The 142414-nt window shown below is 43.0% G+C and overlaps 10 protein-coding genes, 1 long non-coding RNA gene and 2 other non-coding genes across 20 annotated transcripts; 6 read left to right on the top strand and 7 right to left on the bottom strand.

Moving 5' to 3' along the window:
- Window positions 1-1907: 1907 nt before the first annotated feature.
- LOC4332654 (galactinol synthase 1) lies at window positions 1908-3604 on the bottom strand. Its single transcript, XM_015773347.3, has 4 exons — window positions 3167-3604; window positions 2742-3065; window positions 2505-2639; window positions 1908-2419 (listed from the first exon to the last, which is right to left on the bottom strand). The coding sequence occupies exons 1-4, from the start codon at window positions 3491-3493 to the stop codon at window positions 2180-2182; spliced, it is 1026 nt and encodes a 341-aa protein (XP_015628833.1). The 5' UTR covers window positions 3494-3604; the 3' UTR covers window positions 1908-2179.
- Window positions 3605-15092: 11488 nt separating this feature from the next.
- Window positions 15093-19362, top strand: LOC4332652 (small ribosomal subunit protein bS1c). Its single transcript, XM_015772980.3, has 7 exons — window positions 15093-15421; window positions 17102-17377; window positions 17949-18029; window positions 18248-18529; window positions 18616-18726; window positions 18810-18896; window positions 19013-19362. Exons 1-7 carry the CDS (start codon window positions 15146-15148, stop codon window positions 19106-19108), a joined length of 1209 nt encoding a protein of 402 aa, XP_015628466.1. The 5' UTR covers window positions 15093-15145; the 3' UTR covers window positions 19109-19362.
- Window positions 19363-42767: 23405 nt separating this feature from the next.
- LOC4332651 (transcription factor MYB2-like) lies at window positions 42768-44911 on the top strand. The gene is made up of 2 exons (NM_001417613.1): window positions 42768-43133; window positions 43620-44911. Exons 1-2 carry the CDS (start codon window positions 42977-42979, stop codon window positions 44450-44452), a joined length of 990 nt encoding a protein of 329 aa, NP_001404542.1. The 5' UTR covers window positions 42768-42976; the 3' UTR covers window positions 44453-44911.
- Window positions 44912-55627: 10716 nt separating this feature from the next.
- On the top strand, window positions 55628-55766 carry LOC112938387 (small nucleolar RNA Z247). The gene has a single exon (XR_003241586.1). It is a non-coding gene; the product is annotated as a small nucleolar RNA Z247 (small nucleolar RNA).
- A 15529-nt stretch (window positions 55767-71295) lies between these two features.
- LOC136355558 (uncharacterized) lies at window positions 71296-74281 on the bottom strand. The gene is made up of 5 exons (XM_066308263.1): window positions 74161-74281; window positions 73190-73767; window positions 72954-73097; window positions 72402-72788; window positions 71296-71364 (listed from the first exon to the last, which is right to left on the bottom strand). The coding sequence occupies exons 1-5, from the start codon at window positions 74279-74281 to the stop codon at window positions 71296-71298; spliced, it is 1299 nt and encodes a 432-aa protein (XP_066164360.1).
- An 8862-nt stretch (window positions 74282-83143) lies between these two features.
- Window positions 83144-87700, top strand: LOC4332650 (neutral/alkaline invertase 1, mitochondrial-like). The gene is made up of 6 exons (NM_001417612.1): window positions 83144-83912; window positions 85689-85854; window positions 85945-86156; window positions 86287-86780; window positions 86944-86992; window positions 87089-87700. The coding sequence occupies exons 1-6, from the start codon at window positions 83274-83276 to the stop codon at window positions 87413-87415; spliced, it is 1887 nt and encodes a 628-aa protein (NP_001404541.1). The 5' UTR covers window positions 83144-83273; the 3' UTR covers window positions 87416-87700.
- A 6782-nt stretch (window positions 87701-94482) lies between these two features.
- On the bottom strand, window positions 94483-95376 carry LOC9267531 (uncharacterized). The gene is made up of 3 exons (XR_001544388.3): window positions 95225-95376; window positions 95042-95096; window positions 94483-94927 (listed from the first exon to the last, which is right to left on the bottom strand). It is a non-coding gene; the product is annotated as an uncharacterized lncRNA (long non-coding RNA).
- Window positions 95377-98068: 2692 nt separating this feature from the next.
- On the bottom strand, window positions 98069-99186 carry LOC4332649 (nifU-like protein 1, chloroplastic). The gene is made up of 3 exons (XM_015773271.3): window positions 98782-99186; window positions 98509-98651; window positions 98069-98434 (listed from the first exon to the last, which is right to left on the bottom strand). The coding sequence occupies exons 1-3, from the start codon at window positions 99122-99124 to the stop codon at window positions 98246-98248; spliced, it is 675 nt and encodes a 224-aa protein (XP_015628757.1). The 5' UTR covers window positions 99125-99186; the 3' UTR covers window positions 98069-98245.
- A 1911-nt stretch (window positions 99187-101097) lies between these two features.
- Window positions 101098-104379, bottom strand: LOC4332648 (uncharacterized). The gene is made up of 5 exons (XM_015773151.3): window positions 103745-104379; window positions 102821-103371; window positions 102454-102636; window positions 102116-102314; window positions 101098-102027 (listed from the first exon to the last, which is right to left on the bottom strand). The coding sequence occupies exons 1-5, from the start codon at window positions 104295-104297 to the stop codon at window positions 101321-101323; spliced, it is 2193 nt and encodes a 730-aa protein (XP_015628637.1). The 5' UTR covers window positions 104298-104379; the 3' UTR covers window positions 101098-101320.
- Window positions 104380-111609: 7230 nt separating this feature from the next.
- On the bottom strand, window positions 111610-118874 carry LOC4332647 (pentatricopeptide repeat-containing protein At1g05750, chloroplastic). Of its 2 annotated transcripts, none has more exons than XM_015773093.3 (3): window positions 116776-118874; window positions 116173-116358; window positions 111610-111964 (listed from the first exon to the last, which is right to left on the bottom strand). In XM_015773093.3, exon 1 carries the CDS (start codon window positions 118790-118792, stop codon window positions 116846-116848), a length of 1947 nt encoding a protein of 648 aa, XP_015628579.1. In that variant the 5' UTR covers window positions 118793-118874; the 3' UTR covers window positions 111610-111964; window positions 116173-116358; window positions 116776-116845. The 2 variants fall into 2 exon arrangements, with proteins under 2 accessions (XP_015628579.1, XP_015628580.1); XM_015773094.3 differs by having other exon boundaries at window positions 116173-116279.
- Window positions 118875-123712: 4838 nt separating this feature from the next.
- Window positions 123713-128936, top strand: LOC4332646 (protein REDUCED WALL ACETYLATION 1). Of its 4 annotated transcripts, none has more exons than XM_015775533.2 (15): window positions 123713-123898; window positions 125020-125111; window positions 125342-125476; window positions 125571-125627; window positions 125705-125777; window positions 125977-126135; window positions 126573-126722; window positions 126802-127057; window positions 127148-127263; window positions 127534-127620; window positions 127704-127792; window positions 127885-127947; window positions 128053-128109; window positions 128210-128306; window positions 128385-128936. In XM_015775533.2, exons 1-15 carry the CDS (start codon window positions 123830-123832, stop codon window positions 128541-128543), a joined length of 1659 nt encoding a protein of 552 aa, XP_015631019.1. In that variant the 5' UTR covers window positions 123713-123829; the 3' UTR covers window positions 128544-128936. The 4 variants fall into 4 exon arrangements, with proteins under 4 accessions (XP_015631019.1, XP_066165025.1, XP_066165026.1 ...); XM_066308928.1 differs by having other exon boundaries at window positions 125342-125488; XM_066308929.1 differs by having other exon boundaries at window positions 125339-125476.
- Window positions 128937-129777: 841 nt separating this feature from the next.
- LOC4332645 (probable pre-mRNA-splicing factor ATP-dependent RNA helicase DEAH3) lies at window positions 129778-133471 on the bottom strand. Of its 4 annotated transcripts, none has more exons than XR_003241195.2 (7): window positions 133024-133471; window positions 132526-132713; window positions 131298-132382; window positions 130795-131108; window positions 130478-130716; window positions 130277-130395; window positions 129778-130189 (listed from the first exon to the last, which is right to left on the bottom strand). XR_003241195.2 is itself a non-coding variant. In XM_015775530.3 (7 exons), the coding sequence occupies exons 1-7, from the start codon at window positions 133312-133314 to the stop codon at window positions 130069-130071; spliced, it is 2169 nt and encodes a 722-aa protein (XP_015631016.1). In that variant the 5' UTR covers window positions 133315-133471; the 3' UTR covers window positions 129778-130068. The 4 variants fall into 4 exon arrangements, 2 of the variants coding, with proteins under 2 accessions (XP_015631016.1, XP_015631017.1); XR_003241194.2 differs by having other exon boundaries at window positions 130795-131030; XM_015775530.3 differs by having other exon boundaries at window positions 130795-130920.
- Window positions 133472-135684: 2213 nt separating this feature from the next.
- TRNAG-UCC (transfer RNA glycine (anticodon UCC)) lies at window positions 135685-135756 on the top strand. The gene has a single exon. It is a non-coding gene; the product is annotated as a tRNA-Gly (tRNA).
- The last annotated feature ends 6658 nt before the right edge of the window (window positions 135757-142414 follow it).

Below are 142414 nucleotides of genomic sequence, written 5' to 3'. Positions count from 1 at the left end.
CGGCGGGGATGGAGACGGTGGCGAGGTGAGGATGGCGACGGTGAGGTGGCTGGGTGTTCGGCAACAACGGCTGTGGTGGTGGCGATCGTGACTGCAGGTTATCAAAGGCATGACTGTCTCGGACGGCTAGCCGAGGGCGTGGGAGACGGCAGCATCTGACCGGCACGGCGTCGTTTGGTGGAGGGGTCGGAGGCCGGCTTGGCGCAGAAAGGCGCAGCCAATGGCAGCGGAGGCCGACTCGGCGCGAGAGGCGTGAGCGGCGGAGAGGGAGGCCGGCTTGGCGCGAGAGACGCGGCCGATGGAGGGAGGCCGGATTGACGCGAGAGGCGTGTCCGGTGGAGGAGGCCGGCTTGGCACGAGAGGCGCGGCCTGCAGTGGAGGAGGCGACCTAGGTGTGAGGAGGAGCTGCCGGTGGATGTGGCGCGTCTTTGGCGCACGATGGCTGGCCGGCGGGGGACGCCGGTGCAGGGGTCCCACATGTCGACAGAGCTTGTGTGGTGGTGGAACATCGGTGTGTTAGTCGTGGATTCGCATGTGGTGAGCGGCGGGTGAAAACCCAGTCCGGCCTTGCCCGGACCGACAACGATGGTTAATTCCCCCTCCTGAGGGCGTTGTCGTGCTGTCTCACCCCTCAAGGGTGTTTGCCGGGCGAAAGCCCAATCTTGGCTCCTTTGAGTCCCGACGGACGGCGGCGGCGGTTTTTCCGTCGCTTCTCTTCTTGAAGACATTGTTTTGGCATCCCCTAGAGGGCAATCTCGTCTGTGTCCCTTTGTTGGTCTAGTGGCGGTCGGTCAGGCTTAGCTGCGGTCGATCCGGTGCTAGCCTTCTCCTGGGATTGTGTGTTGGCGATGTCGGTGTATGGGTGGTGGTATTTTTTTTTCTTTTTCTTAGTTACGACCCTCCAAGGTTGTAATTTTGTAATTTTTTTTCTGCTAATAGAACTTCGCACCGTCTCGTGCGAGTCGATTAGACAAAATTTGTCACAGCGACACGGCGCCTGCACCGTACAGTGTATGTACCACTTGCCCCAGAGGCCCCGACCGAAAATTGACCTGATGAATTAGGAGGCCCATGCAAATCGCAATTGGCAAATACGCAAATGCGATTGCGTATACAGAAATTTGGCTCGACGAGCAACGACAGGCCCGCGTTGGGGAAAGTCTTTCCCTGCGACATCGAGAGATTGAGCAAGAGAAAGGGTCAACTCGGGTCACGCAAATGTATAGTACTACGTACTGGCGTACTACCCACGAAGACGTCATGCTGATGTGACACGCGAACCATCCAGAAACGTCGAGGAAAAGAAAATTTTTAGTGTCACATCGGACGTTTGATATTTGTGAACACGAATAAGAAAACTAATTTCATAACTCGTCTGAAAACAACAAGGAGACGAAACTTTTGAGTCTAATTAATCTATCATTAGCACATGTGGGTTAATATAGCACTTATGGCTAATCATGAACTAATTATGCTCAGATTCGTCTCGCAATTTCCTCCACAATATGTAATTAGCTTTTGTTTTTATTTATATTTAATGCTCCATATATGTGTCCCGCTCGCAATTTCCTCCATAATATGTAATTAGCTTTTGTTTTTATTTATATTTAATGCTTTATGCATGTGTCAAAGATTCGATGTGATGTTTTTAGAAAAAAAAATTTAAGATATTTAATGCTTCAATGTGATGTTTTTGATGTGATGTTTTTAGGAAAAAAAATTTTAAGATTCGATGTGATATTTTTAGGAATTTTTTTTTAAAAACTAAACGGGACCTTAATCGCCCTCACCGACAGTGAAAAAAAATGTAAGGGTCCTTGCAACTCCTTTTCAAAGAGCTAGTACAAAGATTATTGGTAGAATGGTAGTACCACCAAACGCCCGTGACAAAGAAGAGAACAAAAGGATGGCCGTAATTTTTGCAACTTCCTATGATATATCGATTTCCACAAAATACAAAGATCACACTGGTTGAGTTTTGACTCAAAAGGAACAGATATTCACAAAATCCACAGCATACGTATTCTAAACAAGCCTCGTTACATTTGTGAAGTGTACTAGAAGGAACATACTGATCCCAAATTGGACATCCTAAAAAAATACCAAGATACGGGATGCAGAGGTACGCCGCCGGAGCCGGACGCCCGGGCACCGGAGGGAAGCGACAGTGGCCGTACGATCACGCGGCCGATGGCGCCGTGACGTACTTGACGGTGCGGGCCTCCGCCAGCGCGGCGCGCAGCGGCTTCTTGGCCGCCGCCTCGACCTCGTCGGCGTCGTCGGCGGCCGCGATGGGCGGGAGGCCCTTGAAGTCCAGGCTGCCGTCGTTGTAGACGTCCCACCACTTCTTGACCAGCATCTTGATGTCCTCCCTGTCCATGTTCGCCTCCTTGCCCGTGTACCTCCACGGCTTCGATCCCTGCAACAATTGGATTACCGATCCAGATGAGCATACGAAACATATATCAAGCGGCCATCGGTCAGTTTGGTGACGATCCACGTACCGCTGCGCAGTAGTGCACGACCTTGACCTTCTCGAGCTGGACGTTCTCTGGATGCCTCCAGAGCATGGCCAGGACAAGGTTGTAGATCAGTGGGATCGGCTTGTACTGCTCCCTGAAGAACATGTTCAGGAAATCCTGCAATTTCGAGAAACCAAGAACAGTAAGCACCAATCCGACACGCTAGAAGCCTAGAACCAAGAATTAATTTATGGCGCCTATGCCAGCACGAGTCTTTACCTGCTCCGCGAAGGGAGTGGGCGTGGTGACGCGCAGAGTGTCGAGCAGGGACTTGGCGGTGGCCATGCTGGGCTCGTGCACGAACATGCCGGCGTTGAAGTAGAGCGCCGGCGGCGGGCCGAGCTCGGCGGTCGGCCACGCCACCTTGTCGGGGCACTGCTGGCAGTAGCCGATCTGGTACTGCGGGGTGTGGCTCCACGTCTTCTCGCAGAAGCAGTCCATCACCGCGTAGAAGTGCCCCTTGGGCAGCTCGAACAGCTCGTCGATGTTGTCGAACACCTGGATGTCGGCGTCAAGGTACACCATCCTCTCGTACTCCACGAACTGCAAACAACCAGGATCAATAACCCCACACAAACACGTGAGCACGCTCGCTGGCGCAAATCAAGAATGGGCGATGACGAGCTCATTGATTAATTAATTACCTCCCAGATGCGGAGCTTGGAGTAGTTGATGACGTAGTAGGCCATGGCGAACTGCGTCTGGTTCTCCGGCGGGTACACCGGCTCGATCTCCCGGACGATGCAGCCCTGGGAGATGAGGATGCGGCGGTGGGACTCCGGCACGTCGGGGAGGACGGCGACCACCAGCGGGTAGGCCGAGCCCACCTTGCGAAGGCCCTTGGCCAGCCCGACAACGCCCTTCCAGTAGTCACCGTCGCCCGCGAGGAACGTCACGTACGCCCTCGTCGCGGGCTTCACCGCCGCGGCGGCCTTGGCGGTCATCTTGCCGGCAAGCTGGGGAGGAGCCATCGATCTCGTCGGAGAAAATCCGGGAGGGTTAAGAAGAGCGAGTTCTTGTGTGAGGATTTGGAGGAAGCTTAAGCTTTGGTTGTGCTTTGCTTAGTAGCTGCTGGTTTGCTTGGGTTTCTCCGGTCACGGGGTGGCGAGGCTATAAATAGGAAACGGAGGGGGCGAAATGGTCCAGTTGCTACGGAACTGGGGCGTTTGATCTGGACGTACGCGTGGAAGATCGAAGGATCGATGGCTGTGACGCTTTTGACGGAAGCTTCTGGCGTGGGCAGTTTCGGGATTTTCGCGGGAGCGGAATGCGCCAGAAGTGAGGGGATTTGACTGTGTACTTCCATCTTGCTCCGTCTAGTCGTCTCTGTTTCTCTATGACTTTGTGGGCCCTAACGATTTCCTCACGGTGATGTGGAATTTTACGGTTAATTAGGGGAAGCAGCGTGCTAATTGCTCCACTGATCGCGCTTAATTGCATAAGAGCACTGCTACGCATACTAATTTTTTTTTTTACTAAATCTTTAGCTAGATGGAAGTTATGAAAAACCTAGATGCACTCGTAGCATGACACATCAGTGTTAGTAAGAATTTAGTAAGAAAAAGTTAGTACGTATAGCCTTTTCCATTGCATAATTATATGGCAACGGCAAAATCTCTGAGATCATATGGTGAGCGAAAAGGCAATATAAGGCTATTCCTAACCCAATGATTAGGATATTATTCATAGCAATAAATAAGCTGCCACCTAGAATAAAAAAAATGATGTGGCAAGTGAATAAATGAGGAAAGAGAATAAAACCATGTCTTGCATGAGACATGGTTTCTACACAATATCCAAGACATCATGTGAGATAAGTAGCATTAAATTTAAGTATGGAATATTGGTGTTTGCATTGAAAGAATAGTGTGTAGTACTAGTTTTTTAATAATATAGAGTTTATGGAAACTATGTTAGTGTTTTGGGTTGTGAATGGCCTAATGTGCTTTTTTACCATCTAGTAACTATCTTTACTCTTTACTTTGATTTACTTAATTTATACTCCCTTCGTTAAAAAAAACCTAATCTAAAAGAGATCATAATGATTCTGGATGATATAACCCCTATCGAGATTCGTTGTATTAGGAAAAGTATACTCCATGTTTTCTTGTCGTCGGATCAATGGGCACGTCGTAGTTACAGGACGCTCCACCTTTAGATGCAATGACATCTCAACTCGAAAATCAAGGAACGTCTGATTATTCTCCATGATTTCATGATTGATATATGAGCACACGATTTTGTTTCCTTAGATGGAAGAGACATTATAGAATCGTCATAACGTGATCCATTCCCATTTATCCATTAGCCAAAAATGTTATATACACATGCAAACTGCGCTGACATTCTTTATTAGTAGAGCAAAAATAAGCAGCAAAGCAGTTTCTTTTTTAGAGCTAGAGCAGTACTAGAAAAGGATATCCTACCTAACACGTGCTTATGACCAAAATGATACTATTACTCGTCTTAGCTACTGTATTCAATCGTTTTCTACTTTTCTGAATTTACCTCGCGTCCAAGATGTCTCTACCGGTGAGCCTCCAGCTCAGAAAAAAAAAGAATGCAAAAAATAATCAATCGGCTCACATGGTCTCCCGTTTGGCTGCCACGCTGGCGAGCCCCAAAGAAAATGGGATCTCTGGGACCTGGACGAGAGGCCAGGAAAATTCCGGAACCACGTACCGTATTCCTGGACTTATTTAAAAATAAAAAAAACTTATTCCTGGACATCGAACTGCGACTCTGCGAGAATGAAGAGCAATCACAGCCGTCGGATTCTCGTCCCTTCGAGTCAGAAGAAGCAATCACAGCCGTCTGATTCTCGTCTAACGACGTCCAGCAACGGGCGTAGGTAGCTTCAGGATGGCGCTACGGCGTTGGTAGCTTCAGGAGGACGCGAGTGGATGGCCAGGACGCTGTGGGAAGGTGGGTCCCAGCATATTTTTCTCGAGGCTCCTGTTTTTACACGTGGCCGCTGAATGAATCTTCTTCGTTGCTTCTCGCGAGAGAGAGAGAGAGAGCTCACGTCCCGACGTCCGAGCACGTACAAGGTTTCTCTCTAAAGTAGAAATCAGATAATGATGTTTTCCCGTTCAGATTATAGCGAAAATATACCTTACTAAATTTTGACAATATCAAAATTTTTGCAAGATGATAATATTATTAAAATTTTGACAGGATTTCTTATGTATTGACTAAATTTGATAACAAATTAAATGTAGATATTTTTTTTATAACTTTGCTAAAAAAATAGTATGATTGAAAATAGTATCAAAGTGAATAGGCCCTTAGACAAGGAATGTTTTATCTGTTCACCGAGATTCAAGATTACAAGTTAGGGTGTGTTTAGTTCACGCCAAAATTGAAAGTTTGATTGAAATTGGAACGATGTGACGGAAAAACTAGAAGTTTGTGTGTAGGAAAGTTTCGATGTGATAGAAAAGTTGTAAGTTAAAGAATAAGTTAGGAACTAAACCAGGCCTTATTGTTGGACCATTTACCGCTGGAATTAATGCACAATTGCCCATTACTACTTATAGTAGCATGAGTACTAAAGGAATTGTGGTAACAAATGGACATGTTCAACAATAGAGGCCCAATTTAGATTCAAACTTTGAACCAAAAAAGTCACATCGAATTTTTCTACACACACAAACTTTTAATTTTTTCATCACATTGTTTCAATTTTACTCAAACTTTCAATTTTGACATAGAACTAAACACACCCAGAGTCTCATACAAACTCTTGGATCCCTCATATCATCAAGAGACTATGTAGGTCTATAGTTATTGAGACATACCCCAGCTCTAGTAATTAATCATCTATGATTCTTTCATTATCTTTCTCTCTTCTTGTAAACTAGAAAAAATATCCGTGTGTTGCAACGGGTAAAATTTTTTTCAGATCGCTAACATTTTACTCTTTGGTTTTGGACCAAAAGCTCGCTATACATTTTACTCTTTGCTTTTAGACCAAAAGCTGATTACCTTATTAATTCATTTCTTCCTTTTCAGTTCCAGCATAAGCCGCTACCTCCCTTTGCTTGGCCTGCTTTTCTTTGACCTAACTCACAAGTGGAGTTGTAGTTATAGCTCGCATAGCTGACGGTCGTCTTCAACCACCGGAAAACGGTGAAAACATCTCATGTCCATACAATGCCAGAACCGTTCCTCCCCATCAATTCCGGTCGAATCTTTCTCGATCTTACAAAATTGTTGATGGCTTTTATACAATCGATATGCTCAACATCTCATGTCCATACAATGCCAGACCAGTCCTTCCATCAATTCCGGTCGAATCTTTCTCGATCTTACAAAATTGGTTTATGGCTTTTTATACAATCGATTCACTCTTTCCGTTTTTTAATCAAAATCGGAGCGAATCCGCAAAACTTGGGACAAAAACGGTGACTTTTAAATAGAGATTAAATCCGGTGCTCTTTCCATTTTTATCAAAATCGGAGCGAATCCGCAAAACTCGGGATAAAAACGGTGACTTTTAAATAGAGATTAAATCCAGTGCATTAAGACAGAACTAAAAGAGAAAATGATGAAAGAGTGGCGGGGAATCGATTTTTACAATCAATTGAAAAATAAGGTGACGAAAAAAAAGAAGAAAAACCGAAAAAAAAGGAAAGAAAGGAAAAAAGAAGGCGAAAAGAAGGACAGAAAAAAAAAAGAAAAACTGGCGCAGAAAAGACGGATGGAAGAAAACGGAAAAGAAAAAAAAAGAAAGGAGAAAATGGCAAAAAAGAAAAAAAGGAAGATGGATGGATGGAAGAAAACAGAAAACAAGGAAAAGAAAAGAGAAAGGAAAAAACGGCGAAAAAGAAAAAAGGGAAAAAAAGGAAGATTGACGAATTTTTTTAGTGGAAGCCTTGCATATTTTTTAATCAGGTATAAATTTCACTACTATTCTAATCCTAGAGATAACAGTCTACCGCACCAGTCACTCCTCACGTCTACTCACTCTTTCCGTGTTTTGAGCTGATGCTAAGTCGTTGCCATGCAAAACATTGTTGCTTAGGTGACAATTAAAAGTCTACCAATAATTACCATTGTACGTGTCATAAATGGTTATTCGTAAATACTCTATTGACCGAGGGGTACTACTCAGATCATTACAACCACTAATCTACATGCCCTTTTATATTTGATAGACATGTTTGGCTTAAAAATCAGAACCGCAGCGGTGCACTTCATCGATCTGATTCAAATCTTTGTTTTGGATGATTTGTCGTATTTGATGGAGGTCTTTTTTTAGTTTTCCTTGTGACAGCACCATCTCCACATGGTGTCTTTATTGGTTAAAGATAATGATCAATCGTTCCCTAATTTTATATCATTAACATGTATTCTTGAGGAAAAGATAATATCTTCGTAGATTAAGTCCATATAATAATTACTCTATTTCTCCAAAATATAATGGGGTTACTAGTACATGCGTACGAAGTGACGCATGTCATGCACATGCCTATTTTGGACACGGATTGAGAATCCATAAGCATGTCGAGCTCTTCCTTTCTACTCTATAAAACTTCAACCTAGAAACCTCCAACATGTGGTCGGAAACTTTCAACTCAAACATTACTTTCAACTCAAACATTACAAGCTTCAATTAAAAATCTAAAACATCCAACTAGAACTTAAGAAACTTATACAGTAAACCTTTCAATTCAAAGTCTAAAACTCTCAAATAAAACTAAAAAAACTTTTGACTTGTGACTTCAAACTTTCAAAGTTTCTACTCAAATTAACAGAAAGAAACAAAGCGCACAAATACATCTCTCTTGTTCAAATAAACCAAGTTTTGAGAGGTTTACTTAGTTGTCTGAGGAATTATAATATGTTTATTTCCCAATCTCCTAACGGTCATTCATTTGTACTTTCAAATAATTATTACAAGCTCATTTTCAACCATAACCAATTGACCACCATCTAAGTCAAGTGTGACCTTAAGATTCAAATGTAACATAATACTAATAGTGTACCACCTCCCTCATTTTTCCAATTGGAAAGAAAAACATATTATTTTATCTAGTTGAATTTGTAAAAGTCCAATTGAGAATGTTTTAAGTTAGATAAGATCTTGTTCGGTTTGGAGGAGATTGAAGAGGATTAGAGGGGATCGAGAGAATAATTTTACACCCCAATAGGTGTGAAATAAATTCCTTCTAATATCTCCCTCACGAGGATTGACCAAACATGCTCTAAATATTATCTAGGTAAGAATCAGGTGGTCTCAACTTACTTTGAAATGAGCCAATGTGAGGCCTCAGTTGGAAGCCTAGAACTCATTGGACCAAAGTGGATACAATATACTCCCTCATGTTTGAATCCACGAAATGAAACTAGTCTAATTTGATCATGAGGGAAACAGCACAGATCGTACGCTAAGGTCCCTAAGCAATCACTTAGTGGAAAAGGAAGTGATCGAACGATGACAACCAAGAGGTGGGCTTCTAATACCGAGGTGGGCTTATAATACCATAGAGGACATATGTGGTGAAAATTGGCTAAATGTTACTATTCACCTGAATTTTTTCTTTTTTTTCTTTTCCTCTCAAATGAAGTTGATGACTTGTTATTTGGTGAGAATATATTTCATATCTACACATATCTCTAGTAATTTTTTTTCATGAATTTACAAAAATTTTAGGTATAATTTTCACGAGTTTTAAACACTTAATTCATTTTCACATGATATTTCCCCAATATCATATTCTTGCTAAGACCTCCAAAATATTAGGCTGACGCATAGGTGCCTTGTTGTTGATGTAACTTTATAATCTAACATTAAAAGAATAATTTACCATAAATAAGAGCACCATATCAATTCTACGATTTACTTGGATTGGTTGGTTTCACTATAAGGAAATTAACCAATTGAGCTGCATTCACTCTGCTAATTTATACTTTTTAAGAAATAAAGTTCACATTTTTAGACAATTTTATTTGTGTATTTGACATAGGCAAGTACTCCTATATAACATAATAAATAAGCATAATAATACTTAATTAGATTATCATACGATAATACTTACCTTCAGATTTTCAGTAACGGGGACCAAAAGGTCATAGGCGGTCACCACGAGTGCATTACCGTGCTTGCAAATTGCAACCGAACCCCAACAAATCCGTGACCGAAATTCGCGGCGGGCAACGGTTCATCCGCGCGAAATATCCCGTTGGCGGTTGGTCGGTGATCCACTGAACCTGACGATCTCTCTCGTGCCGGGGCCGCTCGCTGCTACCGTGCTACGACTACGAGGCGACGGGGCGTACGTACATGGCGTCATGGCCTCGTCTCGAGTCGCGCCGAATCGTGAGCTCGCGACCGGGCCGAGGCGACGTGTACCGGTACTGTACGCGTACGCGCAGCACCGCCTGCTTGGCTGGCAGCACTCGGCGAATGGCGAGCCCGTGTCGGCCGCGCGGGGGCGGGGGAGTCCCGCCGGTACGTACGTGCCGCCACGTACGACTCCACGGGGAGATGCTAGCTGTGACCCCGTATGGCCGGCGCGATTTTTTGCTCTCACGGCGACGTGGCCGTGTGCTTCGTGGCGACCGATGTAAGGCCCCGGAGTTTGTGGTCGGTCGCCTCGTACTACTACTACGTAGGCGCGTCCGTCTGTCTGGGGATCGGGACGTGTCACCTTACAAGCGGCAACAATGACGGAGCGATCCATCGACGTCCGCGGCAGATCGGAAATTTGGATGGGCTCACGGAAGTTTTTCCTTGATCTTTATCGCAACGCGGGTCGCGAGGTAAACTCGGACATTCTTTTCGTGGTTCCAGACCATGATTGTGATTTCGTGGTAAGTTAATAACGATCTGAACTATTCGCACTTTCGCAGTATTGCCGCGCGTGCAAGGAGAAATCGATTTCGGGGCTCGCCGAGGCCGAGGGCACCACTGCTTGAGAGGGCAAAACTTTGGATCAAGTCCACAAATCTGAGTTGGGCTGGCAATACTTCGGATTAAGTCCAAGAACACGCTGCCTCGAGTAGGGCCGGACGCGAGGGCTTATTGGGCTGCACCAATTTGGGCCGGCCGTGCCAGGAATGTGTTGCCTTGTTGGACTGCAGCGTTATATTCCGAAGCAGATCAAATACAACAACGATCTTTACTTGGACAACAGATCGTGAGCACCTTAACAAAACTAGTAATATACCCGTACTAACATTACGGCAATATTTGATATAATTCATCCTTCAACCAAAAAAAGATATTTGGTATTATTCATCCTTCAACCAACCAAAAGACGATAGAAGTATGTACATAATAGTATTCTATTATTGTTCTCTGAATCGCAGACTTTGGTTGCTAGGAAAAACAATAATGACATTATATTATAGTTCTAATAGGTATTGGTGGTGTATAAATTTATCTAATAGGTGTGACTTAGTGAATAAACTTATAAAACATACATTTTTATACACAGATTTATTTGACGTGTGTGAACTAAAACCAAAATGACATGGCAAGACCAATTTTATTAATCTGGACGTATTTGACGTGAATTGCACACCTGAAGTGGGTATGAGATATGCTATATTTGTAAACTTGCTTTTGCTTTACCCATCTTTTTTCCACCCTTGCATCGTACTCAATTATTTTTCTTTCTTTCTTTGTGCAATCACATATTCACATGTCTTATTATACCTTGTATTAAACATATCCTATATATACCTATACAATTCATCCCCACTAAGTTATTTTCCTGCTTCCTGGTGCACCACGTCACTTTCAAAAGGAGAGCCGTCAGATCAGTTTTCCTTCCATCTGCATGTTGTCCCCTGAGATTCCTGCTGCCATTGTCGTTCGACCTCCTCCTCAGCAGTTCCTTCACTTCCTTGACGTTCTTTCTCCTTTGTAATGACCGACTTATCTTCTACTGGCTTTCCATCTTATTGAGTCTGTTCATTTCTCACCTTAATTCTATACAAGACCCTCTAAAGTCTGAACAAAGCAATATCGGGCATTCTCGCTGTCTCATGGCAACTACATTGACCAGTTCTTTCACCTTGCAAGTGAACTCCTTGCCCATTATTCCAGCAAGTCCGATTTGGAAGTCATTGGAAACAAAACAAGGTTCCACCGATTTATCTTGCTCGATATTAGTGCTTAAATTGGCCTTAAGTTTTATTGTTTCAGCTCATGCCTTTTCTCCGTGCTATTCTGACTCCATGGGCAAGATTTACTATGTGCCTCACTATGTGGGAACTCTATCATGTGATGTATCTGTATTTATGTTCTGTTTATGCTCTATAGGGTTTTGATCTATTTCGTGTATTGAAAAATATTTCACTTGCCCATTTTTAATCCTCCCTATTGTTTTTCTTTGGATGGTGCCTAATAAATCATGGTAGCATATCTTAATTTCTGGGCGTATTATCATTTTAATTAGTTCCAATCAAAGGTTGTTGCAAATAGAAACCCAGACTTCATCTGAAGATTCGTTGCTAAGCTGTTATAGAACGGAGCAACTGAAAACGAAGAATTAAAATGGTTGTTCCAGGTAGTTCATCTTTTAACCTCGCAGGTACTTCGTACCTCATATACATTACTTTTGTTTGGTTTCTAAGCCCCCAGTGCATTTGTTGCCGGAATCACAGAAAGCTGATTTCTAAGTTCGTAAAAGCACTGGGGTCTTCCACTCATCCTAGGAATATATAAAATCTAGAATTTCAAGGTTCAGCTTCCTGTTTTTTCTGTGCATAACACAATTAATTCATTCTTTCGAGTATTACCTGCATTGACATTTGTGTTGTACTGAAAATGCAGATTTCGTTTTGTTCGCATGCATGCTCATTGTTGCTGTGAACAGAGTAGACTATTAAATGGAAAATGGAACACACTCACTTGGCCAGTAGCTACAAACAAGTTAATCGATGTTCAATTTTTTCTATCCTCAATCATGATGCATTGATTGGTGGAGAAAACTAATTAGAGCAAGTTTAATAGTATAGGTCACTACCGGCTCCAATTCATTTATAATCAATCTAATAGCCAATTCATATAATAGCCGCTTACTATACTATTAATATATGGTCCCACATGTCATACACACATCGTGTTTGGGAGTCCGTGCTGCAGCTGGCTACAGATCTGTAGCCCGTATGCTCTTCTCTCTTATCGTTTATCTTATTAAAATATGTTTATAGCTAGCTAATAGTCTATACCTGCTCTTAGCTAGCTTCAGTAGTCAACGTAGAAACGGTTGGACTTTTACATAGCACAACTGAAGCTACTATCCCTATAAGTAACGAAATGTATATGCTATGGCTCTTTGCATGTTATACCCATATGTGATCAAGTACTTCTATCATAGTATTTCACATCGCATTTTCATTACCATGAGCGGTTAACAAGAGTGTTCCTTAGCTAAATCAGTTCTTCAATAATCATTACTTGCGTTCTCTTTTCAGTATGTAGTGTTTCTGGAAGACTATATATAACTTACAACTTCCATGCAAATGTACTAATCACTGAAAGTTATTCAAATATCCCGCTGCAACGCGTGGGGTATTATCTAGTATATATATGTTTACGTGACATCCTTCTCACCTATATGGCTCCCGACCCTTCGTCTTCTCCATCCGAAGCCCTCCACTCCCGACCTTTCGTCTTCTCCAGTGCCTTGTCGTTGCCCGAGCAGGCCGCGAGGAAGGAGGCGGCGGGGCTTCCTCGGCGGGGGCCTGGCTCCCTATTGAATGGAGGGGGGGGGGGGGGGGGGGTGGGGGTAGGGTTCTCGCCCTTGTTTTGGCGGCGTAGGAGGCGGCCGAAAGCTGGGAGAGGCAGAGGCGTTGCGGTGGCGACCAAGCCCACGTCTAGCTGCGCGACCTAGTGTCAGCAGTGGAGGTGGTTGGGAGGGCGGCGGGTAGCGACTAGGTGTCGTCGGCGGCATCCCTTCGGGCAGAGGATGGCGGCGGCCTAAGCATCGTCGGCGTATCCTTGGCAAGGACATGGCAGGATTTGGTGAAGGTGGTCTTGTTCGCAGCGGTGACTAGCAGCAATGGCTTATAAGTCCGGCGGAAGACTTCTCTAGTGGCGGCAGTGGCAACCCTAGGGGCAGAGGCGGCCCGAGACGGCGGTGGCTTGAGTGCTGGTGCAAGGTTCAAGGTGAGGAGAAGGCGGATCCCCTCGGCGGCGGCGGACCTAGGAGCGGCAGATGCCTGGGAATTCGGGTGAAAGAGGATTTCCTCGACTGTGACTGCAGAGGACTCTGGCGGAGCTGACGGCCCTAGGGGCGGTGGTGAGCTAGGAGTCCAGGAGGGGCAAGAAGATCCTGAAGATGACAGCGGCTCTAGGGGCGGCAAAGGTCTAGGAATCCACGAAGCGAGTGGAAGTGGATCTTGTTAGCTCATGTTTGGTCGGCTAGTTCTTGCTGAACATCGACGGATGAAGGTGGGCTAAACCGGCGACGTGTGGCATCAACTCATTTGAAGCGCTTGGAGATGGCATCATTGGAGGCTCGCCACGATGAAGCACTAAGGGCGGCGGTGACTAGACGAATTCCACTTGCCGAATCTCGATGTTTCAGGATAGAATGCCAGGAAGCAATGATGTGCCGAGGTCGTTTGTTTTTCTTTTGGTTTTGTGCTCTCCTCTTTTTAAGGCGTGAGTCTAAGTCCTCTTGTATCTTTTTGGCTGTGTATCCTTTGTGGATACATAGGCCGGATTAATGAAAATCCATTATTAAAAAAACAAATCCTTCTCACCTATATGTTTATTACATAGCATCCTAATTAACACTTAAATCAGTAAGATCACCCATTCCGCCATTTGTGTCCTTTTAACCTTTGTTTGCACGCATAAGAAATATTGTGTACCAAAACAAGCGTTTCGCAAGTTTATGCACTAGATAACACCCATTGAAAAAGTTTATATACTACCAATGCAATTTTTTTTCTGTTGTTACTGATAAAACATCCGTCCATACACCGTCACAACAGTTGAATATATACTTCGTACTGTTCATCGACTACTTTATGATATAGCATAAAAGACACTAAGCATGATATTTATGAACGGCGTCTAGTCGAAGCCTACATCCTTGAAACACTGATAATCGCTTTTTCTTAATTCATATGATTACAATATATTAGAGTTATAACTATCCTCGATGAAACCACTTGATCAGTAGTTTCCTCTCGTTATTATTAAGTGGCCATGCGCAAATTCTATTAATCCGAATCCGTCACTCCCTAGGCAGTGTTTGGCTAATAGGAATAGGAAATAATTTTTCACCTACTAAAAGACATCGTTAAGTTCTAACCATTCATTCCCTCTTTTCTATTTAATCCTAACCCTTCGTTTATTTTCTAATCTCAATCCTACTTCTATTTTCTATTATCCTAACACACCCTAGACCGGTCCTTTCCTCATTAATAGCTGAATTAACCGAGACGGAATACTAACACACACAGTTTGCGAGGGAATTCTTACCTGGGCTGGCCCAAAACCACCCATCGCCTATCCTAAACGGCTAAACCCCCACGGCCACCGGATAACACAGCCACCCTCCCTCAACCCGAAAAGCTGCCGTCGCCTCGTCTCGTCGCCCCGAAGCACCACACCACAACCACAACACACCACAGCGGGTAGGCCGAGAGCGCGAATGGCGTCCCTGGCGCAGCACGTCGCGGGGCTGGCGAGCCCGCCGCTCTCCGGCGCGCCGCGGCGCCGCCCCGCGGCGCCCACGCGGCCGTCGGCGCTGGTGTGCGGGACGTACGCGCTCACCAAGGAGGAGCGGGAGCGGGAGCGGATGTGCCAGCTGTTCGACGAGGCCTCCGAGCGCTGCCGCACCGCGCCCATGGAGGGCGTCTCCTTCTCGCCCGAGGACCTCGACTCCGCCGTCGAGTCCACCGACATCGACACCGATATCGGCTCACTCGTAATCCACCCCCCGCAACCTTCCTCCTGTTCTTCTCAATCGTCCTTGCTCGCTCGTATGATGTGAAACAGATAGTAGCAATTGGTGCTTAAAAACAGGCTTAACTTTCAGTAGGTGATGCCTCGTTTTCCTGCAAGTCACTTGAGTCTTACCTTGTGCTCAATTGGATACGGCTTGCGGGAGATTGGAGTCACTTGCCCTGTATATGTCACTAGTTGTTACATTTCGGTTTGCTAGTTGTTTTAGGCTATCAACAACAAGGTGATTGGTTACTGAAAGTTACCCAACTAGAATTCTATTGTTTGCTTGCTTGGAATGTGCTCTGCGCATCATGATTCGTCTATAATGTGTTACTCCCCTAAGGTACAAGCGAAAGAATGTTCAGTTTACTACAAGTACCTCTTCCATTTTCTGACCTGCTCATAGTGGTAGCAGGTATAGTGATAATCAGGAATAGTAGTTTCATTAGCCCTTACCTGTTATGTTTTGCCTTTTGTGAAACTAGTTGAACGCTAGAACTCACGCAATTGTGTGGCTTCATCTAAATAATTTAGTTGTTTTTTCAATAATGTTTACTAAAAAAATATATATGTAGGTCTGATACTTCAAATAAGAGCAATACATGGCCATATCATATTCCTCTATAGGCTGGAGATTTATACGATAGCTATGTATTCAGTGTAAGCTAGAGTAGTTCATATTAATTTGATGTACTTTAAATTAAGCTTGACTTTTGATTCAATTCTGGTGAATTAGACTTGAACGGCGAATTCCCTTTTTTACCTCCTTGGGGATGATACCTTATTGGAGGCTTGGAGCAAGAGTTTGATCTACCAAAAGCGTGTGGTTTTTATTTGTGTTTGCTACATCCTCTCTTTGATTGCTTCCGCACGTGTACCAAGTTATACGAACATCATACATATGCCTACCTCACCCTCATGGCCTCACACCGGTCACCAATCCATCAGGGCATAGATATTTCTTTGAAGCATGAATATGCATAAGGTCCAAAGCACATGTAGGATGTTCATGTACATGTAATTTCCATCAAAAAGGGGTTTCCCCTTCAAAAGATAGAAATGTCCTTGAAATGTCATACAGGTGGGGTCTGTTTTTCTTCTTTATATAGTTATTTTCTCCTTTTTTTTAAAAAAAAAACAAAGCCAAATTCACATTAAATGATAGTTAAAGTAAGCTGGAGTTGATCCATTGATCCATTCCCTGTAGTAACTAGCTGACCATGGTAACCCCAAACTCGATGAGATTTCAGTTACTGACCGATTGCTGCTTGTCTTGACTGTAATTATTTATGTCTATTTAAATAAGAATTGCTTACTATTTATCAACCAATATTATACTCAATAATCAGCTATACATCTCTTATACGTTACAAATGCACATGGACACAAAAACTCATTTTGTCCAGCTGCCAGATTTGCATTGATCCTTAGAATTTTGCTCTGTTAGCAATGATTCTGCTGTTAGTATCTCCTTTTGGGCATGCAGTACTGTTATCTTTGCTGCAATATTTTGTGCTATGTTGGTATTATAAGATACTGTTCATATTGCAAATTTTGTATAGTTTCTCATATATTGTATTATTCTATCCTTTTTTTTTGAAACGATGTATTACTCTATCCTTAACATCTAAAAACTATCATGTTCTTGCAATCTCTACAGATTAAAGGAACAGTGTTCATGACCACTTCAAATGGTGCATATGTTGATATCCAATCGAAGTCTACTGCTTTCTTGCCTTTGGATGAGGCATGCCTTCTCGATGTCAACCATATAGAAGAGGCAGGGATCCGTGCAGGTTTGGTAGAAGAGTTCATGATTATTGACGAGAATCCTGGTGATGAAACTTTGATTTTGAGCTTACAAGCAATTCAGCAAGACCTTGCCTGGGAAAGGTGCAGACAGCTTCAAGCAGAAGATGTTGTTGTCACGGGTAAAGTGAGTAAAAATACTTGCAGAAGGAAATATTTCTGTGCTATTACTATTGTTCTTCACTACTCCTTTAATAGCTTGCTGTTGTTAAACTTGTAACCAAATGTTTGTTAAGCACTACTTCTTCTTGCCCACCGTTTCGGTTCTAACAATCAGGCTTTGTCCTTGAATCTATCCCTCACAGCAGCAGCCATTGTCCTTTAATGAAAAGAAATTATTCAAGTGGTAATTTATGGTGTACATACTTTATGACATCCAACCCATGATTTCATAATTTCTATATTTGTGCTGCTGTTTACTTGGTAGAGCTTACTGATCAGGTACTGAGATCGTCTATAGATGCGACAATGACCAGAAATTTTTTGTTTTTATTGGACTATTGTGATTTTGTTGGTTTGTTCCTGTGCAACTAGCAATGAACTCCTGAAGTCTAGACCAGTCACTTTGTAACAACATATCAAAAAATCCTTTTGCAAGAGCTTATATGATTGTATGCTTAGTTTTATTGGGATGAATTTGCTGTAATGTATTAGTCTGCGGTTACCTGACTTGTTCATTTGGCAATGTTGCCCCGCAGGTAATTGGTGGAAACAAAGGAGGTGTGGTAGCTCTTGTGGAGGGCCTTAAGGGATTTGTTCCATTTTCACAAGTGTCATCGGTTGGTTCTCAATCTTATTAGTTACTACAAAACTTTCTTGCATCCTATGGTTTTAGGTGTATGTGCATGTGCATGGCATGAGCTGCCTTTCATCTGCAGGTCAAAGTTGTTATGCAGATAACTGAACATTTGATCCTAGTTTCCAATGCTTAGTTCTCAATCACATTGTAAACACTAGCTGCCCACTATTTTACAAACCACTTCTTGACCTTGATCAGAAATCAACTGCTGAAGAACTGCTTGACAAAGAACTACCTCTGAAGTTTGTGGAGGTCGATGAGGAACAAGGCAGGCTTGTCCTCAGTAACCGCAAGGCAATGGCAGATAGTCAAGCTCAGCTTGGTATTGGTTCAGTTGTCTTGGGAACTGTCGAGAGCCTGAAACCTTATGGTGCATTTATCGACATTGGTGGAATCAATGGCCTTCTCCATGTCAGCCAGATTAGTCATGACCGTGTTGCGGACATCTCGACAGTTCTGCAACCAGGAGATACGCTCAAGGTATTTTTTGCATTCGTACTTGAGAAAAGTATACTATCTAAAGTTTATAGAGCTAAGGCCAGAGTATTTTTTTTAAATGCTATTAGGTTATGATTCTAAGCCATGACCGTGAAAGAGGCCGTGTTAGTCTTTCTACTAAAAAGCTTGAGCCGACACCTGGTGACATGATTCGCAATCCAAAGCTTGTTTTTGAGAAGGTAAGTTTGAAAGCAATATTCCTTGATCTGGTCCATCTGGAATGTATACAAACTGACATACTGTTTTCTCTGTCTCAAAACAGGCTGATGAGATGGCTCAGATATTCAGGCAGAGGATAGCTCAAGCAGAGGCAATGGCTCGTGCTGATATGTTAAGATTCCAGCCTGAGGTACTGCCATCATCATTTTATTGAGGCTGCAAAATGAAATTTATCTGACATTATTCATAAGCCACTGCAGTAACATTTGGCTGAATTAAATTGTTTCTCCCTGTATCTCTTCACAGAGTGGATTAACTCTCAGTTCAGAGGGCATCTTAGGGCCATTATCATCAGACACACCTTCTGAGGGCTCGGGAGAAGGGCAAACCACAGATGAATAGCTTCAATAGGAAGATTACGTCTGAGTAGAAAGCTGTGATGGTAGCTCATCAACTCATTTTCCCACGATCTAAAAGGCATGAAGAAGACCTATTGTATTCCAACCATTTCCCATCTTCGATCTGTGCTTGTATCAATCAATGTGTATGAAAGTAAAGTTACTGAAAGAAATGGATGTTGCTTCCCTGTTGTAAAGTTGTCCAACACTTGCAGAAAGGCCTCCCAAAGGCCCAATTGTAGTTGGACTTTCAGTTCAGCATCTCTATTTCCTGCACTATAGCCTTTTCTGGATTAGGCGTCTATTTCTGCTCAAAATGGAGAGCAAACAGTGGAGAGATTTGCAACGTAGACCAGTTTTCGGGTAGGTAACCTGTGTAAAGTTCAAACAGCAAGTAGTTCACGGAAGCCATCAACACAAGCCAAGTTTGCCTGCTACGCCTGGTTGTAGAAGACGGTCTGGTGTTAATCCCTACAGGTGAAAAAGGGATAGGAGACTTGTTTTAGTTGGCTACAATCCCAGCAGCACGTTGTCATCCCAGGTGTCCACAAAAGGGCAATGCTGTTTCACCAAAGAGAGGACCATAAATTAAAGCAAAGAGAGAACCAAACTCGATCGCTTTTGTAACTTCGCAGGTTGACATTGGATAAACCCTTCCTTTTCATGGCACAGGAACAGAAACTATTTAAAACCGCTTAAAAACCGTTTGCTTGTGTGTGCAAACCCTCGCCCTTTAATTTGTTCAAACATATCAAGCTGCCAAACCTGACAAGTTTCACTGAAAGCGCCATCCACTATTTTCACTCTCACGTACCAAACATCAAATTGTTTTTTCTTCTCCTCACAGCAGCAGCATAGCTATCTATCAAGCCGGCCAGCCACACAGAAAATGCATGTCAACTCTGCTTAACCATCCGCTTTCTCAAAAAAGGGATTTGACGTACGTCTTCGCCTCCATGCTCAGTAGTACTGATCTATCCGGTTTGATCAACTTGGGTACGGTGTGTGTCATACCGTCATTGTGTCAATTACGCTCAATCACGCGTCCTGAACCAAACCAAACCAGGAGAGCTACCAAACTCTGAAACAGATAGCAGCAAGCTGAACTTTTTATGTTTTGGCTCTTTTTTAAAACTTATTTTACATACGGCCCTATGAGAAACTTATTTTAGAAATTAATCCTTTTTTGACGCCAGTGGTCCAATGCCTCGACACCAATGACGCTGGTGTCAACACCCTCGCCCCCTATAGCCAAGATATAGGGGATAACACTAATCTCTTTAGTGTTGTGAACCTATTTGTACAATGATCTTTTAAAATGGTCAAAACATAAATACTTTTATTATAATTAGGTTCTCGACGTAAAAAAGCTAGTACAGAGAGACTATAAAAATATTTACATTTGAACCTTTTTGAAAACTTTTTTTACAAATAAGTCCTCGGTTCCAACACCCATCACATTAGCGACTTAGATATCCAGAGAGCTAGGGTATCGGTGCTAAGATATTGGACCTTGATGTTGAGAAAACAGGATCCATTTTTAAAATAAGTTTTGTCGTAGGGAAATAAATTTTCAAAAAACCAAAACATAAAAAAAAAATCCAGTAGCAGCAAGCATGGATGAGCTAGCCGCTGCTGGTGGTGTCAGTCACTTTCCCAAGGCGCGTTTTTTCTAAGCCCTTGTCTCCACTGCAGATTAATCAATCCAGTTTTGAGCTCTCTGATTCTGATCAAGTGCTTTCCCCCCGGTAATGGCATCTTCAGGTGGACCTACTGTTCACGCACGCTCGCTCTCACGTCGTCGGTCCGTCCGTCGCCCGCCGACGCGTCGTCGATCGACCGATCAGTCGTACGTCTCCGCCGCCCCCCCCCCCCCCCCCCGGCGCGCATCCGCCGGCCCGTGCGTGAGTGGGGGTTGGAATTCAGGATAAGCCACGTACCACCTTCTCTCGCCTGCAACTTGCCGCGCAAGATGAGGCCGATCGACGGCGACGGCGACGAGATCATGCAGGCAGCAACGGAGAGACGAGGCCGGCCCGGGGCTTTCTCCGTGCGTGGCAATGTCGTCGTGTGGATCGTAGTAGCTGTCAGCTCAAAGCCGCCGTGCAAGTGTGTACTTGCCTGGCCGTGTCGATCAGTCACAAAGCTAAGCTATTGGCTCGGCCCTGTGCATCCCCAGGGGTCACTACTCACTAGCGATGGCTAATTGGCTTGGCTTTGGCTGGTGTTTAGTTTGACCACGCACAGTGTAGCTATAGTTTAGCTTAGCTTAGCTAGGCCACTGCTCTGCTTGCCTGCATGATAGCCTGCTCGATAATTAGCATTAGACAAACGGTGAGTACGTTGATCATCCAGGAACCGAAGAGGGATTAGGTCCCATTGCACAACATACGCATACAGAGAACGATACGGGTCATACAGTCTATGCAAGTAATCAGCCGCAGACTTTTTTACTCCTCAGAAAACAATAAAAAAGAAAGGCACACACTTTTCAGTTGCTATTTGATCACTTTCTTCTCACCAATCTTATACTCCCTCCGTTTCAAAATGTTTAACACCGTTAATTTTTTGATTTTTTAAGTATGTGTTTAACCATTCGTCTTATTAAAAATTTTAAGTAATTATTTATTTTTTTCATATCATTTGTTTCATTGTTAAATATGTTTTCATGTACACATATAGTTTTACATATTTCACAAATTTTTTTAATAAGACGAACGACATGTGCTAAAAAGTCAACGGTATCAAACATTTTGAAACGGAGAGAGTATTGTTTTTCCTCTCTCCATTTCAGCATGCACGCTAATGCTAGCTAGCTAGCTTGCCTGCTGCGTAAGTAGATCGTCGATCAGGAGTTCAAAAAGGCAAAGGCTGCAGGATTTGGGGACGCAGGAGTCAGTCCAGCTGCCGAATTGTACAGCACAGCGTGCACCTAGACAATTAGGAGTACTAATCCAGTACCAGTACGTGTTCGTGTCGAGAGGGAGGCGCCGACGTACGAGTCGTCGATCGACCTGCAAGAATTTCTTTCCGGGGGAAAATTTTGTGTCACACTTTTGAACTCGAATGTCAAACAGCGAGCGCACGCTACAGACAGCGAGGCCCGGGCCCGACGGATGGACGGGTCGCCGTCGAAGGCGTCCATGGCTTTCTGCCCCCACTAACAGGTACAGATCAGTACAGGTGCAGAGGCGTACATATATGCGCGAATATACGGTAACACATTTCGCCCCGAGATGAGCACCACGATCGAGGCCGGACAGCCGGTCAATTCGTCTCTCGGTATTTCTGGCCGTATCAATATGCGGTGATATAGTGCCGTTCTCCTCCAGTCCTGTCCACAGATATAAGGGTTTATATTTTTTTATAAAATTTCAGAAAATAGTAAAATAATAAATATGATGGTTAGAAGAATAAAGTAGTAAAAAATGATAGATGAAAAAATAAACCAGTATAAAAGATAGTGAGTGGGGAATAAACTAGTAAAAAATGGTTGATAAGGTATAAAGTATTGTCTCAAAATTATAAAATCTTTTATATTATACGATAAATTTGAAGGGTATAATTCTTTATATTTCAAGACGGAGGAAACAAGTAGACGCCATGTCATCTTTTCGGTTATAGATATTTAATGTTTATGATAAGATCTGATCAGGATTTTAAAACATTAACAAGAGTATATATGCAGGCGAACTCGGTACAGAAATAGAAATTCTGAACGTCCTCAAAAAAGAGTTTAACCGCTTCTTTTAAACTTAGTTGCTAGACTTAGCTATCATAATCTGAAGCAAAAACGGGCCGGGGTATCCGTATTCTGCAAACCATTTCCGGTGAGCTAGTGTGATGAGATCGATGACGATCAAATTGAAACAGCAAGCACGTACGTCGAGAGCACCAACAATGCCGCCATGTTGCTCCTTTCTATCTAACCCGATCGCGTTGACCTCCGTCCGAGATCGAGTTGAGTCGTCCCCAGCGCGAGCGCGAGGCGCGCGCGCGCAGCAACCAATCCGTGGCTTTCCCGATCAGCACGCACGATCTCGATCGCGCCACGCGCCACCATGCACCGCGCGCGCGCACGGGCCACCACACGGCCGGATCGTACGTTGATCGTGAGAGCTGCGGGCGTACGTACGATCGATCGATGGGCGCCGCGCCGCGCCGCGCGGCGCAACACGGGCGCGCGACGAAAGTTCAGTGTACGTTGGGTCGTCGTCGTCGATCGACGAGATGGATTGGCTCGCCTCGTCGTGGGCGATCCGCGCCAAAAAGATTCGATCGATCGGCGAGCGAACCCGGCAGCTTAATTAGCGCTAGCCAAGCGCGCGTTACTACCCCAGCTGCTAGTTAGTGCTCGCGCGCCTCGCACTATAGTGCATGGCGCACGAGAGTGACACGAGCAAAACGGAGGAGGACACGGTGCCCTGCCCGTCGTCCGTGCCGTGCTTGCTTGCTTGCGTACGTGGGTGCGTGCACCCGCGCACTGATGCATGATCGCTCGCCACCATTCTCGTTGCGTGCGTGCGTACGAGCATGCGTCCAAATTAAACGGCTTATAGCCATAGACCAATAGTTCGTATACTAGCAGCTAGCTAGCTAGCTACTCGCCTAGCTATATCCAACATAGCAGTAGCTAGTCTTTGACAGCTCCAGGCACGGCTTGCATGATGATCCGACTCCGAGACGACACAGTGCGTGATCATGGACGGAGACGGCTTAGTGGTGGTGCAGCAAGATATGGGCAGGAACGATGGACAGGGCGAGGTGCCCCTGCCACTTTTCTGCCCCCGGAAAGCGCTGCGAGTGACGCCTAAGTGCACTGCTCCACGACGCGGCCATGCCCAGCGCCCAGCCCAGCTAGCCGGTGCCGGAGCCCCAAGCCGTCACGCCTCGCTCTGGCACAAAAGGCCTATAGCCACACACGCCTAGCTAGCTGCTACTCGCCTAGCGCGTGGCGCGACAGCGGCGAGCACGACACGCGCGCGCGCGTCCTGTCCGAGTGGGACGGATGGCTAAGTCCGCGCGCGGCCGGATCCGTCTCGGATCAGCGCTGTCCATGGCGATGCCTGCGTCGGCCGGGCACACGCAGCCGCGCCCAATGGTGCTACGCACCATTGCCTCCCTTTCCTCTCTCCCTGCATGCACGCATTATTGTTCGTTCCTTCCCCCCTTTCTACTTCTTCTCGCACACTGCTTCTTAATGTGGATTGATCATATGTATCGATCGATCGATCCATCAGTGGCTTCAGCTCGATCGCCATTTTAGTAGGTAGATAGGTAGATAGTACACTGATAGATCGATAGATATAGGTCCCTTGTCTCTCATCTGCATGGACCGATGCCATTGGTATTCATTCATCTTAATAGCTGCTTGTTTGTGAGAAATGAATTTACTATGGTGTCATGCATGAGTGCCGGCAAACCGATCGGATCGATGATGATGATCATATATAGTAGTAGCAGCTAGCTTAGTGTTCAGTTGCCCGTCGTCCTACTGTGCCGCCACTTCGTAAGGATTCAGATATTTCTGCAATATGATGCGTTTCAGTCGATCGAGCAAGGATAGATTTGAAGGGATCCAAGCGTATCCGGCAGGAGCAACTGTTCGTAAAGCGCAAGCCAAAATATCTCGATTAGTGACCGTAACTGTATAATACCCATAATAAGATATCGCATTAGCTTGTTCGATCGGGTGACACTAGCGGTTGCTAGCTAGTGGCTCGTGTGGCTGATCATTGAAGGGCCTGTCAATGATCGTTCGTCGTCTTCCAATGCAGTGATCAATTAGACATCTCAAATGACGTGCTTTTGATTAATTCGGAGGATCTAGCTCTGTACGGGGCCGGATAATATCGGAGTAAACTCATCATGGAACGTATACGATCCACGACGCTAGTGGCGTGTCTGATGGGATGCTTCCTTAAGTCAGTCTCTTAATGGATTCTGAAAAATATTTGTTCAGCCTAACCTTGGGCACTAGCATAAGAGATGATTGGCCTCCTAATAATACTGAAATAGGGATAACAATTAACATCCTTTATGCAATTTGCATCAGTTAAACTGACAGTTCGATCTCTTCCATAATCGCAGGCTAGGTCCGCGTATATAGGAAAAATAATGTACAGCTTCAAATTTTTAGCCATTTTTACTATTACTACTAGTAGCCAATCTCTAAGTGTTACACGAGCTATATATTATTAATGGTGGTATAAATATTGAAATTCTAATGTTATGATAAACATGTTGGTTACCTTTTGAAATTATATAGATGCTTATTAAATGAAGAGTCCACACCAATTACAATATGTTAATTACTGATTTTGAATTTGAGCATAAATAAATAACAATAAATTGAGAATGTAAGATGGATGCAATATCACATTTATTAAATAGGAATTTCAGAATTATTAAATCAAAGTCCATTATGTTTTCAACTGCGTGATTTATTTACCGTCAACTCTCAACGTACATGGTCGATCAAATCAACGGCTAAATATTTCTAATTAACGTAGCAGCTCTCTCAGAGTGTCCAATTAGTATAAGTATGACTATATATTAGGGGGTTGTTATATAACGGAATCCCGTTTTCGAACGGGATGATCCCGAGTAGGTATCAGGTGTGATACCTATCAGGTATCAGACGATTCTACACACGTTTCAGGTGATACTTGCAAAGTATCATGTGATACCTGTAAGGTATCAGACGATTTCTACCACGTATCGCGTGATACTCGCGAGGTATCATGTTAGGTATCAGACAATTTCTACTATGTATCGCGTGATACTTACGAGGTATCAGATGATACTTACGAGGTATCAGGTGATTCCTAGTAGATATAACTGTGCATCCCGTTGGGGGAGGAGCATCCCGACGCGCGGCCGGCCACCTGCAGCCGTCCCCTGTAGATGAGGACGGCGACGGCAACGGCGGCGGCAGGGGACGGGCGCGGCGGCGGTGGCGAGGGACGGCGACGGCGGCGGTGGGTGCGGGTGTGGTGGCGGCGGCAGGGGATGGGGATGGCGGCGGCGGGGGACGGGCGCGGCGGCGAGGGACGTTGACGGCGGCGGTGGGGGACGGGCGTGGTGACGGTGGGGGACGGGCGCGCATTGATGGCTTCGGCCACGTCGCATGGGTGAGAATCGCGTTTGCGGAGGAGGAGCATCCTGTTGGGGAACGGTATCACGTCCCCTAGCATTCCCCAAATATTAAGAGGGTTGGAATATGAGGTTGAATGGCATAACACCAAAAAAAACAAATGTTTTCACAAAATAAATGATACATTTAAACCAGATGGAAATCGGTTTGACCGATGTGTATACGTCGGGCCTAATAGTGTCGATGTCGATGTTTGACCGAAGGTGTAGCTCTGGTCAATTGTCCTTCTAGCCGTAATTGCCAGATGTCACTGATCTAACTGCCCAGGTGTCATCGGTCTGACCATCGTGTAGTCACCGGTCTGACGACCGTACCTTTGCTAGTTTGATCGCCGAAACAAAGAAAAATACAAATCGAATAACTCTTTGGAAGTATAACAACTTTATTGTTTCTAATTATGTTTACAAAGTACACCAACGACACTCCCCTCTCAATTTTTGACTAAACTCGAACTGTAGGTTAAGTTTATACTTTTCTCAAAACTATTCTCTCTCAAAATCAATACCGAGAGGTTTTAACCACTCTTCTATTTGTACCCTAAGGTGGCTACACAAAAGCCATAATCCATCTTGAATAAATAGTATACAACTTGTTCCTTTACAATACAAACTATAATTTCCCAAAATTTGGACTCCTTCCAAATTTGACTTCTCATCCCATATGCACAAAATCCCTCTTGTATGCCATATGGAACCTTCAAAATCATGCGTTTTCTCTTTAGCCTAAGCATCTCGTATAATCTTCTTATCATTCGGACATCAACTTTTTCTAAGTCGACTCCTAATCCATCACAGGCAACACTCTCCCGAGGCATTAAAATACATCTATACATAAATAGATGAGAAACCATACTCGAGCACAAGTTCTTTTTCAACTTAATTAACTCAACATTAGCACACCAACAGTATAACATATATACATAAATTATCTAGAGGTAATAAACATAAAGTAATCCTGAGAATCAAAGAAACAACTCAAAACCGATTCCAATCAGAAGCTAGCCAGTCAGACCGTCAGGTGGCCGGTCTGACCGGCGCACTCAGCTCGGTCTGATCGCACAACCAAACTCTAGTTCACTGAAAAAACAAAAAACACTATTCACGTCATTTGTCCGATCTGACTATAGTGTACAAACCGATCTGACCAACCGCATCCAGAGAGCATCACTTCGCGATTAAATCTAACCAAATATCAAAACCAATATACAAACGTCTCATCACAAAATAATAATTAATGTATTTTACATGTATTAGAAAGAACGAATCATATCTTCTACTGTTAAATTTGTGGTCCTAATCGACTTTGCTAATCTTTCTCCATGTATCATCGAAACAGAAAATGCTCAAATCCCTATTCAATCCTATATGAGGAACTTTATGGTCTTTGAGAGAGATAAAAACTTTTAGTATAAAATGTGGTATAATCTCCTCAAGGACCGAAAAACACTCTTTGAACTAACCTTCTGTTTGAATTGGAGATTTTGTTGGGACTACCAATATTTATGACGGCATATTTTTCATGAAAATAGTCAGGATATATTTACACTGTAAGTTACTAATTTACTTATTGAATTTTAGTGTATTTACGATATAAGTTTCAAAATTGCATATGTAATTAGTATGCAAGTATCATGTAAATACATAAAAACACCTAAAATTTAGGGGGAGAGGCGTGTGCACGTGATGTGAGTGTACGGGATCAAATCCACATACAAAGTCTAATAAATTTACGCTAAGGCCATGCTTAGATTTCAACTTTTTTTCTTCGAATTTCAAACTTCTCCGTCACATCGAATTTTCCTACACACACAGACTTTCAACTTTTCCGTCTTATCGTTTTAATTTCTTCAAACTTTTAATTTTAGCGTGGAACTAAACACAGTCTAAGACAATGAGAAACTGCATGCAGCAGTTAGCAAGAAAAAAAATCCAGTACTAATACTACCAAGCTAATCAGTCACACACACTAATCTCCACGCCAAATTATTGGCTGAAAATTCAATAGATTTTGGCAAAATAATTTGTCGACACATATATAGCAAAAACCGATTTTTTTTGGGGTGAAATTCTCATGGTAACCGTATGGAAATCGATCCAACATTCCAAATGCATCCCAACAGTCTGTTTACTTATATGCGGTCAAAGAAAATCCCTTAGTTCTTATCTCCATGATAATCTTGTTAACTTCTGATATTGCCTATCAGTACGTACTATATATAGTAGTAGCTAGCTAATCAGTTACTATAGCTTGTTGTATGCATTGTCGAGTTTGACCACGATGACGATGCTCCAGTCAAAGGATCTCCTCTAGCCTTCTCTCTAAACCACTAAATTTATCAAAGTTTGCAACCAATAGTACTGGAGCGTTTAGTTCCCTTTAAAGTTTCAACTTTTCCGTCACATCAAATATTCGTATACATATATGAAGCATTAAATGTGAATAAAAAAACCAATTACACAGTTTGCATGTAAATTGCGACACAAATCTTTTGAGCCTAATTATGCCATAATTTGACAATGTGCTGCTACAGTAAATAATTGCTAATGACGGATTAGTTAGACTTAATAGATTCGTCTCGCAGTTTACAGGTGCAATCTATAATTTATTTTGTTATTAGTCTACGCTTAATACTTTAAACATGTGTCCGTATACGTCAAATTTTTTTTCCTAAACAACTAAACACAGAACTATATTCTCCAAAGAAAATATGGTACTATAATTTTCTAGGACCTGCTTGCTGATAAGGAACATTCTAGAATGTTTATACCAGTTCTAAAAAAAAGAATGTTTATACCTTTTCCCCTACTCTCTCCGTCCCCCTCAATGAAAGAAAAGAAAATCAAATCATAATAGTGATGAGTCTAAATGGAGGGACTATATATTTTTAAACTGCTATACCTTTTTTTTTTCGATCACATTAAAAAATGCACACGGAGCATATGCATGAATATGTTACTTTTAACACACACTTAAGATTGGAGCCGAAAAATAATTTCCGTAGGTCTCACTAAAATTCTAAAGATACTACATTTATGTGTGTAACTGTGACAAACAAGATTTTAATCTAAGTGGGAGAATCATGCACACACTTTACTTCGTCCACATCACACAACTTTAGTACTCCCTCCCTGATGCACCTACTCAATTTTGTCCTTAAGTAAAAATAAAATAACAAAATTTGTTTTGAGTCAAACCAGTTCAATCTAGTGGCATCCTTCTTTGCATACTCAACACTATTTGACTTCTGTAGTAGTATATTCATTGCACGCTTGGTTTATTCAAAGTTTAAACAAGAGAAATGGTGTTATCTCCGGATATTACATATGTACTATATGTCCTATAGTGGCACACACAAAAATTCTTCATTACTCTTGAGCAACTCGAACCAATGAGCCTTATATATGTAACCCTACCTGACAAAAGAAATGCTGCGTGTGATCAATACATTCTCGCTTCTCGGCTGGCATATATGCAATCCCAGTACATCTAATTTCTTCAGCAGTTACAGTGACCAGTCTGTAGATCAACATATACATTCACAGGAACATCAGTAATGGGTAAGCACTACATGTTCTGAGTGGATTTAGTATTAACTTGTGAGGTTTCAAAAGGAAGTATATATACTTAACTTGTGGCAGCATACTTGTTTTGAGGAAAATTTGTGGCTGCATATTTAATCAGTGCCGTCGATATATATCAATATATAGCAGTGTGTAAACATAAATAATTAATTCTCAGACTAGTTTCTTTTATTCGAAAGATGTGAACATTTTCAAGCTTCAAACTAACTAGTTGAATCCTCACAAAAAAAACTAATTAAATCGGACGATCGATCAGTTTAATTCCTTTTCTGCACAAATTTGATCAGAAAATCACCAACTAACCCTACCAAAATCTCTTCTAGAAGCCAAATGAGTGCTCCCAACAAGTCCTCATTTTTGTAACCACCTTGCATTGACATCAACACAACTTAAAAACCCTAAATAAATATAATTCGGCACACTACGATCGATCGAACAAACTAAAGTCCCCCTCCCTTTTTTTTTTTGCAGGATGCATCATCATCAGTTGGCACCTAACGCCCCAGAAGGTCAAAGGCATTGTCCTGTACCAAAATGCATGATCGTCACTTGATCCCCACTTGCACACTCTTTGCAGCCCTAACCATTTGTCGCCATGGGCAAAAGCTTCCAAACATGGAACAATTAGTTTTGACACCCTAATTAATTATCCTGCACGTTTGGATAATACTACTCAGCATTTTGACCAGAGGTCGCTTGGAGTAAAGAAATCTGACGCCACGCATCGACTCGACCCGGGTCGGGTCCGTCAGTCAAACGTGTGGGACCCATCTCCAGTCCAAAAGCTACTAACGTCAGGTCGGCACGTGACGGCCGGAGTAAGTATTAAACTACGGTTAAGCTAAACTAATTAAGCTGGCGACTTGTACTGACTTTGTACGCATTTTTTAATGGTTTGCAGATAAAACAAATGTAGTGTACGTCCGATCGTGGCAGACTGGCAGCCAGCACCAGTACGTATACGTGTAGCAGCAGAACTGTAGAAGAAAGCAGTTCGAGTCAAAGACGCTAATTCGGCTCAATATAATCGTGTCAGGGTCGAGCTAGCTTAGCGATGAGCAATTAGCAGACCACACGTACTGTACAGTACATTAGTCACTAGCCACCGTTAACTATGCACTAATACAAACGCTAGATTATACTAGTGGAACAGTCGTGCATCGCATCCGTAGCCGGCCGGTTCCAACACGTATAGGATATAAAAAGAGACGACCTAAAGGAGGCTGACATGTGGGGCCTCAAAATATAAATATTTTTAACTCCGACACAGTCTTCGAGATGCTATTTTAACCAATAATATTTATTAAAAGTAATATGTTTTAAAAAAAGTTACATATTATGATAGTTTGTTCAATGACAAATCTAGTAACACCAATTTTACATGATTGAGTTTTTTATATTAATAGTTAAAAATATTTAATTTGACACTATGCTAAAAATACTTCTATTTTAAGACGGGACAGTAGGTTGCTACGACTGCCTCGCCGCCTTGCGGGAGGCGTGAATGCAAGTTTGACAGGTTCAACACGATAAATGTAAAGGCCGGAGCGTTCATACGGGCCGCCGGCGGAGGCGGAGGCGGCGGCCAGACGGCCCGGCGGGTCCGGACACCGGCGAGAGCGAGCAGTGCGCGCTCACGCGTTCGACGCGCGCGCGTGATCGTCGCTGTCCGCCTCGCGCACGCGCGCGCACCATGAGAATAGTGCGGTTCTAGAACGCACATAGACCTCTTCTCTTCTCGTTGCGCAATTATATAGCTTAATTAACTTACTTCCAGTTGCTGCTTAATCACTCGAAAAGAATGGATAATTAAGGCAGGAGGGGGACCATATGTCCATATAACACTAGCCATTAGCGAACACTTGGTGTGAATGTGTGATCAGATATATAGAGCCAGTAATATAAGGAGGAAAAAAGGTGTGCTAAGTAGCAGCTGAACTGCTGGTTAATGCCGTGGCAGCCATTAGCATTGGCAGAGAGAGATTTGAGAGAGAGCATCCTTTAAAATGCAAAGGGAGCTAGTCATGATCATCAGCTAGATTAATGGCGACTCATGATAGGAGATCTCGAGTAGGTTGGTAAAAACTACCATGTAGGAGTCTTTGCTGAGCTAATTACGTCGACGTCGACTCCTAAAAATATACATATCCATGTGCAATTGGAGGGAGAAGGATGCAAATATCGTTGGTTACTGTCATACACGAACGGCTGCAATTTGTCATATATATTTGCAGCCAGAATCATCATTATGAATGAAAGCTTCATGTCGTGTGGATAAGTGTCCTTTATCTTGGTGATATCCTTTTCCTATGGCATATGGCTACGAGGGCTCTCTGATCCATTTTAATTCACCAGGTTAGGGGAATCCCACATATATAGCTATAGCATAATAAAGAAATTTACCGTGCATTTGCTCGCTGATCTTTCAGCAATGATGCTTGCAAGAATTCCGTTGCACCGTAATGATGTAAAATCGTTTTGGTGCATTTTATTTTCAGAATGATAAGTAGATGGCATTCCGCCAGTTTTTGAATATGTATGCTCTCATCTACATGATAATGTAAACTAATTAATAGTTCACACAACATTTATTTAATTTGGAAGAACTTTCTAAAGCTTTTTGTCACTATGCTAGTGGCCACTCCTCTAATCCAAGTATTCTATTGTGTGCAGACACTTGTCATTGCGTCTATAAATATATTTTCGCATGTACGCATATGTTGCCATATCGATCGTAGTTCATGCAAATATACAAGTATTGTAATGTACGGTCTTGATGGAGCCTAATGACACAAAGTTTTGTCCCAATTGGGCTTCTTTAATCATACTACCTTTTTTTTTTGCGCATACTTGCTAACTTGCAGCATAAGAATGTCCCATATACTTTCTAAATCTGCCGCAATTCGTAGACCTTTACATACAAATTTTTATTAAAAGATCATCCACATTATTAGTACCAGCTAAAATAATGATAATATTTTGTATACCTCCAAAACTTTTCTTTTTGATGTTAATGTTGATAAGGTTAAAACAGAATCCCCAATTATTGTACTCTCCTGGAAGCTTTTTAACTCCGAAATAGGAGTCCCGGCCCTCAGAACATCCTCAGATCAGATGCTTCATCCAGAGTATTTAGACAAATCCAATCACATGTTGTAAAAAGCTTTTCATGTTTTATCTAAACTTAGTCATCATGGGAGGCACCAGTTTATATGCTTGCTTTACCATTGGAACCAACAGTGGTAGGAGTACTGGTGCTGAAAAGGAGGACCAGTATGTACAATGCAAATGCAAAGTTCCCTTCAGCTTTGTACACCAATAGTTAAAAAAGTTGGCTTCATGGAGCATTGAGTAGGCAAGCAAGCATAAAAGTCAGTGCACCATGTTTTTATTCTTCATTCTGATTAGTAATTTTTTTAGCTGATGCTGTGCTGATACTGACACATTGCATTAAGAAGTCAAGTTCTACACAGATGATTATATATGCTCAGGCAGGGTCCAAAACAGAGCTCAAGTTGTTATTTAGTTTCCACATCATTAAAGCAGAAGTGTGTAAAGTTTGGAATATGTTCTCTGTGGCTTAATTTGAAACGCAACTTCTAGATTTCATCAAAGTTTTTTTTTTTTGCATATACTAGCAAGCAGACGCGTAGGACGCGGTTGGTTAGTTTCAATGCAATGATATAAAATGCTCGAATCAAGGAGTAAGCAAGAAAACAAAAACAAGAAAAAGGAAAAGGGTTGGAAAAGGATATGAGCAACTTTAATTTGTTGGTGTTTCAGTACATCAGTAGGAGAAAAAAAATGGAAGGAATAGCTAGCCAAGATGATGTGCCTACATAGAAACTTTTTATAAAAAAAATTGTTGTCCTACTTGATGCTAAGCATATCAAACAAGTGGTGCTTGCTTTAAGGGACATATTCTTGAGCCTGTTCTTAAGCTTAGGGATGTTCCTTTCATCCCGGATTTCTTTTCATTTTTTAACACCTTATTTTCAGCATCTATATATAAAATGGCTCCTATACATGTAGTGCCCCTTTTGGGACACTATCTGTTGCATTTTATTTTGTTTAATTTGTAGCATCTACCCATGAATTTTTTTTTGAACGAATCGACGAGGCCGTCAATTTCATTGAATAGAGGAGACGAAAACTGTACAAACAAGGATAAAGTACAGAAAACAAAAAACCTAGGGCCGTGGCCCTAACTATAGGCAGTTACATTGTCAACCAGGCGGCGAGATTTTTTGCGCCCGCCAACCCCCATGTTTTTGCTTCCTCCTTTATCTTGGCTAGCAGAGTTAGCGCCGGCAACTCCTTGTGTTGGAAAGTTCTCCGGTTCCTTTCGTTCCATATCTCCTAGTTAACGCCCATGAATTGAGATTCTAAACGAACATTTCACCATATATATATATATATATATATATATATATATATATATATATATATATATATATATATATATATATATATATATATATATATATATATATATATATATATATATATATATATATATATATATATATATATATATATATATATATATATATATATATATATATATATATATATATATATATATATATATATATATATATATATATATATGCTGTTTTGCTAGCACCAGAACTGGCAATAACTTGTCATGCGTATATTAAGACAAAATTAAAACCAGTAGAGATATGCATGTGATCTATATTATAAGCTGATCAACAGAACACTTCCCAGGTTAATTCTACTACGACTTTGTCGATGATGTGCAGCCGCCTCCTGGATTGGAACACGTAAAGTGCTCGGCCGAAACTACCTGAAACAGGTTATTATACTTGCAGCTTTTGTACCCCTGAGCCCTTTGAAGCCTACAAATACTGACCCACAAACTAGTGCTTCCTGGATCGAACATTAACACGTTTGTCACTAATTAATTATGCATGAGCTCTCGATCGCTTTTCCACTAACAACACGCTGCTAATCTTATGTGTCTCCCACTAAGCCATTAGCCGTTACATACTTGTGTATGTCTATATATATATATATATATATATATATATATATATATATATATATATATATATATATATATATATATATATTATAGCTAGCTGCAACATAACACTGACGAAAAAGCTAAGCACGAGCTAGCCATGCATCTCTCTCTCTCTGTCTCTGCACTCTTTATTTTAATTTACTCGTCGCCGACGCAATCGTGCCTGATTTATATGAGGCCACGACGATTAGTTTTTCAGCGAGATTATATTGTACTTTTTTTTTAGTTCTGGGATTCGAAAACGTGGGTTACGATTGCCATGAAAAAAAAAAACTAATTGTGGCTTCACTTTAACTTCAGCTATGGAAGTAGCAATAGTAGTTTAGGAGATAGTACATGTATACTCTACAATAATGGACGGTACTATTCGATCGCCATTGCGGCCGGCTCTCCTTGTCCTTGGAGGGCTCTTTTGAGACCGGAGCTGTCGCCTTGCCAATGGAACACACGAGCTAGCTATAGGTTGCACAAAAGACAGGCCATACATGATACTTTCCTTAGTTTAAGGCTAAGAAACTAGCGGACTCACTGTGTGTTATTGATCATTAAAATGGGGCGACAAACTTGGAATCATCCTGTAGGTAGTAGCGCGTAGCAGTATAAGTTTTTTTTTTTTTACTGTCTAGTTTCACCCAAAAATACCGCAAATTTTCACTTGATTTTGTAAACTGCATCAAGATTTGTGCATAAATAGTAACGTTATCGTCTTATCTTCTCCTTCCCACGACCATACCACGTTCGAGAAGAGGTAGATCACGAGCTCACCCATGTCGTCGTTGTCCTCCCCACCTCTACAAAAGAAAAAATAAATAAATTTCACCCTACATTACATCATCCTTCACTTTATCAGCGTTGAGAGATAGGAATTTCGATTATCATTGCTACATATACATTATTTTTTAACCACTTCTGTAAATATTTGATGGACGATAAAGCATAAACTAGAAAAATTTGTACTCCTTGAAAAGACTTACTCTCTCCGTCCCAAAATATAAGTATTTTAGTATAGTGCCAAGTCAAATATTTTTAACTTTGACTATTAAAAGTAAAAAAATAGAAAAGATCTATCATGTAAAATTGATATTACTAGATTTATTATTAAACAAATTATCATAATATGCAACTCTTTTTATTTAAAATATTTTACTTCTATACATATTATTGGTCAAAGTAGTATCTCGAAGACCGTGTCGAAATCTAAAAATGATTATATTTTCGAAGGGAGAGATAAGTGGTAATGGTGAATGATGAATTATCATCTCCTACCATAGCTAGCTACCACCACTATCTCCTACATATAACCATCAAACGGTGAATATTTATTTCAACTACAGTAGCATGAGGAGAAGATATAAAATTCCAACATGGATATGAATTCTTAGATTAATATTAAGAATGGTAACTATGAATTTTTTTTCTTTAATTTCCGTTGGAATGCGCCGCATTAGTGGATAAAACATTACGATATATATAAAAAGGGGGAAATGGACCGGATTTCCACTTCATCAACATTCTTCTAACGGCGAGTGGTCGATCAATGATCACAAGTACCATAGTCCATAAAGAAGCACTGGGCGCCGAAAAGCGAAACGATATTGATGAGAAAAACGGGGGGTTTTACATAATTTAGGCACCGAAAAGATTATTGTGGCTGAGATCGCCCCCAGTGCATATCTATGCATTATTTTATTTTTTATTAGTCCCCATGCATGCAGATTTTCCACGTGTCATCAAAATGGGTGGTCGGAATCAACGTTCCACTGTTGTCCTCTGCATGTGGTCGTGCCTGTATACGTGATGCCGGCCTCCTGCCAGGCTGCCACAGCAGCTTATCCTCCTCAACTCAGGCGACTCGTCATTTTCCCATCTGCAAAAAAGAAAGTTGAAAGGAAACGACTTGATAAGATCAACTAAAAAAATCTCGCCGCGTATCTTTTTAGTTGAAATAAATTTGTTTTTTTATCCAGTAAAAGTAAGGATGGTTATATGTGGCATGCAAAGCACTTTGGTAATTAATATATCATCTTTTAAAATATTATAAAAATACATAATAAAAGATGGACAGTTGGATGGAGGAAGTATATCAACTGGAAATCTCGAGCACAATCACATATTGATCGGAGAAACAGAAAATAAATTTGAACATCCATTTTAATTGGATCATTTATAAAGGATGCATATGCATGACAAACCTCATTTATATAAGATGGATTAAATCCTGGTTGGTACAAACAATGCACAGATGACTTGATGAGGGTGCGTATTTAGCAGGGATTCAGTAAGGTTAAGGATTCGTCGCTGGCTTTTGTACCTTCGAAAATATACAGTTAGAATAAAAGAAGAATAATTTAATCATCTCAATTACAGTTTGCCCATTAATACTGAATTTTGGAATTAAATTGGTACTATCATACTAAAATTATAGTCCAAGAAATGTACAATTTCATATAATAGATTCTGACTTTTGAAATTACCAAATTTAAACTAAAATCAAGACTCAAGCCAAGTGCAATTTTATATTTAATATTTTTAATATAGAAATCATTTTATTAAGAAATAAAATAAAATTAAGACCTCACACCATATTAAATTTTATGTTTATTAATAGTGAGTCCACTTTGAGTTTATAATTTGCTGGTTATTACTATTTTAACTTTAGAAAATTATTAGATTGAGAGTTCAAGGCAAGTACGATGTGATCGATATTAATTAATTTTGCGGTTACAAATTTGTTTATAAACTCTGATCAAGTGGCTACAAATTTGTTTGTTTGTTTTTTGGTTAGGAACCGGAGGTACTACAGATCTAGAAGTTCTTGGAAGGAAAAATCATGGTCAGAAGTGGTTATGCTGTACACCTGGGTAATATCCTTTTTAAATATTTTTTTTACCCTAAGCAACAAGCCTTCTCACTATGATCACAATATCAATCCCAAAAGTTGTATATTATCCAATATAAGCTACAGTAAAATAAATCCATAGGGTTCGGTAGTGTGGATATTTTGTCTATATTTGGAATACTAGAAAATTTCAAGGTAGAGTCCAATTCCGTGCAACAAAAAGTTTGAAATCTCGTTGCATTACACAACTTGACCGTATCTACTAAACTGCCCTACTTCCTTTGTTATGGAAAAAAATCAACTTTTATATACGAATCTATACATCTTGATTCTTATATTTTTAAAAAATTCTGAATTACCCCTCAACTATTGTGGCAATACGAATTACCCCCCTCAATTAAAAAAATCATTCTTTACTCTCGAATTTTTTTTTATACCAGATGTATTAATCCTCAACAAACTCCAGAGCAGTTTTGATTCTACGTGACACACACTACTACAAAAACCCTCATAGGGACTGGTTTATAGGTGTCGATTTATTTAAAACCGACGCCTATTAACCTTTTCCGACCTCCCACAGTTTAAAAAATAAAGAACCGGCACCTTTAAACCGGCAACTATATGATTCGCATAGATGCCGGCCAATAGGTAACGGTTGGAAAACCGACACCTATAGCCGGTTCCCAACCAACACCTTATTTGACTGTTTTTGTAATAGTGACACGTAGCAGTCCAGTCAATATGAAAATATAAAAAAGGTAGGACCCACATGTGGTGATCGAGAGAAAAGACATAACCGATAAGTGGGCCTCACCATTTTTTATTTTTATGTTGACTGGACTACTATGTGTGTGTGTGCCATGTAGAATCAAAACCACTGTAGAGTGAGAGGAGGGGTAATTCGTCCTGTATGAAAAATTGAGAAGGATAATTCATACTTCCACGATTATTCTAGAAGATTATCCGAACTTTTTTTCCTTTATTTTAAGATAGGACGAGTATTTACTTGTACACTCCAACATTTAAAAAAAAACGCACATGAGAATGTGCGTGAAGAGCCAAAACGAGAGCAATGTTCGATGTACTGACCATCACGGACACGAACTGTTGTACGCATATGCGTTGCTGCAGGTCACATGAAGACAGTGATCGACATAGATTAGATCGATCGACCTCTCGCATAAGAACAGAAATATTATGAATATATTAACCACAAGTGGCTTTGCCTTGGCCGTAGTTGGGGGTCAACGAGCACGCCAGTCCAACTCAGCAAACACTTTGACCTTTATTTGCGAGCTACTACAACTACTAGAACTACAGCAATCAGCATAGCTCTGCAAATACAAAACAGACTAGGCCAAGCTGGCAGGGGAATCAAACCGTGGACGCCATCTGATTGGCAGATTTGGTCCGGTTTCTCGTTTAAAATTACAAATTTACAAGTCGCCAAGTGCATGGACAAAATCCAAACCAACAATACTATACTGCTGACCGTTCGAAATAAAAACAATACTATACTACTCTACCGCTGCAGCAGCCTGTCAAAGCTTAAAAAACAAACCGGATTCTCAAGCAAGTGAGCAAGTGTACCATCCTGAAACTGATTTGTGTTGAAAAAACAGGGGATAAAATAGAAACAGAGAGTTGGAAAATAAATTTAAAAAAACAGCACCTCCATGTGTTGAAAAAACGGCACATAAGAATCCAATTCAAGCTGCCAAAGTTTTCAACCCCGGTGTGGAATCCGACCACACCGATCTCTTCTTCTCAGCATCCGTTTTTTTCCTGCGTATACAAAGCTGCAACTTGGGACTTTTAAATTTGTTTCACACAGACCCCGGCAGATCAATGAGAGAATATGACTCTTGCCAGTTGGGGTTGACTCTCCCATCATCTCTATACTAGTAGTACTAAGGGTGAGTTTGAGGAGAGGGGGATTGAGAAGATTGGGAAGATACGCAAAACGAGGTGAGCCATTAGCACATGATTAATTGAGTATTAACTATTTTAAATTTTAAAAATGGATTAATATGATTTTTTAAAGCAACTTTCCTATAGAAAATTTTTGCAAAAAATACACCGTTTAGTAGTTTGGGAAGCGTGCACGCGGAATACGATGTCCTTTTCTCACCCAATCCCCCATAACTCATCACAACGAACGCAGCCTAAATAGTCAAGGACGACTCCGCCCAATTAATACTAGAACACTTGTACCGATTTACTAGTACCTTTCAATTATCTTGTTTTGAAAAAACAAACCGCATGTGTGGAGTTTGTCTTCCACGTCTTGACAAAAAAAACCGCTGGTTCTCGCATCGCTCGCGGTGTCAATCGATCGATCGGTTTGTCGGAGCTAAAATCCGAGCAAAATGGGTCAAAAATCCTCCTCCTCGCGCGCGCGATGTACGGTGGAAACAGTGCAGCGGGGGGCGCTGTGTATATCAACTTTAGCTGCTGCCTGCTGTTGTACAGCAATTTTCACACTGTTGCACCGCGAAAGTTGAATCGATCGATCGATCGATCGAGCGGAAATGCATTGCTGCCGCCCTAGTGTGACAAACGCGTATATGTACGTACGTAACGTCGTCTGGACGATGTGTATTAATTGACGCGTGAGGGGGTGTTGTGTGTGTGTGCAGGGGAATTACAGATCGCTGTCGATATCGATCGATCAGTTTAGCCGTAGCATGCAGCGGCTATAGCCAGCCAGCTAGGCTTTTGCTGCAGCTGCACGCGTCTGGAGAGGTGAGGCGATCTTGTTCGTCTCGATCGTCGCAAATCATGCGAAGATCTTTCGGGATATTCTTCTTCCTGATGGATAGATAAGGCGGCGGCGCGGCGCAGAGGGGACCTGGGGAGCTCATACGGGGAAAGCTCGGCGAAGAGGCGGTGGCTCTGAGATGAACATTTGCCGAACGTTTCGGCCACCAACAATGATCTCCTGGTTGGAATAGTCGAAATTCTGAGACTGATCAAGTCAATTTTGCTGCTCAATATGTACAAGCAATCTCATCTACTGGGTTGGCAGCTGAAGTTTCTGGCTTCTTTCAGACATCACACATAATCCCTCCGTCCCATAAAAAAAAAAAAAGACAAACTCTGGTTTCCATGTCTAACGTTTGACCGTCCGTCTTATTTGGAAAAAATATGAAAAAAATTAAAAAGATAAGTCACACATAAAGTATTAATCATGTTTTATCATCTAACAACAATGAAAATACTAATTATAAAAAAATTTCATATAAGACGGACAGTCAAACGTTGACACGGGAATTCATGGTTTGTCTTTTTTTTTTACGGAGGAAGTAAGTAGCTTGTTTTTGTGTGCAATATTGAGCTATGCTAAATTTAAGTGTAGAATCCGATTTGGTATATAACTCTTAGAGAGATGTACGTATGTAACACAATTAATTTAATCATGACTCACTATAATCCAACAAATTCTTTATCCAATTAATACGATATTTTTAATAAGATAGTAATTTATTTAGTCGATAAAATTTGACAGTAGTGCCACTAATATAACAACGTTAACATCAAATATTCTTGACTGAAAATAGTACATAATCTCATACACCTCTTATGGTGTCAGCTGAAGTTTATGTGCTAGCTCCAAACACCTCGGATAGGATAGGACTTATAACCAGGTTTACAAACATCGCCTACCACTGAAAGCACAACGCTGTTGAATCCTGGAAAATTCGCTCTCATGGAGAGTCGAACCCAGGACCTCAGGTGCTACTGAGGCTCTTGTAACCATTAGGCTACAAGCCCTTTCGCACACGGAGTCCTTTCAAAACCACATAAATTCAAAAAATTGTCAGATAGTTTAAATTTTGGTTTAATTTTATTAACTTCTGTTGGCTTACTAAGCGGATCATCAACTCTATCCATCTTTGAAACCTCCAAGTTTCACAAGCGGTTATGTGAACCCTATATATAACCTGAGAGCACCCGCAATGGTAAAGTAAGGTGCTCTCTATAAAATATATACATCTCAACAATAGACTAGACTAATAGTAAATCATCCCAATAGTATGTCTACATGGATATCTATAGCTCTCTCATCCATTACCTCGTTTTTCTCTATAGACTATCTCCAAGTTATTAGATAGTTTTACTCTCTCTCTCTTCATTTAATCTCTTTCAAGTAGGAAAATATACTGATATGGATATCTTATAGAGAGTCTATAGATAACTATTGTGGATGCCCTGATATTTTATAATATACTCCAGCTACCACCTACGACTGGAGTGTAGAACCATGGTGATGCACAGACGCACTGTACTAGAGGTGTACACGCATGTTTGCGATAATACCACTACTTGTCCGTACCGGTGTACTACACTACCGATAGTATACGTACTAGTATTTGTGATTTGTGCAGCAGCAATTATTGTGCCCATTTGCCACAGATGCTCCAATACTGCTAGTAGTAGTAAGTAGTAGTATACGCTAGTGGCAGTATATCTGTACCATCATCAGTTGTGTATTCCATGGCTATAAGGTATACGTAGTTACTCCGTATCTCTTTTCCCACCGGAACTAGAAGCTGAGGTAGCTCCCAACTGGCTGACAGAAATGGACCCAGGTGGGCCCCAGCGGCAGAGGCCCGCGTAGGCAGACGGCGCGAGCGCGTGTAGCGCGCGCGAGTGAGCTGTACGCCTGTACAGCTGGACGAGTCAACGGGTCAAACCCACCGCAAAAGTCCCCCGAGTCTCTCCAACCCGTGTACGTACGTACGCGGGCGATTAAATTAGCGGCGTGGTTAATTAATCCTAATCGCATGATTATCCCTAATTAACCACGATGGGGGTTAATCGCCTAAACTTTTGGCTTTTAAAGAAGAAGAAGGGAAAAAAAAACTTCAAAAAAGGCGTAAACTAATCTCCCCGGTTGCGGCGTTCTCCCCCACATGGTCCTTTCTTTCCAAGTCGTCCAGCCCAGCCTACCCGCCTCTTTCTTCTTTCTTCTTCTTCCTCCTCGCGCTCCTCCCGTCTATATAAACCCCGACACCTCCCTCCCCGTCTCCCGCCAGTTTCATCGCAGCACACATCCATCCATCCATCCATCTATCCAGAGAGCACAGCAACGGCGCATATATAGTACCCCTCTACCAAAGCACAACAACCAGAATCTCCTGAGCTCGATCTAGCTACTAGCTTGATCTATCCGATCAATCGACTGGCCCGCGAGGATCGATCGAGACTCGAAAGGGAGGGATTTTGATCCGGATCGGTCGACGATGGACATGGCGCACGAGAGGGACGCGAGCAGCGAGGAGGAGGTGATGGGCGGCGACCTGCGTCGCGGGCCGTGGACGGTGGAGGAGGACCTCCTGCTCGTCAACTACATCGCCGCGCACGGCGAGGGCCGCTGGAACTCGCTCGCCCGATCAGCAGGTAGGATCGCGATCTCGATCGATCGAGCTCCCAATTCCACCATAAATTACATGCACGCACACATCGATCAATTCCATGAGCTGAGTGTCCGTACATGCTTAGCCTGATGAGCAATTATAGGACGCAAAGTACCAGTCGCTCTTGCATCTACATGCTGATTTCTGGAAACACAGATAGCTACGAGTCTACCCTGAGTTCTCTAGCAGCCAACCAGCTAAGCTAGAAGCTATAGTGAGTGAGAGGGAAAGGGGAGAGAATTTTTAGTGGTTAGCAGCGTAGCTAGCATTGTTCATAGGGATATTTTTAGTTGCTCATCCCTCCCCCGTTACATCATCCATCCTGCCGTCGTCGTATGCGTATAACTGCATTAGTATATAATTGATTAGTTGCTGCATACTATGTTTTAGCAATGGTGTACTACATGTGAATATTTTGATGTGACGTGAAGAGAAAAATTAATCTTGGTTTTTGGTTGTTGTCATGCAGGGCTGAAACGCACAGGCAAGAGCTGCCGGCTCCGGTGGCTGAACTACCTCCGCCCCGACCTCCGGCGAGGCAACATCACGCCGCAGGAGCAGCTGCTCATCCTGGAGCTGCACTCGCGGTGGGGAAACCGCTGGTCCAAGATCGCGCAGCACCTCCCGGGACGCACCGACAACGAGATCAAGAACTACTGGCGCACGCGGGTGCAGAAGCACGCCAAGCAGCTCAAGTGCGACGTCAACAGCCAGCAGTTCAAGGACGTCATGCGCTACCTCTGGATGCCCCGCCTCGTCGAGCGCATCCAGGCCGCCGCCGCCGGGCAGCAGCAGCAGCAGGAAGGCGGCACCGACACGCCGCCCCTGTCGTGGCAGCACGGCGGCTCCGACGGGCTCTACGAGTCGCCGGAGCTCCCGGCGCCCGATGCCAGCTGCTGGCCAGCCGAGTACTGCGCGGCGGCCGGCGGCGCGCAGTCGGGCGGCACGCCTGCACCGGAGCTGTCGAGCACCACGGCCGGGTCGTCGTCGCTGTCCACGGACTCCGGCGCCGGGGCGCAGCCCAGCTGGCCCACGCAGGCCGACGGCGCCGAGTGGTTCACCACCGCCTGCGACGCCTCCAGCGCCACCGGCGGCGTGGCCATGCGCGACACGGAGCTGGAGCTGGCCCAGCCGCCGTGCCAGGGCGGGCAGACGTGGACGACGTCCGAGTCGTCGCTGCCTGGCCTCACCTTCCCCGACCTCGCCGTCGCGGACTTCGAGATCGGCGGCTTCGACGTCGATAGCTTCTGGACGAGCATGGAGGACGACCAGCTGTGGTGCCCCACCCAGGCCGCCGTGTGAAAAGTCAGCACGGCCGCCATGGGAATCCGCCGCGGCGAGCGAGCGCGCGCGCGCGCGACACCCGCGGGTGCACAACCGCCGGGGACGCGTAGCGGAGCGGAGAAGCGGATTAGAAGAAGGAGAGAAGCTATCTGGGGGATTAGAACAAGATTAATCGCCTCACGATGCCATTTTTGGACTCCTAGCTCCCAGACTATTCTAACTCCAGTTCTTTTCCGTTTCTTTCTCCTTTTTTACTTCCTAGGGTAAAAAAAAAGAAGTTAAAGTGTAGCCGTTATACTAGTGTTGATGCTGCTGTTACTAAAGTTTGTCCGTTAAATTTTACTCATTCTTTTTGAGTAAATACAGTACTGCCACTACTGTATGTACGAGCTGAACTCTGTAGGATTGACAGGATTACTGTACACTTCTAGAAACCGGTAATAAAAGCAAAGCTCCGACGTCAAGTCTTGATTAATTACTACACTTTGCATGCTCCAGTGTCGAGCCGAGTGGTACACTAGTACACAATATCCCCGGCCCATTTCTCGCCGCTAATTGTGATCCTCGCGCACTCGATCCTTCTCCCTTTTTTTCTGTGTTTTTTGTTGCAGTGGCTGGCTTGGTTATCATTACGCTGATCGCGACCGCGAGCGAGCGTTTTGCGAGAGATCGCTTCGATTTGTTTATGCCGACACGGATGTTTTCTACCGCGAGAATTCGGTGCAGATCGATCGCGTGCGCTGTTACATCGGATCGATCGATCGACACGGCTCGCTCTCCCCAGATGTGATGATCCGCGTGGCCTTCTGCGTGACACTACACACGTTGTTTTCGCAACTCATCACCTCGTCAGGTTCAGATAATTTAGACGAGACGAGGGGAGGGGTGAGAGTGACGATTAACGTTAGCATTAGCAGAGCAGGAGTGATCAGCTCTGAAAGCCCTGAAACCCAAGTGGATGTCGAGCAGATATGCTTTTAAATTGCAAGCACTAAAAACCATCCGCACGGCACGCGCATGGCGAGCGAGTGAGCTCTACTGCTACTGCTTGCTGCTACTACGCTCACTACGACACTCTTGCATGCGACTGAGCTGTGGGCCCAGCCAGCCAAGCGGCGTTGCATGCATCACCTCAAAACACAGATAAGGAAAAGGGAATTAAAAGGGAGTGAAAATGGAGAGCGAGAGTGTGTGTTCTCTAAAAGAATAAAAGGGGAGCTAGCGTGAATTGTTTACATCTTGATCTTTTTAAAAACCTTTTTATGAATAGATTGTAGGGAAAAAACGTATTAACAAATGAATCATTTTTAGGTACCAACCTCATTAGCACCGAGATCCAATGGCTCCGCCAACGGCATTATATCGAACCCAACCCCCCTCCCCCCCTGGCCCTCTCAACGGGCGGATTCATAGTTGGGGCTTAAGGGCCAGATCTGCCCTCCAACCTATCAGCCACTGCAAGCAAGAATGCAATACTGATTACTAAGAGCCAATGAGAATGGTGAAAACTTAAAAGTTGTGAGATTAATCAACCAAATTTCTTGTTAGCTTGTTAATCCTTATCACATAATTGATGAGCAGATTCTGAGATTGTACCTGATGTGCCAATTAGTAAACGTTGAGAATACCAATTTGTCAATTTTGGTTGAATTATTTTTAATGTTTCAAAAACCAATAAAGTAATTTGGCCATACAGTTAAACTATTGACATGGCCATGGACCACACCAACAGTTTCGAATCATGATTTTATTATACAATTCATTATTTTCTTTGTTTTGTTTATGTATTAATTAATTGAGTTTAAAAAATGATAGGCATATATATATTTACTTTGCCGCTAAAATAATTTACATAAATATGAGCACATACTTAAATTTCATTCTAGATTCATCACTGATCCACTTCCATGGCACTAACCTGACTAGCGTCAGAAGTGATCCATTACTACAATAATTTTTTCTAAGGGTATACCTAAAAAATGTTTAAAAAAGAACCAAAATATTTTAAAATAAATCATGGAAGCTAGCCACATTTTCCTCTTCGTAGTTTCACACTTGTATTAATTAAGAAGCGGAAAAGGAAAAGTGGAAAACCTGAGAAAAGAGCCCCCGCGCGATTGTCGTGGCTGGGCCGACCTAAGCACCACTCGCGAACTGTCAGCTTCCATGAGAAGGTTTTCTCGGTGTTGATTCGCTGATATTTTTCTCCTCTCTTTCTCTATCTATCTCTGAATTAGCACGCCAATTGGTCCAAAAAAGAAAAAGGAAGCACACTAGTCGCTGATTGTTGAACTGGTAAAACGGAACGGGAAATGATTATCATTGGGCCAGCAACGGAATGATGGCTGTAACCCAATTTTGATGGCGAAGTGTGTGCCTCATCTGCCGACTAAGCAGTTCTTTGGAATGGAGAATTTTCAGAGGAGTTTGGCGGGAATTGAATTAATTTCTAACAAAACCTTGAAAAATTCAAAGTTGTTTGCATCGTTTTTTTACTCTCTTCATGTCAAAATACATGACTGGTCCCTAAACGTGTGGAGTGGTGTCACTTAGATCCATGAGCTTAAAAATTACGCGTGTAGATCCATGAAATTGGTTTAGTGTATCACCCTCGGTTCAATCGCCTTTTGACCGCGGCTGACCGCCAGCATGACGCGCTACGTAGACAACATTTTTGCACTTTATCCCCCTTTGTATATATTTTCTTACATAATTTGCCCTTATCAGTGCATTCCAAACAGAACCTCCCAAATATCTCTGAATCGGCTAGGGTTTTGACGACGAGGTTAGCAACGGGAGGTAGCGCAGTGTGGATCAATTAGTGGGGGGAGGCGGGGTAGTGCCGCTTGCACACTTGCCATCCCCATGGCTTCTCCAAACTCGTCCTCGTCTTATAGTCGCCAGAAGAAGGTACCGTTGATAAAGTGCTCGTTGTGCAAGAAGAGGACCATTGTGGAGTGCACAACAATGACGATTATTAATTAGGGCATCATTTTCTGTATGTGCAAGGAGAGGAATGAGAGGGAGGAAGGATTTGGGGATATTTTTAGGGGGATTCGGGTGTCATTGTAGCTAAAGAGGGTATATGTGGCGCACTGTGATGCGGAGGGGTCTAAGCGCAAAAGTATTGCCTGCGTGGCACGTCACCTAAGCAGTTAGCTGTGTCAAAGAGCGATTGGACCGGGAGTGGTAAATTAAACAAAGTTCACGGATCTAAATGTATAATTTTCAATTTCACGGACCTAAATGACACCACCCCCACAAGTTTAGGGACTGATCATTTATGTTACTTATAAAAGAACTTTGGAAATTCAACAAGCCCCGCCCTTAAATAATTAACTTATACCTTGGGTCCTACAATCTTAGTGATATATATAGTAGTATTTGGATATAATTTATATAACATGTGCAATCAGATTTAAACCCCTAATTTATACTCCAGGATGGATTAGTCCCAACATTCAGCCACCAATTCCTAATTGTTTAATAAGGGACATAATGAACTTTTATCTCACTGCTTAATTGGTCATAAAATTGACAAAAGTCCTTATATTTTGAGAGATATAAGGAGTAGTACTTAAATTGAGAAATCATGTCATCTAGACATTCATTTACTCAAATTTGGAGAGCTGGATTCCGCGAGAAGCACTCAGCGAATACACAATTGATGAGAACCTAGATAAGTTGGCCAACTTTAGATCACCAATCATTTAATGGATTATGTAGCTATCTACTCAGAAGTCGAAATATCTAGACTATTCAGGGGAGCGAGAAAATGTCTAGCTACACTTGTTAAAGTTTTCTCCAAAGATGCCCTTATTAAAATATCAACATGTGTATATATAATTTCTTTGAAAATATTTATGTAAGTACTCCCTCTATCAAAAACAAAGTCAACTTTTACACATGAATCTAGATATAGTCTGTGTCTAAATTTGCGTATAAAAGTTAATTATTTTGGAACGGAGAGTACATATTAGAACTTTCCTGACTGCTTAACTAGTGATCAGTGATCATGGAGTTCTTTTTTCACAAAAGACCAGTGATCATGCAGGTACGTATAGCGAGTAGTAGATTGTTGCTGTAACTAGACGGTACTAACCGCGCTATGCGTGATTGCACTCAACGCAGGCGCCGGGCCGGCATGAGTAGGTGTTGCATTTTGCATGCTCTCACGCTCACTGTGAACTCCCAAGCACAAGACAGCGAGCGGCGAGCCAATTGTTGACAGACAAATATGGAAGCGTTGCATGGAAATTTCTTCCCGCATAATCACGTACCACGTAGTACCAATGTGGACATTGTCACTGGCCCCAGCGACGTGGAATTTCAGGCATGTGGGGCCTGAGCCTGACGTGTCAGTACCAGCAAGTCAATTTTCGCAAATCGTATAAAATGACCCCTTCATTTTTTTTTCTTTTCATTCTGGAAGGAGAATTATTATTGTAAGATTACCAAGTGCCAAGTTGGATGCTCACTGATCGAGCTATCTAAATCACTAATCAGACTATCACAATTCACACGGTGCGTGCGGTTTAGGGAGCACACGCAGACGCAGTCGGAGCATGCGGAGATCGTCGTGGGCGGAGCAGAAGATCCGCGCGACGCGACGCAACGCGATGCACCGCCGCCGCCGCGGGGGGCGGTGTGGCCCCCGGCAAATTAAAGACAGTCTGGCGAGCAACGAGACGCGGCGGCGGTGCCAGCGCCCGCGCCACACACGTCAGCAGGTCAAGGGCGGGTTCGGACGGGTCAACGCGGGCGGACTCGACTCGGCGCGCGAGAGCGAGACGTAGTTCGGTTCAATCCTCCTCGTGCTCGTGCTGCCGATCTCCCTCGCCGCGCGCGCTTTTCCGCTTGCGAGGCTTCACACCCAGTAGCAGTAGAGCGGCCGACCGAGCCGAGGGTTTTCCTCTACCTTTTTCCCTGGGTTTGGCTTTGCTTTTCTAGTTCCTACTGGGACACTGCCCGTCTAGCACTCTGTCTGTCCGTTTCGTCGACGACGGAAGTCGCAAGCTGCACATGTCCGTTCTGTTCTGCTTCTGCACGCGCAGCGGCTGGCTAGGGGCAGTCTAGCACTAGCACTAGCACCCGTACCATTGTACTGTACTGTGGTACTGTTTCTTGAATAGAGATGGGATTGGGTTTGGACTTTGGAGACGCATATATGTACGACATCGTCCATTTCGAAACGTTTTGAGCAATGCAGTGTCTCGGGTGTCCCAGCACGCAAAATGAAACAGTGTTTAGTGTATGATTAATTAAGTATTAGCTAAAATAAATTTGAAAAATAGATTAATATGATTTTTCAAAGTAACTTTTGTATAGAAAATTTTTATAAAAAATGCATCGTTTAGCAGTTTAAAAAACGTACGTGCAAAAAACGAGTGAAGTTAGTTGGGAAAGTAGAGATAATAACTCAGCACCATGCTAGGTTTAGCTTAACTATGCCACGAATAACACGACGTGGGTGATTAGTACATAATTATTATGTATTAACAATTATAACTTCATAATTAAATATATTTATTTGAAGTTTCTTAATTAAATGTATCATTTAATAGTTTGAAAAACGTACTTACGAATATAACTTAAGGTGTCTAGAGTCTACATAAGGGAAGGTCGATTGGTACCATAAACAATGAAGGAGGTAACTCCAAAGCTAGTCAGGTGGTTGTGTAGGCTCTGTTGCTATAATCACCGGTGCTTGTACATATTTTCGACGATCAAGAAATACTATTTGTCTCATCTAGATTTAGATGTCTAGATACGTTGTACTAGGATGTGTCATATCAAACCAAAATCTCTTATATTTAGGGATGGAGAGAGTAGACAACTGTAATAGTACACAAAATAATTGTATTGAGAGTTTCACAAATATTCGACTGGTTGACTGATCTCAAATAATCATAGAGATGATGTTTGAATAAATTACGTTTTTTACTATATATTTTTCAAAGTTTTACTTTGGATTATCTTTGACGTGTTTTTTTTTCACTTTGATTAGGTATTGTTAGTAAATGTTGCGCTTTGAACCAAGTGGTCCACATGTAATTGATACATGGACAGTAACATATATGGTTAATCACAATGCATGACATGTAGGTTACTTGGTATAAACTTCAACTTTTGTCAGAATTACTTAGCCCAAAGTGAAAATAATACTTTTAAGATGGGCCTAAATTAAAACTTTGGTAGGAATAGGTGATCAGCACAAATTACTCAATTTCAAACAATCCTATACCATAGCATAAGAATCAGATCTTTGCCATACAACTCTAACAGTAATAAAGAAAGGAAACGAAAGCTATCGCATTAGCCCTAATCAAATACCACAGGAGATTGCTGTAGATTATGCGTAGGTCTCCTGCCCCTTTATAGAAAAAGAGGGGGAGATTGTTGTAGGCAAGATTTGGAGACAAATCTCTTTGTTTAGACTTTTTGTTCATCTAGGGAAGTTAAAAGTCAAAACAGGCCATGCCAGGGCATCAATCTTTCTGGCCTAGCTTATGCATTTCACCCCGTTGCTAGTGCGCTGACAGGTGATTAAAATGAGCCAAGAAGAATGTGCTGATTAATTAATTAGGAAATCGCTGTTTGCCTAGCTTGTTCACTTTAGTGGTGCACACATTACATTAGCCACTACTCACTGTCACTAGCGCGTGTTACCTAGTAAATTGCTAATTAATGACATCAGGAGAGCAGAAAGTGTACTACCTGATATTATTGTGGGTTAAAAGAACGCGGAGATCTCTCAATTTTTCAGCCATTCCAATCATGTAAAGCACTAAATAAAGAGCATGCATGATCTTATCCATCTAATCGCTGTCACTCGGTGTTATTTGTGCTGCTAATTAATATAAATGAACTAACTGAGACCTAAGCTAGCACCCGATATGTATGAACTTACATGTCAATAGGGCTAGTGTTTTCGCACCATACATTTCACAATCATCTAGATTAGATTTTCTCTGAATTGGGCTGGGTCATCCTACCTATAGCTGAGTTCTTTCTTCTCTATCTCTCTGTGCCTGAGCAACTATGGGCATCATCAATTTCCACCAACAAAAAAGTGCATTATGCCTATCAAGAGAAAGGGGGTCTCCACCCCGTACCCCCTCAAACTAAAAGACTTCAGAAAGGCGCAGGAAACGGAAAGTCCAATGCTTGTCCGCAACGAATCAGTGCAAAGTCGCTGTGAGGTTGTGAAATCGACAATTCATGGGGCAAGTTGCACCTTATTGCGTCGTTGTGGATCTCCTGATCACGAATTTCTCTTTCGTTGCCACAGCTAGAGCCCAGAAGCTGCTGCAACTAGTCAAAGTGGCACGTTGTACTCGCGCATATCGCTTACCTTAAAATTGCCTTATGGATGTATGGTATTATCCATTTATCCATTGGCCAGATATATATGTACTATATGCCCTTTTCTTTCGTGTGTGCCAGGTTGAACATGAGAAAAGTAGCTAGCTAGGTACCCCCCCCCCCAAAAAAAAAAAGAAAGAAAAGTAGTTATAGGTATACTATGTATGTGTTTAACAGTACTACTCGTAAACTCGTGAGAGTTGGATCTTATTTTTGCAAGGACAATATTGTTGGTGTGCCAGATTGTGAACATAAGAAAATTTAATTATTAATTAAAATTTTAATGTATTTGAATACATTAGTTGTTTTAGGAACTATTTTGTGGTCATTAAAAATGAGTCCATATCAATTACTACAACTTAATAATTAGTATTTTTTAATTTGAGACTAAACAACGAAAAACTAAGCCGAGACTTTAAAATGAATACAAAGAAACTTCATATTTATAAATTTCAAATTTATAAATTACTAAATTATAGGAACGAAACTAATGAGTCTTTGCTATTTTCAACAGTATATTTTATTTAACACTGATTTTTATGTGATCTATGGATTTTTGGTAACACAACATATCTAACCAACATCAGATTTTTCTGATCAACGTGAAAGCTTTTTTAAGTATTCCAGTTACTATAGCTATAGATAGCTAGTCAGACTATGGATAAATCATCAGCTGATAACAACCAAAACCCCACCGTTTTTCTGTTTATTTTGGAATTATTTTGCCTCCCTTGAATGGTGATACGTACTTTTATAGTTTTTGTCTCCTCGGGCAGGTGAGCAAAACTGATTGTACGCAATTATCCAGATGTATATAAATATATAGATTCATAGCTATACGCATCCACATATCAAATCGTCGGTTTTGCATTCAACATAGATTGTGCAGTTGTAGATTTGTATTCACCCCGTCCTAGGAAAAAAACAACTTCTGGGAAAGTTGGGTTTTCTAAGATGGAGGGAGTAGCGGTCTCTTAATTATCGTCTGTAAATAGTAAGGTGTCACTTAAAAAGAAAAAAAAAGTCTAGCTACCATGCATTGCGGGTTGTCACAGTTAGCTGCTTAACCATGCTTAATTAATTGGTTTTGTTTTATCATATATATGTGCCATGTCATACAATAAAGGATAGCATAGCATGTGCTATCTTTTTAAGGCTTGCTAGCGATGGAGTTGTTCGACTGCATGGGTTGTGGCTGCGCCGCAGCCAGCACAAACAATATGGTAATCAGCGGGTTGCGTAGCAGCAGCTTGCTTGTCAAATAACACCAATTAATATTGTGCAAATATAATTACAAATACAATAAACACATGCATATAACAGAGGATAATATTTCTTTTGATGAAAATAATAGCAGAGACTATTAGTTGAAATATTACTAATTAATTCATGAAGAGATCGATATGTACTATATGCTTTATAATGATGAGCTTGTTGTATCTTCTCGATCTAGGCAAGAATTTTTCGCCGGGTAAAAAAAAGACTATTTTTCGACCTGTGCACGTCATCCCTTCAGTTTTAGACATATATCAGTATGTACCATTTCAATTTTATCGAACATCTGCAGAGAAAGATCGTCGTCCCTCCCATCTTATTTCTTCGATAATGCACGATGGTCAATACTTATAAAGCTATCTTTTTGCCCATTTTCTCTCCCATATCAGCATAAATCCAACTTCGATATTTGCCTAAAGACGGCACGATATGCAATTGTGGTTGACATAGGAGTATACTTGTCAACTGGCACCGGCAGTCTTACACTACAAACTACCTTAGCGTGACGACCACCACGCATGTGATCGATGGTGATGGACCACTGTACTAGCTCGTGATCCCTCGCGTAAGCCCAAAGTGCCCCAAAGCACGCATCACACATACTGTTCTTTCGGGGATATGAGATCGAGCGAGGTGTGCGATGAGAAGGTTCGTGGATGCTTCCATGGGAATTTGAGGCTCCGGTTCGGCTGGGTTCCACATGCCAACGACGACGCCTAGCTTAGCTTACGGCCTTAGCTTGGCGCGCGCGGAAGTCACGAGCCCAGCCGGCCTCCTCGCGGTCTCAGCCACTAGCTTTGGCTAATAGCGCCTATACCTATCTAGTACTAGTAGGAGGGAGTAGCAATCGAGCTGCAGAATACTCTCGTATGTGCCTCTCCACATCTCAGTAGGTTCAGGCGCCACGATACAGTGCGCGGTGTTCCCACACGCCAAGGAAAATCCTACCTGCCCGTCGACCGCATGCATGTGCGCGCACACACGCCGGATTTCTCCGGCAACCGCGCGCGCGAGATCGATCAGACGCGGTGGCGAGGTAAATGTGCGCGGGCACGCGCGCGCGCGCGGGGGGTGGGGGCTTGGGATGAAGTTGCATGGCTTTGCCTTCGGCAGCAGGGCACCATGCGATGGGATGCGATGGGATGAGATGCGATTTGATCTCAGGTGGGCAACTTGACCACGTACCGACTTGCGTACGGCCTTCGGGGATGTGGGATCGGCGCGCCATGCATGCATAATTGATTGACAGTACGCGTACCACACTCACTGAAACGATCGAGCTAGCGCGCGCACGTTTAGTTTTGTGTGCGGTGATCATATACGTATGTATCGAGAGTGATCGATATATCAACGTCAGTACTTCACTTCGGAGAGGAGCATCAATCGATCGATCTCCTCGCGGTGCTCAACAGCTCGAACGTGTCGCCGTAGTACGCACTTTGGCACGCGCGTCGAGTCCGGCCGGGGGTCCGTGCAGTCTAAAACGATTAGAGGCTTAACTGGTGGAATTAATTATTATGTGATCCAAGACCTATGTAGAGAATAATTTCTATGAGAATATTAAAATCCCAACCCATGAGATACATGCATGCAAACTTTTAATAACACCTTTGCTAGTTCTAAAAGAGTGAGCTACTTTAAAAAGATAAGTGCTCACCTAGCCAGTTGAGCAATTGATGTGAATAGGGACAGTTCCAGAAAAAACATTATATGGGAACTAATCTCCTTCTTCCTCCTTCACTCCCCCCCTCCCCTCCCCTCCCCTCCCCTCCCTTTTTTTTCCCTTCTCTCTGTTAGATCTTATCATATCTTATCATTCTCTGTATGGATATGCACGGATGCATGTTGGTTCGGATAGATAGAGGATAGGACTCTAATCCCTTGTAATTAGGATCACCGAACCAACACATCTGCATGCATATATATATCTGTAAACTCAGCACGTTTTTGCGTATTGTGAATCAACACGAAACCCTGCGTCCACCGTGACGCTTTCCTGCATACACCTGAGTTTTATATGGTATCAGAGCCTCAAAGTCCGGCGTGATCTGCAAGTCCGGCGTGATGGCAGGTTCCTCGTCAAGCACTGCCTCCACCAATCCTCTCTTTGGCGTTCAAGTTTCAAAGAAACTGACCAAAGGAAACTATGCGCTCTGGTCGGCGCAAGTTCTGGCCGCGATACGCGGCGCCCGTCTTGATGGCCACATCACCGGCGCCACCGCCGCTCCATCCATGGAGATCGAGAAGACGGCGAGCGACAAGACGACGGAGAAGATCGTCAACCCCGCCTACCAGGAGTGGTTTGCCTCGGACCAACAGGTCCTAGGCTTCCTTCTCTCCACGCTGTCAAGAGACATTCTCACCCAAGTGGCGACGGCATCCACGGCGGCGCAGGCATGGCAGCAGGTGTGCGCCATGTTCACTGCACAAACCAAAGCCCGGTCGCTCAACGTCCGGCTTACTCTCACCAATACCCAGAAAGGTAACATGAGTATATCTGAGTATTGTGGCAAGATGAAAGCACTAGCAAATGAAATCGCTAGTTCAGGGAAACCCCTTGATGAGGAAGATTTAGTCGCTTATGTTCTGAATGGGCTAGATGATGATTTTGAACCTGTTGTATCTGCTATTGTGGCACGCAATGAGTCGACCACAATGGCGGAAGTGTACTCTCAGCTTCTTAACTTTGAGAACAGGCAAGCTCTTCGGCAAGCTCATGCTTCGGTGAACGCGGCCGCACGCTGCCGTGGTGTTTTTCAGCGTGGTCGCGGCGGCGGCCGTGGCACACGTGGGCGCAGCAATCCTGCTGCTCCAGGACGTGGGCGCGGCACTGGAGGAAATCAGACTCGGGGTGGTAATGACCGCCCCATCTGCCAAGTGTGCCTGAAGAGGGGGCACGTCGCTGCAGAGTGTTGGCATAGGTACGATGAGACCTATGTCCCTGATGAAAGGAGTGCGGCTGCAGCAGCTGCATATGGCATCGACACCAATTGGTACCTCGACACAGGGGCAACCGACCACATCACCAACGAACTCGACAAGTTAGATGTTCGGGAGAAGTACAAGGGAGGAGACAAGATTCACACCGCAAGCGGTGCAGGTATGGAAATTAAGCACATTGGTGATTCTGTCATTCATACCCCTACTCGTGAATTACATCTCAAAAATATTTTACATGTTCCTCAAGCGAAAAAGAACCTTATCTCTGCTCATCGTTTAGCTATGGATAATTTTGCTTTCCTTGAGGTTCATTCCAATTATTTTTTGATAAAGGATCGAGTCACGAGGAACACGATTCTTAAGGGGAGATGCCGCCGTCGCCTCTACTCCCTTCCTACATCACCTGCCAAGCAAGTCCATGCCGCCACAACTCCTTCCTTCTCCCGATGGCATAGTCGTTTGGGACACCCAGCCGTGCCCATAGTCACTAGAGTTCTTAGCAAGAATAATTTACCTTGTTCTACCGTAGCAAATAAAGACTCAATTTGTGATGCCTGTCAAAAGGGCAAGAGTCATCAGCTTCCCTATCCTAAGTCTTCAAGTGTGTCAAGTCAACCTCTAGAACTTATTTTTTCTGATGTCTGGGGCCCTGCTCCTATTTCTGTTGGTGGAAAGAAGTTTTATGTCAGTTTTATTGATGATTATAGTAAATTTACTTGGGTTTACCTTCTTAAGCATAAGTCGGAAGTATTCCAAAAGTTTCAGGAGTTTCAAACTCTTGTTGAGAGATTTTTTGGTCACAAAATTCTTGCTGTTCAAACAGATTGGGGGGGGGGGGAGAGTATCAAAAACTCAACACCTTCTTTGCTAAGATAGGTATCTCTCATCATGTTTCCTGTCCTTATGCTCACCAACAGAATGGTTCAGCTGAACGAAAACATAGACATCTCATTGAGGTTGCACTCACATTACTAGCACATGCATCTATGCCAATTAAATTTTGGGACGAAGCTGTTCTTGCTGCGGCATACCTTATTAACCGCACTCCTAGCAAGGTTATCAACTTTGCATGTCCTTTAGAACAATTGTTCAAGGAAAAACCAAACTATACAGCATTGAGAATATTCGGGTGTGCTGTTTGGCCCAACCTTCGGCCTTACAATAAACACAAATTAGCTTTCCGTTCCAAGAGATGTGTTTTTCTAGGCTATAGTAACCTACATAAAGGGTTCAAGTGTCTAGAAATTGCCACAGGCAGAGTCTATGTCTCCAGGGATGTAACCTTTGATGAAAGCATTTTTCCTTTCTCCGAACTCCACTCAAATGCCGGCGCACGCCTTAGAGCGGAAATATCTCTCCTTCCACCATCCTTGGTTCCGCATCTTTCTTCATTAGGGGGAGAACAGAATAACCATGTGCTTAATTATCCGCCTAATGTTACTGATCAGTTTGGTGAAGAAAATGCAGAAATCGGTGAAGAAATTGTAGCAAACGGTGAAGAAAATGCAGCAGCAGCAGCAGATGAAAATGCAGCAGCAGCAGCAAATGGTGGTGCACAGGACGACGTGCATGGTGTGGCATATGATGCGTCGCCGGAGCACTCTTCGCCTGTGACAGATGATGCGACGGCGTCGGCAGCTGAGCAGCATGGCAATCCAATCCAGGAGGAGCACCTGGTGCAAGCGTCCCCACAAACAGCGTCGTCCACATCGCCATCTGTTGCATCATCGGCTGGCGTGCATGATGATGTGACTACTGATCAGTCTGATCAAACTGATCAGGCCATGCCAGAAGCAGCTGTTGCACCGATCAGACCAAAAACACGTCTCCAAAGCGGGATCAGGAAAGAAAAGGTATATACTGATGGAACTGTTAAATGGCTAAATTTTACTTCTTCTGGTGAACCACAGAGTCTGGAAGAAGCAGTGAATAATAAACACTGGAAGGAGGCCATGGATGCTGAATACATGGCACTGATAGAAAACAAGACATGGCATTTGGTTCCTCCTCAGAAAGGAAGAAATGTCATAGATTGTAAATGGGTGTATAAGGTCAAAAGGAAAGCAGATGGCAGTCTAGACAGGTATAAAGCACGGTTGGTTGCAAAAGGATTCAAGCAAAGGTATGGCATTGATTATGAGGATACTTTTAGTCCGGTTGTTAAAGCTGCTACTATCAGAATAGTTTTGTCTCTTGCTGTCTCTAGAGGTTGGAGTCTTAGACAATTGGATGTTAAAAATGCCTTCCTACATGGAGTCCTAGAAGAAGAGGTCTATATGAAGCAACCACCAGGGTATGAAAAGAAGTCTATGCCTAACTATGTCTGTAAATTAGATAAAGCTCTTTATGGACTTAAACAGGCGCCTCGAGCTTGGTACTCCAGGTTAAGTACTAAGTTAAGTGAGTTAGGCTTTGTACCTTCAAAGGCAGACACATCACTGTTCTTCTATAAGAAAGGACAGGTTTCTATATTTCTTCTGATATATGTTGATGATATTATTGTGGCCAGTTCTGTACCAGATGCAACTTCAACACTTCTGCAGGAACTAAGCAAGGACTTTGCTCTTAAGGACCTTGGTGATCTGCACTACTTGTTGGGAATCGAGGTCCATAAAGTGAAGGATGGTCTCATGCTTAGTCAAGAGAAGTATGCATCGGATCTTCTACGACGGGTTGGTATGTATGAGTGTAAACCGGTCAGTACTCCTCTGTCAACCTCAGAAAAATTATCAGTAAATGAGGGAACATTGCTTGGACCTCAGGATTCTACTCAGTATAAGAGTGTAGTTGGTGCTTTACAGTATTTAACTTTGACAAGACCAGATATTTCTTTTTCGATAAATAAGGTGTGTCAGTTCTTACATGCTCCAACTACAACTCATTGGGCAGCTGTAAAAAGGATCTTAAGATATGTTAAATATACAGTTGATACAGGTCTTAAGTTCTGTAGGAATCCCTCTCTGCTTGTTAGTGGTTTTTCAGATGCAGATTAGGCAGGATCTCCAGATGACAGAAGATCAACAGGAGGTTTTGCAGTGTTTTTAGGCCCAAATCTTGTATCATGGAGTGCTAGAAAACAAGCTACAGTATCAAGGTCTAGTACTGAAGCTGAGTATAAAGCTCTGGCTAATGCAACAGCAGAAATTATGTGGGTACAGATTTTGTTGCAAGAACTGGGAGTAGAATCGCCTCGAGCAGCCAAGCTATGGTGTGATAATCTTGGAGCTAAGTATCTTTCTGCTAATCCAATCTTTCATGCTCGTACAAAGCATATAGAAGTTGACTTTCATTTTGTGAGAGAAAGGGTAGCTAGAAAGTTGCTTGAAATTGCATATATATCTACTAAAGATCAGGTTGCAGATGGTTTTACAAAAGCTATACCAGTAAGACAAATGGAGATGTTCAAGAACAATTTTAACCTAGAAAGAGTTAGGACTGAGGAGGAGTGTTAGATCTTATCATATCTTATCATTCTCTGTATGGATATGCACGGATACATGTTGGTTCGGATAGATAGAGGATAGGACTCTAATCCCTTGTAATTAGGATCACCGAACCAACACATCTGCATGCATATATATCTGTAAACTCAGCACGTTTTTGCGTATTGTGAATCAACACGAAACCCTGCGTCCACCGTGACGCTTTCCTGCATACACCTGAGTTTTATACTCTCTCCTTCTATGAATGGTGATCCAGTAGGGTAGAGGAGACCTAGTCCTCCCAGCACCTACGCTGGATCCGCCCCTGAGAGTGAAAGTAGCCTTTTACCTTGTCAAGCATGGGCGAGTTGTTATTAGAACTCATTGGGTTACTGTTGTCACGTTCAATGGATTATATTGTGCCATTGTACCCAGTCTCATTAGATTGTACTCCCTCCGTATTTTAATGTATGACACCGTTAACTTTTCGACCAACGTTTGACCATTCGTTTTATTCAAAAAATTTTGTACAAATATAAAAATATTTATGTCATGCTTAAAGAATATTTGATAATGAATCAAGTCACAATAAAATAAATAATAGTTACATAATTTTTTGAATAAGACGAATGGTCAAACGTTGGGTAAAAAGTCAACGGCGTCATACATTAAAATATGGTAGTACCTTGTTAAAACTAACCAGATTAACGTCGGATTGCATTGCGTCATTGCACGTTGTCTCATGGGATTGCCGTTGCCTCTTACTCCCTCCGTCCCTAAAAAAGACAAATCCTGGTTACCGTGTCCAACGTTTGGCCGTGCGTCTTATTTGAAAAAATGATAAAAAAATTAAAATGATAAGTCACGCATAAAGTATTAATCATGTTTTATCATATAACAACAATGAAAATACTAATTATAAAAAAATTTATATAAGACGGGCAGTCAAACGTTGGTACGGGAACTCACAGTTTGCCTTTTTTTTGGAACGGATGGAGTATGTAGTGTGTCATTGTACTTAGTCTTATCAGATTGTATACATCATGAGCATCAGAATGTCCGATGTCTCCTATGTACTGCGTCGTCACATTTAGTCTACTCCCTCCGTCCTAAAATTAGTGGGGAGATTTTAGTGCAGTTTTGCACTATTCACATTCAACGTTTGACCGTTCGTCTTATTTGAACTTTTTTTATGATTAGTATTTCTATTACTATTAGATAATAAAACATGGATAGTACTTTATATGTGACTAAATATTTTTAATTTTTTCACAACTTTTTCAAATAAGACGGACGGTCAAACGTTGGGCATGGATATCCACGGCTATACTTATTAACACACACACACACACACACACACACACACATATATATATATATATATATATATATATATATATATATATATATATATATATATATATATATATATATATATATATATATATATATATATATATATATATATATATATATATATAGATCAATTGCAAAAATGCGTTGTTTCTATTGTAATTAAGCAAATTACATGGAATCCGTTGCATCCTCTGTGCAAATTAAAATACCTTGTCACACGTAGTTTACTCATTCCCGTTCAAGTAATTTTGCACTTAACTACAGTGTACGTATTCGTCCAGATTAACGGTTAACAAATACCATCTCCGTTTCTAATATATGACAGCATTTATTTTATTTAATTATTTTTATAAACAGAAAAAATTAAGTCATGTTTAAAGAATAGCTAACTACAAATCAAGTCACAATAGATAATTGTATAAAATATTTTGAATAAAATAAATGATCAAACGTATCTAAAATATCAACGATGTAACATATTAAGGGAGTACATATCATTCTTTTTCAGACCATAGGCAAAAATACCATGTTAATTTCTATCGGAAGTAAATTAAGGGAATTTATTGTTTAGTTAGACCGGAGATGATTCGATACAGTTATTAATTATCGTTCACCACTTGATGGATTAACTTTTAACTATCACATGGTCATTATCCCACCGGCACGTGATCGTGGCAAGCCCGACCGTAGTAACAAAACAACGAAAAGGACAAGTTAGCAGGGGCGCACACTACAATATTACTCCTGTAGGAGTACGTACGTATGTCAACGCGGTCCAATAACGGTAAGTGCCATTGGTTAATTAATTAGCTCGTTCAACACGACAGGCATCGATACGTATTCCGTAGTTTCTACTACTACGAGCGAAGGGTGTGATGTTCGATTAGTTCGCTCGCCAGGTGGGGCGCCACTTTATCAGCCGGCTTGGGATGCATTTTTTATATGCTGTAAACGGAGGATACTTGACCAAAGTAACAAAAGGCAATTTTAGAGTTATTCTTTTTTGTACAGTAATTCAAAATCTAAGGTTAAAAAAGAGAACGTCAAAATGAAACCTTCAAATTAAGTTTTAGAATTCAAAATTAACTGCAGCTCACACGAGTAGGCCTTTATGCCTGTTGATTGGTGGTGGACAGAAGGCGAGACTGAAGCCCAGGACGGTCAGGAGGTCCAATTATGGATGTTCAGTTATGAATTTTCATCAGCGTGCTGGAGGAAAAAGTACACCGAAGGTCCCTCAACTTGTCATCGAGTTACAAAATCGTCCCCCAACCGTAAAACCAGATATCCGACGTCCCTTAACTAACTAAAACCGGTCACAATAAATCCTTTGGTAGTTTTTACGTCGGTTTTATCTTACGTGGCGGCTGAGTCAGCGTTGTGCTGTCACGTCAGCCTCCTCTCTCTCTCTCTCCCCCTCTTCTCTCCCTTCCTCGTCTCACTTTCCCTTCTCTGACTTAGCCGGCGGGAGGAGGAAGGCGTCGGCGGCCGGCGACGGGCGACATGGCGGCGGTGATGGCGGGCAACGTGGCGGCGGTGGGGGAAGGAGCTGCAGGGCGGGCGACGGCGAGGGACGGCGCGCAGGCGGCGAGGAGCAGCGTGCGGCTGGGGAGGAGGCCGCTGGGCAAGGCGGGAGAGGAGGAGGAGGCAGGCGACATGGCGGCGACGATACGACATCCTCTCTCTTTCCCCTCTTCTCTCCCTTCCTCCTCTCTCTCTCTCTCAATTCGCCGCCGCCGGGGGTTCGCCTCGTCGTCCGCCTCGCCGGTATTTGCACGCAGGGAGGTGGTGGTGCGGTCGTCGCCGATGCTGCCGCCACTCCGGCAGCCCAACTTCGTCAGCGCTAGCCTCCCATCCTTGACGAGGAAAGGGAAGAGCCCACCGCCAAAGCCATGGAGGCGATGCGCGCCCTCGCGCGGCAACACTCGGTCGCGCTTGCCCACTACGTCGCCGCGCCGGGCGCTGCCGCCCCCGCGCTGGCACGTAGCGCATCCTGCGCCGAGGGGAGGTCCATGGTGCCGCACGACGACGAGGGCGATGCAGCGGTGGAGCAGCGTGTCACACACCGGTGGCCGCGGCGGAGCAGCGTGTCACGGCTGGCGTCGCTGGAGAGGTTCGAGTGCGGCTCATGGAGCCCGCCGGCGCTAGCGGCGCACGAGGCGGAGCACTTCGCGCAGGAGGTGGCCAAGTTCGCATTCACCATATCACACACACGGAGGAAGTAATCTTGGAAAGCAACTGTGTACACCAGGTCATATATACCATATGTCCATATCAATGCAACATGTCCCTCTCCCTCTAGCATCAACACGCTGCAGCTCGCAGCTGAATTCACAAAGAAATCAAAATAGTAGTGAACATGTATGTGCAGGTGCATCTGATCCCGAAATGAATCAGCAAGAAATCAAAGAAAGAAGTATAGTATGACTAGTTAGCAGTGAACACTGAACATGTATGTACATCTGATCCCGAAATGGAGCAGCTGGAAGCAGCAAAAAATGCGCGCGCGCGAGACTCGCGCGGGGGATCCTACACGTGCACCGGCGCGTCGCGGACGGCAGTGCACGGGCCGGCGTACAGGCAAAGGGAGAGCCATGCGAGGATGGGCGTGCCGAGGAGGACGAGCCCCGCAGGCACCATCCAGAGGCGTGCGTTCGCCGGGTGGAACGCGAGCACCCACCACACCAGCAGCGCGGCGCCGCCGAGGCCGATCGCCACGAGGCTCGCGGTCGTGGCTGCCAGGGACGACCACCGCGTCGTCTCCGCGGGCGGAGCAGCCGCCGTCGTGGTGCCGCCCTCCTTCTCTCCCGCCGACCGGCCTACAGGCATTTAGACTGAGAGAGAGGAGGAACCGAGAAAGGGAGAGAAGAGGTGGGGAGAGAAATGACGTGGCGGTCTGACATGTGGGTCCCATGCTGACTCAGTCGTCACGTAGGATAAAACCAGGGTTAAAACCACCGAAGGATCTATTGTGACTGGTTTTGGTTAGTTAAGGGACGCCGGATATCTGGTTCTGTGGTTGGAGGACGATTTTGTAACTCGATGACAAGTTGAGGGACCTTCAGTGTACTTTTTCCGCGTGCTGGATGTTTTTAGTATATGGGCCATGTAGGCCCAGTATCCTGAGGCCCAAATAGACATCAATTTCTTTTCTTTTAAGGCGAAAATAGACTTTCCGTTCTGTGACGATCCGAGTCCAAACGGGAATACCTTACACGGTACAAAAATATTGGTAAATTGAGGTTAAGTATAAAACGTTTTGCTAGTGGGTTCTGTCTTGAGGGCTAGATCTTGGGGACTGCTAATGGACGATTGGGCACCCGCCGTCCGCACGGTCAGTACTATATATACTACTAGTACCACCTACTACTACTACTCATATACCACCTACTACTACTACTGCTGCTCATATACTACTACTAGTAGTACGACTACACTGTTACTATGAGCCTGTTTGGCACACCTCCAGCCCTCCTGAAGCTGAAGCTCAGCCAAACAGTTTCAGCTCCACCAAAACTGGGAGTGGAGTTGGGTGGAGCTATCTCACAAAATGAACTAGAGTTGTGGAGTTGGGTTTAGTCAGCTCCACAACTCCACTCCAGACTCAACTCCTGGAGCTAAATTTAGGAGTTGGAGCTGTACCAAACAGGCCCTAGTACTATACTACTAGTACTACTACTACACTGTTGTATACGAACTTTGTGTTTGTATATGCGTATAAAAACTTTATATACGTAAATACATACATATTGAAAAAACCAAAAACCAAGAAAAAAAAACACCACATATACAAACTTTATATACGTGCATACAAACTTTGTATACGTAAATACATACATATTTAAAAAACCGAAAACCAAGAAAAAAAACAAAAAAACACCACATATACAAACTTTGTATTCGTATGTATACAAACTTTATATACGTACGAAAACAAAATTTATATACATATAAGTTTAAAACCGAAAGAAACCAGGGAAAAAACCAGAAAAAAAGAAAAAAACTGAAAGAAAAAAAAAAAGAGAAACGCCAAATCAGGGAAAAAAAACCAGAAAAACCGAAAAGAAAAACCGAAAGGAAAAAAGGGAAAGAAAAAAGGAGAAACGTGTGCACGTGGCGCTCCCGCGCCATTCCACTGCGGCCCCCCTCTCCGCGCGTGCCACGTGGCCGCGCCGTGCGGGAGGGGAGGCGCGCGACTGATCGCTTTTTAGCGATTGCGCTAGTTCTTAGCCAAGTAGAAAAAAAGGGGTGGAAATCATATATGAGTACAAACGAGTTTGGTACTTGAACTCAGGTTGTTCACAGGTTGGATCCAACCCGGTTAAACCGGTTGTTGTCAAAACGACAACCGCATACGTCGAAAGACGTGGTCACTCAACAGTAGTTGGGAAAGAAGTAAAGTGTATTAAATTGAGAATTTTTCTTGGGATCCCCCTATTACATGGCCCTATGGGGCTATTTATAGCCCCATTACAGGTTTTTACTACTAGGGTTTTGGTTATACAAGGGAATTTACATGGTTGCCCTTATGAAAGGGACATTTACATGGGTACACAGTGTAATTGTGGTTCATGGGCCCTTAACGGGCCGTCAGGCGATTGTCGACCCAATTAGCCCTTAGACTTGATGGGCCAGGATGGCTTCTACGGTCCTCCCGGGGCCGAATCTTGCTATGGCGAAGTCGTCCCCCTTCGGCATATACTCTTCGCCCTACATCCTTCGCCCAGGAGGCCTCTGGCTTGGCGAGGTACCCGCACGATTCCCTGCCTCTCGCCATCCTTGCTTCCTAGTCTTCGCTAGGGAGGGAGGGATCTTCGCCCTGACTAACCTTGACGTTTCGGGCATAAATTCTTACTGGATTCGGCAAGTTTGGTCGAAGGGCCTCATGCCATATCGCCAACAAGCCCCTCACGAGCAAGAGTAAGATAGGAGCTTCGGCCGAGACCGTGCAAACTATGTGGTATGGTATGTGGCGCCCCCTTTCGATCGGTGCTCCTGCCGAAACCTATATTGTTCCTGCTAGTAAAGTTTGTTTTGTTTTTATGCTTAGAAAAATTTCTTGAGAAAATCTCCTCTTCGCATCCGTTGCAAAGCGTCGAAGGGGGCTATTTAGTCTCTTTTATTACTATGAATAGTAATGGGCCCCATGGACTTTTCCTTCTCCGTAATCGGGCTTTTTACTGTTTGGCTCCGTCCCAATGGGAATTTACCGTTTCGTCTGTCCTTGGACACGTGTCAGGGCTCGATTGGTTGGCAGGCGAACGGTCTCGCGACGGGGTTATATATACCCCCAAGCTGGCCTGCTATTTTTTCACTCCCCCCACGTTCTCCCTTTTTTACCGTTTGACACGCTTCGTGCTCTCTTCATTCTCTTGCTTTTTAGCTTTTCGCCATCATCGTGCCCCTAGCCTATCGGCTCTTTCCCTTTCTTTCCTGAGCTACGAGCCCGATGGCTCCTCGCAAGCCTACCAAGGCCGGGTCAACTGGCGAAGATCCTGGCAACCTTGGCGAAGGATGGTCGTGCTTCCTTGGCAAATCACTTGTCAAAGAGGCCGACTTGGGCGAACTGGTATCATCCGGTTCTCTCACGGAGGGCCAAGGATCATGCGGGGGCGAAGCCGTTGTTCCCTCGCTTGGGGATGGGCGAACGGTTGTCTTCGCGCGCATTCTTCGCCGCTGGGCTTCGCCTCACATGCGACAACTTCTTGCCTTCGATGCTCTCGACGTATGAGGTTAGGCTTCCCCAGCTTAGCCCGTCGGTGTTCCTGAAGCTGGCGGTTTTCGCTTGGATGTGCCGAACCTGTGGGTTCGTCCCTACCGCTGAGCTATTTGCCGCTCTGTTTACTGCATGCGCCTCGACCAAAGACGTGCAGACGCCGGCGGGTCCGAGGAAAACCGTTTTCGGCTGTGTGAATTTCATGCTGCGGCCGGAGCGTTCAGATGCTTGGCTAGTACCTGCATCGATGGCGAAGTGGGACAGGAACTGGATGCAGAAATGGTTCTACGTCAGCAGTCCCTACTTCGCAGAAGATGCCCAGGCGAACTGGCTCCTTTTTTAGCGTTCTGCCGTTTCCATCAACGCGAAGCCAAACATGGAAATCAATGGGACTCTCGAGTCCCGGCTCATACTCCTTCGTAAGGTTGCCCGGCGGCTAAGCACCCGGGACCTTTGTGAGGAGTTTTGTCTGCTTCGGATTTCCCCTCTCGCTCGTGTGTGGGACGTTTCCGTGATCGAGGGCGAAGAAGTTCTTGGGCTTCCCCGCCTTGTTCTCCCTGCCGGGGTTGAAAGTAAGATTTTTGTTTTTGCTCTAGGCCGCATATTTCCTTTATGGAGGCGCTTTTTAGACTAAACGGTTGTGTTCCTATCTTTTCGCAGTGCGGGCTTTGGAAGACGCCGAAATAGAGGCATCGAAGATGATCAGAGCTCTAACCACGGCCGAGTTCGCCCGCTTGCTACAGCGCCAAGCCGACGGCCGGGTGAACCATGTTTATACCGGCGAATTTCCAAGCCAATCGAAACCCTCTCGGGCCGGTGATGATGAAGTTGGCACTTCGAAGAAGCACAAGCGTGCGGTCGTGAAAGGCGACCAAGTTCGAACTCGCCGCAGCGTGAAGGTTGCCGTCGAAAGTGATGGGGATGAGGAGGAAGAGGAAGATGTGGAGGCTGGTTCTAAGGATGACGGCTCTCATGGTTATACCCCAGTCCTACTCCTGCGAAATCTAGGGCGGGCTCTCATGTTGCGCCTACACGGCCGCAAGATATTGTCGTGGCGAACACCCTCTTGGCGATCTCCAGCACAGCCGCGAAACCGGTGATGACCGCTAGAAGGAAGAAGAAAGGGAAGGTTGTGCAGGTCGGCAATGGCTTTTCGGACAACGAGGGGTCCGACGGGACTCCTACTTCGCCGGTTTTACGGCGCGCAGCTTCCCGTGGTAGGCGCATGTCTCCGCCACCTGCTAGCGATGCCGAAGCGGCGACGGGTGGGAGTGTCTCAGCCCCGGCCGCTGGGGCAAATGTTGCTAAGGACGAACGGGTTGATGCAGTTCCTTCACCTGTTCGTCAACGAGAGGGAAAGGCCCCGGCGGTTGAAGCGAGCGTTTCGGACGTGACGCTTACCGCCCCACATTTTGTCCCCGCTGACTTCGCCACGCGGCCAGAGATCACTCCGTTCGTGGACGGTGTGTGCCAGGTCATAGCCCCAACCGAAGGCCTTGGGCTCTTCACCAAACTGAACGAGTTCAGCGAAAGCTGCGCGGCTGTGGAAAGCCTATTTGTGCGGGTATGATTTTTATTGTTAAGCGTCGAATTTTGCTCTTTCGCCAGTTCCCTGACGTAATTTTTTTTACCAGGGCCTTGCCGCGCACCTAAGTGCCAAGAAGTCCGCCTTAGAGCGACTGGATGGGTACCGCCTTCGCCTTCGCAAATCCGAAGAAGATCTTCGCCACAAGGAAGACGAAAGACGCGTTGTGGCGGAGACTTTGAAGAAGGCGAATGCTGAAAATAGGTCTCTCCGCTCTGACCTTGAAGCAGCACGCAAGCAGGACGCCGAACAGGACCGACAACTTGCTTCGGCTAAGGAGAATATTAAATGCCTCGAAGCCCGTCTTGTGTCCGCCAAAGATGCCGCCGCGACCCTGGTACCAGCCACGGAGTCTGCCAAGGAGGCCTGTTACACTCTCCAGCTGGCCCTTAACGACCTTGGGGCTCGGGCAAAAGGTGCTCCGGGCGAAGGCGGGACTGTGCTCGATTTTTCCGAATGGACGCAGGAGGCGGCCGGCTCGGTTGTCGAAGTGGCAGGCGCCTATGGGGACTGTTGCGCTCGTGTTTCGGCGGGATTCGTTCTCAGCCTCTTGCACACACACGGCTGCGACCACATCGGGAATTTTCCTGATTTCGTGAAGGAGGAATGGCCTAGCAATACGCAGTGCTCCGGGGCTGCGCTAAGGGCCTTTCGGAAGGGGTTTTGGGAGGATGGCGGCCGGGACGGTTTTGGGAGGATGGCGGCCGGGACTGTGCGAAGATTCGACTCCGCGAGAACCTTGAAAGGATAGCGAGGAACGAGGAGGCCGCCGCTGTCAACTCCAAAAAGGATCCCGGGCCGTCGGAACGGTCCCTCGGGCACGAGGACGAAGGTGACGGAGGCCAAGACCACCCTGAGGTGTGAGACCCTTCGCCCTCGTGTCTTTTTATTTTATTTTTTCCTTCGGCCCTTTCGGGCTTTCTTGTAGCCTAAGTTTTTGTATATAAGCTTTTTGTTTGTTCAGCTTTAAGCCGCCTTCGCCTTGTATTCAATATAGTCTTTGTTCTACTGGCAAAGTATAACCCTTTCGCTTATTTAATTGTTCTGTTTGAAAGCGGAACTGATCTTCGTCTATATTTCCCTCCTTTTTTGCACTTCTCCTTTTTTTTGTGCTTTGCTAGCAGGCTTGCGGCCGAAAGGTATGTGTTCGACCTCCCGCTGAAAAATGGCGAAACAACAACGAGAAGTTCGTGGCGTTGAAGGGTTTGCCGAGGGTGCAATGCCCATTTCGGCCTGTTTATCGCGAAATGGTGATAAACGGCCGCAGCTATAAGGTTTTTAAGGTTGCCGGCTGGCTAAGAGCGCACCCCAGGCGAACCCTAGAAGACTACGATCTTGTTCGTACAAGACGTCTGGAGGATATGGTTCGCTTTTGGCGAAATCATCAAAGAACTGATCGGCGGGAGTTAATCTTCCAGCGTCGTTATAGTCTAGTCTGTGTTTCGCCCCCTTCTCCTCTTAGGGTCGTGTATGATATTAGTAGTGATGACGAACCTAGTTCGCCTGATCATTCCTTAGAGAGAGAGTGATTGTGGGGACGGAGATGTAATTTATCTGTAAGTTGGGCTGTGAAGCCATTGCTCCTTTTACTTGCACCATGTTGATGGGTTTGTACTCTTTGATATATTTTTCTTTAAAATCAATAAAGATGTGTTTTATCTCCTTTTCGCTATTTTTGCATTGTCACTTCGCGTGCTTTCGTTGGGTCGGAACGTGTCGGCCCCTTTGCGTATATTAGCGAAATAGGTTTTGACTTTTCAGCTTTCGGCTTCCGATTTCGATCCGTTTTGTTCTATGTTGTAGGAAGCGTTGGTGCTTTCCTTTTGATCGAGTGTAACGGTGTTCGGTTAGTTGTTTCCCGAAACAAGCTGTTGCGGTTTCAACATTCGGCGAGCGATGCTTCGGCCGATTCGTTTCGCCCCCTGGCCTTTTTCGCTGATCAGGCGTTTGCCTTGGAGTTTTTCCACAAATTATCAATCACACAAGTAAATAAAAAGAAGGCGGAGGACACAGAGGTTTTATACTGGTTCGGGCCTCCGTGATGGATAATAGCCCTACATCCATTTTTTTTGTCTTTTTTCATTTTCCTCTTTTTTTTTCTTTTTTTTCTTTGCCGAAAGGCTTACATAGTGCCGAAGGGCTTACATAACGATATATACGTTTTTACAAATTGGCGATTTGGGTGCCACCTGTTCTAGACATAGAAACGTTTAAGAGAGGCAGCGTTCCAGGAATGGTCGAACTCTTCTCCTTCCAGTGTCGCCAGTCGAAAGGATCCCATCCTAGACTTGTTCTTGATGAGGTATGGTCCTTCCCACTTTGATTCAAGCTTGCCAACGGCAGTCAGGTTCGCCTTCTTCCGTAGGACAAGATGACCAGGCAACAGCTCCGTCGGTCGAACTTTTTTATTGTAAGTTGCCGAAGTGCCTATGGCATAGTTGCGCATGTGTTCGAGTGCTTCGACTCTTACTTCTTCCAAGAGTTCGAGTGCTTCTAGGATCTTACCGTTTGTGCGTTCGGCCGCCCCATTTGACTGTGGGTGCGCGACCGACGCAAACCTGATTTCCAGGTTAAGCCCTTCGCACATTTCTCTGAACTTGTCAGAGTCAAACTGCTTGCCATTGTCAGTGATGAACTCTTTTGGCACTCTGAAACGGCAAACAATGTTTTTCCATACAAACTTCTGTACTGCTGCCGAAGTGATCGCTCCAAGGGGTTTGGCCTCAATCCATCGGGAAAAGTATTCGACGGATACGATTGCGAACTTGTACCCGTTTCGCGCCACCGGGAACGGCCCAATGATGTCCAATCCCCATCTGGCGAAGGGCCAGATTGGTGCGATGGGCTGCAACTCATACTGGGGCGCGTTTTGACTTCGGCCATGGCGTTGGCAGCTTTCACACTTCTTGACTTGCTCAACACAGACTTTCAACACGGTGGGCCAGTACACTCCTTGTCGAAACACTTTGGAGGCAACTGTTCTTGCGGCCTGGTGCGCACCACAGAGCCCCTGGTGTATCTCCCTCGCCATTTCCTCACCTTCGGTAAAAGAGATGCAGCGAAGCAAGGGTTGAATTGCCCCGGAGCGATATAGCTGGCCTGAGACCATCTTATACTTCGTGGCTCTGAGTTGCAGACGCTTTGCTTCTTCTTCATCTTTCGGAAGCCAGCCAGTTTCAAGGTGTTTCACAAACGGAGTTCGCTAGTCGCATGGATCTTCGCCCAGTTTCACCTGGTCAATTGCCATGACCTCCAGGCTATCCATGGGCACCTTGGTGCATATAGTACTTCAAAAAAGATGCCAGGCGAATGTGGGCCACCATAAGCAGTAGATTTCGCCAAGGCCTCTGCTTCCTCGTTCTGGCCTCTAGGCAAATGTTCGACCGTTATGCCGGTGAAGTACTTTTCCAGAGACCGAACGGCCTCCAAATACCTCTTCATTCCTTCTTCTTTTGCCTCAAAGAATTTGTCGACATGGCCTGCCACCAGCTTAGAGTCGGTTCGGATTAGCAAGCGCCGAATCCCCAATGCTTTTTCCTTTCTTAGGCCCAGAAGAATGGCTTCGTATTCTGCCGCGTTGTTGGTTGTGTTGAACTGCAGCCTTGCGGCATACCGAATCGGCACACCACTTGGTGAAGTGAGTACTGCCGCAATGCCCGCCCCCTTATGCGACCACGAACCGTCGGAATACATCATCCAGGGTTGTTCGACGGGTTCGGGCTCGGGGACGAATGCCGGTGTCCATTCGGCCACGAAGTCGGCTAGCACTTGAGACTTGACAGCAGTGCGGGCAACAAAATGCAAGTCGAAAGGGGATAGCTCTGCTGCCCACTTCCTAAGCCGGCCAGTAACTTCCTTGCCTCGGAGTATTTCGCCCAAAGGGTACTGCGATGGCACTATGACTCTATGGGGTTGGAAGTAGTGTTTAAGCTTGCGTGAAGCCATCACCAGGGCATAAGTGAGTTTTTCCATTTCAATGTATCTTGTCTTCGCTCCTTGCAATTCTTCGGAGACGAAATAGACCGGTTTCTGGCCTGACTCTATTTCTTGGACGAGGGCAGCACTGACTGCCACTAGCGAAGCTGCCAGGTATAGTAGCGGTTCGATTCCTGGTGCTGGGCTGATCAGAGCTGGCGGGCTTTGCAGATATTGCTTCAGCTCGTCGAACGCTGCTTGGCATTCGGGTGTCCAATTGAATTTTCCCGCGCCCCGTAGGGTCTTGAAGAAGGACAAACCTCTTTCGGCTGCCTTTGAGATGAATCGACTGAGTGCTGCAATTCGGCCTGCGAGCTTTTGTACTTCACGTACGCTCGACGGGGGCTTCATTTGCTGAATGGCATCGATTTTCTCGGGATTCGCCTCGATGCCTCTTTCAGAAACAAGGAAACCCAACAACTTGCCTGCGTGAACGCCAAAAACACACTTCTCAGGATTTAGTTTCATACCTGCTGCGGGCAAGTTGTCGAAGGTCTCCTGCAGGTTGGACACGTGGTCGAAAGCCTTGCAGCTTTTTACGACGATATCGTCGACATAAGCTTCCACATTTCGCCCTAACTGCTTGTAAAGGACCTTGTATACCAGCCTGGCGAAGGTTGCCCCGGCATTCCTCAGGCCGAATGGCATCCTGAGATGACGAAAGGTGCCGAACGGTGTGATGAAGGCTGTCTTGGGGATGTCGGCCGGATTCATGTGTATCTGGTGATAGCCGGAATATGCATCCAAAAAACTCATAAGTTCGCAGCCAGCTGTTGAATTCACGAGTTGGTCGATCTGTGGCAAAGGGAAATCGTCCTTCGGACATGCCTTGTTTAGGTCTGTGAAATCGACACACATGCACCATTTGCCGTTTGATTTCCGCACCAGCACTGGATTCGCCAGCCATTCAGGATGGTCGATCTCTTGGATGACCCCAGCCTTGAGCAATTTTTGGACTTCGGCTTTTGCTGCTTCTTGGTGATCAGCGGACATCTTGCGCAGCTTCTGTTTCCTTGGCTTGGCGTCCGGCTTGACTGCCAGGTGAACATGATGAGATCTATCGAAACACCTCCCACTTGATTAGGGCCCTAGGCGAAGATATCACTATTTTTCTTGAGTACCTCTAGAATGTTCGCAGCCTCTTCTTCGCCCATGTCGCCCCCCAGCGATACGAGCTTTGTGGGGTCGGCGTCATCAATCTGCATCTTGATTATCTTGCCGTGAGGGGCGGACTTTAGCGCGTGCTTCGCCCGGTCATGTGGTTCGGCCTCAACATTATGCACTGCTCTGTTGATTATGGCCAGATCGCCTTTTGAAGCGGCCGAAGGCTGAAGCCCCTTGACCACGATCACTCCCGCCGGGCCGGGCATCTTGAGCTTGAGATAATTGTGGTGGGAGATAGCTTCGAACTTGTTCAAGGTCGCACGGCCGAAGATGGCGTTGTAGTTGTACGGCATGTCGACAACGTCGAATAATACTTGCTCTTCACGTCTGTTTTCCCCTGTGCCGAAAGCTACCAGCAACTGTGCTTGGCCAAGAACTTGAACTGCTTCTCCGCCGAAACCACGGAGCGAGGCTGGTGCTGGGGTAAGGGCTAGGGTGGGCAACCCCATCTTGGCATATGCTTCGGCGAAGATGACATCGGCCGAACTCCCTCCGTCGACCAGGATTCGCCGGACCTCGAAGCCAGCTATCTCAGCTGAGATCACCAGAGGATCTTGATGCGGGAACATTACTCCTTCGGCATCTCCCGGCCCAAAAGAGATTTGCTGGTTCAGATACTTCGGGGCCCCTTCGCCCGCCGAAATCATATTGTGGACCATTCGGAGCTGCATCTTCTTTTATCACTTCGATAGCTAGATCGGCGGGTCGGCCCTTGTAATCACTTGGATTACTCTGCGCTGCGCATCTTGGCGCTATTCGGCCGGGGGTGCTTGTTCTTCAGCTGCTTCACGAGGTGCTTCGACAGCTGCTCCCTGCTGCGGCCTTAGATCTTGCACGTTGCCACGTTGCCGAATGTTTCGGCATTGTTCCGTGGTATGCGAAGAGCGTCCGTGGAAGGCGCAGTAGAGGTCTTTTCGGACCTTCTTACGGATAGGCTGCTGATGGTTGCTTGCTTGCTGGGTGTCGAACTCCTTGCAGAGGGCTTGCACTTCTTCGACAGCCATCACAGCCTTGCCCGCACGGTCGGTTCTGAACTTCCTCCAGGTCATGGGGGCTTGGCCTTGCCTTGGTGGTTGTCCCTAGATCGTCGGCTGAGGCTGGCGAATAGCGAGAGGAGGTGGTTCGGCAACCTGAGCTTGTGCTTGGGCTTGGGCGGCAGCGACGGAAGCCTTATCATACTCAGCTTGTATTGCTTGACGTCGCTTGGAATCTTCTTCGCCCCTTGCGTACCCGTCAATGATGCGAAGTAGGTGCTCAAGCGTCTGTGGCTCCTTGTTGGCGATTTTTCTTGTGAGTTCGCCCTCGAGTAGCCCGGCCGAAGCGGCGTTTATGACAGACGCCTCGGTTATGTCTTGCACTTGGCACCGGGCTTGTGAGAAGCGACGCATGTACTACCTTATCGACTCCCCCGGCCTCTGGCGAATGCCGAGTAGATGCTGCTGTGTCTTCGGCTCCTCATAGGTGCCTCGAAAGTTAAGGACAAAGACATCGCGCAATTTCTCCCGTGAGTAAATGCTATTGGCTGGCAAATTAAAATACCAAGAACGGGCGATGCCGTCTAGAGCGAGATGTATTACCTTTGCCTTGGTATTTTCGTCACCATCAGCCGCTTCGATCGCGGACTCGTAAATGGAGAGGAATTCCTTTGGGTCAGTTTTGCCTGAGTAGCGTTGGACGGGTGGGAACTTGAACTGGGGTGGGATTGGATGGGTCTTGATTCCCCCACTCAGCGATAGCCTCTTTTCGGCTCTTGCCCTGTTCACGGCACCTTGCTGCGGGTATGGCGTGGCGAAGGGTGAAATCACGGCTTGCGCCTGAGGATGGGCCATGGCATTCGGCTACCCGGCTCTGATTGGTGATGCTTGTTGAGCCGCCATGGATGGGTCGAACGTTTGCTGGGACCATGCTATGGCGACCTGATTTGGTGCTTGGTTTGCTCCGAAGCCTGGCGTTGGTGCTTGCGGCCGAACGGTTGGTGCCTGAGGGGCATTGATGAAGTCGAATTGCGGTCTTTGACTCCAAGGCGAAGCCCCCAGACCTGGCTGATTCGACGGCAACCAACTAGGTGCACCTTGACTTGTATTCCCCTCCGGGTGGACCGAAGGGGCTGTACCTGAAATGCTGTGGGGTTAGCTGAGATGCTGAAGGAAAGCTTGGAGCTGCGCCTGCAGAGCCGAAGCCCATTCTGCCATTGCTTGTGACACTTGGCCAGGCGGTTGAGGGTGTACTTGGGCAGCGACCGGCTGAGCCTGCAGTTGCACGTGAGGAGCTGGATGCACTGCTGCGGTCGAGGGCTGCCCGGTGAAGTATACTGGCGCTTGCGTAACTTGTGGCGGAAGGGGCTGGATCGGTGCTTGTGGATAGACTTGGGGTGGGACGTAGCTTGCCAAATATTGGAGGACTGGGGCCGAAGCGACCTTGGACCGCCTCGCCGCCTGATACGCCTGATGCTGTTCTTGCATTTGGCGAAGCATGTCTTGGAGTCGTGTCATGTTCTGTCGCATGGCTTCCATGTCGGCTTCGATTTGTGTTTCGGGGTCTGGGTTGACTTGGGCTTGTACAGCGGCGAGCGCAATCGAGGCTGCTGCCAGCTGCGACGGAGCGGCTTGGAGCACCAGCAGTTGGCTTGTCGAAAGGATCTCCGCCTGGTCTGGAGTGCCCTTGCCGCCGCGGCTGCCTTCGCCATGTCAGCCGCATTCAGCACCTGCGCAGAGGTGGCAGGAGCCGAAGGCAGTAGTGATGGTGCAGGTGCGGAGGCAGACAATGCTCCTCCATCTTCGGCAACTGGCGCCGAAGGCTCTGCTCCCTCTTCGGCGACCATCTCCACCTCGGCTTCGCTTTCCTTTCGCCTTGTAACCTTCTCCTTCACGACCCTTTTCGGTGGCATTTGCTCTCAGTGGTTTCGCTCGGAAATCCCCATGGTCGGCGCCAGCTGTTGTCGAAACGACTACCGCATACGTCGAAAGACGTGGTCACTCAACAGTAGTTGGGAAAGAAGTAAAGTGTATTAAATTGATAATTTTTCTTGGGATCCCCCTATTACATGGCCCTATGGGGCTATTTATATCCCCATTATAGGTTCTTACTACTAGGGTTTTGGTTATACAGGAGAATTTACATGGTTGCCCTTATGAAAGGGACATTTACATGGGTACACAGTGTAATTGTGTTTCATGGGCCCTTAACGGGCCGTCAAGTGATTGTCGACCCAATTAGCCCTTAGACTTGATGGGCCAGGATGGCTTCTTCGGTCCTCCCGAGGCCGAATCTTGCTATGGCGAAGTCGACCCCCTTCGGCGTATACTCTTCGCCCTACATCCTTCGCCTAGGAGGCCTCTGGCTTGGCGAGGTACCCGCGTGATTCCCTGCCTCTCGCCGTCCTTGCTTCCTAGTCTTCACCATTGGAGGGAGGGGGGCTTCGCCCTGACTAACCTTGACATTTCGGGCTTGAATTCTTACTGGTTTCGGCAGGTTTGGTCGAAGGGCCTCATGCCATATCGCCAACACCGGTAAACCAATCCAGATCAAAGTTATACATGGGTTGTGGTGGGCTACTCTAAAACTCGTCCAAACCGTGTGCTTAGTCTCTACATTCCCTTCATCATTGTAGCTAGTCATCTCATTGTTAGTCTCGTCATTACGCTCTCGACCAATGAGGTGAGTCGCTAACCAGGAAGGATAATGTCGCGTACAACCATTTGCTTGGACTAAAACCATATGATCTGGGAGCTGACCTTGGAATCCATCCCCGTGGTTATGGCATGAGAGTTCTTGGATTGGAGCCTTTAGTGACGATCATGTTGCCAAAAGGATGGATGAAGCCTGGGATGATGTCGTCACTCAGTGCCCATGCCAGCGCACCATCGCCGCTTCAGTCGTACACGAAGGTGATCTTGTTGTTGTGATTGCGCGTGGTAATGAATAAACTTGATGCGGGAAGTAGGCAAATAGCCACGAGTCACCACCCATCGACATCGCATCTGCCTCACTTTGTACTAAGATCGGTGGCAGCGACGGCACGTGGCTAGGCAAGCTAGCACCATGGGCGGTGTGCGGCTGCAAGGCCCCTCCCACTCCATTAGCCGCCCGGAGAGCCCTCTACTAGAATCGTAACATGATTTTCTAAGTGCCTACATTGCTCCAGTTGATATAATCTTCTTATTGAGGTCGGTCATGATCGTGTCCCTTCTCATTTTCTTTGGTTCGTTATTGTGTACAGGTTAGGAAGATGAAGACGGTTTAACTCGTGAAAGACGTTGGCCCAAACCGTCTAAACCAAGTTACTTTAGGTTACGTTGGGTTGGTGCATCATCCCGCTTTAAACTGCGTATGAACGGTCTAAATGAAATTGAAAATGGATTACAAATGTATTTAAATGAAGGCAGTGAATTAAAGTTACTCTAAATGAAGTTTGTCACATTAGATTTTTTTTCCTCTGTTAAACAACCTCAAATGGAAACTTTAGTGAATTTTTTATTTAGCTAGAACTAACTGGCACTACTGATTGTACTTTAATTAATGCGATTGTACTTCAACTGATCTCTGTGTTGTATTTGAAAGGGTCAATTAGGCCTAGAGGGGGGTGAATAGGCTAATTTAAAACTTTATGTGGAAGCTAAAACTGAGTTAGGGTCGAAAAGTCTGATCCACAGTCAGACTATCCGAAAAAATCAGATAGTCTGATGTTGGATCAGACTGTCTGATCCACTAAAGAGTCACAACAAGCAGATCTAACACACAAACAAGAGTATAGCGCAAACAGCGACTAGATCTATAGCGGCACAATTAAGCAAAGCTAAAGAGAAGATGAAGAGATATCACCAACGATGAAGTTCACGGAGTTGTTCCCGGAGTTCAAATCCTTGAGAGGATTCTACTCTCTGTTGAGGAGCTCACTAAGAGCCGGGTCTTTACTAACCCTTTCCTCAAGAGGTTGCACTAAGCACTCCTCCTTCCACTAAGGGGTATCTCTTTCCTTGCGGAGGCGAGATCCGGCCTTCACAAACTTCTCCCGGCCAACCACACGTAGATCGGTGGCTCGGGAGTGACACCTAGCCGTCTAGGAGTCCTCAACCTCCAAGAGTAACAAACACCACACAACTCTTGGTCAAACCCTAGTGCTCAAGATCGAGTGAAACACACACTAGGCCCTCAAACACCAAATCCACAACCACTAAGATCCACCACACAAAGAACGAAGAGGGATTTGAGAGAGGGAGAAAGAGCTCAAAGATTCAAAGCACCTTAGCACCAAGCTCAACCCAAAGTGAATGTGAATGAATGAGTTGGGTAACCCTAGAAAAGAGTTAGGTGGGGGTATTTATAGATCCCCCAAAATGTGGCCGTTGGGAAGGTGTTGACAGAAAACACGAGGCCTGGGAGATCTGCTTAACTCCAGTGCAGGTCCAAAGCTCGCTTTCGGATGTATGAGCGTGCCAGTTGATTTGATCCTGCAATCAACAAGAGATAGAACAAATAAACCGCAATTAATCCTATAAATGATAGCCGATCGGCTAGGTGCCGATGACATATCATTTATTTCAAGCCGATGTCATGCGTACATCGATTGGCAAATATCAATAAGCAAATCAGAACTAAATCTACTCGATCGGCTGTAGATATTAATGATATATAATCCTTATATCGATGTATACTTAAATCAAGTGATTGGGATAGATCGGTCGCCTTGCCGAGACAGTATAAATCACTTAGATCGAAATATATATTAATAGTGGGATTATATACATTTATAGCATAGCCGATCAGGTAGATCTAGCATGTATCGGCTAATACTCCGATACTACTCTATATTAAGATGTTAAAGCAAGTAGAATATACCAAACATAAGCCTAATATACTTAGATGCGACAAGATCTTAACATAAAGGGCAGATTTAACATATAGATTAAGCATATGGGATAAAAGTAGTTAAATCAAATAAGATTAGCTGAAACTCCGATACTACCCTAATCGGCAACCAGAAAACAGGCTAGAGATTGCAATTCTAAGCATGACTTAATAGATCAAACTCAACTGATGCAGCATTAAGTATGAAAAGAAGAACAATATCTAGACAATCAAGCCGCTGGAGGTTTCATAGAGTGGTAGATATATCACATAATCTAAGTTAACGTTATTGTCTAACCTAATCGGCTGCCTTCCATTAGCAGATGTTAGCCGATTATAGGTTAGATAAAGATATTATCGAAGATTATGTGAGATATATGATAACTCGACGAATTATATAGACAAGATTATAGTGTCATAAAGATGGAAGCACTAATCCTGAGAACATAAGTCGTCATGACAAGTTTTACCTCTTGTTGAAGATCGAAACCGATGCAGCTCAATCCGAGAGCACGAACTCGTCGAAATAAAAGTAAAGCAAAAAAGGTGGCGATGCGCCGAGATTGTATTGGATGTGTTCTCACTTTTTACATAGGGCTCGGGTCTATTTATACCCGAGAATTACAAGATACGTCCATAACGGACACGACTATTATCTCTAACAAACTCTAAGATACCATAAGTATTTACGGCAGACTTTTGCCCAAACATATCTCTAAGGAAATCACATAGAATATCCTAATTAATAGATACAATTGCCTTCCCAGGACTCTATCCATGCGTGGCAATCATCTTGAAGCACATCAACTTGAACCCGATGACGTACACCTAGTCATATTATCAGAATCAGCTATATCGGCTAGCCCCATCCGACTCGAACTCTGCCGACCTGACCTTAGCTGATTTGGACTGCAGCCGATTCTTACTCTGTTTCCGCAATGATCTTCATCTTGGATTCCACTTCGATCTGATCTTCATCTCCGATGCCAATAATGATAGAATTTACCAAATTTGGTCATTAGCAGAAGGGAATCTTTTCATCCCACCTCGAAAAGTCCGAGGTGACATCGGATAGTCCGATGTTTTTGACCCCCAAGCAAGCCAAAGACAGAGAACAAAATTCTGGAGAATTTCGGACAATCCGATCGATCGGATAGTCCGATGTCATATCGGATATTCCGTTATTTTTGAATCATGAATTTCATCCTCTCACAGAGACTAAAGTTCCATTGAATTTCGGAGTCTCTGGGTCATCGGATACTCCGATCACATCAGATAGTCTGATTTGAAATTCACTCAAGAGGAATAAAAAGCAATTCAAAACAGAGAGTGAAGTTCTAAGAAAATTTCAGATAGTCCGATGTATCGGATAGTCCGACCTTATATCGGATAGTCCGATATTTTTTTTTGCCAACACTCAGACCAATGACAGAGGGCAAAGTTCTGTGAAATTTCGGATAGTCTGATCTAGATCGGATATCGGATAGTCTGATCTAGATCGGATAGTCCGACAGGAATAAAACAGGAACACTTCAAATAAAGGATTTTGAGCACTAGTGTTCTACCAATTATATGCATGTGGTATCCCTCTTAATAGTACGGCATTCTAATACTCAAGAACACATGATACACAAGGTTTAGAGAGGTGGTTACCACAAAAATTGCCACAAAGCTTTCTATGCTTAAGTTCCACTCCTTTTTCATCCTTGCAGACATCTCAACAAAAAGCATTAGTTACCCTCTAATTGTGTTGTCATTAACACCAAAAACAAATGTGGGGTCCTAGATGCACTTTCAGTAATTTTTATTGGAAAGAACATGCTACCACAATTTTGAGCAGATCTAACATTTTGAGCATTATTAAATCGTGCTACAGATATTGGCCTTCATAGACTGTTGGCGCTAGATGTATGTGACTTTGATCAAATAGAGCTCTTGTTTCCAATGTTACTGATGGCACAATTTTATTTTATTTTTTCCTTGGCAGGAACTCTGCAAACCATTTTCAAGTTTCAGAAGCTTATGAAGATATCATTGTGTGAGAATAATGTTGCACAGATCGACACCTGAGCACTCTTATCATCTGAATTAAGATTTGATACTACTCTATTCCCATGATAAATACTTATATGCAATACTCAACCTAAGGTTCTTCGGGCTGAGAACATTATACTGAAAATTATGATCAGGCTAACCCTGAAAAAACAATGAGATTTTACCTGTTGTGGTGTTTCTGGGAGCTGGTTCCATTGGCTGATGTAGTTGGTACGGAAGGCACTGTTGCTCGTACGCTTGTGGGCTCCGGCGGCCCCCCGCGACGGGCTCCGGTGGCAGCGCGGTTTAGGCTTCTGCTACGCGTGGCTACGTTGAGTTAGTACGATGCGATATCAACCAGTGCCTTTGATCTGTTGCATTTTGATCAGTGATGTTCATTTAATGAGTTGTTAGCTGTGCTAGATTGCTAGAATGCTCAATGGAAAATTTTCAGTCTTGATAGCTGCAGCACCTAAACCAGTTCTACATCATCACTGGGTAATGCATTCTGTACACTGATAACTCAAAATTTTAAGGCCTTATCGGACCAAAACAAAAGTACATGATACAGAGAGACCATTTCTGAATTTAACAAATTTAGAAACCAATGTTGCCATGCTCTAGAAGAAGTCAAAAGAACCAAATCTTACTTTATGGAGGTGTAGATGGGATCGTGTTTGCTGCACCAATTTCTGGGGAGGCATGCAAACGAGTGAAAGGGTGCAAAATGAAAAATAGCAGGAGGTGGTAAAACACCATCATCATGTTGCCGTAAGTATGTAATTAGGATGCTAAGCATAATTTAGCAACCAACAACTGCATGTTTTCTTAGGGATTTCTACTACTCTCTAGGGATCTGTCTAAGCATTTAAGGGGTTTGGCTGCCATATAGGTAACCTTGCAATTAAATTGGTTTAGTGGAGTGTATTTGGATTTTTCATTGTGCTCCGATTTAATCTGCACTAATAGCTTCCAGTTTTCACTTCTGAACTTTTCAAGCAAATTGTTTGTTTTCATGCTTTTATGTAATTGGACCCGGATTAATTAACCATTGAATTTGTGCCGGAAGTACATGGCAAAGATTGTGAAAAGGAAATGAAGAAGAACTATTTGTAAATTTACAAATATATATATATATATATATATATATATATATAAACAATTCATGTGTAGCCTCTGTAAGTTAGTTTTCTTTTGAATTCATGTAAGGCTCATCTCTCCAGTCTAGACCCAAAGAATTATGATGGCGGTATATTCAAGAAGATCGATGCTTGAGAGAATTGGGAGAACCCAAAGGATCCTGATGAAGTACGTGGCATATTGCAAAGAAGACATCATTACGATGGACAGGTTGCTTGCTTTTTACTAAGATAGGCAGATGGTTGCGCTGGTAGTGATGATAGTGTTGATGGGTAGGTTTTTTCTAAGATGGAAGACATTAATGTTCCACCAGCGCGATGCAATACTATTGTAGCTAATTTAGTTATTTAAAAATGATGTCGATGCTAAGACTCCAGAAGGTAATTTATTTAGATTTTCTTCAATGTTTTTGGGAATGATACTTGTGATCTTGTTTGAATATGGAGTTAGAAACTTTTTGAAACATATGTTGTTACCTTTTGGTTGTTTGCTTTGCATTATAAATAACGTCGTAGCGTTAGCACGGACATGTTAGTTGTTTAAATTGAAGGCAATGTATTTCTGGATTTTAGATAAACCCATTACCCATACCGCCTTGATTTCGGATGATTTTCCGTGTTTTAATTAAGAAAACCTGATACTATTTGTTTTGCCAGCGATGAAAGCAGTGTCGCTTGCTCGCCAATTCCAATGCGAATTTTGCTTCTCCTCCTATGCGGACACGCCGCCACCCACGAGGCCACGGCTTGCTCGCCACATGTTCGGCTCCCGCCGTCCCGCGGCCCGTGTTAATTACGGACAGAATAACCTCCATATACGTGGTCACTCCTACGCCGTCCGATCTCGCGGTTGCCCTAAGGTTAACACTTCTCCTAAACTGAAACTACCCCATTGTTAACGAGTTGATCGCAGTCGCCATTACCCGTTCTAGAGACTCTCTCCTCCGTCGGCGAATCAAATCCCCCACCGAATCCGATCGAAGCAGCGAGATTTCTTCTTCCGCAATCCAAATCGCCACCGATGGCGGCCGCCGCCATCTCCCACCTCCGCCGCGGCGCGCCGCGCCACGCCCGCGCGCTCCTCTACCTCTCGACCCGCCGCTTCTCCTCCTCCTCCGCCGCGGGGGTGGCTCCCCTCGCCGCGGTCGCCGCCTCAGCCCGCCGCCTTCTCTCCACGTCGGTGGACTCCGGCGCGTCCTCGACGGGGGAGAGCTACAAGCCGCCGCTCTTCGACCCCTTCCGCGCCGCCAGCCTCGCCTCGTCGGCCCCGCCGCTGGAGTCGCCCCCCATCGAGGAGCTCCCCGATGACGCGACTCCTCCCCCGGAGGAAGAGCCTGGGCTACCCGCGCCCGAGAAGGATCCGGTGGCGACGGCGTGCCAGCACGAGTTGGAGGGTCTGAAGGCCTGGGTGGAGACGGTGAGGAGCAGGAAGGAGTCGACGGAGGAGAAGGAGGCGTGGAGTCTGCTCGGCCGCTCGGTCGTGAGCTACTGCGGCACCGCCGTGGGGACGGTGGCGGCGAACGACCCATCCACCGCGAACCAGATGCTCAATTACGATCAGGTGTTCATTAGAGACTTTGTCCCGTCGGCCATCGCGTTCCTCCTCAAGGGCGAGGGGGACATCGTGAAGAACTTCCTGCTCCACACTTTGCAACTCCAGGTCAGTCGCCCAAACAAACATCGGAATAAATGCTATGTTACCCGTGGGCCGTGGCAGTAGTACATTCTATGCATCTTCGGTTTAAATGTAGCCGTGGTAATAATGTTCAGTGCGCTATTAAAACGTTATTATGGATCAAATAACACAAATTCTGATGCAATTTCAGTGTGGAAAGAAAATCTTCTGCACAAAGTAGCACATATTATGTCTTTCTAGACGCGAATATTAGGGAAGGACCTAATATCAAATAATTAGAAGGGGTGAGGCTTCGAACTCAAGTCGTCTAGCCCACCACCTTGTGGAGCTAGCCGGAAAACCCTAGGCGTTTCTCATTAGCCTTTGCTAGATAACACCAGCAATTGTTCTAATAAACCCTCAAGTAGATTATGATCCTTGCATCTCTTGCAACAATGCCAATTATTCTTGCACCAGAAACTTGCTTAAAAAACTTGAGTATTAAATAACACAAAATTAGTGCAATTACAACCTGGCATAATTTTGGTGGGACTTCAAACAACAACTTGTTTAAGCGTATGAGGATTTTGAAGGATCTGAATCTATGTGTTTTGTATATTTTCTAAATTTCCACTAATGTACATTTGTCATGATGTATGCCTCTGTTATACTTATAATACTAATACTATAATCTTGTAGCGCCGGCACCTTGAGTATGACATATTCTTGTTTGTTGATCTAAAAGTTCATGTGGTTTATTTAAATGTAACTATTGGAGCAGATATGGTTTCTTTTCATTTTTGGCAAGGGTGCATGACTTGAGGTTATCATTTACTAGTTCTTTTCCTAGGCCCATTCCTAGTGATATGACCATAATGGTCTCAGCCTTGTCTTAAAATACACTTTTAATTGTTTTTTATTCATATGCAATGCATAACATTTAGTAGTACATACTAAGCTTCATCTAAAATTAGAACACGATAGGATTGATGATTCATGCAAGACAGCAAGACAACATTTCTGCATGACCAAGTTTGCTACCAATACTCAAGAAGTCAAGAATCATTAGTGTCAGTTGGTATGGCTGTCTACAGGTAGTGCTACATGGTTGTCTACTTGTCTATACTACAGTATAAGGGACAGGGGCAAGAAATGATGTTACCATTTAGCATCACAAGTGCTAGCCATAACCCATTCAAATCAAAAAAGAAAGAAGAGTGCTGCACTACTTCGAGACAGCTAGAGCATGGTATTCTGTAGTGAGGGCTCCACAAAGAGATACCATGTTGCAAATCTGGAATACTCGAACACCAAAATTTGTGTGGTGTTCTAAATCTGAAATATTACCAACTGACTTTGGGACTGTTAAAAATCACTACTACTTTGGTTGGTTTTTGTAAGGTGGTTAACACTGGTTTAACACTCTAGGACAAGTATGTTCTAAGCTCTAACTAATAAATCACAACATGAATATGTTCTTTTGAAAATAAAAGACATACTTATCCTTATTCTGGAAACATGTTCCATAACTTCAAAAATAGATCCACTAGCGTATCCAAACCTCTGAGACCAGTATCGACCAAATTTCCATGGTCTATGTTTCTATGTACAGGATAGGGTAAGATGCTTCATTTGTCATGATTCATCACATTACGCTGCTAGCTCATCTATGGTAGGCTTGGTAGCATAAGAGTTGAGTTCTTTCTTTTCTTTTATTTTATTTTTAAATTTTGTATCATTCTTAAAATATATAAATTATGATGATCATTGGTGTTTTTTGAAAGAAAAGTCACTTTTTTTTTGTTTGGTTTAACCTATCAGAGCTGGGAGAAGACAGTTGATTGCTACAGTCCTGGTCAGGGATTGATGCCTGCTAGTTTCAAAGTTAGATCCATACCTCTAGATGGAAACAGTGAAGCATTTGAGGAGGTTCTTGACCCTGACTTTGGAGAGTCAGCCATTGGACGTGTAGCACCAGTTGATTCGGGTGAGTAAGCTAGATAGGTTCATATTATACTTTTGAATATACTCTTACTACTTATTACGTGGATATTTTATACCATCCTCTTTTTATAAGGTCTTTGGTGGATAATCCTGTTGCGGGCATATGGTAAAATTACTGGAGACTATGCACTACAAGAAAGGGTTGATGTGCAGACAGGCATCAGACTAATCCTGAATTTATGCTTGTCTGATGGATTTGACATGTTCCCAACATTGTTAGTCACTGATGGATCATGTATGATCGATCGACGGATGGGAATCCATGGGCATCCTCTTGAGATCCAGGTAAGCTAATGCTTGATAATGATTTTGACAAACTCAGACTTTCAGTACCAGACTGGTGTTTTTCTTCACTGCAAGTCCTACTCACAACTCAAATGTAGTGGTTTTTGACCTAGTGGTATCTATTTTGCAGTCGCTATTCTATTCTGCTTTGCGTTGTGCCCGTGAAATGGTCAGTGTAAATGACGGATCTAACAGTTTGATCCGTGCCATCAACTACAGGCTCAGTGCTTTGTCGTTTCACATAAGAGAGTACTATTGGGTTGATATGAAGAAGATAAATGAAATTTATCGCTACAAAACTGAAGAGTACTCCCATGATGCTATTAATAAGTTCAATATCTATCCAGAACAAATACCTTCTTGGCTTGCAGATTGGATTCCTGAAAAGGGTGGTTACCTTATAGGAAATCTACAACCGGCTCACATGGATTTCAGGTTTTTTTCTCTTGGAAATCTCTGGGCAATTATCTCTTCTCTAGCTACTCAAAGGCAAGCAGAGGGTATCCTGAACCTCATTGAAGCCAAATGGGAGGATATAATTGCAAATATGCCACTCAAGATATGCTACCCTGCTCTAGAGTATGAGGAATGGCGTATCATCACTGGCAGTGACCCTAAAAACACGTAAGCAACTGAAAAACTCTTTTTTATGATGACTACATCATTTGTTATGTGCAGATGCAGATATTGAAACCTAAATTTGTCAGGAAGTATTATTAGCATTAACCAGATTTGCATTGCTTCAGTATTTGAGTCTATTTTTTTATACCTTTGTTATTGCATACAGGCCCTGGTCGTATCATAATGGTGGATCTTGGCCTACATTGCTATGGCAGGTAAAAATCTAAAATTGATATATCACTAACCTTGTTAACGCTTCCATTATTTTTTCCACCGATTGTATGTTTAATCATTTGTATTTGTTAATTTAGTTCACTCTAGCCTGTATCAAGATGGGTAGGCGTGACTTAGCACAGCGAGCCATTGAAGTCGCAGAAAAGAGACTCTCAGAGGACAAGTGGCCAGAATATTATGACACAAGGACAGGAAGGTTTATTGGGAAGCAGTCAAGGCTATATCAAACTTGGACGATTGCAGGATACCTTAGCTCTAAAATGCTTTTAGACTGTCCAGAATTGGCATCCATATTGATTTGTGAGGAAGATCTCGAGCTGCTGGAAGGGTGTGCATGCAGTGTGAACAAGAGTGCCCGAACCAAATGCTCCCGTCGTGCGGCAAGGTCGCAGGTTCTTGTGTAGTACCACAATTGGTGCTTGACTACCAAGATGGGCACTGCACATTCTACTTCGTTGTATTTTTTACGTTGCTCTAGTTAGCATAGTTACTTCACCAGGGTGGCCACCTATGCCGGTTATTTTGGCAATCTTGTGGTTAATCCATCGATAACGCTTGTGTGTACATTCTACCAAATCATGATTGCATACTACACTAAAAGCCGATCAAAAGTTGATTGGCCGGTTGTAAACTGACAGGATGTAAATATTGCCACTTTGTAATCAATATATGGGAGAATGTTTCTGACAGTGTTCTTGCTCTTGCCTCTGATAAGAATAGCTGGTGATTCTTATTTCAGCTGACTGAGTCCCCAGAAGTGATGAGGGCCAGACATGCCGTCCAGCTGTTGCATCCAGCATTGTTTAGGAGCAAGCAGTCATGGGTTAAACTGTCAGGTCCGTATATTCATACCAATTAAGGTCTTCTTCCCAGCCAGCTAATGTGTGTGTCCTGTCCTGTTCAAACATTTAGTAGTAAAGACTCGACTGCAGTCAAGATCTGAAATTGCTCCTTTTTTTTTCACTGATGCTCCCTCTTTAACATCCCTGATTGCTCCATGCATCCTCTGCCACTTAAAAGAACAGGTAAAAATTCATATCTGGAGTACTTACTGTAATTGCTGCTGCAATCTAATGGCTTTCCGGGAAAAAATCGCATTAAGTTAAATGCTTTGGACATACTCGGTCTTAATTTTTCTCTGCAGTGCGTATAGAGCATTTAACTTCTGCACAAACTGACTTGACAAATGGTGACCACTGGTCTGCCTGGCCACTTTTAAATGCACTTACATTGCACGGCTTTCACTTAATATGTAGGTGTTTTGTTACTGTTTGTTGATCAGAAGTTCATAACACAATCATGGCTTTGCATACTACTAGCTATAGGGGGTAAACCCTTTCAAAATGCACTGGGAGGGCACAGTTGCTACCCTGCTGATCTACTCTGTCATTTATGTCTTGTTCACATCACCCGTAGGAGCCAGGCGGTTCCTGGAACTGCGAGGTCTCCCTTGCAGAAACAAATAAGATCCAAGCAAGATCTTTAGCTTTGCAATTGGTTTGTTTTGAATGAATGGTAGCGACTCTAGGAACTGCAATATTTATGGTGCAATTTTATGATCATACGTTACCCATTTTATGGTCATTTCATGATGCATCACTGGGCTGCTCTGCAGGATCAGCTGAATACAGTGGTGGGGGAGCAGAAGAGCATTCAACAAAATCTGGAGGACGTTAAGAAGAAGAAACTAAAGTATGGTAAGTCTTTGAAAGCTAGTGCCATGAAAAATAAAGATAAGACATTGATGCAAGACTTATACTGTATTTAATGGCATGTTTAGATCCCCTTGCAAAAATTTTCACCCTGTCACATCGAATGTTTAGACACATGCATGGAGTATTAAATATAAATGAAAAAAATAACTAATTACATAGATTGCGTGTAAAATTGCGAGACGAATCTTTTAAGCGTAATTGCTTCATAATTTGACAATGTGGTGCTACAGCAAACATCTGCTAATGATGGATTAATTAGGCTTAATAAATTTGTCTCGCGGTTTACAAGCGGAATATGTAATTTGTTTTGTTATTGTCTACGTTTAATATTTCAAATGTGTGTCCGTATATCCAATGTGGCACGGTAAAACTTTTCACCCCTGGATCTTAACCCCTAGATCTAAACACAGCCTACTTTAAACCATAGATCATGGAGTGTCATAAATTAGTCTAAATCGATGTCATTTGAGGAGGGTTTGTTTTGGGGGCTGGTGAAGTTTGTAAATTAGTCTAAATCGATCATGAACTGAACCTACCTTATTGATGTCTGCTGCCAAGAGAGTGTGAGGCTATCTTTTGAGAACATGTTGCAAGAGTTCACTTTTCAAAGAAGATGCAAAAGATATGGACCATTAAATCTCGAGCCGTTTGCATGCATGCATTAGATTTTGACTAGTCGGGTTGCTGCGGCAGTAATACCCTCCAGAGTCTTGCATGCTTTCAATGCCTGTTCTGAGTCTCCCTGTTGGGCAAAGTTTAAAATGCAGTAGCATTTCTTTTTCTTCGCTACTAAACTCGTCACTGCTCCTGTTCTTGCAACTGTTTCTGGACATGGCGTGGATTCTTGCCTATCTGTTGCTTGCGCACAGTGGCTGCTCGCTTCACTGTTTGAATTCAATCCATTTTGTCTACTTACTACTAACTTCTGAGCTGAAAAAACTCAGGCTTTGCGCCCTTAGCAAGCATGCATGCATGCATGACAACCTTCAAACGTTTTGGTGCGTAAATGTCGCTGCGTCTACAATCCTCCAGCAGAGGGAGAGAGCAAAAAGGCATTTAAGGACAAAACTATACCCCCTGTGTGTAGTAGCTGTCCAATTGTGCCAGGGTATATAGGGGGGATTGTTATTTCTCTTTAGAGGGGACAGATGGTGGTGGTGGGTACCTCATAAATGTCCATAGAGCTTCATGGCTGTCATGTTAAAGGTGTGTTTAGTTCACGTCAAAATTGGAAGTTTGATCTAAATTAGAACGATGTGATGGAAAAATTGTAAGTTTTTGTGTGTAGGAAAGTTTTGATGTGATGGAAAAGTTAGGCTGTATTTAGTTCCTGAAATTAGAGAGAAGTTTGAGGAAAGTTGGTAGTTTGAAAAAAAAAGTTAGGAATTTATGTGAGTAAGAAAGTTTTGGATGTGATATGATGTGATGGAAAGTTGGGAATAGGGGGGAAACTAAACACGGCCTTACTTATACATTTAATGTATGTCTTGGAGCTTGTGTTAAGCTCTTGCATGAAAGCCAATACCCTTGATTTTTTTTGGGTTACATCTCTCCTCCACATAAGCTTATAGTAGGCTTATAGCTCACTGTTATCCTCTCTCTATTGTTTCTGTATAGCCTCTATCTTCATAGAGCAAGTTTAATAGTAGACTATAAGTCAAGCTTATATGTAGAGAAGAAAGAATTTGAAAATGAAAAGGTTTGGCTCATGCAAGAGTTAACTAACTATTCACATACTTTAAGATGAATATATTAAATGCATATGTGAGAGCTAGAGTGAGGAGAAAAAAAATACAGATAACCTTATAGCTCATTTACTATACATATTAACTCTAATATAAGCTATAAGATCATAGTTGGCTTTACTATTAAACTTGTTCTCAACCAATCTTTCATCTCTAAAGTAAAAAAAAATATGAAATTAAAAAGAACTGTAGAGGCATCTAACAGGGGACCTTGATTAGTTGATTCAATTTACTAAATGTTTTACCTTGCTCCGTGTTCTCTGTTATTTTCCTATAGTTGGGACTTTTGAAACTTGTTCTTTCAAACTATAACAATGTGCATCCGGTGGATAAAAAGCTCAGTCAGGAATGCCATTGCTTGTGGTTTCTTGCATCTTAAAAATTTGTACAAAAGAATGTAGTGTTTTTACCTTTTGTGATATTGATGACGCTTAAACTTGAAAAGTGGTGGACTGAGGAGCATTGTTCCTGGAGTATTTTTTTTATTCGGATAAAATCCCTGTCTACCATTAAAATTTTGCCTAATCTCATGTTTGTCGCTGAAAGTGGCACATATATGACATGAAAATTGAAGTGCCACATATGGAATTGAGATCATAGACCTCATATAACTTGGGTCGTGTTTAGTTCTCCCAAATTCCCAACTTTCCATCACATCACATCGAAAACTTTCCTACACACATAAACTACCAATTTTTTCTCCAAACTACCAATTTTCTCCCAACTTTTCCACCATCTAAACACAGCCTTGATAACAGCCTGAGTATTTGCATTAACTTTCAGGCCCCTTTTGAAATGTAGAATTGAAAAAACGTAGGAATAGGGAAAAAAACAATAGAATAGGATAGGGATACATGCACAAAATAGAGGATTGAAAACACATGAATTTTGTGAAAATGGGTGTTTGATTTGCATGCTTCCTGGAGACTACATATATCCTGCCGTATTTTGAATTCTAATGTGTAGATTAAGGGCTCCTTTTTAGAATGCAGTATTTCTAAATCGCATGAACAAGTAAACCGTAGGAATAGGATGTCACAGACTAGGAATTCCTATAGGGTTTCAAAACACAAGCAGTTTATACGCTTGGATGGTTCATAACAAATAAAATATAGAAACTTTGGAGGAAATTGTTTTGTGGAAGAGAGATACTAGATAGATAGATAGATAGATAGATAGATAGATAGATAGATAGATAGAGAGAGAGAGAGAGAGAGAGTGAGAGAGGGGCTGTGTTTAGTTCCTGAAAAAAGCTGGAAGTTTGAGGAAAGTTGGAAGTTTGGAAAAAAAGTTAGAGGTTCATGTGTGTAGAAAAGTTTTAGATGTGATGTGATGTGATGGAAAGTTGGAAGTTTGGAGTAGTTAGGGGTGAACTAAACACGGCCAGAGAGAGAGAGGGAGGTAGGGAGGTAGGGAGAGAGCATGGGACTTCTCAAAGGAAAATAAAAAGAGGTATACGAGCTCATGCTTAGATTTCTATGGAATTGAGACATAGGAAGCAAATTCGTAGAACTTTATATTCCGTTGTTCCAAAGGAGCTCGTAGGAAAAATTTTCCAAGGATTATTGAAATCCTCCAGGTTTTCTTTGAAATTATTTCAGTCCAAAGGAACCCTAAAGTTTTTCCTTTCTTATTTCCCCTATTTCTTTTAGGTATTTAGGAATACCTGTTCCCTTCATTCTTCTTTTATTATTTTTTGATTGAATACCTGGACAACTCTTGGTGGTTTCCACACAGGAAAGTGAAGTCTAAGGCAATGATACTTTCATAGCCTTTGAGCTCTGTGCTATTTTAGTCTCTTACACTACAATCTTACCCATGTGAAGAGCACCACAATTCAACCAATTCAATCAGTCCATGCAGTAACGGCATGCATCAATAAAGCATGTGTTAGTGTTGTAGCATTCTGCATCCTCCCATTTTATGTAACACCCATTATTCATGGTAGCAAGAATGGAAGGTATGCATGCATCTTGTGCTGTGAAAGAACGGTAGGTTGCTTCATTCATGCCTTTCAATGGCTCATTTACTGTACAGACTTGAGTGAGAGTGCCCTGCCAAATTAGACGTACCTGTCTGATCTGCCACTATGATACCAGGCTTCAATGGAGTAGTACACTAGGGGCAGACTCCAAATTACTGATACATTTTTTGTAGTAGTAGAGTAGAGTAGCAGACTAGTAGTTCTGAGAACTGAATGCAGATACTGTTGCAAATTTTACTAAGTGCATGAAAGTATTTATACTCATTGGTGTCACTGATAATGACTTAATTAATAATGGGCTAATTTGAGTATTGCCAACAGTACAGATGTAAGAGCTGCTTTTTGGCATTTTGCTCTACGCGTTCCCGTTTTCTGAAGAATTCGTGGTGTCAATGATTAATGAATTGACTGAAAAGTGTTGTGGAGCAACCTTCCCCACTTCTTTCCTAAAGTGACGTGAGTGTGTACATATTGCTTGGTTTCTTGTTTAAGTTGTCCGTATCTTGTCTCTCTTCTGTTTAAGTCAGAACAGCTACTTGACACTTTCTGTATCACTATTACTTGCATGCATGGTATTATTTCAGACCTCCCTGTTTTGCTGCAACAATTAATTAAACCTTCAAAATCCCTATTGATTCAAAATTTTAGAGTAATCAACGCTTCTCTAAAAGACTAAAACTTGGAGTAGCTCATCCCCCATTTTTAACTTAAAAAATAGATATCCACCATTTTCCCTATCATGCAATTGAACGCATTATACCGTTCCTATGAGTAAATAGGGTATTCATTTCTAATATTATAGTGACACAATACTTTTTAACTATCTTAATCTCTTCTGCACGATTTAATTAAAACTCCCATCTTATGGGGTATCATTTCCATGGTGTAATAACTGAGGATAAGTTAGTAACTTTAACCAAATTTTTTTTATGTTTATGCACGGCTCTAAAACATAGATCCTTTGGAACCAATTTGGAATTGGAATAATTGGGAGTAGAATTTGTGTAGCAGACACGGTAGATCAAATGCCAAATAATTAAGTGGTGGCATTTAAGATTTGTAAGGATAAATACATGACTAGATGGCAATGTTTTGATTCATCAACTGTAATCCTGCTATAATAACGGGAGGTTATAGATTGGACTGCTCGATATACCGTGACTACTCTAAATTTCCGATACATCTTACTGCTATATCAATTGACCCCCTGTAATGATTTGCATGCTAGAGGTACGTATAACATGAATGGCTATATATTCTTTTTTCCTTAGACTCTTAGCTGAATCGGCTGTGTTTAGTTCACACTAAAAGTTTATGTGTAAGAAAGTTTTGATGTGATGAAAAAATTGAAGGTTTGAAGAAAAATTTTGTAACTAAACACGGCCCAATATAATTCTGCTAGGTCAGGATTGTGCTGCTATCTCGAAGGTACGGTAGTATCAGTATTTGATCAATTCTTTATTTTATCGCGAGTACACTTGTTCCCTAGGTCGATCTATATATTCATATAAACTTCGTCTCAGTAGGCCTAGATGTTTAGTAAATGGCTAATTAAGCCGCGAACTAAAGCGATGATCCATGTAATTGCAAAATAAAAAAAAACTCGAAGTATATGGGCGAGAAAGGACAATATCGAGTAGTACACAGTCGAGTGCTGTGACAAAAGTTTGAGACAGAACTGAACCTTCTGTAGCGGCGCATAACAAAAACGAAATGACAGCACATAAACCGTGTATTGCATATGCAGTGTTATAACGAGTACGAGTACTTGTTCCCAACAGTGAGCAAGGCGGCAAAGATCCAAATCGTTATCGAGTGGCACACAGCGAACTTATTCCGTTCATGATGTGATACATGTCAAGCTACCTTACAGGTAGATTTCCAGCTTCACATGTGGTAACAGGAAACATCCTTAGGTCTATCAGCTGCACTCTGACTGCAGAAATACATTATATCACGCAAGCAATAATAATATTACAAATTATATCACGCAAGCAATAATATTACAATTTACAGGTATACTAGAATTTCACAATCTCTTCGTATATTGCTAAACAAAATTAATTTTCTTTTAAACATCGAGAAAATAACATAGAAAGTGATCAATACAGCTCAGGAGGGATAGACCGAGAGAGAAGGCAAGAACTAGGAGAAAGATGGGAGGTAGAAAGAAGAGGTGGATGAAATTGAAAAATAAGAAACAAGAAAAACAACACAACGATGTTGGGTCTTACAAGGTCAAGAAAAGGTCTTGCAAGGTCAAGAAGACCAATTCCTTTTAATTCCCACACAAAGTGATGTTGAGGTTTTGAAGAAGGATGTGGACGGTGGCTAGAAGAAAAGCTCAGTTAGGATAACACCGTGCTATTGCTAAACATGAACCATTTTTATGGATGCTTCTCGGTGAAGGGAGTCTTGATAGAACAACAAGTGTCTACATGGCTTGAGTTTTCCTGAACTCATCATCTCCACCTGATAGACAGATAAAAAGAAGATCAACACAAGAGATCACAATAATAGCTAGCGCTAGCTTGAGTGCGCAAGCTCAAACATAAAGAGATATAGCAGATAACTCGCTGTTCTTACCGCAACGGTGCATAGCTCCTGATCCGTATCTTCCATTTGGCTTTCAGTCACGAACCTGCAGGAAAACGGCATCAAGCAAGCTTAGCAAAACGCAGACACAAATTGACTACAACCAAGTAGTCTCTTCTTAGAAGAAAGAACCTATGTTGCACCAGTACACGAACTTAACCAAACCACACGCACCAAAGTAGCAGCTTGCAGCGACGCAGGAGAAGCTAGCTCAGCTTCTGTCAAGGCGTGTGCATGGGGTTTGCACGGTGAAGTGGTGGATATAGAAAGTGTAGCTCTTGGCTCAGGCAAGAGAGAAAGGTGAGCGAGGAGGGGTCATGGAGGCTGGAGAGGGGGGAGGGAGTGCGCGTGTATATATGGGGAGAAGGTAGCTGCGGAGCGGATGGAGATTTGGAGTCAGGAAATCTTTGGGGAGTTAAGCTGGGATTTGATCTCAGGCTTTTCCAAGAGATCGATGGGCTATAGCTGGGCGCTCGCGCTGGCCTAGTGGTCTCTAGCGTGTGAGCTTCCCGAGCACTTGGTATGAATAGTCCGAGAGCAACGCAAGTGCAGTAAAAAAGGGCCGAGCAAGGCAGCTGCTTCGGTTGAAGATCCGGGGTGATCCGGTCATATGGTTGGCGTTGGATTGGGCACGGTTAGGTTAAATTTGCCGCCTCACGGCTCACGCTCTCAATCATAAAATATAACAACGTTTAACTATAAATCTGGATACACAGTTACGTTAATATTTTAGAATGAAGGGAGTACTATTAAGATTGCTCCACCTAGGTCATGTTTAAAAAAATACAGAAACCTTAACACACCGACGTGGTCACATCTGGCCCAAACCAGCACCGCAACTAAAACCGGGGTAATTAAAACAATACAGTCACCGACGAAAAACCATCGCATACGGCTTGACCGGTGGTAGGCAGTAAGGCTGCGTTTAGATTCAAAGTTTGGATCCAAACTTCAGTCCTTTTCAATCACATCAACCTGTCATACACACACAACTTTTCAATCACATCATCTCTAATTTCAATCAAAATCCAAACTTTACGCTGAACTAAACACAGCCTAAACTACCCTCCCCCGCTGTAGAAACGTCCCTTCTCGCTGTGTGACGCAGTGAAACCAAAGCCGCGCCGGCGCCGCCCCGGCCGTTCCATCCATCCATCCATCCGTCCGTCCCGTGCCGCCGTTCGGCAACGGAAATAAAGGGGCCCCGGCCCCCGTCCGCTCCGCGCGGCGTAAATGGGCGGATCCGAGCGCCATTCCCGCGAAAATATTTTGTTGGAATCCCAACGCCGAACCGCATAGGGCTTCACGTGCACCACCAACACCACCACTTGCTCGTGCACCACCCGATTATAAAAAAAACTCATCCTCCCTAGCGACGACTACTCCGCCCGCGCCACCACCATCGTGCAACGCATCGCTCGCGCGGGGCCTAATCACCGAGGACACCGAGCGCGAGCCGGCCGGGCGGCCGGGCGCGCGGCCGCCTGCCTTCGCTTGGTTTGACCTGCAGATGCACACGCACACGCACGCACGGTCGCACGCTCCAACCAAGGCAATCGCCATGCGTTAACCGATGGAGCTGCCTGCCAGTGCCAGTAGCAGTACAGTACACTAGTAGTACTAGTGCCATTAATTTTAGTGGTTAGTCACCGTCTACTAATTAAGAAAAAGATTGTTTTCTGGTTTAGCGGTTTGATGCTGTCTGGTTGCGGCCAAGAACGAACAATTGGGCAGAGTGATCAATCGGGGCTCGAGTGGGACTCGATCTCTGAGACTGTGCGAGGCATATGGGCCTTGGAATGAACGAGCAGCATGCATGTCCTACATGGCTAGTACACGGCCATAACATATGTGTACATGTCACGTGATGTGGTGGTAGCGACGACAATGGATTGATCATGCGACCTTGCGACCCGGAACGCATTCCACGGTCGATGTGCTCTCTGTAGCCTGTTCTGTCACAGTGACACTGCGGGCCGAGTAGTACTGGGTGGTAAGACTGTACGTGTACGGTGTACCGTAGAGGTCGCATTCGCATCGCACGGCCTCCGAAAGTTCGGTCAAAACTGGGCCGGAGAACATGGGCTTCTTTGGGTTGGGGAACTGATCACGCTTCTAGTGGTGGCCTGTCTCCTTTGTTTGTACTTTGTACTAAACGAGATAGAGGACACCGGCCTGAAATGTTGGAAACACTGATGGTCTGCAGTTTGTGATTCTGACAACCGCAGCCTCTCTCAAAATAAAAAACTTCTTCAAACAGTGTAGTTTTTAGTTTAAATTATAAAAAGTTGTAGTTATGGAATCCAGAAAATAAACTTAAAAGCAAGAAACTGGTTTTTCTAGCTTCTCCAGCTACTTTTCAAAATTTAAAACTCCTCAAAACAGGTCCTAATGTGCCCGTACAACTCTATTGATCTACAGTAGGAATACAACATATCCTGGTTTTCTGTTCGGGCCAGAGCTGACGATTTTTGTAGCATTACGAGGGTTTAATAATGTGGTCTTTGATGCACGAGTCTGAAATCACCAAGGATGCATCAGACAGTTCGATCTTACATATACATGTATTTGGACTGCACACATCGAAAGATTTTCAGACACTCTGATGCATCCTTTGGCGATAATTAAATGGAATGGGATCAATGTCATCAAGATTTTTAGACAGATATCCACGGACGTTCAGGCAAGTTGATCCTATCTAGTAGCCAGATTATAGACAGACTGGTGCTCCTTCGGTGGTAAAGGGGATCAATGTCATCAAGATTTTTAGACAGATATTCAAGGACTCTTCTCGCTAAGATTTCAGTCTCAGACAAATATTCAGACAAACTTTTTAACAGTTCGATCATCCCCAATAGCCAGATTTTTCAGACTTGCTAGGTAGTAGTAATCGCTAATACTTGGCCAATTAGGGGCTTTTCCTACTTGGCTACTTGCTACCTTCGAAAACTTATAATTTGAACATCTAACTTGACGATCCATATGGATTATTCCCCTAAATCCAAATACTATTTCAAGTGAGGTGACAATAGGCAAGTATCATTCCGTTTCCCTGTTTGTGTATTGTATCTGCGAACACTGTAAAGATTGCACCTGAACATACATCGGAACAAGTTCACTAGCACATGAACAGCCATCGAAAACTGGTGCATTTTAACTCATGCATGCCAATGAGGTAAAAATTTTCTGGATAGCTCACTGCAAGAACACCACATTGGTGATGTCCGGGAACTTCTCCTTGATGGCCGCCTTGATCCCGCTCCCGATGGACTCGGGGCCTTCGTACCTCACCAGGCAGTCCTCGCCGTCGACGGCGACCACCTCCACGCTCCCGCCGTAGTTGGCGATCGCCGGCCGCAGTATGTCCAGGTGGCCGTTCACCGCCTGCAACATCCAGCCAATGAGCATTGGTAGCTCCAAATTTACAGAGTCTTGGGGATCCTTGGCAAAATTATGACCTGGGGCGTTGGCTCCGCCGGCTGCTGATCGTCGTCGAACACCTGGCGGATATCTTTTACGGCGTCGCCGAACTTCTCCTTGAGCACGCGCTCGATGCCCATCTTCATCGTCGTCGTCGAGCTGGGGCAGCTGCCGCACGCTCCTGGATAGATGCCGTAGCAAAACCACAAATTAGTAAGTGGTAAGCATAGCAAGATTTGGTCTCGCAGCCATGATTCTGGCCAAGAATTGGTGACGCGCGCAAGGGGATTAAGAAAAATCTAGGGGTTCACCTTCGAGCTTGAGGGAGATGACGCCGTCCTCGACGGACGCGACGGTGACGTCGCCGCCGTCGGCGATGAGGTAGGGGCGCACGTCGTCCAGGACGCGGTCGACGTTCTCCGCCGTCAGCTCGTAGGTCTCCGCCGAGTACAGGCCGCCTCCCGCCGCCGGTGGCGTGGACGCGGGGGCCGCCGCAAGGTGGGCCCGGGCGCCGGAGGTCTGGATCTTGGAGGGTCCGGATTGGAGCCGCCGAGGGGGCATCAGAGGGGTCGCTTGGGTGATTCGAAGGCGGATTTGCGGCCGCAGAGACAAGGCGGCCGCGCCGGCGCCGGCGACGGTGAGTGACGCCTCCATGGCTTGTGTGGAGTGTGGTCGCGTCGATGTGGTGGGTGGACGCCGATGGCTTCGTGCCGTCCACGAAGTTACGGTTGACGAAGGAAGAAATATCAATTAAATTTCTGGCTCAGGTCGGTAATTTTTCCCTGAAAAAAGAAAAACGTTCCTATGAATTGCGAAAACAGTTATGCTGTGCAACAATAAGCAGATCTGCAGATAGCAGTGTTTTCTTTTGATTCCTCAGCTGATTATTTTTTTCTTTAAAAAAATACATGTAGCATGTACCTTGTGTCAACACCAAAAGAATAAGTCCTATGATTCTTCTTCAAAGTAATTTGGTATTTTCAACCGATTTTATTGGGGTTAAGTCCGATTTATCTCCTCAATAATTGCAAAACTGTAATTTACTCTCTAAACAAGGATATTTGACACCCCTAACCTATTGAATCCAAATGAATTAACAACCCTTCAATCCCCTCCTCCCTCCAACCCACATACACACTCAAAACATAGCGGTTTAAATAGAAAAATTTTATTTGAACAAATTAATTTAAAACTGGTCTGTACATGATAGGCTTGAAATATCTTAAATGAAAAAAAATTACGGATCCAACCATTTAATCAAATAAAAAAAATATGGTAGCACCAAAATTTATTATTACCAAATGGAAGCTCAGTTTTTTTATTTGATATCTATTTTTAAATTACAGAAATATTTTTTTCCTGCAAATTTTTACAATATATTCCTTCTGCTATGTAGAAGGATTTATTTATATATATATATATATATATATATATATATATATATATATATATATATATATATATATATATATATATATATATATATATATATATATATATATATATATATATATATATATATATATATATATATATATATATATATATATATATATATATATATATATATATATATATATATATATATAGAAACTACTCATACGGCTTTCAATAATTATGTTTATAGGACTGCGGTCTTGGTTGACATAGGCATGGCGCAGGAGACGATAGCCTCAACCTCCTCATCAATGTGGTATTCGAACGAATCGAGTGAGTAGATGGGGAGGTTGTTGCCGCAGCTGGCTGTGGACGAGCTGCGGTCGCTGACATTGCCCATCTTGACTCGGAAGCTCCTAGAGTGCTCCTTGGCTCTAGTGGTGAGGATGACGGAGATCGACAGATGTGGAAGCAAGACAATGGCCTGACATAGCGAGCATGATGAGGGTGGTGCGGAGCCACCTGTCAACGCAGGCGGCATAGAACACATGGCGGCACGACAGGAGTAGCCACAACTCTGTATCCAACATGAATTGCGATGGGCAGGACGACATAGTCTGGTGACGGTGAGCTCTGCAAGAACGCCGCCAGCAAAGACTCCATCGTGAACAGTTCACGCAGTGACTTGATCATTCTATGCTTCTTGTACTGTCCTTCCTTCTCGTGTGTTTTTTGCCAGATGTGAGGGAGGGCGGAAGAAGAAGACAGAGAGGATGTCATGTGGGGGATAATTCGTCCGGATTCAATAATTCAGGGATATCAAATACCAATATCCGGTATCATAGTTAAAGGGGTAATTCTCAATTTGACCCTAGTTGAGAGGGGTAAATCAAACTTAATCCTTTCCATTGTGGTTTCTTGTGAGTTTTTCTTTCTTTCAAGCAGTGGTTATTATTTAGGAAATTTGTATAAGTTCTTGTTTTTAAGGTTTTATATATGCATAACCATCGTTTACCTTTTGGCTTATTTCTTGAAATTTAAATTTTGAGGGTTATTATATTATACTTATTTTTTCAGTATTGCCTTTTATTTATACTAGGGACATGAATATATACAAGTTTTACCTACATATTATTTTTCTAATTGCTAAATAAATTGTTTTACAGTTTATCAGCTATTGGCCAAACGATCAAGCTGTCTGGGAATTAATGTTTTACACACAGTCAGGTTTGTTCTAACAACAAAATTCGTAGTATTACACTCGTGTGATTATTTTTTCGATTTATGCAAAAGTCTTACTGACAAGAAAAAAGTACATCTCAAGCAAATAAACAAATATTACATCGCAAACAGTTCATACACACGTTGTACATCCAAGCAAATGCTGAAAACGTCTTCAGATAATAAATATCGTACGTTAAACAAACAACAACGCTTCTAAACAAGAAACGTAGTAATGCAATGGCGAGAGAATTAACAGTGCCTTTTGGGGATGCAAATCTGGCCGGTCATGTGCCAACTCTCGCCTCCGTCCGGATGCGCGTACGGGCACGACGGGACGTGCTCGTCCTCCACGACGAGGAGGTTCCACTGCGCGTGCGGGTCGTGCGTGGAGAACACGGTCCACGCCGGCGTGGAGTTCTCGTACCGGCTGTGCGTGACGCGGACGAACCCCTCCACGTCCTCGTTCCTCGCCATGTCGTCCGGGTCGATGTCCACGGTGAAGATGTCGCCGTAGGGCCTGACGGAGTGCAGGAAGAGCGGCAGCGACATCGGGTCGGCGGTCACCGCGGCGAGGTCGGACGTCACCGCGATGCTCCGCCCGTCCGGGCTGAACACCGGGTGGTTCACGTGCCCGGCGACGTCGTACCCGCTCCTGATCACCCTCACCACCGACCGGGACGCCACGTCCATCAGGTAGACGGCGAAGTAGCCCGGGTCGAGGCCGTGGTCGCGCTCCGGCGCGTCCGCCGGCCTGTCCCGGTTCGACGAGAACACGATCCACTTCCCGTTCGGAGACCACTGGCAGTGCGTGTCCGTCCACTCGCCGGCGGTCATCCGCGTCACCGTCGACTGGCTGCCATCCTCGCCTTCTCCGGCGTCGGCGTCCTCCATTATGTACAGGTTCTTGCTGTACTTTGCCCCTCCATCTCTTGTCGACCGGAAAACAAATTTCGTTCCTAATTAAGAAGTCCAAAACACAGTCAAAATTAACTATGAAAAGTTCATTTTACGGGATGATTGAATATTGGTGATGGTTTTTGTTACCGTCTGGATTGGTGGAAGGGAAGGCGTTGTTGAATCCTCCGAACGTGAGCTGCCGCGACTTCCGGTCACCAGTGGATACATTGTGTATGGAATGGATCTCCAACGTTTCACTGGCTTTGAAAGAAGGTCCCATGCACACATAGAGTATATCCTTCTTGGAATTCCACAGCGGTGAGAAGACGCTGTCTGGGCCATCAGTCTAAGCAAACAGGTTAAGTAATGATCAGTAGCAGTTTAGCACTTCATAATTGAAAAAAAATATTGACTACTCGTACAGCATTTCTGGAGGATTAACATATTAGTATATAGCAACTACTAGCAGGAGGCAGGAGGTATACCTTGAAGACGACACGCATCCCTTGGCTATCGGCCAGCCACACGGATTTGAACTCGTTGTCAACGAAGGCAAGCTGAGAACCATCTTTGGAAAATGTTGGGAACACACCGGACACCCTGAACACACCGACATCTTCGTGTGGGGATTGCAGCTTGTGAAATTTTCTCGGGAGATCATCGCCGTGCTGCACGAGAAACAATATAATATCATCTGCGGCTTTGAATATAAATCAACCAACTACTCAGTCATTATCTAAATAAAATTAGTTATCCATCAGTGCAATGATATACTATATACGGGCATACGGCTGGACCGCCATTTCACTGGACAAGAAAACGTGATCAATGGACATAGCCATGGCTATGTACCTGGAGGAGCTCGCTTTTGCAACGGTGGTAACCAATGAACTTGCCACCGTCCATCACGAAGGGGTTGAAATGGTCGGCCTTTGGCCTGGTGTTCCGGGTGATCTGCATCGGCTGCTCCGGCGATCTCATGTCGAACACCTCGATGTGCCTGTACTGTGCCTCGACGCGGACATCACTGAACTCGGACTTCTGGCGGATGGCCGCCACCGCCACCCTGGTCTCGTCGATGGCCGCCGGAGTCACCGAGTCGAACGCCGCCGGCGTCACCCGGACGGTCTCGCCGGTGCTCAGGGTGTGCCGGAACACGCCCCAGCAGCTGTTCTCCCCGTCGCCGTCCTTCCTGTGGAAGAAGATCACGTCCTCGCTGCCCCACGACGGCCAGCCGCCGTTCTCGATCACCCGCTCGCGATCCTGAGACGGGTTCTCCAAGCTCATCACGTAGATGTTGGTGTTGAGGTTCTTGATCTCACCGTCCCATTTCTTCCCTTGGTACGAAGCCACCGCTACTTTCTTCCCGGATGGTGACACAGATGGGCTTATATCAAATGTTCCTGTCCAAATTCAATTGCACGGACCAAATCAAAAATTTTCTTTATTCAGTGATTACACTACATATGCACACGCACACGCACACATACAACTACATACGCAATACTACATTCATATCCTACGAATGTGCCCTCCTAACATACTTCATCCGTCTTATAAAAAAATCAACCTAGTTCCGGATGTTTACATATTTTACTACTATAAATACTATAATATATCAATAGAGAAAGTATATTTTAAGATATCGAAACCAGCGGTACATCCTAATCTCACTAAAATCAAGAATTTCCAAGCGCGAGTAATATCTGTTGGCTATCAAGTGGCAAAAGGCTAAGCTTTGGCAAGATATAATTCAGTAACTGATCAAATTATAACCTGGTGGTGTGAGGCGTTCAGTCTCGCCGGTTCTAAGATTGGTCTTGTAAGCGACGTTCCACGGGCTGCGACGTTCTCGCACTGGCTCCTTGGTGGACACATACACGAGGTAATGGTCAACCGTGCGGCCATCCACCTCGTAGCCGCCGGCAATGCAGCCGCTGTCCTCCATGCGGGCGCCGCTGAACAGGCCGTCGCCGCCATAGGCGTCGGCCAGGGAGAAGACCTGGACCTCGCCGTCGTCGTTGAAGCGCAGGGCGATGTGGAGCGTCTCGAGGTTGTGCTCCCTCTCGGAGACGAAGACGAGGCCGGTGATGCGGCCGGAATCGATGTCGCCCTCGACGGCGTCGCCGCGGGACACGCCGAGGCGCTCCACGACCGTCTTGAGCGCCGCCGGTGGGATGGGCTGGCAGTTGTAGTTGTAGGAGTCGCCGTCCGTCAGGTGCAGCTCGTCCTTCGGGCTAGACGGTGGAGCTGGGCAGCAGAATATGTCCAGAGCCACCGGTGGCCTGTAGCTCGCGAAGAAGGCAATGCTGCCTCTGCTCTCACCCATTATTCTTCTTGCGATCGAAATGGATGCTTCCTGGTACAGCCTGTTAATGGTGAGATTGCAAGCGAGAGGAAATGGCGCTTTGGAATGGCAGAACAGCAGGGTGTTTTATAGGGTTCAGGGCAAGGCAGTGGATACTGTATGTGACTATAAATTACTACCTCCGTCCCAAAATGTAATAACTTTTGGTTATAAATTTGAACACACAGTTATCCAGATTCATAGCTAAAAATACTTATATTTTGGGATGGAGCTGTGCATATTGTCTAAATGAGCCTCACTACGGTGCTCTCTACTGGTAGTAGAAATCAACCTGAACCGTTATTTTTATTAATCGAAGGGTTCAAATCTATTTATACAACCACCACGGTTAGCGGTAGTAGAAACGTGAAGGGACATTACTATCAAAAAAAAGTAGGTGGTGATCGAGGGTATAATCATCATTTAGCAATGACTACTTTTTTTCTCATTTTTTGGCTTTTTCGATGAAGCATGAGCAACGCCAACACAATGGATGATCATATATTGATTTAGCCAAAAAAATATAAATGATAAAATAAATTCTAATCATTATAATTGTAAATTACTAATTTACCTCTGACGATACTGGTAGTAACCAGTAAAGAGTACCAGAGCATCACTCTTGTCTAATACTTTTTTCGTCCCAAAATATAATAATATGCTTTCAGATTATATACATTCTAAAGCTATGAATTTGACCGGGATTTACGCTGTGTTTAGATCTAAGGGTGTAAAGTTTTAGCGTGTCACATCGGATATACGGACACACATTTGAAGTATTAAACGTAATCTAATAACAAAACAAATTACGGAATCTGCCTATAAACTGCTATAAACCGCTAGACAAATTTATTAAGCCTAATTAATCTATCATTAGCAAATATTTAATGTAGCACCACATTGTCAAATCATGGCGCAATTAGGATTAAAAGATTCGTCTCGCGATTTATACGCAATATGTGTAATTAGTTATTTTTTCATCTATATTTAATACTCTATACATGTGTCCAAACATTTGATGTGACATGGTGTAAAAATTTGTCAGTGGATCCAAACAGGGTCTTATAGTGCTAAATATGTCTAATCGAAATAGTGTAATGAAAAAAAAAAGTGATTCAAATCGATTTTGATTGGAGTGAATGTGTCTAATCCGATATAGATTGATATATACGCACTCCGTCCTATAAAAACCCAACCTAGTATCAGATGTGACATATCCTAGTACTATGAATCTAGACATACATATGTCCAGATTCATTGTACTAGCACATGTCACATCCGATCCTAGATTCATTTTTATAGGACGGAGGGAGCACTATTCTACTCCCTCCGTTCCAAAAAAAGGTAAACCCTGAGTTTCCGTGTCAATGTTTGACTGTCCGTTTTATATGAAATTTTTTTATAATTAGTATTTTCATTGTTGTTAGATGATAAAACATGATTAATACTTTATGCTTTATGCGTGACTTATCTTTTTAATTTTTTTTCATAATTTTTTCAAATAAGACGGACGATTAAACATTAGACACGGAAACCAGGGTTTGTCTTTTTTTGGACGGAGGGAGTACGTATTTTAGGGTGGAGCAAGTGACCACTGACCAGTTAGCCAGTTGCAGTTGCAGAGATGGTTGTCCAGCTAGACCTTGCACGTGGATAATTCTTTAACAAAATATATGGAGTGAGTTGCCCACAACTTGTGGATCGGCAATGATGGTTGGGTTGACCACGCAACAGTCTGATGCAATTGGGCTTTCATTGCATTATCACAAATTCATGGCGGCAAAATCATTGTTAGTTTTTTGGGGTTGGATCTTATCTTCGAAATGCTGTTTCTCTTGCATAAATGATTTGTCATTTCCATGCATTTGTTGATGTTACTCAACTACACTTGTATTCTCTTTTTCCCTTTAGCAATGATTGTTGTTCTGTCAATTAGACTTGTATTGTTTTCTCCTTGCATTTGTTATGTTAGTCAGTTAGACTTGTATTATTTTTTCCCTCAAGGGAGATAATGGTACGGTAGTGCCAAAGTTGTTCTGCATTTGCTCTTTGCTTCATTTAAAAATATAAAAAAAAGGAAAATGATTTTTCCATTTTTTTTAGTACTAATATGCAAGGAACTGACAGAAAAACTCTTCCGGCAGTATCTGCATAACTTGGTCATATAATGAAATCCCCTAAGTCCAATAATTAATTTAGCAGGCCCTCTATCACTTTGTCAAGGTGGATCTCATCTCACATTTCACACGGTTTAATATTAGCACTTGCAGCAAGCATGTGAGATTGTTACAAAGTCAATACAAGTGGATTATCTTCATGCAAAATTTATTTGGAATCATGCAGAGTAAATTGCTCTAGAAAATTACTGCTGCCATTACTTAGTTTCACCAATGTGCAACACGTACAGTAAATTTGGAACGTTTTTCACCTTAAATATAAGCCTCTTCAGACTGAATTTGGTACTGAATCAGATCACTAAACCAGAAATGTGTCAATCATTAACCGGCTAGCCAGCTACTTGTACGGTGAGATTTGTGCATCATAATTAACACAGGCAGGGACAGGGTTAATCAACTTGTGCAACTTGTGTTTTCCAAGAAATAATGATGAAGAAAGTATTAGCAAAAATCACAGTATTGTTTAGAAGCTTAGAAAGTGGGCACGCGCTAATCCGTCATCCATTAGCTACAAAGAACATGCCATTCTTGGCTCCTTACTCTTCCCTCCTTACCTATGCTCCTTGATATATTCAGGTACTCTCCTTAATTCGGTGAAGCAGATCACCCTCACTCTCATGTGCTCCATGCCCCCAATAATGCAGAAGTATTAGTCCCCATCATAGATTGAATTCATCACCATAGATTAAAAGAAAGAAAAAGAAATTCCATAAGGACCATCATGTATGGCTACATGCAAAGGAGGAGATGGAGTGTTCGTTCTGGTGGTATAGGGTGAGAAAGGACATCGTATTCCGCACGCACGCTTCCCAAACTACTAAACGGTGTGTTTTTTTGTTAAAAATTTCTATAGGAAAGTTGCTTTAAAAAATTATATTAATCCATTTTTAAAATTTTAAATAGTTAATACGTAATTAATCATACGCTAATAGCTCACCTCGTTTTACATATCTTCCCAATATTCTCAATCCCTTTCTCCTCAAACTCACCCTAATTGTCGAACGCTGTACAAGAATAAATTTTCAGAAGACGGAAGGTAATCCTTGATTGCACATGTCGAACTCAGAGGACGGGAGATCTTGATTGCACATGTCGAACGCAGTATGAGAATTAATCTGCTTAGAGCAAGTTTAATAGTATAGCCAACTACTATCTCCAATTCATCTATAACTAATCTAATAGCTCATTTATACAATAGTTACATACTACATTATTAATATCTGGCCCCACCAATCATACACACATTGCGTCTAGGAGTCTGTGCTACAGCTGGCTATAAATCTTTAGCCCGCTGTTCTTCTTTCTCCTTATTTATCTTCTTAAACGCAAAATCTAAATCGAGAGCGCTCTCGATTTAGTCATAACGAGCGACGCTAGCCATTGTCCAGATACGATCAACCATTGTCCAGATATGTGTCTTGAAGAATCTTACTTTACTATAGTACTTGATCAAGCAAGTAGAAAAAATATTCCTACCATCTATGCTTCAAATACAATTTTCTCTTAAGCTACTCATCCGATCTACGATCCGATTACACCGTTGTGTTCATAACAATTAAATCTTTACAACAAGATCTCATATAATTATATTTTGATAAAAAAAATCACAAATTACTTTTATAATATATCTAAATTACTTTTAGATTTCACTAAGTTACTTCTTAAATATATAAAAGTAAATTCAATAAAGTTTTAAAGTAATTAACATATATTATAGAAGTAACTTTCTTTTTTTATAAGTTAATTCTATAGTATATGTAAATTACTTTTAGGCTTTGTTGAATTACTTTTATATGTCTAAGAAGTAACTTAGTGAAATCTAAAAGTAATTTAGATATATTATAAAAGTAATTTATATTTTTTCATCAAAATATAATCATGTGATATCTTGTTATAAAGATTTAATTGTTACGAACACAACGGTGTAATCGGATCGTATATCGGATGAGCAGTTTTAGAGAAAATTGTATTTGAAGTATAGTTGGATAGTGTCTATCATATATGGAGTGGAGACAGACCAGCTACCACTAGCTGTGTAGTCATGTCTCTTCTTAAAATGTGTTTGTAATGTGTTTGTAGCTGGCTTATAGCCTATTATTGTACCTGCTCTTACGAGTACGGACGATTAATCCTGGTTCGTATATGAAAGATCAAGGCCGTTGGACAAAGAATCTTCCATTGACATATGTCATTCATTGTTACGTCATCCATGGGTACGTCATCCATTGGTGGGTGCGCTTGAGTTCTCACGACTCTGTCATGTACAAAGAGCGAGTACAAACCTTAAGAGCAGATACAATAGCAGGCTATAAGACAACTATAAACATATTTCGAGGAGATAAAAAAAAGATAGAAGAGTAGCGGGCTACATATTTATAGCCAGCTACAGCACGGACACCAATATACATGCATGTATGATAGGTGTGATCATATATTAATTGTGTAGTATATGTTTATAGGTAACTATTATATGAATTAGCTATAAAATTGACTATAGATAATTTAGAGCCGGTAGTTGGCTGTACTATTAAACTTGCTCTAAGATCTTATTGGAAGATGCTATTTCCTCTATCTTATTTTAAGAGTAGTTATGGTTTCTGTGTCCAACGTGTTTGACTATCTGTGAGTCTGTCTTCAAATATCTTATGATTAGTATTTTTATTGTTATTAGATGATAAAACATAAATGGTACTTTGTACATGACTTATTTTTTTAATCTTTTTATGAAATTTTCAAATAAGCGGACAATCAAACTTTAGATACAGAAACCCACAACTACACTTAAAATAGGACGGAGAGAGTACATAAGAGCAGGTACAATAGCAGACTATTAGCCGGCTATAAACATATTTTAATGAGATAAAAGATGAGAGAGAATAGCAGCGGGCTACAGATCTGTAGCCAGCTGCAGCGCGGACTCCAAGACGCAATGTGTGTATGACATGTGGGACCATATATTAATAGTATAGTAAGCAACTATTTTATGAATTGGCTATTAGTTTGGCTATAAGTGAATTGGAGCTAGTAGTGGGCTATACTATTAAACTTGCTCTAAGATCATATAATGAGATGAAAGAGAGGAGGAGCCAATATCTACACAAACTCCTAGATGAGAGAAATAAGCTAATGGATTAAGTGAAAATAAATAAAGTGGTGTATTGGGATAAGTGCATTGGCGATGTGTTGTATTGTCCCAATAGTATAGCCAACTGCTAGATCTAAAAATTAACACATCATGTGTAACAAATCTAATAGCCTACTCATACAATAGTTTCATATAAACATATAGAACAACATTAATATCTGGCCCATCTCTAATATACACACAATCTCTTAGAGCATGTACCGTAATTGGCTATAAATTTGTAGCCCACTTTTATTCTCTCTCCTCTTATCTCTCATCCACATATGTTTATAGCTAACTTATAGCTCATTATTATACTTGCTCTAATCAACGAGTAGATAATATGAATAAAATTAAAGGACCATATCGATGGGTGATACCCGCAGACCGGATGAATAAGGTATTGGGGTACGTTGGTACGAGGATCTACACGATACGACATCGGCGAACAAGAAGGCAAAGATATCATGTGATAGCCCTAATCCAATTTATATGATATTGATATGGAAAACCACATAGTACAATGAGAATAGATGAATCCGGCGTTATCGGTGAGATCCTTGTCGAGATGATTCGACGAGATCTCTCGGTGAGTAGGCTTCGCGTCCTCCAGCTTGTAGACTATGGTGGGTGTGTTGGTAGTAAGATTCGATGATCTAAACCCCTCAGGGGTACGCCTTTTATACCGTGAATCTCCTTAGTCTCCAAGTAGAACTCGAAGACTACGGACCCCGCATGATATAGTAAAAGCCCAATCCTCTCCAAATAGGACTTTGACATCCGCCTATCGTGAGGACGTTTTCCATAGTATCTTGTAGATTTCCTTATCGTATACGGAAACACATTGTATACATGAAGGTATACCGTATTCGTATATTCCGTAAGTCATAGGATTGGAGATATGCCTTATCCGTAACCATGGCAATCACCTCTACTATAAAACTTGCTCTAAGTAGGGTATTTGACTCTCCACGAGGACTATCTATTGGTTGGTAGTACATCATGAATTAGGAGTATTTGCAAGTGGTGCTTACAAACTCCGTGATCTAAAACGGCAATTTTTTCAGCCCCCTTATCATCTTTTATTGTGCTTCCTCTAATGTTCCAATGTATGTGTAGCTCATCTTCCTCGAGTTCAGGCAAATTATCTTTTTATTTTTTTTTGGGGGATGGCACGGAGGCCTTCATACTTTGCTTGTGTTAGCGTGCTTCCTTTAGTTATTGGTTTATGTTGTAGTTAGTTATGTATTTAGTTTGGGAATATACAAAATGGGTAGCTCTGTTTTATTTGTATATTATATGAAGTTAATTGATATTTTAAGTCTATTTTTATTCTAAAAAGCTATTTAGGAATTTCTAATTTAGGTCATTAGCAGATTGACATGATTTCAGATCCTTGTTTTAACAAAACAAAAGTATTTTTTAATGACAAAAATACTAATGTAATATTTAATATTATCCACGCATATTGGTTAGTTATAATTCCGAGATCTGAAGGCTCGCCTTCTAAAATCATGTACATTTAAGAAAATGGATAACTTTGGAATTCATATACAAATAGAATTTATCTTTTTTATTCTAAATTTAGTCATTGTCTTTGGGGTGCATTTTCGCTCATTTTTAAAATTATTTTAAATATGGTTAACCAATATATTTTTTAGAATTTGCATGGAAACCAAATTCTAGTCTTATTTTTGTTTTTAATCCAAATTTTAGTTATTCCTTACTTGTACTTGATATTTAATCTTAGTTTAATACCATTAATCAGGCAACGATAAGATCGGTAGTCTACTTTATCTACATTGCTGCAAAATAAAACTAGAATTAATAAATAAACTATTTAGTGTGTAACTGTAGCTGATAATCTACCATCATTCTAAACCATTAATTTGGGGATTCTTCTAGATATCATAGTTCAAGACAAGAATTATTTCCTAGAACAGTTCTATTTATATTCCATTTCATGCCACACATGACCTTCAAAAGTTTTAGCTAGCTACAAATGAAGTATGCGTACTTTATTTAGGAGGAGAATCGTAATACAATCATTTCCATTTTTCAACATCGTTTCATTCACCGCTGAAGTTAACTATTGTCAGGAAAGAACAGGAAAAATGTGAACAAACAGAACATTATGCAAAGTTGCAAAGCTGGCAGCTGGGATAGTACTTCATACCTCAAAGCTCTTTTTAGCCCATCTATTGACATCACTTTTACTGGTTTTAATGGATTTCTTGGATTGGACCATTCTAGGGCAGGATTGACCATGTGAACGATGCTTGGATTTCACTAATGCACTTGCATGCCCTTAGCTCTACACTCTGCCAGTAGATTACTTCTGAGGATTTCTGCCAATAGGAAATAAGCGAAATGCATCATGCGACATGTTTATCCATTTTGATTTGCAAAATGATGGAAACTACAATGTCCTTACAGATGAATGAAAATATTCAATACAGAGGTCCATAACTACATCTATGAAAACCAAGCACGTGGCAGGCGCATACAATTTTGGGTTCAGATATCACGCACAAGAAATGTTTTTTTTTTGGGTAGGTGTAAGGACTTAGCTATCTAATATATGATTAAAAAAGGGGCCAAGTTGTCATGTATTCAGGAGTAAAAGAAAACAATGGAATAATGGAAATGAAAACATATGCATATAAGCTTGCGCTTGATATGGGGAACAATCCCTGCAAATATGGGCTGCATATCAAAAGGTGAAAGAAAGCTGATTGGTGAAAGGACAGTGAGGGGGGACTATAAGACTATCATAAACCTCAAGGTCTATAAGGCCCACGAACCCACAGTTGCAAAGATAAAATGATTATAGTTTCACATTCAATAGGATATGGATTTCTAAATAATTTAATTTTAATAATCTGCAGATTTCACTATCCTTCTTAAGATAACAGATGGAAAAGATAAGACCAAAAGAGGGACCAAAAGGTAGCTTTTATCTATAATAGAATAGTTGAAATACTTGAGCTGCATTTGACAGGTAAATATATGGTGGAAACCGCAACTTAGGTGAAAACTCATGTGAACCCTGACCAAACAGTTGTCTAAATTCACCCCAAAAAAATCATACATGTAGATGAGATTATTTTACACAACCATGTAAAAGATCTTTTCCAAACTCAGGGTTTACACTAGTTTTCACCTAAATTGGGTTTGCACCCGCATATTTACCCGCATTTGACATAGTGAAAATGCTCCATACAGCGTAGCATTGCTCTTAGAATATCTGTAAACATGCTGCAGTTTTTGCAGGACAATGCGTTACATAGGGGATGTCTGCTCATTTTTGTTTCTGGGTATGAGTCATTTACTGACCTAAACCCACTAGACTTTCTCATTTGAGAAAGTTGGAACTATAGAAAATTGGCAACCCATTCTAGGAAGCAATAACAGATTGGTCAATTTAATTGTCCCATTTCCAGAACTGTATAATTTGGCAGGCTAACCTTTCAGCTTTCATCAAAGCCTTCTCAACAATGATTTTTTTTCCTTTTTGAAATTATTTTGGCATTTGAGTTGATAAATCCCCAACTGCTCCAACGGAAATAGACTAATATGCAATGAGGTTTTCAGAAGAGTAAATTTCACAAAACTACATGTATTTTGACCAAATTATCACAAAACTACAGATTTAAGGTGTTGCATCACAAAACCACAGATTTAACACCAAATTTATCATAAAACTGCAGATTTAAGGTTAAATATCACAAAAATGTGTATTTAATATTGAAGTTATCACAAAACTACAACTTTTGGAGTTTAAATCCCTAGCAACATTGTTATGGTGAAGCTATAAACATTATTGCTTTGTGACTAAATTGTTTCTAAACCTGTAGTTTTGTGATAATTTAGTTACTAAACACGTAGTTTCGTGACACTTCATCTTAAATGTTTAGTTTTGTGATAAATTTGGTGTTAAATGTGTAGTTTTGTGATACACCGAGTTATATCTGTAGTTTTGTGATAATTTGGTCATAATATCTGTAGTTTTGTGAAATTTACTCTTTACAAAATAAACAAACTCGAACTGTGTATAGATGTGACGTACATTCAAAAGAAGTATCCTGGAGGATTGAGAAGATATTTTGCCAATCAGAGAATCCGACAGCGTATAACACCCGAAGCAAAAATCATCTGCTCCATATTCGCTTGATGACATGGCTTTGTAGTTTTGCATGAAGAGTTTCACCTTTCATTTATTTTGATGTGCAATGAGTTGCAGACAACTTGTGGATCAGCAAAGATGATCCGGTTGATCATGCAACATTTTGATGCAATCGAGCTTTCATTGCATTATCACAAATTCACAACAGCAACAAAACCATTATTAGTCTTTTGGGGGATGGATTCATCTTTGAAATGTTGTTTCTCTTGCACAAATGATTATCATTTCCATGCATTTGCTATTGTCGGTGACATGGGACCGGAAGTATCATGACTTAGAGACTTGAGGCAGACACGATCACCCACGTGGCCTAACCCCCTCGGGGGGGGGGGGGGGGGGGTCGGGCCCGAGGGTGATACGGCCGCCCTTCTCTTTGTCTCCCCGAGGGGTCGGACCGCTCCCGTCTCGGCCCCGAGGGCCGAGGCGCCCCGACCCCTTGTGGGTTTTGCGCCACGTATATGGGGTAGGTGAGCATAGCGGGGCTCACCTAACCACATTTATTGCGGTTTGGACGAGCGCGTCACGCCGCATGTAACGCAGTGCAGCGCGCTCGTTTATCCGGTCTGTGACCAGTCACAGACCGGTCAGATCGTGGGTTAGGTGGCGACAGGCGGTCTGACGCACGCCTCGCCCCATCCCGTCAGGATGAGAGCCTCCAAGCACTCGTCCCTAGCCGGAGCCGGCGTGTTAGCTCCTGGAGATGGCACGTTGGTCCCGGTCAGATATATACCAGGCTTCATCCTAACCATTACAAGCAAGACATTGTATGAAGAGGGGCGAACATGCAGATTGATAAACTGACGCGTGGTGGACAAGAATGACCGATTTGTGACCGGTCTGACACTGGTCACGTCGTCAGCAGACAGCCATGTTCCCACGTCGCGCCTGCTTCCGGCGGAAGTGGAGGTAGGTATGGGCCGTCCCATCAGAAGGTCATTCGGACGGCAACCATACAAGTCTCCGTCTGTTTATGAAAAGATAGGATAAGTCCCCACAAAAAGAGAGAGATGGTGCATGTGGTATCCCCTTGAGGTATAAAAGGAGGACCTTGCCCACTTAGAAAGGGGATTTTTTCGGATCCAGAAGGACTAGAGAGGGAGAGAGTAAGAGCTCTCTGGTTCTCCAGCTCTTTTGTAGCTTCTTCATACATAGATCCACAAAAACACAGGAGTAGGGTATTACGCTTCTCAGCGGCCCGAACCTGTATACATCGCCCGTGTCTTGTGTGTTTCCACTCTCGCGAACCTTCCACACTCAGACCAGGAGCTTAGAATCTCACCCAGGGCCCCCGGCCGAACCGGCAAAGGGGGGCCTGCGCGGTCTCCCGGTGAGGAGCCCCACGCTCCGTCAGCTATGTTAGTCAATTAGACTTGTATTCTTTTTTTCCCTTTAGCTATGATTATCGTTCTGTCAATTAAACCTGTATTATTTCTCCATGCATTTGTTATGTTAGTCAAAAGTCAATAAGACTTTGAATTCTTTTTTCCCCTCAAGGGAGATAATGGTATGGTGGTGCCAAAGTTGTTCTGCATTTGATCTCTACTTCATTTTAAAATATAAAATAGGGAGGAGTGTTCCATATTTTTCTAGTCATATGCAAGGAACTGACAGAAAAACTCTTCCAGTAGTATTTGCCCGTGCAGTTTTAAGATAGGCCAGTCACTTTCACTTTGTCATATAATGAAATCCCCTCAGTCCAATAATTAATTTAGCAGGTCATCTATCACTTTGTCAAGGTGGATCTCATCTCACATTTCACACCGTAAATTCTTCTTTGTTAGAAAGTCAATACAAAATGATTATCTTCTTGCAAAATTTGTTTGGAATTACTTAGTTTCGTCAATATGCACAACAGTAAATTTTGAGTGTTGTTCACCTTAAATATAAGCCTCTTTAGACTTGAATTTAATACTGAATAAGATCGCTGAACCAGAAATGTGTCAATCATGCTTAACCAGCTAGCTAGCTGCCTGTACGGCTGCAACTTGTACATCATAAATTCATAATAATTAACATGGACATATTTTGTAACAAACAAATGCCTTAGAAACAAAACAACGGAATTGACCTACATTCCTCTTTTCTCTATGGAAAAAAAAACATCTACAGATCTTCTCTTTATTGTTTTCCAGTGCAATAAGTGTGATAACATGTTGTCCCAACTTCAAAACTTCCAACGACAAAGCTAAACATACCAATAAAGGTTGCAAGCTTATTGCACCCCTTAAGATCCCACCCTAAATAGATGATGGGTGATGGATGACACAGAGTTCATGACAATTATTCGAGGGCATAATTAAATATTGGAAGTTGATTTAAACAAGTTATCTAAGAAATGTTGATGAAGAAAGTTTTTTGCAAAAATCGTACCATTTAGGAGCTTGGGTAGTCTGCCTGCGTTAATCTGTCATCTGCTAACTATAAATAACAGGCCATCCTTGCTTCCTTATTCTTCCCTCCTCCCTTCACCAAGCTCCCTGATATATTCATATAAACAGACAGTTACTCTCCTTAATTTGGTGAAGTAGACCACCCTCACTCTCATGTGCTCCATGCCTTCAATAATGCAGAAGTATTAGTCCCCATCATAGATTGAATTCACCATAGATTACAAATTAATAAATAAATAATACATAAGCACCATTATGCATGGCTAAATGCAAAAAAGGAGTCATGACCATGTAGTGGGTGGCTACTTATTCATGGTGCCAGATGGATGGATGTTACCTTTGCAGAAATGAGGAGGGAGCGACTGAGGTTATATCTGACTTCAGGTGAATGATCAAAAGATGAATGTTGTGAAAATTAATGGCAGACAAAAACTTTTAGCTTATGTGAAAAATATACATTATCTAAAAACATGTGAAAAAATAGACAGAAGAAAGATTATTTGAATGACAAGCTACCAAAGCAACTCATAAGATAGCTAGAACACTAGTTCTGCTGATAAGGAATTAAGGATCGGCTCAGTACCTTATGAAACTTGAGTCAAACCACTCTAAGCACTGTATTCTGATTTCAAGTACCATCATATGATATATTCTCACAAAGGTAGTGATGATTCAACCACACTAGAACCAGGAATTTTTGGGACATGCCATTGTTTCATGGAGCCCCTTAGGTCCTTTACATGTTGCCACATTCCTTCTGAAGCATATATGTTAGATAGCATAGTGTGGAACCCGTCATGGTGAGGATCTAGATTGACAAGCTTCCTCCCCACCCTTTCTCCAACCTCATTATCACCATGTTTCCAGCAGGAACCAAGCAAAGCACCCCATGCTGGAACATCTGGTGACATGGGCATGCTCTCAATCAGATTCTCTGCCTCTTTGACATATCCAGCACGTCCAAGAAGATCCACCATGCATCCATAATGTCTGATGTTTGGGATAATGTGATACTTGTGCTGCATCAACTTGAAGAAATGTTGGCCCTCCTCAACTAGGCCAGCATGTCTGCAAGCACTCAAAACTCCAGTGAAAGTTATCTCATTTGGAGTGGCAGTGCTAGATGATTCCATCTCCGAAAACATGTCAAGGGACTTCATCACCAGACCATTCATGGCCAGCCCCACAATGACAGCATTCCAGCAAGGTGTTCCTCTTTCTTCCATTGTATCGAAGACTTCTAATGCAGATTCTAAGCACCCACACTTCATGTACATGTCAATGAGGCTAGTCCCAAGTATGACTGTGATGGTATATTGGTGTTCCCTTATGTACTCATGCATTGACTTGCCTTGCTCGAGAGAAGACATATTAGTACATGCAGAGATGACGCTTACAAGCGTAACCTCATCTGGCTTGATTCCTTGGGCTTGCATGTTGTTGAAAATAGTGAGTGCCTCTGAGGACTGGTCATTTTGCACACAACCAGATATCATTGTAGTCCAAGAAACATTATCTTTGTCAGGCATTACAGTGAACAATTCCTTTGCATCCTTGACAGAGCCATTCTTAAGATAGCCAGCTATCATCGAGTTCCAAGAGAACTGGTCCAAACACTGGCCACTGTCAAACAATCTTCGTGCCGCAACAACATTCAGAAAACTTGAGTACATGTGGATCAATGCGTTCTGGACGTTCAACCTCGAGCCAAGGCCAGCTCTGAAAGCCAGCCCATGACACATCTCCCCATTCCGAGTTACCTCCAACCGTGCACAGGCAGCGACAACACAGACCATGACTGCCTCATCCACAGGCCACCCCTCCCCACGCATATCTGAGAACAAAGCCAACGCCTCTGCAAACTTGCCATTCCGCTGAAAGCAAGAAATCATCGCAGTCCACGTGAAAACATCCTTGCGCTCCACCACATCAAACACCTTCCTCGCCTCGTCCACCATTCCTCTCCTCCCAAACAGCGACACCATCGAACTCACCGCCGCAGCACCCCGTTCAGGCATCCGTGCAAACACCCCAACCGCCTGGTCCACATCCTCAGCCTGCACGTACGCGGCCAGGATCGTGTTCCAAGAAACGGCGTCCCAAACAGGACCCGCGTCGAACACCTTGCGCGCGTCGCCGAGGCACCCACACGCGGAGTACATACTCATCAGCGCGTTCGCGAGGTACAGGTTGCGCCCGAACCCGTGCCTGACGGCGTGGCAGTGCACCTGGCGGCCTTCTTCGATGGCCCTCCTGGTGGCGCAGGCGGCGGCGAGGATGGTATGGGTGTAGCAGTCGGGGGCCGCGGACATGGACGCGTAGAGCGGGAGGCACAGGTGCGGCAGCCCATGCTCGCGGGCCGCCTTGAGGACCATGTTGCAGGAGAAGGCGTTGGGGCGGTGGACGACGTGGAGGAGGCGGAGCGAGTGGTGGAACGGGAGCGGGAGGAGGCGGGTGGAGGTGGTGAAGAGGATGAGGCGGCTGGCGGCGAAGGCGTCGGCGAGGAGACCGGACGCGACGAACTGGGCGTGGATCTGGAGGAGGTGGCGCGCCGAGCTGCACCGCGCGAGGTGCGCGTCCAGGAGGGTCACCGTGAGCATGGAGCCCCGCCGCCGCCGCCGCGGGAAGCCGGTGAGCGGTTGGGACGAGAGCCCGCGGGGCGCAGACGAAGGCAATTTTCTCGGGCTTTCGTACGGTTTTGGGTTCGTTTAACCCGAACAATGGGCCTTGTTGGGCTACTGGCTGCTGAACGCAAGAAGAGCTTTCCATCGTGGAATAAGTTCTTTTTTTTATGGTGGAATAAGTTCATATTAGGTCCCTTATCTTGACGCCGAGTTCAAGTTACATTCTTGTACCGCGATACCAATTGTAGCACGTCTCTTAACTTGCAAAACAGTGTATCCGAGGTTTATAATACCCGATTTTGACTGACGTGTCCAATAGGCCCCACATGTCAACAACCACCTCTTCTTCCTCCTCTATCCTCCCTCTTCCCTCTCTTCCCATCTCTCACATTCTCACCAAGCCTTCGACCGGCAGCCGACGGAAAACACCAAGCCGTCTGATAGATAGAGATGTAGCAAACTAGGGGGCAAAGCTACTACGTTTTCTAGGACCCTATGCAAACTCGAAACAATAGTCCCTTAGACTAGATATTTCCTTTTAGTTATAAGACACATTATAATCCATTAATCCCCTAACGTGACATTGCAATATGGTCTTAATATCGATAAATAGCGTTGATGCTTCATTGAAAAAAATTGAAAAAAAGAGAAAACGGCAAATAACCACTAAACTCCAACAACTTTATTGACGATGCTTCAAAAAGAGAAAACGGCAAATATCCAATATGTGATTAAAAAAGAACTTCTGGAATTTCTTTAGAGTAAATTGCACATTGGTCTAGTTATATTTACCAAAGTTCTAGTTTGGACCATCCTATAGACAATGTTTTCACTTTAGGCTAGGTCTTACAGCAAAAAATTTCAGTTTGGACCGGTGGCTCACTTGTCAGCGAGATTAGGAGATAAATGGGCAAGCTGGGAGCCTCCTCTCTCCTTCCAACTCTGGAGCACAGCTTCTCCACCGTTTGCTATGCCCTGCCCCTAATTCAACTGGATATGTCAATCACACGCGAAACGAGCTTCATGTCAATCCCATGCTAGAGCTGGAGAAGAAGAACAAGCACTTGTCCCCTAATGTTGTTTCATTGACCTTGATTCTGCCACTGTCAGCTTCATGGCCATGGCCGTTGTCCCCAACTCTAACGCTTTTCCTTCCAATAACCACTCCGCCACTCACTTCGCCGGCGCGCTTAATCTCTATCCTCTAGCCAATCTCGTCAGCCCCTTGAACTACTGGACAGCAAGGGAAAACAACAACAGAGCAGTGCCTGCTGCATCGCCCTTCTCCTTGGCTAACCCCCATCGTGTCCCCTTGCACTCAACTCCCGACCAGCGACAGAAGTGGCGGCGGCGAGGTTGCGCATGCCCTTGTGGGAGGGAGAAGATGTCTGCTCATCCAGATGGGCTCAAATCCTGGAGCCTAGCCCAAAGTGCAACTCTTGGCAAATATATATGGTGTTAGTGAAAATTTTGACCTAACCCTAGCCCAATGTAAAACATTGGTAAGAAAAGGCAGACCATTGTGAAATTTACTCATTTCTTTATTCAAAATCATTAAGAACAATATTGTGCTCAATATTGTCCAAAATATTCTTTTCACTACAACACATCACAATTATCATCATCATCTAACGGATTAAAATCTTACAACTGCAATTAGAAAGGAAAATAGAAGGCAAGAACACTAAAAATCTTGACCTAAAAGCCCGATAGGATGTATCATCTTAACCAGATACTCCCTCTGGTTCTATAATAATTGACGTTTTGGACAAGATTGAGGTCAAACTTTTATAACTTTAACCATAAATAAGTTTAAAAATATTTAGTTTAAAGAAACTAGAATAACGTATATAGATTTCTCTTTCAAAGGACTATAATAAAAGTAAGCATATATTTATTTATTATATATATATTATAATAGAAAAATAAGGTCAAACATATAAACTATAGACTGTGTCATTCTCCAAAACGTCAATTAAAATGAAACCAGAGGGAGTAGGATATATCATCTTCTATGATTATTTATAAATTGAGAAATAAAATCTACTGCTAGTATGTAAATGTACCTATGCACATAGTCTTCAATCAAGGCTGCCGCTACTTTGCTTCCTGCGCTCTTTGGCCTGGCCGGCTGGGTGCCACACTGCTGCCTGCTACGAGCGTACGGTCCAGGCAAGAGTAGAAGAGAGAACTGAGATGAATTGTTGATCAAAGGAAGAGACACATTTACTGTTGTCTGTCGAAAAGGAGTCGTCGGCGATGACGGCGAGTTGCTCCCGCTCGACGCCTTTGGCCTCGGGATGAGACGACTGGAATGGGATAGGTCATCAAGAAGTCCATACATCAGTTGATTGAAGGCACACTGCTCAGCTATTTACTCTTGACCTACATTACATTAGGATAGGCCCCATTCACTCTGGGTCCTAGTCGGTTGCACAACTTGTCTAGACCTAGAGCTGGCCCTGTGAGGAGGCGACAAGTGGTGGGAAGAAGGACAGTCACCGACTTGGAGAGGGGTGGCGATCGATGGGATGAGGCCACGGTAGATTAGAAAGGGCAACGACTTGGAGAGGGGTGGCGATCGATGGGATGAGGCCACGGTAGATTAGAAAGGGCAACGACCATTGCAAACTGAAAGGGTCGTAAGTGGTATTATTCCTCATCTTCCTATCTTTCCTATCTGTCACTAGGCCTCCGAGCAATAACGAGAGGGTAATGAGAGGTGGGGAAAAGGGTGGCCGCCAACGGGCTACTTGTTTCGCATGGCGTGACGGAGATGTAACTTGTGGATGGCATTGCGGAGGGGATGGTTGGGGACGAGCTCGTGGCGAGGTAGCTTTGGGTTGGTTATTGGCGGCATGTTGCGCCTACCGCACATCAACTCCCTAATCACCTCCGTCTCATAGGAAGAACTTGTCACTGGTGATCCCTACCCCTATGAGCATCTTCGAAGACTGGGCGTCGCCTACCACTGAAAGCACAAAAGCCGTTAAATCCTGAAAAAATCACTCTCATGGAGAGTCGAACCCAGGACCTAAGGTACTACTGAGACTCTTTTAACCACTTGGCTATAGGCCCTTTATTCTCTTTTACGTGGATTCACACTTTTCTAACTAATTTTCATGAAAATCATTTTAAATTTCTGTACTTTAAAAGGTTTGTTTTGTGTGGGTATGACTTTTGAGGTTTTTCTTTTTTTTTTCTTTTGGAGAAGAGTGGCATACACATGCTCATGCCAAGTATATTATTGCTAAGAAGCACTAATTAAGTTTCATTATCAACAATTGATCAATTATATAAATTGTATCCACGAATACAAGTTCAAAGGAATATTCACACAAGTCATTTTCTCTCTTTTTTACTATCACCATCAGGTTACCATCATGCTACCTCTATCCAAAAATAAATCTAGTTGTGTAGTTTAAATTTGAATTATACAGCTACTTATTTTGACATGGAGGGAAAATACTTGTTTGGCACTGCATCACCACAAATAGACGAAGGTCCCGTTCTAAAGCTCCAAATCTAAACTACAACTTACTCGTTTTTTCTGTTAGCATGTTTATCAAATTGCGTATTTTTGTGAAAGTTTTTTTATATAGAAGTTATTTTTAAAAAAATACTTCTAAGTTTGACTCCCTCCGTCCCACAATATAAGGGATTTTGAGTTTTTACTTGTAACGTTTGACCATTCGTCTTATTCAAACTTTTTTTTGCAAATATAAAAAACAAAAAGTTATGCATAATAAAGTAAGTCACAAATAAAATAAATAATAATTTTAAAAAAAATTAAATAAGACGAGTGGTCAAACGTTGCAAGTAAAAACTCAAATTCCCTTATATTATGGGACGGAGGGAGTAACAATTAATACTCGATTAATTATATGCTAATCACACATCTAATTTCACGTGACAGCAAAACTAACATCTAAAAGCGACGATCGAACGCAGCCGAAGTCCTGTACTAAGCTAGCTCCATTGCATCTGTATGACATGCATCCTAGTTGGTGGGTTAGGGCGCATACCAACTACCGACGAGACTAGTGACTCTCGCACTGAACATAAAAATCCTATTTCCTGTTCCCCTGGGCAAACATGTTCCCACTTCCCAGGTGAAAAAAAGCCGATTAATGGCGTTTTGTATACTCCACGTAGACGCATATTACAAGCCAACTATGAGAAAAAAAGAGGCCATTGTTATCAGCTTATCGCTTTGATTCAGATCGCATAAACCGCTCAACACACGTCAATTACAACTATGGGCTTTTGATCGAGAAAATCACCATCTGTTGCCGTAGTTGACTTCCAGTTGGGCATCTGCGCTGCTAACCATCTCAAATTCCGAATTTGATTCTTAATTAAGGCGAGCTATTCACTACAGACAGGATGCTCTGACGAATTGATGTGCATCGAAATCCAAGAAACGGAGCAGTACTACCGATTAAAGTTAGTGCCTTTCTTTGCGGGGAGATTAAGTTAGTGATAATCATCGAAAAACGCAAACACAAGTACTAAACGCGAAGGAATTAAGAAGACTAGCAGAGTGAGTGAGGGGTGCAAGTGCAACAAGATCTCGCCGACCGACAGGGGCAATCCTGTAATCTACAAAGCTGCAATTTTCGTGTAAAGAGAGAAATAATAAAAACGGAAATATTTCTTTCTTCTTCTTCTCACCTAAATCGACCAAACTAAGCATCCGTTTAGTTACACCGTCACTCGCAAATCCGATGGCGTGTGGGGCCCACAAGCTCTGAAATGCCTCACTGCCCCCACTGTCAGTGACCGTGGAATCTCTTGCTCGGTCCCACATGGCAGCGTCGGCAAGCTCGCGCTCCCTCGTACGACGCGCACATCCACCCGCCGCTTTAAACCGCGCTTCTCTTTTTTTTTTTCTTCGCACCTAATTTTCTTCGTCCTCTCCCTCTCTTCTTCTCTTCTCTTCTCTGCTCGGCTCCTGTACGCGGCTGGATCCGAGCGGCGCAGGAAGGAGGCGGGGCGGATGCTGTAGAGAGAATGGCGGAGGCGATCGCGTCCGCGGGTGGGATCGCCATGGCCGCCTCGACCTCCCTCACGCCGGGCCAGGTGAGCCCTAAATCGCACCGTCGATCCGGGGAGGGGGGGGCTGCTGCTCTGTTGTTGGTGCGGGTGCGGGGACCGCGCGGCATTTGCTGCCCCCTAGGCGATTTCGTCGGGGGAATCCGCGGTTGGCGAGGTGGCTCAAGGATTTCGTCGGGGGGAATGGGAAGGCATCGCCCGTGTGCCGGGCGCCGGGCGCGGCCGCGGCCGCGGAAGTGCGGCTTGGGTTTTGGGTTTAGGTGGCTGGGACTGGGAGGAAGCGCGCTGGAGATGATGGCATGCGCGTGGAATCTCTGGCGGGAGCTTGTGTTGCTTTAACGCTGCTGTTGGCTAAATTGGCGGGATTGGGTGATGATCGGTGAGATGGTTGTGGATATCGGTTGGTTGTCTGGTTTGCTTTTTTGTTGATACGACAAGTATTAGTGCTAGGTTTTAGGATTCGGTGGTATTCGGATAGGAGGCTAACTATTTTGGCTGATGCGGGATTTGAATTTGTGGCTGGTTTCAGGGATGTGGATCAAAGGGTGTAAATCATCAGGTCATAGCTGTGCTTTTGTATGGTAGGCTAGTAGCACCAAATATATGGTGGAGGTTTCATTCATCCGAGCTGTTGGAAAATTGGCGATATAATAGCTTATATGTAGGGTTTAAGGTTGGAAATTCGTAAGTGGCTGCGGTTTCAGATCTGGAGGTATTGGATGTTAGAGTAAGACCGTCATTAAGATCTGGCAGCATGGGCTATTCTGTTATATTTTCTAAGAGATGGTAGCAGTATCGATGTGCTGACCAACCTGTTAGAATTGGTGTCAATCTGCTTGATTTTCTAGCGCACGGTTGTTCCTTACTTTGGTAGTTGTTAGGAAGTTCAGGTTGGTAAAAATACTAAAACTAGATAGTAATTTAGTTGCAGAAATACATATTGGTGTGGATTGCAAGAATCCGGACTATGATGAGCTACTTTTACCCCACAAGTTCAAATAACACAATTACAGTGTTTGATTGCAACTTGAAAGCCGTAGAACTATTGTCTACTATACAGATGACTGAGTGATATTCTTCTAATAGTAGGATTTTGTTTTGGGGGTCCTCAATCACTGGATCTGAGATAGCTGGCAACTTTCTGACAGGTCTCTGCTCTTCTGGGATTTCTTTGGGTTTTCACCGCCTGGGCATATGCGGAGGTTCTCTATTATAGGAAGAATGCTGCTTCTATTAAAGCGTAAGTAATTGTGACAGCTATATTTACAGTTCTGGTATCCATGCATTTTAATTTTCGTATATGCTAAGTGATATACTCTCATGTTGCCACTGAGATTGAAATATCTACTTATGTTACAAGAAGCATAACTCAAGAGTCGTACTTCGTCTGGACTGAATGTGTGCTGCACCATTATTTTGCTTGAAATGTACCACTTATTGGAATTTCTGTTTCTTTATCTTTGTTAGTAGACACTCGGATGTAAATTTAGCAGTAATGGATTCTAGCTCAAACAAAGGAGAGGATCAAGTGATGTTATTGGAGGAGGGTGTCCAAGCACCAGTGCAAAAGCCAGTTTATGCTTCTCTCACATCACAAATGTTCAGGTTGTTTGTGATGTATGATTTCTCCTTCATGTTGTATATAAACGTTGAGATATCAACATTACTAAGGCACTGACAAAGATAATCTGTTGCACAGACTTTTCTTGTTGGACCAGGCACTTATTCTAGAGAATCGATTGACGTTGAGAGCAATGTAAGCTACAGCTGCATCTTGCATTCACGTGTTCTTCTATGTTGCATTATTTGGCTGAGCAGTTATTATTTTTTCAGATCTGAGTTTGGAGGTCATCTGCTTTACTTTTACATATGTGATCGCACAAATCTACTGGGAGAGTCTGCGAAGGTGCTATTACATTGATGTTTATTACAAGCCTGATTTCACGTTTGAAAAGTAGTTGCAAAAATATTGTATCTAGTTGAGATATCTTTTACGAATACATTCTAAGCCTTACTAATATTTCATGGAAAGTGCCTATATAATGTGCTGTTCTTTCAATGGGACATTTTTTGTTCTGACCTTTTCTGTTATCCTGTATCTGCAGAATTACAGCCGAGATATGTTCCTTTTCCTTTACTTTCTTCTTATTATCGTAGCAGCTATGACTTCTTTCAAGGTCCACCAAGACAAGTCGTCATTCACGGGGAAATCTATACTGTATCTGAATAGGCACCAAACTGAGGAATGGAAGGGTTGGATGCAGGTATCTTTTTTGGGGAAAAAAAACTCCGTCTTCCTTTTCATATATTTATGGGGTATCTTATACTAGTTGGCTTCTGTTTGTGCATAACACTAATTTATCATAAGTCAGAACTATGCAAAGAGGGTATAAATGCATTCAGTATTAAACATCTTTTGTCATATTGTTGGTTTCCGTTTGTGCATAATACTAATTTATCAGAACTCAGAACTCAGAACTATGCAAAGAGGATATAAATGTGTTCATTATTAAACATCTTTTGTCATATTGTTCTACATGTATGCTTACCTAGTCTTCATTAATGAACCTCTCTTAGTTTTAGTAAGTTAATTAGTCAATGCTCAATGCCTCAATAGCATACATGTGTGGTTAGTAAGTTTTTCATCTATGTTCAAGTGCATGCATATCACTTGTTTTCAGCATTGATTTCCCTCATTCAGGTGCTGTTTTTGATGTACCACTACTTCAATGCTAAAGAGATATACAATGCAATTCGTGTGTTCATTGCTGCATATGTCTGGATGACTGGATTTGGTAACTTCTCCTATTATTATGTGCGGAAGGATTTCAGCCTTGCACGATTTGCTCAGGTTCATTCTTAGACCCTTCATTCCCCTTCATTCTTTCTTCCATAAGTAGGACCTTCCTGACATGTTTTCACCTTGACAGATGATGTGGCGCCTCAATTTTTTCGTGGCATTCTGTTGTATTGTGCTAAATAATGACTACACCCTCTATTATATTTGCCCTATGCACACACTTTTTACCCTTATGGTTTATGGTGCTCTTGGAATACTAAATAAGTATAACGAGATTGGATCAGTGATGGCTATAAAGTTTGTTGCCTGCTTTTTGGTGGTTATCCTGATATGGGAAATCCCAGGAGTCTTCGAGATTGTCTGGAGCCCATTCACGTTTCTTCTCGGTAAGTTTTCTCTGTAAACTTTTAGTGAGTTTGATAGTTTATATATATATTTTTAGTAAGGATGATCAATGTAATTTACCTTGTGTGCAGGCTATACTGATCCATCTAAACCTGATCTCCCTCGATTGCATGAGTGGCATTTCCGATCTGGACTGGATCGCTACATATGGATTGTGGGGATGATTTATGCTTATTACCATCCAACTGTATGTTTCCTGCCAACTGTGCTATACTTTTACATAGTGTTCAGTTATAGATGTTCTATTTCTTTAGTTTTATCAAATTTCATAAATCGCATAAAAGTTGTTTGTATGAGTGCATGTCTCTGCGCGCCTGCGCATATGCATGTGTGAGAGAAATGTGCTGATATAAATTTTCTGGTTCTTTCAGTTTTGAGGGTGTTGAGTCATTTGTAAAATTGTGGGCATACGAGAGAATAGTATTTTACATCAATAAATCATTTGTTTGTGTTGCAGGTTGAGAAGTGGATGGAGAAGCTTGAAGAAGCTGAAACGAAAACTAAACTCTATATTAAGGCCTTGATAGTTTCAATTGCTTTAACGGTAATTATCAAATAACTGAATAAGCCACTTATTGTTGCATATCCATCTTTTGGTAAGACCACCTTGCTTTACTGTGATCACAGGCTGGTTGTTTGTGGTACGAGTACATTTATAAGCTAGACAAGATTACCTACAACAAATACCATCCCTATACATCCTGGATCCCCATAACGTATGTATTTTTTCCATATCGATTTTTTTTATAAAAAAAAATCCTTGGTGTACTGCAATAACTGATTGCTCAATGCTTATTGTACTCAAAAGTGTGTACATCTGCTTACGCAACTTCACTCAAGAATTCCGGTGCTGCTCTCTCACACTATTTGCGTAAGTTTTGTGTTTGTGAAGCATGTTCCACTTTTATGTTGGACTTTATCTTACTGTAATGCGATATTGTGAATATGCAATTAATGTACTCTTCATCTGTGCTAGCTGGCTCGGAAAGATTACCTTAGAAACGTACATATCACAGTTCCATATTTGGCTCAGGTAACCAGCTGCTGTCTCTACAATATTACCTCCGTGGTTCGTGCCACTAGAAGTTCCTCTTGTTCTTGTCAATGACTGAAAATTGTCTTTACTCCTGCAGATCAAAAGTGCCCAATGGGCAACCTAAATGGCTATTGACAATAATCCCAAATTACCCAATGCTGAATTTCATGCTCACAACTGCTATATATGTTGCAGTAAGTAGATCTTCCCTGTGACTTTGAAGAGTTTAGACCTTACAGGCAACCTGCTTATGTTATAACTTATTCCTACAGGTCTCCCATAGGCTATTTGAGTTGACTAACACCTTGAAGATCGCATTTGTGCCTAGTCGTGACAACAAGCGCCTCTCGTACAATTTTGTGGCGGGAATTGCAATTTCAGTGGCGCTATATTCTTTATCATTTCTTATAGTTGGCGTTGCAGGATACTAGCAAGTCCTATAGTTGGCCTTATGTGGCATCTGCAAAGCTGATTTGATTACCTTCACGGCTTGGAGACTTCCATTGTTTCACCCTGAGCTTCGTTTTTTATGAGTGTTACATGGTGAAAAGGAGTCGGGATGCAGAACAAAAAATGATCAGGGAGAGTGTAACATGTAGCATTAAACCCCAAATGGGAATATAATGAAGTAGATATATGCCTGTATAGCCGTTGAAAATTGAAATGCATATGTAAGCGAGCTCGTTGGCTATAGAAACTTCTCTCTCTTGGCCTCTTGGCCCGTTGAGATTGAGATTTGAAATAGGATAGTGGAAACATGTAAGAATATTATTCTTTTGACCCTTCTCGAAATAACGTTGTTAGCTTGGTGCAAGCTGGGTAAATATTTTGTTCGCCTGCGTTTTGAGTTGTTATTTTGTATTGAATCATGTACACATGATAACCAAATATTTCGTCTCGTACCAAACGTCCAAACTATACTTCTATTGGGAAATTTAAGACAGAGGGGAGCCTGAAAACTATTCAATCCTTCCTCCTTCCTCATGAATATTCGCATGCTGACAAGCTATTATTTCTACGATTTCTACTATTAACATTTTTTTTATTAACATGATTTTACTTCTGAAAAAACATTTTCATCTTGCGCGGTTCCGCTTCTCTAATGTGGTAATAAAGCTCATGAATATTCGCATGCTGACAAGCTATTATTTCTACGATTTCTACTATTAACATTTTTGTTTTTTTATTAACATGATTTTACTTCTGAAAACACATTTTCATCTTGCGCTGTTCCGCTTCTCTAATGTGGTAATAAAGCAACAAGCAGCATATCTTGATTCTCTTTAGAGCAAATTGAATGGTACAGTCAACTATCAACTCCAAATCATCTATAACTAATATATCTCCTACATCATTAATACATGATCTCATCTATCATACACTCAGCGTTTTGAAATATGTATCTATCATACACTCAGCGTTTTGAAATCTGTGTTCCGGGTTGTAGTTGGCTGCAAAGTGTAACAAAGATAAAATTACCTGGTCCAAAGTGAAAACCCAATCAAGTAAAAATATTAGTTTAAAGGTGATTCAAAATGAAACATCGGTAATAAAATGCGACCTAAAGTAAAATTTCCTTTGATTTGACACTATCGAAAGAAAGTCGGGCTAAGGTAGCAATGATGCACATTTCACTTTTAAGACTAACCAAACACGAAACAAATATGCCGAAATAAAAGGGTGCCAGAACCATCAAAATATGGGAGACCGGTACATAATATCCTGCGTCACAGGCTACAACTTCTAAAAGAAACAAAAATATGATCCTAGGCCATTGCTGGTAGATTGTACGGCTAGAGAGCAGCATTTGGCATGTCATACGTAGTGACGAGCATCCATCAAGCCAAATCATACGATAGGATGAGGAAGCATCCATTGTTGGCGCCGGCACGACAAGCTGATATACCCGAATCTTCTCGAGTGGAAGGCTAGCGCAAGGGGAAAACGCCATCAACTTCAGTTCCTATTAGCAGCTCTTTCCCTCTCCCGCTTGTTGTACAGCCTCTCAAGGACGCGCTTTGCCTCGCACGAGGGGAAATTACTAAGATCATAATAGTGTGGAGCCACATCAATCAGCCTGCACATGAAGGACAAACATGTCAGAAATTCTTTCAAATCTTCAATACTCATAAAAGGACTAGCTGTCTGCCAGATAATGACTAACCAATCACCACGGATATCCATGACCGTGCGGATGAAATTTCTGGTGGTCAAAACATACTCATTGTAGATGACCCACTCCGGCTTATGGTCTAGACAGTTCGAGGGGTGAAGATGGACAACCTGAGCACAACAAAGAGTAAGAAATCTGCAATTTCATCATCCTGTACACAAAGAGACTGGGCATCAGAAAATTAATACCAACCTGGTTATCTTTGACGGTCAGGTAATGTCCTGTTCGCTCCAGGTGAGCAACCTGCATGAAGTACCCTGCAAGCATGGCTTTCCTGATATTGACGTAGTACTCCCGACTATTGAAGTCTGTGCTGCACATCTTGAGGTTAAATCTGGTCATGATGCGAACAAGCTGTTGTCTGACATTATCAGCTGACTTTAGAGCTCTGGCATTGATGAAGTTCTCATAACACCACTGGGGATCTTCATCTGCATTGTCGAAAAGACAACTGTTAGGCAATGAAATGGATATCAGTGTAGATTGAACGAAAATGGTCATGAACTTACTGTTCTGCTTGTATGCATGGTATACATTCAGAAGTGTCAGGTGGTCCCCGTCAATGTGGCCAAATCGAGCCTTCGCTTCATCAGCAGCCTTCTGTGCCTCCCTAGGCCGGAGAAAGCAATTGGGTACTAGAGAAAGAATACGGCAATAACAGACGAAGTCCATGGTGGTCAGCAGATGCAAAGAGGCGAGACGATACCATTTGCTTTGTCAGAATAACTCAACAAACAGCAACTATCTGCATCAGCCTAAACTGTATGATCATTTTGATCAATAGCTCAAGAAGCTAGGTGCACGACAGTTGCTGATTACAGCTCTGAAAGAATTAATAAAGCATATTGGAAGAGCAAATGCACTAAAGTGGATGCAAACTCTCATGATAAGAAGCTTGTAAGCTTTCTACAATGTGCAATTGATGCAAGCAAAATTGTGCGGGTGTTATTATTACGCACTATATAATTTAGCTGACAAACCATATGGCGACATGAAGTTTTGTTTGACATACCTGACAGCATGGCAGATATTGAAAGGATCTCATTTGAACAGTTGTATTTTGGACTGATGACAAGCATCTTTGACATCTGGGGATCTAGAGGAAATTCACTCATTGTTTCACCTAAAGGCGTGAGGTTTCCATCATCATCAAGTGCCCCTAAGTAGTTCAAAACTTCCAAGGCCCTCATCAAAGTTTCTGGTGCAGGAGGATCCATAAAGTCAAAATGCACTAAATCATCAATTCCAAGCTTCTTCAAGGTAAGAACCGTATTCGCCAGATTTGACCTAAGAATTTCTGGGTATGTCTGTGGCTGTAAATCATCGTTAAAACTCTTCTCTGTATATAACCTGAAACACTTCCCAGGTTGCGTTCTTCCAGCACGACCAGCTCTCTGATGTGCACTTGCCTTTGAAATTGGCGACACCAGAAGGGACTCCACCCTTATCCTTGGATTGTAAACCTTCTGTTTGGAAAACCCTGGGTCTATCACATACACTATACCATCTATGGTTAGGGATGTCTCAGCAATATTTGTGGACACAACAATTTTCCTTCCAGCTGGGCCTCCCTCTCTTGATGGGGCTGGAGCAGGTTCAAAAATCTTCTGCTGCATTGCTGGAGGCAGCGTAGAATACAAAGGCACAACTTTAACTGGGCCAACCTGATCCCCCATGTTATTAATTTCCTTATTTATCTTCCGACAGGCATCCTCAATCTCCTCCTCTCCAGTAAGGAAAACAAGGATATCTCCAGCAGGTTCACACATATGTATCTGAACAACTGTCCTGATAGCAGCTTCCAGGTAGTCCCTTTCTGGTTCTTGTGTATAGAAGATCTCAACCGGATGAAGTCTCCCAGGCACCTTCATCAACGGTGCACCACTGAAATAGGTCTGAAATTTCTCAGCCTCAAGGGTAGCACTCATAACAACAAGCTTCAAATCAGGTCTGTTCTTTAGAACCTCCTTCAGAAGCCCAAACAGAACATCTGTTGCTAATGTCCGCTCATGGGCCTCATCAAGAACAATCACCTTGTACCTCTCTAAAAGTGGGTCTGCCATAGCTTCTCTCAGAAGCATACCATCTGTCAAATATCTGATAGGAAGCAATAGTGTTCAACACAACATGATTAGATCAGAATACCTAAAAAAGAAAGAAACATCCGCACCATATCAATCTGCCAAAGGATGTGCAACTAATCATGTTCTTCCATTAAACATAAACAAACTAAGGCTTACTTGAGAACTGTTTTGTGACTGCTGCAATCCTCAAAACGGATGCTGTAACCAACTTCCTCCCCGATAGTAACATCCATCTCCTCCGCAACACGCCGGGAAACTGACATAGCTGCCACCCTCCGCGGCTGGGTGCAAGCAACCATTGAGCGGTTGCTCAAGCCTTCAGCCTCGAGCACGAATTGGGGAATCTGATCAACAGAAAACGAATTAATCCCCAAGAACAAATCATCAATAAGGCACCCATATAGCAACCAAAAACCTTGACACAGCGTCACACATCAATACATAAACAAAATCTAACCAATTTACCATAGCTCCATGCCACTAGTATCTAGGGGAAAAATATCCCCTAATCATATAACACAATATCATCACATCTCAATACACAAACAAAACCTAACCAATAACGATCCCCTAATAAACAACCAATAACGACAAACCTAAAATACTTTTACAGTTCAATGTTGAGATGTACAGGCACAGGGACAGATTCAATACCTGAGTGGTCTTGCCGCTTCCGGTTTCTCCGACGAGGATGAGGGTCTGGTTGTCGCGGAGGACGGCGAGGAAATCGTCCTTCTGCTGCCACACGGGTAGCGTGCGGCGCTTCTCGAGGATCTCGAGGTACCTCGCCGAGTAGGGCCTCCCCGTCCACCGATTGATGGACGGGTTGGCCGCGGCGGCGGCGGCCGAGCCGTTGGTGGTGGCGGCGCGGCCGAGCTTGGCGGAGACGGAGGTCTCGTCGACCACGTCGAAGAGGCTCACCTTGCGCTTCCGCTCCGTCCCCATCGCGGCTGCGGCTGCGGCGGCGGCGGCGAAGTGGGGGTCGGGTCGGTTCGCGCGGTGCGGAGGAGGAGGAGGCGGGGCGGGGGAGGCGAAACCCTAGCTCGGCTCTGTTGGGGTCGCCAGATTTATATTTGGGAATTGCGCGATTGGAAGTCGGTTTGGAAGGGGCGAACCGCGAACGGGCTTCTTTTCCGTTAACCGGTTCAGAAGGCGTATTTCCTTTTACTCAGTATACGTGTTGTAGTCATATTCTACATTTCTACCTGGCTCTTTACGTGGAGTCCGGTATAAACTCGTATATAGTTGGGGTTAAGGCAAGCACAATGTTAGCTGCCGACTTCGGCAATACTGTGGGCTAAGAGGTCAGACGGTATTAAACCATCGCACCCTTCACATTGTTTATGCGCGTTGGAGAGGAATAAGATGGGCCCAGCTAAAAAAAAATCACCGATAGTAAAATTCCCGTGACTGCTGCATGACTCCTTCCCACGAGTTCTGTCAGAAACACTGTACAAATAATATTGTTTATCTCTTGTTCATCGGTAGTAGCTGTATGACCAGGTTTTAACTCTTTGCCACTCTCACAATGCTTCCTACCGGGTAGGAAGAGAGCATGTATTGCTTATTACCGGCTAAAAAGCAACAATGTGGATGCCCTTATAAAAAGTTAGCTCGATTTTTTAATATTTTTTTAGCAAATCCATCTATTTCACTCATATAAGATTGAAAAAGATAGTAAAGTTTAGTTTAGCTCTATCTTCAATTCTAACTCTAAGGAACAAGAATCAAGAGTTAAACTGTTGCTAAATAGACATTAAGGCAATAATATATATCTAGGTTTTTTTATTTATTTTTTTCTATTGAATTTTTAAGATTTTTAAAATGATATTTTTCTTTACAATTACGGTTCGATTGTAACTTGTAAGAAATAATAATAATAATAATAATAATAATAATAATAATAATAATAATAATAGAGTAAAGTCCGTCACCTGTCCCTAAACTTATACTGCTGTGTCATCTCGGTACCTAAACTCGCAAATCGATCGTTTAGATTCTCAAACTTGTTCGATTGTATCATCTCGATCCCTAAACTTGCAGATTACTCGTTTAGGTCCTCCAACTTGTTCAGTTGTGTCACCCCGGTCCCTAAACTTGAATTTGAATATCATCTGGGTCAAATAGGACGATCTAAATACTTTATATTTAAAAATAATTCATAACTTTTTCATGTGAACTCTAATAAAGACAAACTTTATATCAAACTTGTAGCCCTCGACGCGATCTACAACTTTGTTGTTGAATTTTTTTTTATTTTAAGTAATTTTTTGTCCCAAAATGTAATTTTAAAATTAAAATTTCAAAATCTATAAACATGCAACAATATTTTGGGACCCTAAACAGTTTTAATTCAAAAACTTTTCAACTACAAAGTTGTAGGTCGCATCGAGGGCTACAATTTTGATATCAAGTTTGTCTTCATTAGAGTTCACATAAAAAAGTTATGAATTATTTTTTGATATAAAGTTTTTAGACCATCCTGTTTAGGGACCGGGGTGACACAACTGAACAAGTTGGAGGACCTAAACGAGTGATCTGCAAGTTTAGGGATTGGGATGACACAGTCAAACAAGTTTGAGGACCTGAACGGTCGATTTGCGAGTTTAGGGACCGGGATGACCCAACGCTACAAGTTTAGGGACCGGTGATAGATTTTACTCATAACAACAACAGCAGCAGCTCTATGTAGGGAAATAAAAAAGGGAGACAAGAGTTCTCCTAACTAAATAGCCACGGTTTGATTCCTCTGAAGGCTTCAATTCCTTTTTACTTCACATTCTCTATAATGTATACATGAAAATATAATTGCAAAATTAAATGGTTTCGAAGGTGAAATGGGATGGAAAAAGGCACCAATTTAGGAGTTTCGCAAGATGGCTTGGTCTCTTTCTTTGCTGTTACATTTATATGGTTTTGTTTAGCAAATGGGATTGGGACCCACACTCCAAAGGGCAATATTGCATCCTAGCCATTCATTCTTCACACATCATTTAATCCTAGCCACTCATCCATTTCCCTTTCCCAATCCCATCTCCTATATTCTATTTGCCAAACACACCCTATATGTACTTTACACTCTTGGCAGAATGAAAAACTTTAAGGGCACCATCGGAATGCAAATATTTGACACTAGAAGATCTACAAACACACAGAAGTCCTACAAAATACATTCATGTCCCACTGGAAAATTTCAATTGTATTACATGTCATGTGAAAAGGAAAACTTCTTGACCAGTATATCTATGATATTCATATCAACATTTTGTACGTTTCCAAACTTTAGATTTTTGGAGAATATAAATAATCAAAATTGCGTTTGTAGTCCAACGGTTAGGATAATTGCCTTCCAAGCAATAGACCCGGGTTCGACTCCCGGCAAACGCATGTTTCTCTAATTTTTGCTAAAATTTTGGCTGATTTATCATAATCAATTACATACACATGTCGCTGTTTTAATCCCTCCAGTTTGAGTATGGGGTTATGTGGTTCCATACTTTAGATAAACGTCACTACATCTATACAATTTATCTTCAAAGCTATCTGACATGCCACGAAAACATGCTTCTGTGCTCATGGCCATGCGAGTCTCGTTTCAAAGTGGTCAAGTTGGTGTTGGTTCCTTTTCTCTTTGTTTTTTCCTTGCTTGGAAAGTATTGGTGCGATTAACAGTGCAAATTGCACAAGAGAAAATTATATTGCATAGCCTCGTCAAATTATAAATTGTCTCATGTGTTCAATTCCTAGTTGAATTGTATAGTTTTAGCTACTTCAGTTATACGCATGTTGTCTCGTGTCGTCAACACTTTTTCTTTTTGTTACTGGTGTTTTTTTTATTTCATATGCTTTTTTTGATCGGGTGCGAGTCACTGATAGGTAGTCGGGTGAAAACGGGCGGATACGGTCGGATTGGCATTCCTATATCCTAACCTATATTTTTCTTTAAATTCGGAGGCAGGTATGGCTAGTGCCGAATAAGATATCGCTCATCCTGTGTCCTATCCCATATTATTTCATTCGAATCAGATTCGGAAATGGATATATATTGTATCTCTAATTCATATATATTAAATATAATAAGATAATTAAAGTATTAAAAGAGATATATCAAGAAAAAAATTATACAATATTACATGTGAGCTCGTAAAATAGTGATTAACCAATCTTTTATCATGTTTGTAGGTGGATTTATAATAGATTTTTCATACATATTTTATAATATGGGACATGCGGGCGGATACATGTCTTCCCGTATCCTAACCCATATTTCTAACGAATTCGGATTCGAACTCGGATAGTATCGGGTATCCCATTTTTTTCTCCCATATTACTCCTACGAGCCTTGGGTCGGGCGGGCAATCGGGAAATACCCGCCCCATTTTCACCCCTAGTCGAGAGTCATAATATATGGGATCAAATACAAATCAGAACATATTCATTAACATTTGTATATGATATGGATATGAGTACAAGTCGAAATGTATGTTAAAGTAAGTTTAATAAGGTTTTAAGCACTGGTCCTAAGGCATCACATGATTAAATGATAAAGTAGAGAATAGAATGGAGAGATGAAGATGAACCACTCCTTATCAAAGGCACCTTCTACACAAACTCCAAATGAAGGTGGTCTTTGGGGATATTGCGATCTCATATCGACTAAGGACTTGCATCCGTCCTTCACCTAAAATGATGTTATTGCTCTCCATGTGCGTATCTTATGAGATCTTAATACTTGCTCCTTCTACATCAACGGCGGTTTGAAGTTTTAACATGTGAATTTTAAAATCTTTACGGGAAGGTTCCAATATAAGTATTGTTTTGGAAAATGGGAGTTTCACAAGAAAACATTTTAACTCAACGTGAAATGAGAAAGTTCCCCACATATGCTAAACAAGGCTTTAACAATTTAGGGGTGTTTTGATGGGTTGTGAAGGGTGGGATTGAGAAATAGAGATGAATGAAGGGTTAGGACGAAATTAGCTGAGAAATATGGATAGTTCATATTAAAACTTGCTATAGTGGGTGGTTATTTATTCGAAGAACCCATTAACCAAACATGCCATCATTTATGTGAAAATCGGAAAAACAAAATTGTAAGATCGTTAAAATGGGCCAAACTATAGTATAGAGGCAAGGGTAACCGCAATGCGAAAAGGGCTATAGCACAAAAGGGCTATAGCACAAACATTTGCTTGACTAGGCCCCACACGAACACACACGCTTTTAATATTTGGCACCACATGATTTCTATTTCTAATAAGTTTGTATACCTAAAAGTTTATACTCCCAAATTTTATAGGGACTAAAAAAATGCCCGTGCGTTGCAACGGGTAAAATGCCCGTCATCCGTGGCGGGTGCCATAACTAATCTCGTTTGACTCATATGCTGGGCCAAACCTATCTATGATGGGCCTTATGCTTAGTCCGATTGAGATAATTATCATTCGTGACGGTCAAATACCCGATTAAGATAACTTCTCACATCAGTGACTTTTGCTTAGCGATGGTAGCCCTTCCTGACACTGATTGAGACCTATCCCGTGCTAGTGAATCCAACGGCTCACAGAAGGTCGCAGCACAATCGGACCTCTGCATCGTGACTCCGTGGCCGTGGGATGAGCAACAGCCAGTCACCTCCCCATTGCAGAAGGTTGCTATTGATCCGATCCGATTTATCAAAAAATCGGAGAGAAAGATTTTTTTTTTTCTGAAACAAGATGGCATCCAGTAATGAACTTCAGGGGAAAAGTTGATATTTCACATGAACTGTACCATAAAAACAGTTTTGCAACCAAAAAAGACTAAAATTTGCTCAACAATTAACCCACCGTACAACAAAATCGCAATCAGTTCCTTCAAGCAAGGTTGTCCCGATTCGTATCCTAGTATCTTACGATACTACGATCCTATCAAGCCGAAACGATACCGATCCCACCTAGTATCCAAATTTTCGTAGTATCTCGATCCTACTATTCATTACTACACGATCCAACAAAATTTTAGGTGGTATCCCGATTCTACAATCCCTACGATACTACAAAATATTATTTAAAATAACATGGTTTGAAAATAATGTAACTAAATATGCTCAAATTTATATAAAAATCAGTTAAATATATCAAAACCAACGTGGTTTCTCTTGATAAATGTCTCTATTTGCATGATATATATCATCACTATATTTTTCTATATAGAATGGCTATATATAATTAATATAAATATTAATTAAACTTAAAAAAAATAAAATCTCATAGTATCCCGATACTACGATACGATCCTACGATACGATATTACTTTGAGCAAAACGATACTACCTAGTATCCCGATCCTGACAACCTTGCCTTCAAGTAAACAAGCTCACAGCCATTGCGTACAAGGATGGAGCAGCATGCTCACCGGAGGTCATGGACTCCTACCAAGGCCGGTGCAGCTACCTGGCCTCATCCGAGGATAGATTCTAATATCTCGGGTGGACGTCCACCCGTTTCTTGCATGTCACCTAAATGATTATGAAAAAATTCGAAAAAAAATTTACAAGATAGGTTAATATGTAATATATCACTTCACAAACATGCAAATTCAAATTCGACTTCTACAAGTTGTAACAAAAATAACAAATTAAACTCTAACTAGTATACGTATATTCACAGTCAAATTTGTTATTTTTGTTACAACTTGTAGAAGTCGAATTTGAACTTGCATGTTTGTGAAGTGATATATTACATATTAACCTATCTTGTATTTTTTTTAAAGTTTTCATAACTATTTAGATGACATGCAAGAAAAGGGTAAACGTCCACCCGAGTGTTTAAAACAGTTCCCCGGCCTCGTCCTCCTTGGCCAAACATGAAAAGAGACCGTGCGATTAATGAAACAACCCTGATTTGGGCGTTGTTACGTGGAGGCAGTGAGACGCTAGAGATCAGTTCGAATTGAGAAAGAGGAGACGACGAGATCGAGTCGGAAAAGCATGGGACGGGACAGACAGGAAAGGACGAGGCGAAGCTGACGGATCAACGTGCACGCCTGAAAGGACCTTGATGTCGCCTAGAGGGGGGGGTGAATAGTCGGTTTTAAAAATAAATGCGGAAGCTAAAACAAAATAGGGTCGGATTGTCTGATATCAGGTCGGATAGTCCTATGTGATCAGATAGTCTGAACTGAGATCAGACTATCTGACCTGCACAACAACAATACAAACAAGAGAACAACCTAAGAGATCTAGATTCAATCCACAAGCAAAGAGGAGAGCTCGACCAACAACAATATTAGCATAGCACAAAGCAATGGAACAAGAAGGTAAAGAGAGTGAGGATATCACCGAGGTTTATCCGCCGATGTATTTCCCGGAGTTCAAATCCTTGAGGGGATTCTAGTCTCCGTTGAGGGGCTCGCAAAGAGCCGGATCTTTTTCAACCCTATCCTCGTGAGGTTGCACAAATGCACTCCTCCTTCCACTAAGGGTATCTCTTTCCTTGCGGAGGCAAGATCCGGCCTTCACAAACTTCTCTTGGCCAACCACACGTAGATCGGTGGCCCAAGAACGACACCTAGCCGTCTAGGAGTCCTCAACCTCCAAGAGTAATAAACACCACACAACTCTTGGACAAATCCTAGTGCTCAAGATTAAGAGAAACACACACTAGGCTCCCAAACTCCAAATTCACACACAAAGATCCAAGTCATAAAGAACAAGGGGGATTTGAGATAGAGAGGGAGAGAGCTCAAAAATCCAAAGCACTTAGCACAAAGCTCAACCCAAAGCAAGATAGGAATGTAATCAGTTTGGGCAGCCCTAGAAAAGGGTTGGTGGGGGGTTTATATAGATCCCCAAAATGTGACCGTTGGAGGGGAATCTTTCAGCCCACGTCGGATAGTCCGATACGAGATCGGATAGTCCGATATTTTAAACCTCCAAGGCAACGAGAAATAGAGAATGAAGTTCCATGAAATTTCGGACTTTCCGAGACATCGGACTATCTGATGTTAAATCGGAGTATGTGATATTTTAGAAGCAAAAACTTCGTCCTCAAACAGAGACTCAAGTTCTATGAAATTTCGGAGTCTCTGTATCATCGGACTATCTGATCCAACATCGGATACTCCGACACTTAGAAAAACTCACTCGAAAGGATTTTTCAAACAAAGACAGAGAGTGAAGTTCTGTGAAAAATCGGATAGTCTGATGTTGCTCAAGTAAAAATGCAATAACTTTTTACTCCGAACTCCGATTTCGAAGATCTTGGACTCTATGGAAAGCTAGTTTCATGGGCTATCAAACCCAACATAAAACATGGTCCAAAACCTTTAAGAGATTATGAAAAACTTGCAAAGAAACCCGGTGTAAGTGTTGTGATAAGTGAAACAACTCGGAATTGAAATTTTGGCTTAGTTTTTCAACTCACACAAAGATGAAGCATTTTGAGCACTAGTGTTCAACCAATTATATGCATGTGGTATCCCTCTTAATAGTACGGCATCCTAAACTCAAATTTAAAAAGCAAAGTTAAACCAATAGGAGTACCTTCACACCATATTGTTTCTTCACTTGGAGGGTTACCAACGTCAAGGTCAATTGATTATCGGGAAGATCTCATCTTCTTGATCTTTGACATTTCATCTTTCATTTCTCAAATGATTGATGCGGATAATCCATGGCTTCAAATGGCCTCGCACGGTTCATCACGACACAGTCTTCACTCACCCTTCACCACCGGTTTCGGTTCGTCGGCCCCAAGCCCCTTGCTTGCCCTTCACCACCGCATGGTCCATCGCAGCTGAGCGTCACTTGCGCTTCACCGTCTTGCCATAGGTAGTCACTTCATACCCGCATCTTCAATATTTTCTCTTTAATTCTCATCCATCTATAAGTCCATTTCCTAGCTTCTTCATCGGACTAATCATTTGCTTATACACTCAATAAGCGCATTAGTCCCTTAATCGCTTGTCATCAATTAACCAAAACCCACTAAGGGCATAGATGCTCTTTCAATCTCCCCCTTTTTGGTGATTAATGACAACACGATTAAAGCTTACAAAAGATTGATAATAAATGATTTTGAATCCAAAGGTTAGTTTGAGCTCCCCTAAATGTGTGCATACAAGTTTATGAAGTGAACACACATGCACATATTTTTGAAAATGTGAGAGCTCCCCCTAACTCTTTGCATCCGTGGGGTGTATTGTGTGTGAAGGAGATACCAAAATTAAAACAACACACACAACTCAAATTCTTGGCACCAATTCAAAATGTATCAAATGAAATTATTGATGCCAATTGCAAAAACTTGATTCTATGCCAATTGATTCCGGTACCGATTGAGAAAGCATGAGTAATCAAGTTTTGTAGACAATTTCAAGTATCAAAAGATAATCTTAATTGCATGTGGCATGGTGATCAAATAATAAGCATTCACACCAATTGATAAACACTTTCAAATATTCTCTCCCCCTTTCTCATTTACTCTTTGGCATCTTTAAAGCATTCATTTTGATAATTTCTCACAAATATCTCACCCTTTGATCAATATTTTCTTTATCCCCTTTAGTATACTTCTCCCCCTTTGACATCTAACACCAAAAAGGGCATAAGTAGGGAAAGAAAAGCAAAGGGATCCTTGATGAGGGATCATCGAGTACTTACCTCTCAATTTTATATTTCATCACTTGTGATTAGGAAATGAAGCAATTTCACATAAAGATCACAAGAAAATCAATAAGCATTGAGATACAAATTTTGCGCATAGAAAGCTCACATGCAAAGGGTTTAAAGCATAGATGAAAAAGAATCTCACCTAAGATTTTCACAAAACATTTCACAAATGAGTTTCGCATGTATGAATCTCATAGTTTGTGCTAAGACCAAAAATTCACATAAACATTGATTCACTTAGAACAACTTTGTGATTAATACTCGCTTAATGACTAAACAAGCATGTCGTCACAACATTTTGCAAATTAGGCTAATTAGCAAGAAATGAAACTTGGCCTAGATGCCCAGACAAGGCAAGTGATCCAATCATACCAATTTAAATAACAAGCTATG

This window comes from Oryza sativa, chromosome 3 (assembly GCF_034140825.1).
Source record: "Oryza sativa Japonica Group chromosome 3, ASM3414082v1".
NCBI classification, from domain to species: domain Eukaryota; kingdom Viridiplantae; phylum Streptophyta; class Magnoliopsida; order Poales; family Poaceae; genus Oryza; species Oryza sativa.
The sequence above is the reverse complement of the archived record's forward strand: the minus strand, read 5'-3'. Positions and strand labels throughout refer to the sequence as shown.

Coding starts and splice junctions, on each gene's coding strand:
- LOC4332654 (XM_015773347.3), bottom strand. CDS start 3,493: ATGGCTCCTCCCCAGCTTGCCGGCAAGATGACCGCCAAGGCCGCCGCG. Junction 3,066..3,166: donor CCAAGCTCCGCATCTGGGAG/GTAATTAATTAA, acceptor GGTTGTTTGCAG/TTCGTGGAGTACGAGAGGAT. Junction 2,420..2,504: donor TCGTGCACTACTGCGCAGCG/GTACGTGGATCG, acceptor CAATTGTTGCAG/GGATCGAAGCCGTGGAGGTA.
- LOC4332652 (XM_015772980.3), top strand. CDS start 15,146: ATGGCGTCCCTGGCGCAGCACGTCGCGGGGCTGGCGAGCCCGCCGCTC. Junction 15,422..17,101: donor ACACCGATATCGGCTCACTC/GTAATCCACCCC, acceptor CAATCTCTACAG/ATTAAAGGAACAGTGTTCAT. Junction 18,530..18,615: donor AACCAGGAGATACGCTCAAG/GTATTTTTTGCA, acceptor AAATGCTATTAG/GTTATGATTCTAAGCCATGA.
- LOC4332651 (NM_001417613.1), top strand. CDS start 42,977: ATGGACATGGCGCACGAGAGGGACGCGAGCAGCGAGGAGGAGGTGATG. Junction 43,134..43,619: donor CTCGCTCGCCCGATCAGCAG/GTAGGATCGCGA, acceptor GTTGTCATGCAG/GGCTGAAACGCACAGGCAAG.
- LOC136355558 (XM_066308263.1), bottom strand. CDS start 74,281: ATGACCTGGAGGAAGTTCAGAACCGACCGTGCGGGCAAGGCTGTGATG. Junction 72,789..72,953: donor GGCTGGCGAATCCAGTGCTG/GTGCGGAAATCA, acceptor GGCTATCACCAG/ATACACATGAATCCGGCCGA. Junction 71,365..72,401: donor AAATGAAGCCCCCGTCGAGC/GTACGTGAAGTA, acceptor ATATGCACCAAG/GTGCCCATGGATAGCCTGGA.
- LOC4332650 (NM_001417612.1), top strand. CDS start 83,274: ATGGCGGCCGCCGCCATCTCCCACCTCCGCCGCGGCGCGCCGCGCCAC. Junction 83,913..85,688: donor TCCACACTTTGCAACTCCAG/GTCAGTCGCCCA, acceptor TTAACCTATCAG/AGCTGGGAGAAGACAGTTGA. Junction 86,781..86,943: donor GGCAGTGACCCTAAAAACAC/GTAAGCAACTGA, acceptor TATTGCATACAG/GCCCTGGTCGTATCATAATG.
- LOC4332649 (XM_015773271.3), bottom strand. CDS start 99,124: ATGGAGGCGTCACTCACCGTCGCCGGCGCCGGCGCGGCCGCCTTGTCT. Junction 98,652..98,781: donor CATCTCCCTCAAGCTCGAAG/GTGAACCCCTAG, acceptor GCATCTATCCAG/GAGCGTGCGGCAGCTGCCCC. Junction 98,435..98,508: donor CGGCGGAGCCAACGCCCCAG/GTCATAATTTTG, acceptor TGGATGTTGCAG/GCGGTGAACGGCCACCTGGA.
- LOC4332648 (XM_015773151.3), bottom strand. CDS start 104,297: ATGGGTGAGAGCAGAGGCAGCATTGCCTTCTTCGCGAGCTACAGGCCA. Junction 102,637..102,820: donor GCAAAAGCGAGCTCCTCCAG/GTACATAGCCAT, acceptor TTTCTCGTGCAG/CACGGCGATGATCTCCCGAG. Junction 102,315..102,453: donor GGATGCGTGTCGTCTTCAAG/GTATACCTCCTG, acceptor CTGTTTGCTTAG/ACTGATGGCCCAGACAGCGT.
- LOC4332647 (XM_015773093.3), bottom strand. CDS start 118,792: ATGCTCACGGTGACCCTCCTGGACGCGCACCTCGCGCGGTGCAGCTCG.
- LOC4332646 (XM_026023684.2), top strand. CDS start 123,830: ATGGCGGAGGCGATCGCGTCCGCGGGTGGGATCGCCATGGCCGCCTCG. Junction 125,489..125,570: donor ATGTTCAGGTTGTTTGTGAT/GTATGATTTCTC, acceptor TCTGTTGCACAG/ACTTTTCTTGTTGGACCAGG. Junction 128,307..128,384: donor CAACTGCTATATATGTTGCA/GTAAGTAGATCT, acceptor TTATTCCTACAG/GTCTCCCATAGGCTATTTGA.
- LOC4332645 (XM_015775530.3), bottom strand. CDS start 133,314: ATGGGGACGGAGCGGAAGCGCAAGGTGAGCCTCTTCGACGTGGTCGAC. Junction 132,383..132,525: donor AGTCACAAAACAGTTCTCAA/GTAAGCCTTAGT, acceptor GCTTCCTATCAG/ATATTTGACAGATGGTATGC. Junction 130,717..130,794: donor CCATGCATACAAGCAGAACA/GTAAGTTCATGA, acceptor TCGACAATGCAG/ATGAAGATCCCCAGTGGTGT.